At 45.7% G+C, this 144,179-nt stretch overlaps 1 protein-coding gene across 2 annotated transcripts; it reads right to left on the reverse strand.

Annotated features, from left to right (window-relative positions):
- Nucleotides 1-23,321: 23,321 nt before the first annotated feature.
- On the reverse strand, nt 23,322-88,933 carry MFHAS1 (multifunctional ROCO family signaling regulator 1). Of its 2 annotated transcripts, XR_013813883.1 has the most exons (4): nt 85,367-88,933; nt 35,850-35,976; nt 30,365-30,473; nt 23,322-26,173 (listed from the first exon to the last, which is right to left on the reverse strand). XR_013813883.1 is itself a non-coding variant. In XM_079779168.1 (3 exons), exons 1-3 carry the CDS (start codon nt 88,359-88,361, stop codon nt 26,140-26,142), a joined length of 3,156 nt encoding a protein of 1,051 aa, XP_079635294.1. In that variant the 5' UTR covers nt 88,362-88,933; the 3' UTR covers nt 23,322-26,139. The 2 variants fall into 2 exon arrangements, 1 of the variants encoding a protein (XP_079635294.1); XM_079779168.1 differs by lacking the exon at nt 30,365-30,473.
- Nucleotides 88,934-144,179: the final 55,246 nt, after the last annotated feature.

The raw sequence follows: 144,179 nt of genomic DNA on the forward strand, positions 1-144,179 counted from the left end.
TAGATGATATATGAACCCAGGTAGATATAGATGAATAGACAGATGATAGAGATAGATATGATATGATATGATATGATATGGGAGGGCTCTTGCTTACAATAAGATGCCAAGAGCTGCGTGGCAAATGTGCAGGGAGTGATAGAGCTGAAAAATCACTATTTTGCAAGATCATAAGTAATGATTGGATCAGGGAAGAATCATCAATGGGTACATCGAGGGGGGGTGCTGATAAGGAACACGATAGTTGCATGGCAACAAGGGGTATCAACAGATGCTTACTAGTTGCAAGGGAGAAAAACAAAACCAGAATGATAGAGTGGAGAGCCAGCCATCAGGCTGCATAGGTGCTCGAACCTGGCATCCCCAGCGGAGGGCAGGTAGGAATCGTGTGAGGGCAGCGGGGAGACCCTGAGGGAAGCACAGCCTCGCCGGCCAGCCGTGAGCTGAGTGTGCATGAGCTGAATCTAAGCACCGTGGACTCATGGGAAAACACAAATCAAGCATCGTTCTATTCTTTAACTGTCAGGGGGCTACTGTTAGAAAAATGTCAATGTCATAAAACACCAAGAAAGGCTGTGAGCATTCCAGACTAAAGGAGGCTAAAGAAACAACTAAAGGTGAGACTCACCCCGAGACTGGGTCCTGCGCTGGAGAGGGGTGGGGGTGCTGCAAAAGGCATTAAGTCAACTGACAAAATGTGAATGTGGATTACACATTAGATAAAACATATAACAATGTGAACTTGTGAAACTGGTAACTGTGCTGTGGGCATGCAAGAGAATATCATTCTTCTTAGGAAACATACACTAATGTGTTTAGGGATCTGAGTAAATATAAGGGTGTATATGCAATTTACCTTTAAATGGTTCAGAAAATAATTACATCTCTGTGTGTGTGTGTGTGTGTGTGTGTGTGTGTGTGTGTGTACGTACACAGAGAGAAAGAAAATGATAGAGTTGGGGCAAAATGTTAGCAATAGGTAAATCTGAGTAACAGGCATTACAAATGTTCCTTGTACTATTTTTATTTTTCTAACTGTAAAATAAGTTTAAAAAGTGTTTTTAAAAGTCATAACTACAAATTCTAATTTTATGAACAAAATATAGGTATTAGGAATGGAGAATGAGTAAGTAAGAAAGCAAAAGAATTACATCTGTGTGTGTGTGTGTGTGTGTGTGTGTGTGTGTGTGTGTGTGTACGTAAGTCCCAATTTGGTGGGGAGGAGGGTTGAGAATGTTAAAATTTTAGGGAGTCAAAGTGACTACGTGATCTTTAATATATTGATAGAGACTTCTAACTTCAAATATGAGTTACAATAGAAGCGTGATGCATAACATGTGTGTGGCTTGAGAGGAAGGAGGGCAGAGAGGAGAGTTTGGAAAATAAACATCCTAATTAACTGGAAGACATTAGAAAAGGGAAGAGCGTGAACAATAGATACAGTCCATAGTGAACATAAAGCGAGGAGGGAGGCAGGGAATCGATCTGTCAGGAACATGCACAGGCTCCCTCCGGTCTCAGACGATGGGACTCTCAGGCTGGGCTAGGAAATAACATCAAGCCACATGCTCCCCACAAGAAACATATCTTTAAACATTCACATAAAAATTAAAAATTAAGGGGTGGGTAAAAATAAACCAGGCATATGCAAGCCCAATTAATATCTGATGAAATGAAATTCAAAAGCGATGATGTTGACATCAACCATAGGAGAGGGGTGGGGGTTGACTGTGATGATAATCATTTTGTACCCCTCCCCCAGCTTCCATTTACCTCTAGGAGGGTCTGCACTGTTTCCTTGGCAACCCAGTCAAAAGGGGAGAATTTGTTCCAGAGTAAATAGCATTCATGATGGATGATGGCTGTCACAGGCCCTAATTTCAAAGCTTTCTCTCATGAAATGTTGATTAATAATAACATCCTAATACTGAGAAAGACATTCTAATTTATATATATATATATATATAAAGAAACATGAACCCTTGATTCTTTAGAGTGCATACTCGTGCTCTCAGATCCCTTCATTCATGCAGAAGAACAGACAGGATGGTTTCAGAGGGTGTGTTGAATCCACTGAAATTATGGCTGCTAAAATCTCCCAGGTCCTTTTCTAAGTCACGGAAGGCAAGTAGAGGGCCCCCTGCCATCCAGTTCCACAGAAGGCTTTGTGCGCCGGCCTTTTTCCATGCCTGAGTTTCTGCTGCCCCCTACAGTCTCTGTCTGGGCACTGCAATTTCCCCTTAACGCTGTTTTTCACACCTGCTCCTCCCTGCTTCATTCATTCATGCCAACATGTCCCTGGAGCTGCGTTAGCCCCATAAACCAGACCACAGTGCAGTGCAGCGGCTGCATAAGCGGTGGTGTGACGGCGCCCCAAGCACAGTGTGGTACATTAGAATCGAACACACGGATCGGAAGTTCGTTACTGCTCTTCCCTCGTCAGATCCCGTCTTCACCAAACTTGTCTGATGTCTTCCTCAGACTACAAAGAATACCAATGACGGTGCTCACCTTTCTTTTTATTGCTATTTGCTTCAAAGTTTACGTCTTCTTATTTTTACTATTTAAGTGATGTAATGTTAAATGTGTTCATGTGATTATGTCACACACATTGAGGGACTTTTTGATGCATTTTTTCTTCTTTTCTTTTGTTTGGCTTCACCCTGTCTGCTTCCTATAGACACACACACACATACATATAGGATGGAGCAAAATTAGGTTTACAGTTGTTCATATGGAAAATAATACAATAATTTATAAATAACTAGAGGCTCGGTGCACGGATTCATGCACCAATGGGGTCCCTCAGCCTGGCCTGCGCCCTCTCACAATCCAGAACCTCTCAGGGGATGTCTGACTGCCGGTTTCAGCCTGGCCTGAAGGGATCGGGCCGAAACCGGCAGTCCAACACTGCCTGCCTGCCACTGCCGCTCATCCTGGTCCTGCTGCGCTTGCCACGGGCTTGTGCCCTGTCAGTCCCCATCGGGAGAGGCTCACGCCGCCACAGGGGAGCTTACCAGCCATGAGCCCTGCATCTGGTGCCCATTGGTCAGCTGAGCATGCTCCTGCTATGGGAGCGCACTGACCATCAGGGGGCAGCTCCTGCATTGAGCGTCTGCCCCCTGGTGGTCAGTGTACATCATAGCAACCAGTCAACAGGTCATTCGGTCGTTCAGTCATTTGGTCGTTCAGTCGTTCAGTCACTTAGGCTTTTATATCTATATATAAAAAATGCTAATATGCAAAGTGTCCCCATGGGAGTTCGACCGGGAGTTCGATCACTCGCTATGATGTGGACTGACCACCAGGGGACAGCGTGAAACAAAGGAAGGCCCCGGCCGGCAGCTGGCAGCCAGGAAAGGGAAGCCCTGGCCAGCAGCCAGAAGGCCCCAATCAGCCGTGATTGCCGGCCAGGCCTAGGGACCCTACCTGTGCACTAATTTCGTGCACCAGGCCTCTAGTATATAGCTAATACAAGAATAAACTTTATGTCTCATGTACTCACAACTGTAGACCTACTTTTACCCCACCCTGTGTGTCTGTGTGTGTGTGTGTGTAGTCTCCCAAAAATGTATACACACACTTTGAGTAATTATAAAGGCAGTGTTTATTAAAAAACATTCATTTTCAAAATTGAGCTATCAGCATTTAAAGTGTGTATATATTTTGGGGGGAACACCCATATATAGATGTAAACATTTAGGGGGAAAACTTTATGTGTGTACCCATCATTATTGTTTGTTGTTCTCCTTCATGCATTCAGCATCCGTGGACTCTTTTGGCTGAAAGTGTCCAGAACCTACCTGCTTTAACCCCTGCCTCTGCATAAGCAATGGACAAAGCCTCTAGGTTAGATGATGCTCGTCTTAAAGATCTTCTGGATCTAAGGCCTAGGAGTGGCCACAGGCAGGCCAGAGAACATTTCTGTTTTTTGTCTGCTGGAGCAGATACAAAGATGTGTCCTTATATCTAAATATCTCTTTAGCTCCCATTTAAACCCATTTAAAGAATAAATATTTATCGGATCCTCTGTTCCTGAAATCCTTAAAATTTATTTGAGAAAACAAAACCTGCAGGCTGCATGGCATTGGGCGAGTCACTTAACCTCTCTGAGCCTCTGTGACTATCATAGACTTTTTGTTGTAAGACTTGAGATAATATATACAAAGCATTTAGCAAAAGCCAGCCCCTCCTCCCCAGCCCTCCCTCCCCTTCCTTCCCCCTGGGAGCCAGGGCTGCATCTGGTCTGCGGGATCCCCTGTCCACTCCCACTCTCTTCATCTTTCATGGCATTCCCCCAGCAAGTCTTGCTCATTGAATCCTAATTTAGTGTCTACTTCTCAGAGGACCCCAACTAATATAAGATGCCTCATCCCAGTCACTGTGAGCCAAAAGGACATAGATGGCTCCAGTGAAGAAGTCAGGTTGGGGACCAGCAGGAAATAGATGTGACTGGGCAAACAGTAGGGGAATGAGTCCTGCAGACATGTCTGACCCCCCAGAGCAGCTAAGGGTGGGGGCTCTGGACCATTCACTCAAGTCCAGGGTCAGATTGCAGACCCGGTCAGAGGATGGGCTTTTGGGGGCAGACGGCGAGGGGCCTCTTGGGGGGCTTTTGCCAGGGGAAAGGGAGAGGTTGGAGGAGCTCAGGAATTTTGCTCTGCAAGCTTTATCTTTCACTGTGGAATGCAAAACCTTGTCGTCTGTCCAGTGAATTGTAAGCTTTAGCAAGTATTCAAGAAAGTTATTTCATCATACCATATAATCTAAGGCCGATCCTAGACACACAAAAGTGTAAATGGTGCAGAGATACCCAACTTAAAAAATAACCTGTGCTGTGAAATGTCTATAAGGTTCAACTGGGGAGAACAGTCCAATTAGTTTACCACCCTGAGCTTTAGTGTAAAGAAACTCAACTAAGAGAAGGCATGAGACCGCTGGGCTCGGATCCACGGCAGCCCTATGAACCTATACTTTTCAGTAACTGAGCCAGAAGTGGTGGCATCATCATTTCAGACGTCCATTTCAATACCTGCGGGTGCTGGGCTCGTTTTATTTGGTCAATTCTTGATATCATGTCACCAAGAAAGATTTATAAACAAAGTTGTCTCTTTTTTTCACATGCAACTTTCTATTTCATCAGGTGTAAATAATTGCGGTTGACAGTTTATACTGACGAGCAGTGCCCTTTATTGATTTTTCCTTACTTTATATCATGACTAAATTTAAGTGGCTCCGAGTATAGATATTAAATGAGCTCCCTCGTGTGAGGCCCCCCAAGCAGCAGTCTCCCTCTGATGCTTCCCGGCACTGGGGTCCAGGGAATACGGGGCGTGGTGCACACAAGCTTAGACTGGTCTCTGAATAAGTCACCAAGAACCCGCAGAACACCACATGTTTCTTTAGAGATGATTATCAAGATCCCCCCATGGGTAGAATGAGATGCCAAATCAAAATATAAAAGTAAGCTGCCCAGCCAGTGTTGCTCAGTGGTTGAGTGTCAACCCATGAACCAGGAGGTCATGGTTCAATTCCTGGTCAGGGGACATGCATGGGTTTTGGGATCTATCCTCAGTAGGGACATGCAGGAGGCAGCCTATTGATGAGAATCTCTCATCATTGATGTTTCTCTCTCTCTCCCTCTCCCACTCTCTAAAATCAATTAAAAATAATAATAATAAAATAAATGTAAGTAAAAGTCTATATATTAAACCATAAAACTCCTCCCACTCAGCTCCTTCGTCTACCCAGCTCTGTGCAGCTGCAGCCAGACTTGCGCCCTCTGGCAGGAAATGGGAGACGTGCTTCCTTGTCTGGGGGAATGTGAACATTAAGAAGTCGCCCAATAAAGCAGAGGGATCCCTTCCAATCATGCTTCAGTAGAGCCCACCCAATACTAGCCTCACAAGACACATGACTTACCATCAGCTCAGAAAGATGCCTCACTCACTCTTTGTCAGGCTCACCTTGCCAGATATTGGAGGAGTCGATCTGAAATAAAAGTAAAACAAAGGAGATCAAATCAAACACATGGAAGCCAGAAGTCAGAAGACACGGAGACTATGCAGGGAGGAGTACAAAAGGCAATGAATGTGGTCGGAGAACTAAGCGACCATGGCATCCTGAAACCAGGACAGTAAAGTATTTTAAAGAACAAAGAACAAGAAGAGCTTTAGAACTGAACAATCTGACAGCCAATGTTTTTTAAAAATCAGTGAAGTGTTGGAGAACAATCTCCCAGATGTTTTCAAAGATAACAGGAGGTGAAAGACAAATACAGGAGAAGATCACTGCAGGACGTGCAACAGCAAAATAGTCAGAATTCCCAAAAGGAGAATGTACAAATGAGTGCAAAGAAAATGACCAACAGCCCACAGAAGCAAACTCCCCCAAACTAAAGACACAGTCCTCCAGACTCTGGACCCACTGAGCGCCTATGACAACGAAGACTCACGACACGACACATCCCCCGTAAACTTCAGAACCATAGATTCAAAGAAAATCTAAGTTTTCCAGAAGAATCAGGACACAGATAATACAAAAACAACAACCAAGAACCCAAATGGTGTCGAACTTCTTAAATGGGGACCCTGGACACAAGAAAAACAATGAAACAATACCTTTAAAATTCTGAGTGAACGTGACATTTCACCAGAAATCAAGACCCAGCCAAACTATCAATCAAGCGTGAGGCTAAAGGCATGTTCTGCGTGGCCTCAGGCAAGTGCCATAAACTATGAAGTAACACCTGCCTTGCCCGTCTCACAGGGTCCTTGTGGAGGTGAAATAAAGCATAGCTTCTCTCCACAGAGCACTGACTCCCTTATAAATCACAAACTCGAGGTCAGTGTCTAATCATGATTCATTTTGGGACCCTTTAAATTACACAGGCCAGCCGAAACCGGTTTGGCTCAGTGGATAGAGCGTCGGCCTGCGGACTGAAGGGTCCCAGGTTCAATTCCGGTCAAGGGCATGTACCTTGGTTGCGGGCACATCCCCAGTAGGGGGTGTGCAGGAGGCAGCTGATCGATGTTTCTCTCCCATCGATGTTTCTAACTCTATCCCTCTCCCTTCCTCTCTGTAAAAAATCAATTAAATATATTTTTAAAATAAATAAATAAATAAATAAATAAATAAATAAATAAATAAATAAATTACCCGGGCCAGTGACTCACACTGTAGATATCAATAAATATCCATAGATATCAATAAATAGGTTTTGAATAAATAAATAAGATTTGTAGAAAGACTTTTTAAAGTTTGAGATGTGTGGCATTTTATATATAACTAGAGTCCTGGTGCATGAAAATTTGTGTACTGGGGTTGGGGTCCCTCAGCCTGGCCTGCTCCCTCTCACAGTCCGGGATCCCTCAGGGGATGTCCTACTGATGGCTTAGGCCCGCTCCCCATGGGCCTAGCTGCAGTCTGGCCTCCCTCTGCAGAAGGTGACCTGGCCGATCAGGGGAGGGCGCCACTCCCATCACCCCACTGCTGCTGCCACTGCCAGCCACCACGGCTGCCAGCCCTTGGCCCTCGCTTCTTAGCGCTGGCCATGCCCCCTGCCCACTGGTGGGTGGGGGGTGATCTGGGACCAGGCCGGCTAAGGAAGAGGCTGTGGGAGGTTGAGGCACAGCAGGTCGCACCCCATCCAGCCTCTGTGGAGGCGTGGCACTGGGACCGAGCCCGTGCCGCTGCCTCTGTGGCTGCCTCTGCGGAAGGGGCAGCACTGGGACTGGGACCGTACAGCCCCTTTCCCGCTGCCTCTGCAAAAGGGGCCGTGGCGCTGGACCGGCCAGCAGCGCCGCCTCTCCCGCGCTGCCGGTCCTCGGCCCTCACAGCCGCTGTGGCTTTGTCTGGAAGAATGTCCGGAAGATGTCTGGTCTATCCGGTCTAATTAGTATATTACCCTTTTATTAGTATAGATAATAATAATTTAGACATTACAACATTAGAGAAAAATAAAGGATAGCATAGCTAAGAAATAGGATATTGTGTATTCATTAAGCTAAGTGGCTACGTGTGGGGACATTGGATATCCTGATGAACATTTAGGAGACAAGCCTGGGAAACCTCCCCACTATTCGGGAGTTGGGGTCTCAGGGGACAAACATTTTGCTAATTTGTTTAGGCAAATGCTGTTTGGCCCAATGCCTGGGAATTTATCCTAAAGGCACAGGAGACTGTAAACCAGAAGAGTGGACTTACCCATTGGAACCCCAATTAGTAACTGAAAATGCTAGTGAGTAAAGAATGCTCCCCACCTGAGAAGAGCCCTGAAGCAAGACAGCAGCCGGGAATGTAGCTATGTCCAATTCCAACCACCAGGTGGCGCAGCAGACAGCAAAACGCTCAGCAGTCGATGGCAAACCCATTCCTTGGCTGTCATCTCGGAAATAGGAGTTTGGGAAGCCCAGAAATTTGTCTGCAGGGGAGTTCAAAGTCAGACACCATTGAGATAGTAAACCCATACTTCCATTTCACCCTTCTCCCACTTTTACGCTAAAAAGTACTTTCAGGAAATGTATTATTTGATAGAACTGGCCCTTGAGCGCCAAATGCTGTGTTTTCAGGAATTAAATTTTTTAAAATTAGAATTACATTATATAAATTTATAATTAACTAGATTACATTTAAAACAAAGATAATAATCACTCAAAGCTCATTGTTACCTAATTGTTTTATTACACTTTTTTATTTCCTGTGCTCTTGGGTGCATTTATACATCTACTGTATCCATAGGATAGAAATCCTATATAATGGGGTTCTACTGCACATCTTTTCCCAGCTCCAGGTCCAGTGACATCAAGTTGGAAATCTAAAATTGGCCACTTGGGCCCTAGCCGGTTTGACTCAGTGGATAGAGCTTCGGCCTGCAAACTGAAGGGTCCCAGGTTTGATTTGGTCAAGGGCACGTACCTCTGTTGCAGGCTCAGTTTGCGACAGCAGTGCATGCGGAGGCAATCAATGAATGTGTCTCTCTCACATAGATGTTCCCCTCTCTCTCTGTCTCTCCCCCTTTCACTCTCTCCGCAAATCAATGGAAAAATAACCTCGGGTGAGGGTTAACAACAACAAAATAAGTAAATAAATAACTAAATAAATGCACAATCTTTTTTTTTTAATTAAAATAAAATTGGCCACTAGGAACCTGGCCATGGAAACTGACAAATGATCAGCTCTTTGGAGGCTGGCTGTTGAACATTTACTAAATACCAGTGAGCGGGAGGAGAAGGAGAGTCCACCCATAAATGATGCTGGAAGTATATTTTGCCTTCTCTAAGTCAAACAGAGAGGTTGCTCAGAAATGGGGTTAATAGAAACGTTATGTCTCATTCCTCTAAATGAGGGATTAGGAAGTTTCCTCCCCATTTGGGTGGCTGTTCTTTGAGGATACATTCAGGGAATTCTCTCTTGTAGTGACGGGAATGAGAAGAATCTAGACTAAATAAACAAATCCCAAATTAAAGACTGGGTTTTGTGATATGAAGAGCTTGGTCCGTTAGATCTGGGTTATGAGGGATACAGAACTTAGGATGTCTGCTGGCATCGAGTTGTGAAATCCCTGCGGAGCCTGCTGGAGCACAGCCGACCCTCTGGGAGCCTGGCCTGCACACAGCCTGTCTGGGCCAGCGGCAAGCTCAGCGAGCCCCTGCAGGCGCTTCCAACTGGCAGAGACTGGACAGCTGTGGGATGAATTGGACGAGACTGTCAAACCCATTGCATAATCCGAACTTCAAAACCCAGACTGCTGAGTTTTCTCACACCTTTTAGATTCACTTTTCGATGAGCTCATCCGACGAGTATGTATTGGCTCTCTAGCACTTATGCCAACAATTTTTATTTTTAAGAGCTATAACTATAAAGAGAAAAGAGTACTTTTCCAAGGCACCCAAAATGTTCCATACACTATAACAAATAATAATTGGCTTTTAAAAAGATCAATGATACTTGCCTGGCCAGCATCAGTGGTCGACATATGAACCATGAGGTCAGGGTTCAATTCCCTGTCAGGGCACATGTCCGGGTTGTGGGTTCAATCCCCAGTGTGGGTGTACATGAAGCAGCCGGTAGGTGATTCTCTCTCATCATTGATGTTTCTATCTTTTTCTCCCTCTCCTTGCCTCTCTGAAATCAATAAAAATACATTTTTTTAAAAATATATCATTTATTAAAAAGAGGGGGGAAAAATCAATGACACTTTAGCAAGTGCCTCACTCTGGAACTCGGATGCCACCAAAAAAGGGCAGGGTGTTTCCTCACCAGAGTGTGCACACTGTCATTTTTAGAATTCCTTCTGTCATACGATGTCCTCATCGCCTCGGAGGAGAAAGATGTCACGTCGGAGTCATCTGAGACTCCAGCTGTCTTGCTGTCACGAGCCCTCTCCGGACTATTTCGGCACTGCCACAGCTGCGGTACTGCCCAGGGTGTGACCAGGCCTGGGGACAGGAGCGACAAGCACAACGGACGCTGACAAGGTGCCATCGTAACCCATCGGGGCCCCGGCCCCTGCCAGTGCCTTTACAATTTTAGCTATATGCACATGAAGAAGGAAATCACATGCTCATGCTTGAGTATGTGTAAAATAGAAAAGCATAAAGATGAATTTCACTTTAAAAATTTCCTCCCAGCTTTATGGAGATATAATTGACCTATAACATGGTATAACAACAGAACGATTTGATACAAGCATGTACTGTGAGACCTTTACCAAATGAGCTAAGTTAGCACCTCCTCCACCTCCCAGTTACCTGTGTGCTTACAGTGAGCACGTCTCCGATGCTTGTCAATCATAGTCGCCATGCTGTACCTTAGATCGCAAGGACTTTCACCTTACGGCGGGAAGCTTGTACCTTTTGACCAGCATCTCTCATTCCCTCACCCCACTCCCCCACCCCTGGCACCCACTATTCTACTCTGTTTCTATGAGTGTTTTTTTATATATATTTGTTTGTTTTTAAAATATATTTTTATTGATTTCAGAGAAGAAGGGAGAGGGAGGGAGAGAGAGAGAGGAACATCAATGATGAGAGAGAATCATCAATCAGTTGCCTCCTGCACACCTCCGACTGGGAATTGAACCATGACCTCCTGGTTCATAGGTCAATGCTCAACCCACTGAGCCATGCTGGCCAGGCTATTTATTTACTTTTAAATCTTTCTTTTTGAGAGTATTACAGATGCCACCCTTTCCCCCCACCCATTGTCTCCCTCCACTGGTTCCCACCCTGCCCCAGGCCTTCACCACCCTATTGTCTGTGTCCATAGGTAATGCACATCTGCATATATATATAAAAGCCTAAGCAACCGTTAGGACAGAATGACCAGAACGAACCAGTCAACCAGTCGCTATGACACACACTGAACACCAGGGGGGCAGACGCTCAATGCAGGAGCTAGCCCCTTCGTGGTCAGTGCACTCCCACAGCCAACCTCCCACGGCTGGCCAACCTCCCGCAGCCCCCTCCCCCTGCCCGGTCGGCCCCCACATTGGCCCCGGTGGGGGGGGTGGGGAGCAGCCGGCCAACCTCCCATGCTCCCTCCCCTCAGCCAGCCGGCTCCCCGATAGGCCTCAATCGCCAGCCATGCCGAGGGACCACACCCATGCACGATTTGTGCAGCAGCCCTCTAGCATGCATATTAGATCTTTGGTTAATCTCTTCCTGCCTCTCCCTGTCCCCTTCCCTCTGAGATTCATCAATCTGTTCCATGTTTCCATGCCTCGGGTTCTATTTTATTCATCAGCTTATTTTGTTCATTATGGTCCTTGTTCATTTATTTTGGGGTTTTAAGCCACAGTGAGGAAGTGCTCTCCCTCCTCCCCATCTATTTATTCACTTACTTATATCAGTAGCGTTGCTCGTGGATTCTCGTTTTAGTTTGAATTATAATCTATTGCTCTCTCTCTCTCTCTTTATTTTGAGACTTGGTCCGTGGAACTCCCATAATCTGGCTCCTATGTCCTTTGGGTATGTCCCACCATTCTTTGAGCACATCCTTGCTTATTTGCACAGCGAGCTGCTCCAGCCCCCAAACCAGTCAATTCTCCAAGGAATTCTAGCTTTTTTTTTGTAGAGCATGGTATTTAAAAACCCATATCTGGGCACTAAATGTGTTCACTGATACTGGGATATCATTGCTTGTAGTCTCTCTCAGCAAACAGCCAGGAATATATGTGTATGTCCTGAGATTCACATTGACTTGTGTACCTGTGCATTTAGAAACCATATGTTTATACTGATACTTCGCATTCCAGTACAGTAAGCACCACAGGGTGCATTCTAGCCTTCTCCTTTCGTGTATTTGAAATTCTCTTCTCTGGTAGTTAAAAATCTGAATCCTGTTATTTACTCACTCCGAGAGTATCCATAAAGTAGTTTCAGAATGGTATACCACTAAGAAAAAAACAAACTTAATAACTACCATAATTGCCAAGTTTTTGCCTTTAGCCTGAGGGTGTCAAATCAAATTACTGTGTTCAGAAATTACTTGATTGATTCCCTATGCTCCCTTTCTGTGTGGTTGTTGTTTATTTAAATACTATTAGGATTATTTGTTTCTGCTCATTTATATTTGCAGTTTTTATCCCACATCCTCAGTGATTCTATTTACTAATGCTTTTATTTATCCTTTGAGTATGTAAACCATAAACATAGTCTTACTAGTAAAAGTCATTGCTTTGTTCGTTTAACAGTATATCCTAGAAATCACTCTATTTAAGTTTATGCTAAGACCTTCATTCATTTTCATAGCTGCATAGTACTCCATTGTGTGTATATACAATCATTTATTCAACCTCTCCTCTATGTATAGGCACGCAGGTTATTTCCAACAATTTGAAATTACAAATAATGCTGCAATGAATAACCTTGTACATACATATTTTTGTTTTGCTGGAGTTGCACCTTCAGAAGTGGAGTTGCTGGGTCAAAAGGTAGGTTTAAATAGATACATAGCTATTATTTACTGCTAAAATTCCCTCCAAAGGTGTTGTACCAGTTCCAACCAGCAATGTATGAGAATGCCCATTTCCCACTATTTCTCTAGTAGAATGTGTTGTCATACTTTTTCATTTTCACCAACCTGGTAGGTAAGAGATAGTGTGGTTGACCATTTTTCACATTTAAGCTATCCTTAGATTTTTTTTTATGAGTTATTACTATCTTTTCCTCTTTTTCCTATCTAGTTTTTATCTTCCTCCCTTTAATTTAAAAAAGTTTTTATATATCAGGGACATTATCTTTTTATCTGTGATAAATGTTGCAAATATTTTCTCCCAGTTTTATCAGGTATATTTTTATTTTGTCTATTTTTTTGGCAAAAGATATTTTCATCTTCATCAATCTTTTCTTTCTTTAATTTTTTGCTTCTGTATGTTCTTAGAAAACCTTTCTTGGCATACAAGTTATAATGTAATCCACCCCTGTTTTCTTCTAGTGCTTCTATGATTTTATTTTTACAAAATCCAAATAGTGAATTTTGTATCCTTTTTTTAAAAGGCAACATTATATATGAAAGCTTTCCTGTGTTAATAAAAATTCTATAACAATATGGTTTTATAATACTGCATTTTCTTTAAGTGGATTGAATGGAATTGATTTGCCTTTATTATTGGATATATGAAAAACTATTTTTATAATGTATATAATGCTATTATGATATCTTTATGCATAAATCTTTGAAAAAATCTCTATTTTCTTAGAATAAATATCTAGAAAAAGATAGCAGGCAATTTTCTGCCTATACACAGGTGAATGGCTAAGTAAATGAAATAAGTGATTGTATACCCATACCATGGAGTACCACTCAGCAATAAACAGAAACTTACTAGATACATGAAACAACATGGATAAATCTCACAATAATCGTGTTTTGTGAAAAAATAGAGACCAAAAAAATAGGATGTGCTGCACTATTTAATTGACATAAAATTAACTTAGAGTGATAGAAAGCTCAGCAGTGGTTACTTGGGGATGGAGGTGGAAAGCTGAGTAGCTTACAAAGAAACACAAGGCACCTTTTGGGGGGTCATTCTCGTGATTGTGATGATAGTTTCATGGGTGTATATGTGTATTAACTTATTAAATTGTGTGCTTTAAATATGAGCAGTTCATTGTATACCAATTATACCTCAATAAAACTCTACAACCAAAAAGATATAAAGTCAAGTGGACCTGGAGGAAAAAGTGAACAGGCACCTTTAAGATTCATAATACTTACTGCCAACTGCCCAGCAGGCCAGCTGTGCCATCTTACACTCTACATAGTACAAGTGTATGACCACTTCTCCACACTCATTGCTAGTTTGGTCTGCACAGTCACAAGATTGTTCTAATGTGCACTTTGTTAATAAGGCAGCCCAACATTTTTACATGTGTACTGGCTACTTGTATTTCTTCTTGTATGAACTGTCCAGGTTCATTGATCATTTTGATACGTTTAATTAGCTTTTAAGATTTCTTTTTATAGTATGCCATCTCTTTAGTTTTGCATGTTGCAAATATTTCTTTAAATGTGTCTTTTACCGTCTTATTTTGTACATGGTATTTTTAGAGGGACAGAACATTTAAAAGATGAGTATCATCAAGATGTGGTGACCTCCTTAAAATCCAGTAAACATTCACTCTACTTTCTTAATGTTTGTTTAATTTCAATTTTTACATCGAATCTCCTTATTCCCCTTGGGAATTTATTTAGGTGTATGCTAAGAAAAAATATCTAACATTTTTACCTCACAAGTGATAAAACAAACATAACAGGACCATTTTTGTGATATTTCCAAAGAATAAATGACCATTAAAAAGTAAGGATTTGCCGAAACCGGTTTGGCTCAGTGGAGAGAGCGTCGGCCTGCAGACTCAAAGGTCCCAGATTCGATTCCGGTCAAGGGCATGTACCTTGGTTGCGGGCACATCCCCAGTGGGGGGTGTGCAGGAGGCAGCTGATCGATGTTTCTCTTTCATCGATGTTTCTAACTCTCTATCCCTCTATCTTCCTCTCTGTAAAAAAATCAATAAAATATATTTAAAAATAAAAAGTAAGGATTTCCATTTCCATTGTCCTGGTTTTCCTGTCTGCAAACCGGGTATAATGATTTCCATCTCATCATGGCGTCACACATGGGAGACATCAGCCCACATCCCACCAGGCTAATAGTCCTTACGTGTAAGATAAGCATTTTGAAAAGAGGATGTGAAACCCCGATGCCCTGGATTAATGTACCAACAAGGACTTTATTAGCTATGTCTGTGATCCGTCTGAGCCTAAATGAAGCACTTTGAGGGAAAAGTCCTCACGGGTGGCATTCTCAGTGCCATTCCTGAGCATCTTGTTTTTCTCTCTTTTCCAGTACCTGGATGGACCATTCATCAGATACAGAGGAAGATAAATTGCATCTGCTGCAAGGCGAGGAGAGGGCAAGAAGGAAGCAAATAGGTAGTAAAATTCACCAGGTTAACAAATAAACCTACAAATAATTTCAGCTACACGAATTTGACTCCAGATTTCCCCTTCTTTATGTTATTCTCATATTTATTCCTCAAACACACACACTTGTTTGTTTGTTTTTTTAATGATGTATTGGCATACTGACTCTCACCTATATAGACTTATTAACTACTATAGGCCTGGTGCACGAATTTGTGCACGTGTGGGGTCTCTCGGCCTAGTCGGCGATCAGGGTCAATTGGGGTCGGCCAGGGAAAGGAACCACGGGAGGTTGGCAGGCATGGGAGGTTGGCTGTGGGAGCACACTGACCACCAGGGGGCAGCTCCTGCATTGAGCATCTGCCCCCTGGTGGTCAGTACACATCCTAGTGACCGGTCAACTGGTCATTCAGTCAACTGGTCGTAATGGTCGCTTAGCCTTTTATATATATAGATTGCAGATATAACCCCTAATTTTGCACCTAATATGCAAAATTCCCAATTTATATAAAATATGAATTAGAAAGTAAATGAGCTACTGCAAAATTATGTACTCTAAGGAACTTTTCAAAGAGTTAGTTCTCCTGATACATTTAAACCCCCCACCCAGTAAACAAAAGACAATGAAGCTCATGTCATTTGCTTGGCTTTTAGTCTAAAAGCAGTTGAACTTCTACCCAGGGAACACTGCAGTCATCTTTTTGACCTTTATCCAGAAAGCATCAGGTCAGTGGCCTTACTGTTTTAATAATACAGGAGCCCTTTCTAACATGTTATGATCACAGGCTTGGATAAACCCCTGATTGCATTATGCATTTATGAAATATAGTCACAAACAGGGTCACTGCCTCCACAGCAGAGGCACACGGTCAGCTTTGTTAGCATGTGCAGCCTTGTGGATACTGGTGCTTTGCTTCCTCCCATGCCCACGTTTGGAAGTCTCTGCAGGGGCTAAACGGTGCTGCTACTACCAGTGGCATTTGCAACCGTGAACAACAGAAGTGAATTCTGTGGCTTTTTCTCATATGCAGTGTGTCTGCAGGGAGCAAGGCATGGCTGTACTAAATGGGGAGACCAAGCAATCTCAGGTAAGGGGGGAAAGTGATCACCTAAGGGACTCGGTTTTCTGTGGTGAAGTTATAATTTCAAAGTAAAGCTTATTGTGGGTAACCTGGAAAGCAGAGTGAAGTATAAAGGAGGAGGGAAAAGAAACCACCCGTCCTCCCAAACCTAAAGTAATCTCTGTTAGCATTTTAGGTGCTTTATAGTATTAAGAACCAAACAGGGAAACCACTTTTAAACTGAGGTGCCTTCTTACCGCAAATCTTGAGAAGTCGCAGCCACGGGTCTTCTTGGAGCAGAGCCGGTATCTGGGTGCTGTCATTTCAGCAAAGTATTCATGCGGGAAACCTTCATTTTTCCTCCTAATTGGCCACATAGAATTTTTTTTCATATATAAGCTTTTTAAGGGAAGTGGGAAGTTTGCATTTGAGGATGGGGACCTGTCATGTCCTCTGGAGAGACTTGCTGTCAGGAGGCCTTGGAGAGAGCTGTGTGACAGGAGCCCAGTCTGTCCCTGAGGTGTCAGCTCTCCTGTATTTGGTGGGCTCTCTGCAGAGGGGGAGGGGCCTTCGGTGGCACTCTCATTCGTGCATTCATCCTTACATGTGTTGACAATACATTAGATATAGCCCAGCCGGTGTGGCTCAATGGTTGAGCATCAACCTATGAACCAGGAGGTCACAGTTAGATTGCCATTCAGGGCACATGCCTGGGTTGCAGGCTCGGTCCCCTGTGTAGGGTGTACAGGAGGCAGCTGACCTCATCATTGATGTTTCTCTCTCATCATTGATGTTTCTGTCTCTCTCTCCTTCTGCCTTCCTCTCTGAAATCAATAAAATAGATTTTTAAAATAAATGAATAAATAAGAAAATACATTGTATATAAAACTTATAACCTTATTCTTTCACATAAAATTGCAGCAAAGCCTTTTGTATATTATTGTAAACCATTCTTCAGAAGCATCATTCTAGTGACATTTCCCATCACATACTTCATCACGTTCCCATTGTTGCTTTTTATGTTTATGAGAAACATCCATATACATATACCTTTGACCATATCTCTATGATGTTGGGATAGAGTCCTGAGAGTGGGGTTAAATTTGGGCACATTGACAGCTTTTGAGACCTATTCCTGCTCCCCCGAGAGTCCCACTCTTCTGCCATGCCTCAGGCCCTGAGTGCCAATGAGGGGACATCAAAAGGCACCTTATTTGGGGAAGTCCTAGTGGCAGATGGCACAAGGTGACAAAAATAAGGTGGTTTACTGGCACGATCCCTCTCAGTATCTTCACTTTACAGTCCTAATAATGGAGCACAATTCCGTTTGGGATTCCATCTGGGGCGTTTGGCCTCAGAAACGCCTCACATTATAGTCCGGTCAGTCCATGTTTTAAAAACTTGGGTTCCAAGAACAGCGTTCCAGAGGTGGCCCAGGGTGAAAACAGATTCACTGTTTGCCTTAAGCTGTGTTGAATGTCCTTGTTTTTACAAGGGAGCACCTTGCATAGAAATGTACCACTCCTCCAACCTGTCCACTTCAGAACTTGAACACCGAGTTCTTTTCACTTGCGTTTGAAAAGAACACTGTGACCAAAGCCTTGAAGGCCGGTGATCACATGAACCGCTTCATTAACTAACTGTTGGTCTCTGCGGCTAAGGAGACTGCAGTCCTAGAGGCTGTTCCCGAGAGTAAGAGGAAAAGTGCCCCAGCACCAGCCAGATCCAACTATTCAAGGCCACTGCATGACAGACACAGGGTTAGCCACAAGAAGAACCAGGTCAGAACATGTATGTGGATCCGTGCAATTAGGAAAATGACCACATGTTGACAGGCCAGCGGCAGTAATTTTGTGGCTGTGGGACAACGGCCTTATGAACTGACATAGATTCTGTTCAAACTGTGGAGGGGACCGTAAGCAAGCACTAGGAATACAGATGAACAATCTGTGGCCCAAAGAAGTCCCATCACATGTACAAGATCCCATGGCTAGTTAGAGGCTACCTGGGTCTTTATCCATTCTCAGTGCTCCTTCTGGTCCTGCATCAGCTGTATCTCTGGCCATGTCCATGGGGACTTGGCAAGGCCAACGGTGCTTGGCAGAACTGGTTGAGAGAGAAGCCTGGGTAGGTGAGAAGACATCCCTTTTTATTATGTTGCCGTCACCTGCACATAAGTAGTGGAATTTTCTGATGCAGCCCGGCTACTGACAGCCATCCACTTGTCTTCATTTGCATCTCTTAGGAGGAAATAACATTCATTTAAGAATTCCAGCCCCTTATTTATATACAGGCTCCGTCCTTATTCACGAAGGAATAGCTCCAAATCAAGATTCTTTTCCGATGACATGCAAACCAGTCTGCAGTGAAACATGTAACCAGAGAGCTGTAATTTCCTGACCTCAGCATCATTAAACCTCATCAATAGCATGCCACTAGCTGGTTTCCATGTAATGGCATAAACACAGTTTTGCCAGTTCAAAGCACGTGGAAGTATTTCATGATGCCTTCTTCCTCGCTGGATGACACTGACATATGCCAAGTCTGAAAAAAAAAAAAAAATAACTAGCTTGTCCATCGACTAGTGATGTTTTGGATTTGTAAGAAGGCAGCTGGACCAAACAAAGTCTTTAGATATATGCCATCATTTCAATTTTGCTCTAGGAGCCAGGGTGATAATGAGGGGCTCATGCCCATATGCTTAGATGCGGAAGCTGGGAATTAGGGGAAAGGGTGAATGTCCTCCTCCTTTCTCCCTCTCTGGCTCCTCAGAGGTTGAATGTAGTTCAGTGGAACCAATACACACTATAGGATGGAACATGGAAGGTGTTCCCAAAGAGTTCAAGCTCCTGAAGATAAGATATAAATAACTTCAACTCTGAGCCAGAATGGCAGAAGTGCCATTTGGTCTGGGTGAGGCAATGGAGGCAACTCTAGGGACCCCCGATTGTCTCCAGACCCACTCACAGGGGTGTGGCCTTTGGCCTCATTGTTGAGTTCTATTCTCTTCTGCCAGCTTCCTGGGCTTCAGCCAGGTCTTTACTCCATCTTTACTTTGGTCTGGAAGTGGCCCTAATGGCCACTCTGACCCCTCTCTCCATATCACGGCATTCTTCCTTCTTCTGCTGTTGGTTGGTTTCTATTCTAGGAGAGGGAAACTTATTTGTCTGGACAGTTTTTGCATACCAGGCCACCAAATGCCCATGCCTAGTTTAGCCAGCATTGTAGAACTGGCAGAGGGGCATTGGGAGCTGTGGGCAAGGTGTTACCATTACACTTGGGTGTGGTTGCACTGATACTCTCAAGTACACCTCTAGAGGGAATGGAGTTTAGATTTATGCCAATTGACCAAGGAATTGACCTATATGCAGGAGGCACATGTTGTGAAAGGCTTTTATCCGGGATAGGCCGCTGGCTCTATATCCTTTCATGGTCTCAGACTCTACCATGCCATTGGCAAGCAGCCTAACAACTCACTGCATCCAAATATTTTCCTTTATTTCAATTTTGTGTCTTCATTTGAAAGACTCATCATTCCATTCTCAACTTGGCTCTATCTTTGTCCTCCGAGGCTTTCTCAGAGAAACACGTGCCCTCAGCTTTCATAACTACAGACTGACCTCCATCAGATGAGTGGGCCTCACCCAACCAGTTGAAGGCATGAACAGAACAAAAGGCTGACCTTCCCGCCGAAAGTCAGAATTCTCCTGCCAAACAGGACATCAGCTCTGCAGAGACTGGACTTGCTAGGCTCCCTAATCAATGAGCCAATTTCCTATAATAAATCTGTTCCCAATGTATGCTATTGGTTCTCTCTCTGGAGAATCCTAATACACTCCCCTAAAAGAAACCCTGCACCCCTTAGCAGTCATTGCCAACCCCTCCCCTTCCAGAGCAACCACTATATATTTGCCTATTCTGGATATTTTATAGAAATGAAATCATACACTATGTGATCTTCTGTGACTGGTTTCTTTTACCTAGAATAATGTTTCTAAGGTTTCTCCAAGTGGTCGCATGTATCACTACTTCATTTCTTTTTATTGCCAGATAGTATTCCATTGTATGAACATACCAACATTTTAGTTCTCCCTTCATCAGTAGATGCATATCTGGGTTGTTTCCATTTTTTGGCCATTATGAATTGTACTGCCACAAACATTTATTGACAAGACTTTTTTGATAGACACATGCCTTTATTTCTTTTGGGTATAGACTGAAAGTGGAGGAATAGAATGTTTAACATTTTGAAGAACTGTCAAACTGTTTGCCAAAGTATCTTGATCATTTTAGCAGCAATGTACAAGAGTCCCAATTTCTCCACATCCTAGTCAACACTTACATTGTCTATCTTTGTTACAATCGCCATCACAGTAGTTAAGTGGTATCTTACTGAAGTCTTTATTTTATTTCCCTCATATTTTCTAATCACCCTTTTGGTTTCTTCTTTGACCCATTGGTGATTTAGCACTGTACTGTTGAATCTTTATGTTTTTGTGCATGTCCTAAGTTTCCTTTCCTCCCTGACCGATTGACCTCTTTTCATAATGAAATATCCCTCTTTACCCCTCATTTTTTTTAATCTTAATGTCTATTTTTATCTAATATTATTGCAGTCAGTCCAGCTCCATTATGGCATTTGTTGTTTTTTGTTTTGTTTTTGTGTTTTTATTGGCCTGGCATATCTTTGCCCAACCTATATTTTTAAATTAAAATCTGTGTCCAGTAGAAAACATAAATTTTTAGTCCAATCACAAAAATCTGTCTTTTAATTGAGCTGTTTAAGCCATTCACATTTAATGTTCTTTGTGATGTTGTTAGTGCAAACCTCTCGGGTTGCAATGTGGGAATGCTGGTCTCAGAGGATGTCCACAGACAACTCTTGGGAAAGGCTTCCTTCCACACTCAGATACATGTGAAAACGCTGCATTCTATCCCCTTTGGACACTCACCATTTAAATCGGCATCTAAAAGCTTCTGAGTCTTGCAGCAATAACTCTTAAGCTTTGTTTAATGCAGCATTTCTCAAATTTACTTGATCTCAGAACTCTTTTGCAGAAGAACAAATATCTCATGAGACATGGATGTTTCATGGAGCAGTTGGGGAAACAGTGTTTAGAATGAAATTAATTTCATTCAAAAATCTTTCTTGTATATCAAGATGAAGAAGGTATTTCTTGTGCATAAAGATTCAAACAGGGTGTTACCAGGTGAATTTTCCATGTCATCAAACCCAGGTAACTTCAAAGGGTCACCTGCTTTCTAGAACCTCTTCCAGGTCCCCTCCCTGCAGCAGCAGCAGGTTCTACCAGGGGATGTCCCTTGTGGCGCCCAGGACTAGTGGGTGACACAAGCAGACACAGTCAAAGGCAAACCTGGGCTTTTGAATTCAGCACCTGAGCAACCACCTGTGGTACTCAAAGCAAATCTGGGATCTATTTCAAAAAGCTCACAATTAAGTAGGAGAAATAGACTTGGGAGGGAGTGATCAATGCGATAAATCAGGAACTTCTTATTGTCACCACGGACACGTGCTGGCCATGTTTGAAGAACTTGAGGTCCTTGGTAAAGAAAAACCACGCCCACAGCGATGACTTCTCTCCTGCCCTGTTCACCAGGAGGGACAGAGGGCTGAGCACGGGGCCTCACTCACCTGGACCAGCTTGTCAGAGCAAAACCGTCCATGCTGCTCTTTTGAAAATTCTGCCAGCCTCATGGTTTCACCTTTTCCATTGGCAGAGGTACGTTTGGATTCAGGGCTCCCGGTCGCTCCACCTACCTTCTCAGGGGTCTCACGTGAAGCCTCCCGGCTGAGGGGGCCCCTTCTTCCCTGTACCCCCAGGTTGGGGCTTCCCTGCCTTGGTCCTTCTTTAGAGGCGGTGGCTTCTACAGGAAGCAGCCTCATTCTTTTTCTTTCCTTAGCTTCTCAACTGTCCTTTCGAACAAACAGGGAGAATAGGGCCTCTGGTGCTCCTACCTGGTCCCAGCCTGAAATATGCACCCTCCCTCCCCGATAGTTACAAGGTGGTGGCAGGCTGCTAAGAGCCCAGGGAGAGGGAACTTGCAAGCTTATCACACATTCATTAGCTCCGACTCAGGAGTAGAGCAGATCACTGGAAAAGGATCTGATTTAAGAGACCAGAGCCGATATGCAAGAGTTGAATCTCCAGCCTAAAAACAGAGGACAGAGTGGGGGGTTTTGTTGTTGTTTTAAATATGTTTTTTATTGATCTTTAGAGACAGGAAGGGAGAGGGATACAGCGATAGAAACATCATCAATCAGCTGCCTCCTGCACACACCCCCACTGTAGATTGTGCCTGAGCATATGCCCTGACCTGGATCGAACCAGAGACCTCTTGGTTCCTGGGTCGGTGCTCAACCACTGCGCCACACTGGCCTGGCCAGAGGGCAGAGTTTAAACAGTCTTTTTCTTTGGGACTCAATCCCCAAACAGAGCTGCCACTGCCCATCTCCCATAGCTCCAAAGTGACTTACCTAAAAGTATAAAAGTTATTTCTTTTTTTTTTTTAATGTATTTTATTGATTTTTTACAGAGAGGAAGAGAGAGGGATAGAGAGTTAGAAACATCGATGAGAGAGAAACATCGATCAGCTGCCTCTTGCACACCCCCTACTGGGGATGTGCCCGCAACCAAGGTACATGCCCTTGACCGGAATCGAACCTGGGACCCTTGAGTCCACAGGCCGACGCTCTATCCACTGAGCCAAACCGGTTTCGGCTAAAAATTATTTCTTAAATGGTAAAATCAAAACTAAAAACAAATTTAAAAAACACACCCATAGAAATAACTAAACTCTGGAAATATAGTTGCTTAAACATTTATATTTTTATTGAAATTTTTTTAAATTTCTGTCCGGTTACGACAATTAAATAGGAAACCGCAATTACAATTCACAAACTGTGGCATGAAAAATAACACACATCCCATCACCCATCAGGAATGACACCAAGCCCTTTCCATGTTTTTCAGTCATGGGAGTCCATCACACACGTGTCAAGTACGAGCACTGTCATTTTTTTCTTGGAAGGGGAAGAACATTAATCCTGGCAGCACATTACAATTCCAGGAAGTGGTTCTGATACCGTGAGTTGCAGGGATAGAAACCATAACCAACGTGGAGGGTGTTTCTTTGGGGGGCCAGGGACTGCTTGGCGGGAAGACTCCCCGTGTGCTTAGTGACCTGCCTGTCGCCGCAGCTGGCTGAGTCTTCCCAGCTGCTGCCAGAGGAAAGGGCTTCCAGCACAGATGGTGACAATTCCCGGAGAGCAGAGTGATTTCTGGATCTTCACCCCTCCCCCACCCTGAGGCAAGGTCTCAAGCTTTTCTGGAGCTGCTTTCGGTCACATGACCCTCGAGTGCGTGGTCTTTTTACTTAAACACATGTGACCTCAAGATTTCTTCTTACTCTGCTTCTCTAGGGTTCGGATGACAGCACAAAACATCACTTGTTGAAAAAATAGATATTAAGAACGTGGGCATTTATGTTCATAATAACAGCACACACTTTGCAGGGTATGTCACCCAAAGGGGCATTTTTTTTCTTTTTCATTTAATATGGTCCCCTGGAGAATTAGCTCAAAGTCACACACTTAAGAGTTTTTACAAAAGACGGGTCAAAATCCAGGAATTTGACAGTTTCAATTGAACTGTCTCGTGCCAATTGAAAACTTTTACGATTCAATGGTCCATAAAGCAATTAAACATTAGCATTCAGTTGACACTTTCACACACACACACGCCCATGCACACACACGAGAACTGTGACAAAAGGCTCAACCAGACTAATTTTGTGACTGTTCTAAAGAGAGCAAAATCTCAATTTTGAGGTGTCATATTCAAGTATTTAAAAACGGAGAAACAGTCTGATTCCACGTGGTTTTCTGATCCTAAGAAATCACCCTTGTTTAACTGGAGATTCTGGAGTTGGTAAAGTTAACTCCTGGGGCACAAAATCGTCTACAAAAATTGATTTGCGATTTTTCTGTGATGCAGCCGCTTGCCTGTTGAGACTTGGTGGACTGTGGCATTCCACGAGTTAATACTTTATGAAGGAATACGACCAGCTGACTCCCTTTTCCTGCCTCGCACTGGTGAGAACAGTCTTACACATTTTCGATCAACATGCAGAGGAGGCAGATGTAAATGGTCCCTCACATCCCTCAGACAGGAAGGTGTTACTACTGCAGCAGATGCTGCTTGGCCCTAATTAGGAATCGAAGGGAAAGCAATTTGTTTGGTTTGCTTTTTTAAGTTTTGCTTCCTGGAGATTTTAAAACAAGTTTTACTAGTTCTTGGCAGAAGACCGGCCAATCAGAGGCTCTGTATTTATAAGTAACCAATGGGGGATTATGCTCTCCAATTAGGCCATTGACTCTCCCAAGGCCTGACAGCCAGGTGTGGAGGCTTGCCAAGTGCTCTGCTCAGTCTCACAAACTGTTTTAGAAAAAAGCGCTCTCATTCTGAGAGTTCTCTGCGTGTTTCAGAACTGACTCTTGATTATCTTAAGCTATTGAAAGACTCAGGCCCTGCCAGTGTGGCCCAGTGGCTGAGCGTCAACCCATGAGCCAGGAGGTCATGGGTCTATTCCCGAGCAGGGCACATGCCCGGGTTGTGGGCTTCCTCCCTAGTAGGGGGCATGCAGGAGGCAGATCAATGATTCTGTTGCATCATTGTTGTTTCTCTCTCTCTCCCTTCCTCTCTGAAATCAATTTAAAAAAAAATTTTTTTTTTTCATTTTTTAAAGAAAGACTCAGGTTTTCAATGGACTCGCTAACGCTTCCGCCTCCTCTGCTAAAGAACCCTGATCCCAGACCTCCATCGGTGAATCACCAGTGACCACATGTGGTCAGCGAGGAACACTGTGCTCGGCAGTGGTGACACGTGGCGGCTCGCAGGCAGGACCTTTCGTCAGAAGGAGAGGAGTCAGTGCCTGCGTGCACCTGGCAGACGATTGGCAACCTCTACGAACCAACCCTTAACCCATGGCAAACAGGTATCTTTTTTTTTTTTTTTAAATCTGCAAAGGATTACAGAATAAAGAATGACCAGAAAGGTCTTATGCTAAAATAAGAAGTCAGCCCCATCTTGGCACAGTTCTCATGCGAATATTGCACCCAGTGTTAACTAATGCTAGAAGCTTCCAACTGTATAAATTTAAATGTATTTGCATATTATAAAAATAAAGATAAACATGTACATATTTTACACTCGTTACAGAACAGCAATGGATGGTCAGGCGCGCCCTCGTTCACATTGAACAGAACTGAAATCTGAGTGCTCTAAATACTGCCACCTGCGCTGGAACTATGGCTTATATGTGCACAGAAAACAAAATCCCTGAGAAGCCATTCGACTTTTTTTTTGTCTTTTCTTTTCTTCAAGTAGCGCTCTCCTTGGAGGATCACAGTTCTGAGGTTCAGGTTGTAAAACACTTGCTCCATATTTCCATATTCTCTCTCCCGACCTCCCCCCGCCCCTCCCCAGCTTGTCGGCAGGCCAGCGTGCTCCCTCCTCTGAGAGCACCCTGAGCCATGCACTCAAGTTCACGACACACTGGGAGTGTGGAGGGTTACCAGGTACGAAACATGGTCCAGGTGAGTCTCTTCACGGAAATTCCACAGCCATAAAGGTCACTGGTTTCTGTGCTTTTCGCCAACGTTCTTCCTACGTGGGTGGATGAGAAGAAAGCACAGAAATGACAAAAGGCAATGGTGTTCTCAACTATAAACACAGCGAGCGAGACTCTAAATCTGCTTTGCACAGATTTCATTTCTATTTCTAGAGCGCCTTATAGTTGCCTAGTAATGTTCCTACCAAGGAAAGAGTCCTTTCACGAGACACCTGTCGAACATTTCTGTGAAATGAGGCTCAGACAGAGACTAGACCAATGACACAGAAGCACTTCCTCTACTGCAATCGCACAGTTCCCTGGATTTGTGATTAAGAACCCCGAACTCTAAACACATCACTGCCCCCTGACCAGGAACTCACACGGACACATGCTAAATAACCCTCCAGGAGTAGGGATATATACTAAAGAGTAAGAAGGATTTTACTTAAAGTGTTGTAAACGAGGCTGTTGAACTACACTCAGGAGTTGGGTGAATAAAAAATGAAGAAACTGCTGTGTCTTCGGTTAAATGAAGTGACCTTCAATTCAGACAAAAGAGGAAAAAATGGCAAATGTCCCCATTCCTTATTTCAGCTTTCCTACAAAGGCAAGCTGTGATGTTTTAAGAATTGCTTTAGCAACGTTTAAAAAAACATGCACATACATACAGGGGTTAGGACTCCCCTCCCTTACCCTCCACCCTCCAGCTCTCCTAAGGCTACTTGATTTTAAGGAAACTGATAATTCAGTATCTTCCTAAGACACCTCTCCAGCCCATACAAGAATCTGCTGAACATAATATTAATAATAATGTCACCAAAAATAAGACACCTTCCATTTACTAACAACACACTACACGCGGAGAATAGCACTGTTCACTGGAGAGCATTATTTCATGAATCATCAGCTCAGTTCATCCTACCAGGTAAGCACCAGTTTCCCCTGCATTTTACCAAGAAGCAAACCAAGGCTCCAAGTGGTTAGGTAACTTCCCTGAGCATCCACACCAGAGAGGGCAGAGCCAGGCCTTCTGAGGAGTTACCTGACCCCAACCCGTGCTGGACGGGTTAGAATATTCAGGACAGTCTCCGGTTTCTATGGCACTCAGCCACGAGGACCCTCTGAAGGCCTATTAATACGGTAACTTCGCAGTAGAGAAAGATTGGAAGACCGCCTGGAATTCAAGTAATAATACAATACATCTCGCTGCAAAGAGGATGGCCTCGTGAAAACACACGTTTCAACCACGAAGTTAACTTTGGCGCTGGAAGATGTGGGTTTGTGCGAGAGAAGTGCTACGTAAATGTTTTGTTCACAGAATCCAAGAACCTGCGGAAATGCCCACAGCTGTGTCTGGCTATCGGCTCCCCTGAGCCACACGTGAGATTGAGAAACACAAGAATCCCTAATCGGGGGCACCTACAGGGAATACTCCAGTGTGGAAGGGAGTAAAAGGAAAAGCGGTGTGAACATTGCCCCACGTGAATACCACTCTTCATGTTCAGGCTCTTATAGAGAAAAAATACATCGAGTCACCGCTTCCCCATCTCAGTTAGCTTGTCCTCACCCATCAATCAAGACCCATTCAAGTTCCTAGAACTTCTCCCAGCTCTGGCTGGTGGTGCTCTTTCTTCCCTGTGCCTAGAGGACTTTGCTGGTACACCGGTCAGCAGGTATCACATTTTGGTTATAATTACTCACAAGACTGCCTGGTTGTAGCTTTGGTTCTCATTCTCCCCAAGGAGGCTATTAGATTCTTGAGGGCAGAGTCTAACTCAGTTATTTCTGCATCAACACCTGGCACAATGCCTAGCAGAGGTTAAACACTCAACAAAGATCTGCTGAATGAATGATGAACAAGATGTGACGAAAAAGTCAGAGGTAAAAAATAGCCACGCTACTGTGAGCTCATCAGAAGGGCTGATGGCTTCTCAGAGGTGACACATGGCCTTGGACTTAGGAATAATGGGCCTTCATTGGGTGGGAGGGATCCGGGGCGGGGGGGGGGGGGAGGCAGCCAGCTGAGGACTGAGACCCAGCCAGAGACGCAGAATGGCTGACCCCTCCCACAGTGAGAGGGTATCACACATGTCTGATTGTGAGTCATGCCCAGGATCTGAACCTGAGACTATAATCACTAGGAAGCCATTCCAAGCTTTTTAATCGGGAGAGAAGGAACAGGGGCTCACACTTGAGCTGAGACTTAATCACAGAAATCTTGGCAAAGACAGGTGGATCTAGAGAATAGCGTGGGCCGAAGAGAAAGTTCCACGGCGGGATTCACTCCTGTTGAGACACGCGGATATGACCGTAGAAGGTCTGCCCCTGGAGAAGAGGGGCAGCGCCGAGGCTGACAGATTCCTAGCTTCACAGATGGGTGCAAAGCACAGGCTGATGAAGGGCTCTGGGGGAGAAAGACAGTAATTCACACCCATGAAGCCTACCTCCAAGGCGATTACCAGGTAGGAAGTTGGAAACCGAGGCCTAAAGAAGAAGGGAGAGATCAACTTGGGCAGGGGGGGGCGGGTGTCTCAGACCCAGCATCCTCTCAGGTTATTGAACACGCATTCCTGGGATATGTGTTACTGAACGAATTGAAGGCCCAAAACTGAAGCCACACCATGACGTAGTAGCCATGCCTTTGACTTCCTGCATTCTGAAGTTTTGACATCGGGATCTTGCTGCCGCTGGAGGGGCTGCCCTCCCAACGGGAGCCAGTTGCCAGAGATGGTAAACAACTCAAATGTGAGTGTACTTCTCACATGCAAACCAGAACCTACGACCTCCTCACTCTGGGCCACCATTCACCTGCCCCAAACATTGCAAGGGTCCCAGACAACCAGGGACAGTCCTATGCCCGAGAGCCCCCTGAAACTATCCACACTGGCCAGGGCTAAGCCTGTCCCTCTGCCTTCCCACAGAAACCACAATACAGGCCCTTGCCCAGTTCCTCCCTCCCTCTCCGCCTCGTGGCCGACCGACCGGTGATTCCCCATGTAGCTCCCCACCCCGACCCCCCACGGCATGTCTGTCCTCTAAGGAAATGTGAGTAATCAACGATCTTTTCAATGGCAGCCGTTTCCTGACCTGTTGGCCTTACTATATCTCTAATGTTCTATTAATACACTACTAGTATATTTTGAAACAAATGTGGAAGGAAGAGCTTGCTGTGAAAACAGCACTGACTGGGCGCCACGATGCGGATTTCAGCCCAGCGGTGCACTGTGTTGTGGGCTCAATGCTCCGGCCCTATGGAACTTATAGGTCTGTTGGGAGGATCGAAGGAGTTGGGGTCCCCTCTGAGGAGTTTATCCAGTCCCAGTAGGCATGTGTGACTACAACACGAAAGACATGCTACCGCTCATCTCTGTAGCTCCTGAAGCCTGGGCTGGGTATTGATGCTCACTCGTAACTGCAGGCGGCCTTACCAACAGATCCTCGTGCATTCTACCTGGGCCCCTTCCTGGGCAAGGAAGGGAAGGGAAGCCAACACCGTCACCTCCCGATCCCGCGCTCATGTGTACCTTCCTTGAGCAGGCACCTCCATTAATAAGCTCAACGCTGCTAGTAGGTCAGAGGGTGGATTTTACTCAAGTATCTCTGTGTGTATTATGAAATTTTTTCTTTATTACCTGTATGTTCCACCCCCAGTGCACGCCACTAATAATTCTGAGTAGAAATAAGTGCAACTGAATTTACTGAGCATTATTTACTCAGTGCAAGGAACAATGCTAAATGCTTTCCCTGTGATAGTCTCTCTTAATGCTCCCGGTAAAACCCCAGGAGATTAGCGCTTCCGTAATCTGCATCTGACAGATGCTACCTCACAGCTGAACAAGTCAAGTCGGGAAGATTCCAACTCAGGAAGTTAATTCCAGAACCCATCAAAGTGCCCTGAGAAAATAAACACAAACACTGCTCTTAGAAAGCTATCGGCTGTGCTGATCAACTGAGCTTTTCCTGATGTTATCATCTTGCCTAATACTGGAGTGATTTTTTTTAGATGACTTCTTTTTTCCAGTAAGGACCTGATGACTGATATATGCCATATTACAGTGAATTGCGTGAAAGAATCAAGCACTTTCCTTATCCTTAATTCCCAGATGGGTCTTGATTCTGGAGAAGTAAAAGATTTGTCATCTGTCCTGCTCTATACAATCTTTTCATCCCAAACCCAATCCCCCCTTTTCCCCTCAACTCTGAGTCAGCGGTTCAGAAACCCTCTCTGCTTCCCAGAGACTTACCCTTAAACACTGGTGCTCCTAAAGTCAGAGTGGGCACAGTAAAAATGGTGGCATAGGGGAAAGAAGCACTATCTTTTCCACTTAATTTTCCAAGAAAGTATGGAGATACCTAAGCAGAGAGGGAACAAATGCCAGTATCAATGTGGCTGACGGGAGACTAAGTCATCCAAGAAACACGACGGCTCCTCACCTGTAAAAGCTGCAAGGCAAGGAGCTGCCTCCCTTTGGCAAAGAACAGGACACATCACTGCAAATCAACCTGCTCCACAGCCCAGGCACACTCCGCACACAGCCTTCCCCGCCCTCCGCATTTAAAAAATGCTGTGATCAGTGAAAAAGTCTCCGCTGTGATAAAGCCAAATCTATCTCATTCCATTGTTTAAGAGAATTTTTTTTATCAAGTTCATATTAACGAATCGGAGTGCGATTAAACACACTTTGCCTGTTTATTTGGTGAGATACAGGCCACAGGGTCTTCATCCTACTTTTTATAAAAGGCTATTTCCATTGGTCTTAAATATCCTTATGTCATAACAATATAACTGCCAACATTCCTATGCAAAGTAATCACTATGTTTTTGAGCATACTTACAACAGTGCATAACTGGAATTTCACTGGGATCCTGCTTGAATGGCACGCTACAGTACATACACAATAGCCCATGTTTAAAAGGCAGTTTTGAAATGCGGCACCTCAACCTTGCCTCCTATTATTATTAGTAGTACTTTCTGGAAAAGGAGGAAGCTCAGCCCATCAATTTTCAAACCGGCCCATTTTTTTTCTCACTCTGTAACACACGACCTGCCAAAACCAGAATGAAGGTCCTTTTTCAGTGCACCACCCCACAAATGACGGAGCCCAGACAGACAAGTACCAACACGAGAGAGATGGCAACTGTCGGGAAATAAAAATGATAGATTCCCATTTCCTGTACATTCAAGGGTCAGCCCATTAACAAACCACAGGGAAGAATGGGGGCTGCACTCCAGTAGGGAAGGTGAAGCATTTTCATATGCTAACCTGTTGAATTCTACCTTTTACATGAAAATCGGGCTGGGGCGGGGGGCGGGGGGGCTGTCCCCCATTTCTTTGGAAATGAGAAAGGGAAATACTCTACAGGGAGCCTAAAAATGAAAGGCACAGGCTGCGCTTTGCTCAAAGTTTGCATCTTCCCTTCAGAATCGGAATTTTAAGAGGCTCAACGTGCATAGCAACAGGATGGAGACGGGAATTCACAAATAAACACTTTTTCAATAAAATTTAACCATTATCCATCTACTTTCTCCTTTCTTTTCTGACTGAAAGTGTATTTTTGTCCCTTGTGACCCCTAACATCCAAGGCTCAGCACCCCTTTAAAGCCTGGGGGTCGGCTGGGCTGCAATTCAGAAGCCCTGAAGGGCAAACATATAAGGGGATGGGTGTGTTCCTTCGCCAGGTGCTGGCCACCCTTTCACAATGTGCACATGTTCAGTCACCAGGATGCATACTCTAAATGTCTTACAACTTTATGTGTTACTCACACCTCAATAAAGCTGAAAAGACAAAGATCGGTGTCTGCCAAGGGCTAAGGGGGCGGGGCACAGAGAAGTTTTAGGGCAAAAAAATCTCGTGTACGATACTGTAAACATGTATGATACATGTCATTACACACTTGTCCAAACCCACAGAATGCACAACACCGAGTGAACTCCAATATAAACTGTGGACTTGATGATCACGTGTCAACGTAGGTTCATCAACAGTAACAAATGCGCCCTCTGTGGGGGTGAGGGTGGTGGGGAGGCTGTGCATGTGTAGAGGCAAAGGGCATCTGGGATCTCTCTGTACCTTCGGCTCAATTTTGTTAGGAACCTAAATGGTTCTAAAAAATAAAATCTATGTTTGAAATTGTTACCTATACTAAAAAAAAGACAAAAACACAAAACAACTTCTGAAGGAGGCTGATCTCCCTCCAAGCAGCTCTAATTCCCCTCTTTGTCCAGTAAACTGGTGTGTGTGTTTTGGGGGGGAGGGGGGGGTGAACTCACTGCCTTTAAACTGAATGGGACCTGGGATAACATGTTTATAAGAATTTCGTTAAAACTACAAATCTGTTTAATACCATCACAACCGGCAGCAAAGCCATTCCTGAAAGTGCTACTGAAATGTGTACTGACTGCAGGGAGCTAGGTGTTACATCAAACACAAGTGATCACAAATGGGCCGGAAATTTCTCTTTGGGGTGTTGAAAATGTTCTAAAATTAGACTATGTTGTCGGTTGCAAATATCTTCACAATCTCTGAAGGGGCCAGTTTTATGGTATGAAAGTCTACCTCAATGGAGCTTGAAGAAATGTACCCTTAAGAAGGTCAGGATTTTTTAGAGCAACCCCAGCCAACTTGCTGCTGCATAAATTTTCATCTCATCTCAAATGCAAATCTTTGAAAATCAGCTCCAAAGGGCAAAGTATGGAAATGACTTGGATCTCTGATAATCAGCCCCTCGGTGTCCCCCTGGGGCGTCCCCCTGGAGGCCGAGGTGCAGAAACAGAGGCTGCACTTCATTCCCTTCAGGACAGGTAACCTCTCCCCAGGGCAATGTCTGTCCAGACCTCAGCCACCCACCACGGAGATGAGCCAGGAGAGTAAATCAGTCCCTATTCTTTGTTCTCTGTCTCTCCCGACTCAGGAATGAAACACCTAGAATATTGTAAATGAGCAACGGAAAAGCTTAGAATTCATAAGGAATATCCGATCAAATAACAGTGCTCAGTGGATTTTCTTCATAAAGCTCACTGAGCACCACCGCTGTACACATACATGGTCAAAGGCAGGCAGCTGCGTGACCAGTCTTTGACTTGGCCAATAAAGGGGAGGAGTAAACTGGTCAAAGAAGAACTTGGAATGTCTTTTTAAAAACCACCTACGGTCTAGACCAGTGACCCGGGAGCAGGGTGATTACTCTGGTCTGCCTGGGACAGCTCTGGTCGGTGCCTGGCACCCTGGTGTAATAATTAGGAATAGCCCTCCTGCCACTCTCAGTCCTTCCCTGATTTGAACAATAAATTGCGTTCAGCTCTAAAGGTGAATTGGAGGTGGAATGGGTGTGCTCATCCAGGCAGCATGGCTCCGTTTTGCTCGGTGAGGCCCCCTGGCACCCTTAGAGCCATCCATCCACCTGCATTGTATGGGATGACAGAAGTCAAAGATCGCTCTACAGTGACCTGCTGCTTAAGTTAACTTGGCTGGAGCTGCAAGGCCAGTGCAAGAGCCCCCCCCCCCACCCCCTGTCTCCCCGTTTCTCCTGCCCGTTTGGGCCCCAAGTCGAACTCTCAGGCTCAGCCCACAGCTGTGTTGATGTAATGGCATCTCCTGTGACAGCCTTCCTCACTGTCTCCTAAATCTCCTGCTTCCACTATATTGTCATCTACTTGTAAGTTTAGACCTCCCACTGGGCCTGGCCTGGATGTGTTTTGTTTTCACAGATTTCCTTCATTTAGAATAGAGACCTACACTCCAAACCTGCCATCCACTGTATAAGGCCTTAAAAAAAAAATCCATTTCAAAATAAAACCATTCACAGAGGGAGGCCAACAGCAATTCAGTCCTCAAGGCATTCCCCTCCAGCATCTAGATGTCTGAGGCTAGGGCGGCTCTGATTACTTGGGGCTTTAAAGACCTGTTCATTTAGGTATAATAAACTGTGTGAGAGATGGGGCTGATAGCATTTTTTCAGGTTGGTGTGAGTGTCTTTCTGTGGCAGTACAACAAGAAGCCCCTGGGAAAACACCGATAAAGCTGGCTCCAGGCCACTGCGGTTTCTCCTGCAAATGGATCCTTAAGTCCTAGCTCTCTTCTGCCCATTAAAATGCCACGTGGCTGGGTGAAACAATAGGTTAATGCCTCTCCTGGCTCAGGGAAGTCTACACCAATGCAAAGTGTATTGAACAACGGTTTCTCTCCCTCCCACACCCTGCTGTTTCTGTACTGTCCCCTTGTCCTTACCCCACTGTGTCTGCAAGAAAGGGACCACTTCAAAGACCAGGAAAATTTCTGTAGTTTGGTAGGTTCAGGACTGGCGATTTTCTGGTTAATATGAAGTTACTGTGTAATTCTACTTAATATTTAAGAAGCACTTCAAGGTCTGACAATGTCTTAGGGGCATATGAGCGAGGCATTACACTCTCTCTCTATTCGTGTTAGCTAAAACAGCATTCTGAATATAATGCTTTAGATACGCGTTTCTTTGAGTGTTTCTATTTCCCAGGAAAGAGGGGTTGGAGATGTTCTGTCTAATGAGCCAAAAGAGTGTGCCATTGAAGGCCCCTCCCTACGTAGAGAGCCCCCCAAAGGCAGGAGAGCCGACACCCAGGGACACAGCTCTCCCCCACACAGCCTGATAGCAAGCTTCTCCAGAGATGACCATCCTCAAATCTGAACTTCCCAACCTCCCTGGAAAAGCTTATATATGAAAAAAAAAAAAAATCTATGTGGTCAACTAGGAGGAAAAATGCAGGTTTCCGGCATGAATACTTTGCTGAAATGACAGCACCCACGATACCAGATCAAGGAGACAAGTTTTGTGATAAGAATGCATTTCATCTTAGTTGAAAAGTGGTTTGACTGTTTCGTTCTTAATACTACCAAAAAAAAAAAAAAGAAAAGGAAAAAGGATGAGTTTTATCTATAATACTAAGCTAACATTGTATCCAAAAGTTAATTCAGCCCTAGCCGGTTTGGCTCAGTGGATAGAGAGTCGGCCTGCGGACCAAAGGGTTCGATTCTGGTCAAGGGCACGTACCTCAGTTTGGTTGCAGGCTCAGCCCTGGCCCGGAGGCAACCAATGGATGTGTTTCTCTCACATCGCTATTTCTCCCTGTCTTTCCCTCTCTCCCCCCTCTCTCTAAAAATCAATGGAGTGCATTCTCTGTCTTTAAGGCCCTTTGGGGGAAGATGAGAACAGACAACACAGCCTCTGACTACCTTTTTAGTGCAAATAAAACCTACTTCCTGATACAGAACCAAAGGCCCGGAGGAAAAGTAACCTACTGCGGCTTTTCCGCAAGTTTTTCTTATTTAACGGGCCCTCACTGTTCCTTGAAGCGAGGGCCCACTTACTTCTGCAATGACAGAATTAGGACTACCCATGAAAACAATGCTTTTTTTTATTGCATTTAGCTGCAAAAATGAATTATACACTTTTGATGAGTGAACTGTATGGCATATAAATGATATCTCAATAAAGCTGTTAAAAATGCTCTGCCTTTTTTTTTTCCAGCAAAAGTTAAAAATAAAAATCACAAATAAGAAAAAAAATAAAAGCTCCTAGTTTGCTACATAAGCCACAGTGTTGCTGTCACCTAGATAACTTGGTCTGTTCTGTGGGGGTGGGGAGAACACCTTATAAGGTCTGTTGAGATATACTTGAACTTGGCTTTTTGTCATCACAACTACTGAGGCAGGATCAGGCGTGAGGGGCAGGGGCTACCACGTTCGGAACTCACTTGGAACAGGGGCTGATCACAGTCGGTGTAGGTGGGTAAACCAAGGCAACATTCACTCGCTCACTGCCGTTCTTGGGGCAAATGATCTCGGCCACTCCTTCAGGTCTGGGCTGACTCAGCAGCTCCCCTGCAGGAGGAGAGAGAAAAATGCATGAGTGAGATTTGCCTTAACAATGGGGCCTCCTGACGAGGGAGGAACAGAGCTGGGGATGAAGGAAGCAGGTAGTGGGGAAGCGCAGGGTCCACGGCCGATGGGCCCCAAAAACAAATAAGCGAGGAGAACCGCAGCCCTGGCTCCACGCCCGCCTGCGCTGCCGAAATTCTCATCTGCAGCACCACGGGGAGCGTGCTGGGGGTTGTGGCAGGAAGGCCATCGCTCCAGACAAAGACAGCATCTGCCACTCGCCTCCTCACCTTCCTCTTCGCAGACTGACTCCAGGCATCCTTATCTACACGTCAGGAGAACTGAGCCAGGATCCCCAGAGCCCGGAGAAGCGGGCCCTGCCAAGGCGTTGTACACCCCGAGGATGGGGCAGATGGGATGCGGGCAGAGGGAGCGGCCTTTCAACAAAGCCCCACACAAACGGCCTGGAAACGCAGCCACCAAAGGCGTTAGTTATCAAGGCGAACAGCCCAGCCTCGCACGGGCAGGAGGATTTCCTGGGTGGGTCTGTGTGCGGATTTGTAAAGACCATCACAATACTATCTTGTTAGTAATGGGGTCTAGGAAACACAGATAATTAACATAATGGATTCCCACAATACTCAAAGGAAACCTGTGTCCCCAGCACGCCCCGGATACCATTTCTCTCCAACTGGATCATTAAATCCCTCAGAGCAGGATGAAGGCCGCTCCTTAGTCCCCGCCCCTCCCACCCCCGCTGGTCCTTCCCCCACCCCCACCCCCCATCCAGCAGCCCTTTCTCTGTTGCCACGGCCAGCACAGTGCTCTCACTCAGTACAACCGTACACTCCAAAAGGCATGGTGACAGTATTCTTAGGGTTTAAGAAATGTGCCGAATTGCTAAATTAAGAAAATAACAGAAACAGCCTTTTCATCCCCCCCCCCAAACCTATCTTAATCACGAGTGCCAAGAGTGGTTCATAGCATGAGCTATCTACTAAAATAGAAGCTCATCGTCTCAAATGTCTTTAACACAAATTTGATTTTAAACCAAAGTGCAGTCACTCCCTGAATATTTAAATAGAGAGGCCGTGTTGTGTGTGAGAAGCTGCAGAAGATGCAGGAGATACAGGAGTCTAAGGCAGGGTCTCTCGCGTGGAGGGTCTCAGCACCAGACAAAGTCAACTTAGCAGAAGGACTGGGTGCAAGCAGCCCAAGTGCCCACCAGCGGCTACAAAGGCTGTGGCACATTTACACCACGGAACACTGCTATCGGCTGTAAGAAAAGGAGATCTTACCCTTTGTGACAACACGGAGGGACCTGGAGCGCATCATGCTGAGTGAAAGAAGCTAGTCAGAGAAAGACAAATACCCTACGATTTCACTCACATGTGGAATCTGATGAACAAAATACACTAGCAAAATAGAAACAGTCTCATAGATAGAGAACAGACTGACAGCTGTCAGAGGGGAGGAGGGTTGTGGGGCTGCGTGAAAAAGGTGAAGGGATTGAGGAAAAAAAGCATAAACACTCACAGACACAGACAAAAGCACGGTGGTGACCAGAGGGGAAGGGGGTTGGGGGGAGGTGGAAGGGAGCTAGGAAGAGGGTATAGGGAGGGGAAATGGTGACTGACGGAGACTTGGCCTGGGTTGGTGAACACACCATACAGCATACAGATGACGTATTATAGAACTGTGCACCTGAAACCTATATAATTGTATTAACCAATGTCACCCCAATAAATTCAGTAAAGAAGTAGGCCTTGCTTTCTGACAAAAATTATACAATGATGACTCATAGCAACACTATTCACAACAGTGAAAACTTGATAACCCTCTCAAATGTCCAACAATGGGGACATGACAAACTATGACCCACTAATAGGATAGAACTGTCTGTGGTCACTAAAAACTCTGAGACTGACATTTCAATGTGGAAATGTAAACTTGAAAGTACATTCTAATTAGAAACACAAACTGACAAAGCACACACATGAACTTAAGAGCGAAATGGGTCATTCAAGACTAAGAGGCCCTGGGGTTGCTTGCTTGTTTACTTTTACGTGTAGAAGAGAACAGAGTCTGCCTCCCACTGAAGGGAGAGGCCAGTGTTAAAGGGCCAACGCTTTCTCCTCCGCGGGAAATTGTCTAGTCATGTGCAACGTACAACGAATGCAATCAGTCTTCCTGGAGATGCAGACATTGGGCCTGATAAACAGACCCTTACATTAGCTGAAGCTGTGTTAGGCCACTAAACTGTCTCCTTGTGCCCATTAAAGTTATGAAAAACTATTCTTAATTGCTCTCACTCAAGATTTCTGGCATTAAAATTCAAGCAAACTCTTATCAACTGTATTCCCCCCTGTGAAAGAGCAGAACACCACGTTTTATTATGGTTTTTCAAAGTAAAATCAACAGAAGATAAGTAAAATGAGCTCAGCTTTTTCCGTCCCTCATCAGAACTCTCAAATATTAGGCACATGATGAAAATACTAAAAATGTATCATGCTGACAACCCAAACCACAATATTAAAAGCCCCAAACCTTGCTTTTGAGTGCAAATAAAACCTACTTCCTGATCCAGGATAATGATGTAGGTTATGAACATCCCTCCAAACAGCAAAAGGAGTCTTGAAATTAAACAAGTATAGAGGTTCTATTAAATAAGGCATAATCTAGATGTCTTTAAGTCCTCTTTCAGCTCCAATACTGTAAAATTCATACCCTCCAGCCCCAAGGCCCACTCCTGTCTTTTAATTAATTTAATTAAGTGAGACTCTGGATGTAGCTATAATGAGACACACGGATGCATGTTTCCCACGTGTCCTCGGGGCAAAGGCAGCATCCGCTGCAACCAGTGAGCAGGCAGGTTCGCCACTTGGAGAGCCCAGCGTCATCGGGGGCCTCGAGCACTGGAGAACTCCTCGGTCCCTTTTACGTGGAACAGGAAAACCAGAGATAAAGGACACCTTGTCTTAAGACAAAATAAAGCCCAGAAAGCATATACACACGAGGAGCAAACACGGAACGTTAACACGTTCAATGTAAAACGTGCCACTGCATCTGCTGGTTCCAACGTCGCCAACCGTCTACAGAGGGGGCTGCCCCACGCGCTCCAGGGCGGGTCCCAGTGCCCGCACCTCATCACACCACCCCGGTGCCTCCCTCAGGACCACGGCTAAATAAATCAAATAAATAGGCCAGGTTGTACTTTTGCGTAGTCTTGGTTTTAAAAAAAATATTCCATTGTGTGAAGTGACTTTCGTCTCGGCCCTTGATGATGAGCGATAACTTTTTTTGGGAGAGCAAGTGACGGCAGGAAGGAGCAGAGCGAGTCTGCATAAAGAGCAGAAACAGGTCTGGGCCTTGGTCGCCGAGCCCAGGGCTGTGCCCATCTCTGACAGTCAAGTAAAAACTATGCACAATTTGGAAATAACTTGTAAAAATTGTTTTAAAAATTAAAACCCAAAAAGATGCAGGTCATGAAATGCCATGTAAAGGTATTTTCTATCATACTTACACTAAAGGTGAAGTTTAAAAGAAAATTTTAAATGCAAATGAATTAAGGTAATATAACTTTGGACGTGTTTTAAGAAATTTTACCATAACCTTTAAGTAAACAGCAGATATCAATAACTTGGAGCCAGGAAGTACTTCACTGGCGAAAGACATCCTGGTACAAATTAGAGGAGAAATGAAAGAGGAAAATCCTATGTCCCAGGCCTGGCTCTGCCACTAACTTCACTCATTCATGCAACAGCTGCAAACCAGCCCCTGACAAATGCGAGACAGGCCCCACTGCCGAATGAGCGAAGGGCAGGGAATAAGTACACAAAGACCCCTGATTTCATGGAGCTTACAGTCTACAAAGAACACTAGTAAAAAACAATCTGCATAACTGATAAAAACTTATTATCCAGCCCGGCCGGTATGGCTCAGTGGCTGAGCGCCAACCTATGAACCAGGAGGTCATGGTTCGATTCCCAGTCAGGGCACATGCCCAGGTTGCGAGTTCCATCCCCAGTAGGAAGTGTACAGGAGGAAGCAGCCGATCGATGATTCTCTCTCATCATTGATGTTTCTCTCTCTCTCTCTCTACCTCTCCCTTTCTCTCTGAAATCAATAAAAAAAAAATGTATTTAAGACAAAACAATTGTTACCCAGGTAATTAAAACAGGCTAATGAATCGGAGAGTGACTGAGTGTCTGCTTTCCCTGGCACGTCCAGGACAGGATGCCTCTCTGAGGAGGCACCATCAAGCTAAAACCTAAACAATAAGGAGACATGAGCTACAGGAAGAACATTCCAGGCAGAGGGAATCTCTAATGCAAAGACCTCAAACAGGATGATGCTTGGATGCCCAGAGAAGAGCCTTGGTGGTGAGATCATGGGTGAAGGAGAAAGCGGACAAGGGGAGGAAACGAGGCAGTGAGGGCCAGACCAGGGGGCTTGGTTTTCATTCTAAGTGGTAGGGAGCCACGTGCAAGATTTTACACGGAGTAACGACATCTGATCTGTTTTAGGAAGGTCACTCTGATGAGGGCTGGGACACTGTTAGGAGGCTCACATTCCTGCCCAGAGAAGAGATGGTTGAGGCCTGGTTTGGAGAGGTGCTGGTGGAGATGGAGACACTGGGGTGTGTTTTGTAGACAGTCAACAGGACTTGCCAATAATTTGGATGTGCAGGTCAGGGGCAGAGAAGAACCAAGGATAATTCCAAATCTTTGGTTTGAGAAACTGGCAGATGGTGGTGGTACTATTTGCAAGACCAAGAGAAAAAGGTGGCTTTTGGGAAGGGAAGAAATGAAGAGTTCTGTTCTGGCCAAGTTAGATTTGACTGTTAGACACACATGGGACTAGGTATTAAGTGTGTAATTACATAAACAATTCTGATGTGCAGGAAAAGGTTAAGGCTGAGGAAGGGATTTGGGAGTGATTGGCCAATAGATGATATTTAAAGGCATAAAAGTAGATGACATCACTGAGAAAAGTGAGGAGATAAAGAAGAGAAAGGAACCACAGACAAACTCCTGGGGGGCTGAAAACTTAGAGGCTGGGAAGAAGAACAGAGCAGCCAGGAGCTGCCAGGAGGCAGAGGGAAAACCAGAATGTGGCTTCACAAAAGAAAACAAACTCCTCAACAAAAGGAAGTGATGGCGGTGCCAAATTCTGCGGAGAGGACCAGCAAAATAACAACAGAAAAGGGACCCAGGGTTCGGAGGTCCCCGCGGCCTTTCAGCAGGAAGGTGGGGGTGGATGTGTGCATGAAGAGGGTTTGTCCAAGCAGGTTTGGGAAGCGAAGTGGAGACCACAACCAGAAGCGGTGAATTATGTTGTACGCATCACGTGTAATCTATGAGCCGGACAAACCACATCTGAAAAAAACAATTAGAAAAATGGACGCATCGCTCCTGGTTTCCTCCCAGGCTCCGCGTCTGAACTACCAAAAGGAATGGAAGAGCCCAGGGCTCAGGAGACCGAGAAGAGGAAGGAGCCCCGGAGGGGAAGGCACTGGGTTGCTGTTTGGAAAAGATAAACAGGGACGTCTGTCTACTCCTGTTCTGGATGGCTTCCGTGAGAAGGACGCCATCGGCGCGGTACACGTCTCCGTTCTTAAAAACGATGACCATGAAATAACAACTGTGTGCTATTTAAAATAGATTTTTATCAAAAATGTAAACGCAGACTAAAACGCCTTAATCACACTAATCAACTGAACGTACTGGAAATTACTGGTCCTGGAGAAACAATCAGATATAGTCGAATCTGCAGTCAGACAGCCTTAGTTCCCAGCCCGACTGAGACTGATGGCTGCGTGGATCAGCCAGGATCTATCCAGGCACGTGACAGAAACCACAGCGTGGGGCTTAATACAAACAATTAGAGACGTTTTACAGGGAATTTATTATCAAGAGGAAAGAGACTTCTAAAGACCACCTTGAGACTGAGGGAGATTATCTAAGGAAGAAAACCTCCCCAGACCTGGTTGGATAGGGTATGGCAATGGTCGGCAAACTCATTAGTCAACAGAGCAGCAAACCGCGGCTCGAGAGCCGCATGTGGCTCGTGAGCCGCAGTTTGCCGACCACTGGGGTATGAGATAGCCTCCTAGATAGTGGAGAGGTGGGCTGGGTTGCCCCGGGTCAGACTTGCCCAGGGTCAGCTGACCAAAGCTAGCAGGGACCTGTCCTCTGAGTGCCAACAAAATTCCCGGGAAAGCTGGATAGGGTACCCGTAGATTCAGCAGGAATCTTCTGCTGGGCCACTGGGAAGTCAGCTGGGTGGCCAAAGATATTGTCCAGCACTTGGTCACATATACTCTTAGGGAGTACGGGGATTCAGAGAGGTCTCCCAAACCATAGGGATGTGACATTCTTCTCCCAGTGAGTTCTAGGCAATTGGACGAGGTCCAGTCATTGGTTGAATTCTCAAGTCCAGTTTTGATTCTGAATGCTGGGACTTCTTTAAAAAAAAAAAACACACTCAGAAATGCACTTCTATGCCTTGACCTTTGAGGACAATTTTATATTATCTTATCAATAAGAGAGTACAATCTACATGCCAAACAGAAGCAGGCTAGTGGGGTTCTTAAAGATGCCCTTGAACCAGGGGCACAACTCAGTATCTATCTTCTGAGAGTTTGTGTGGCCTGGTCATCAGGCTGCAGGAAACAAACTAAATCTCAGCACTTCACTTCAGCTTCTTCCCAACCTTCTCCAAAGTGGTGGCAGCGGTGACAGTTACTGGCAGAAGGAACAAAAGTCACACTCCTGAGCACTTCCATGACGCGCACAATGACGCCAACTTGCGAAGTCCTCCCTCTCCTGGTGAATAATGCAACGGAAGCCCCATGGGGGCCCCACGCGGGGCACAAACGCTTCTTGTTCAGCCCAGTTCCCGACAGAAGGTGACTGTCCTAATTGTAATGTCTGCTTATAATCACATAAAGCGCTTCTGTCTGTGTGTTTGAGGGACAGAAGATGACTAAGTAGCTCAGGTGTCTATGCCGAGCGAGAAGCGTGGCATCTGGTCTGTGGGGCCCCTTCCCTGATGGGCCATCACTGGGGTCCTCTTCCGGGTCAGGAGCTGTGACCTCAGGTCACAGCACCTCTCCCCGAGCATTTGACTCAAGTTCAACCAAGGGGAGAAAAATCTGTTGACAAAACTTGTTTTCAAATGTCTGCCTGAGTTCAGTCACATCCCTCATATTACAAGCTAACACTTCCCTTTGCTAATGTCTCTTTGTCTGTCTGTTTGTTTATTTGTTTGTTTGTTTTGCACACATCTAACCTGCTTTCCTACCGGCTACCTCATGTCTGGCTATTTGAAATTCTCTCCCCTACATCCTCTCTGTCCCCCCTCCCCCGCCCCAATTCCATCACCTGCAGTGGAAAAGCCTCATCCCACCTCCACCAGGCTGTTCTGCTAGACCCTCTCCATCTGCTCAGTCAGCCTCGGGGTCTCCAAATCTTCAGAGTTCCTGAGAAGTTTCCTAGGACGACATGCCAGGTAGAAACTTCTGGAAGATTCCACTTGGAAGTGAGGCTTCAATGACACAAAAATGAATATCCCTGGGGCCAGAACAAACATCCGGGACAGCAGGTGAACTTGGCTCCTTGTGGCATTTATTAATATGTAGGAGAAATTACTCCAGGGAAGCTGCAGGAAGCTAAGGCGCCTACCAGGAAGGGCTTTGCTTTTGGTTCTAAAAAAGTGAACAATAGCAAATAAAAGATTGTTTGATATCAAAGTTCCTTCTACTTGCTGTTCTCAGCATCTTCATCAGTTTCACATTAGGCCAGATAATATACAAACCGCAGTAACACAATGACAAGAGATCCTGTCTTTAGATTCTGTGTGAGATTTTTCTAAAAAGGTCTAAAAATGAATCACCTTGCATCCTAAAAACGCAGAACCACAAGGAAACCACATGAAGCTTAAATGGAGTGGTTTCATGACAAGGAAGCTGTCGTATGGATGGCAAGCATACTTTCAAATCACACTACCCACGAGAAGTAGTAAGGGTTGGCCTAAAAAGGTGTAGACAAATCCATGTGTGTCAATCAACCGTGGGACACACTGTGAGAAGGTAAAGCTTCCTTCTGAGGCTGAGTCAGAGAAAACTAAGGCTTCCACATCATTCTTCTCTTAGTCACAACAAAGAAATGAAGTGACTGGATAATTCATGTTCATACAGGGTGGGGCAAAAGTACGTTTACAGTTGTTTGTATACATATAATAAATAAATAGTAACACAAGAATAAACTCTGTGTTTCACGTACTCACTATTGTTAACCTACTTTTGCCCCACCCTGCACATATAGCTCGCTGACGTCATGGTCAGGGGTTAATTGACTGGCTGCTGCTTCAGCCTAAGCTGTGCTATAATGGTCCACATATAGGCACGTCCTTCAAAAAATGCATGTGAGGTCTCATACTACCCTCTCCTCGCTGACCCTTAAAAGGTCTGCCACCATCTGACCCACGTCGAAGCTGCCTCTTCCTGCCATCCATTCGTTCATTCATTCATTCATTCATTCATTCCACCTCGCCTCCCGGTGGACGTGTGTGCCTGCCACTTGGATCCATTTTCATTGCTAAGGGTTTATATAAATACAAACCCATCCAAGAAAGGAAAAATATTTCCCCTTTTCCTGCTCTGGATAAAGTTCCAGCAGACTTGGCTGAGGATTAGACATGCTTCACAGATCAAAGGGAGTGGGGGGGAAGGAGGGAGGAGAGGAGGATCAGAGCCGAGACCCTGCCGGTCTGGCCTTCCCTGTCTCCAAAGGCGAGTGAGGTTGGAGCAAAGCCCTCCCAGCCGCTGCCGGGATGAAGTGCTGGCAGAGGCTCCTCTTGATTGGGACGGCCTGTCACCTACTTCTTTCTGGAAGTGGTTCCAGGCTCAGAGAAATGAGCGCAGACGGCATCAAAGCGTTCAGACTAAAACCGTCCCCCTCCATCATTAGTCTCCTTTTCAACCAAAAATGGGACGAACTTTTATGACCCGAACTGAAATCTGAAACGCTGGCCCAGAGGTCTTATCAAAACCGGCCTGATTCTGAAATACTCTGGGAGCCATTTGAACTCCTTAGCCATGATCAGAAACCGCACATTTTCTTCCCGCCTCCTAACAAGGAAGAGGACAAGAGTTTCTGCAAATTTCATTTCCTTGGAGGAAGGAAAGGTGGAAGAGTGAATGTCGGGCTGGGCAGGGGGAGCCCGGGAGCCTCTGCAGGGCCCGGGAGACAGAAAACCCAGGGAAGTGAGAGTTGGACAGGACCTCGGCGCCTTACGGCTGGAAGGAATCTCGAGGTGGCTGACCTTCTTTTGCACACGAACAAGATCTCCCACGCGCATAGCCAGCAGTGCAGGGGGTGCGGGCCAGCTGGGCCCTCTCCCAACACGAGCTTTTTTGTATCTACTCCCCTCCCCAAGTTCATTCCCAGCAGATCCAGCCCGGACTTGGGGCCACTTTAACCGAACAAAAAGCATCTCTGATGACCTGAAAAGCAGTAAATTGCACGAACAATCGAAACCGAGCACTCCTCAGCCCCTGCAGCCTCCTAAAGGTTGTAATTATGGACGAGAAAGGCTCTTTATGTGTCCGCTGCGCTCCACCTGCAAAGCCGAGGCAGCTGGCTTCCAGACTGAAGCCCAAACGCAGACAGACCAGGAGGACACAATCAGGGCAGCCACAGCCACAAAGTGCGGGATCACCACACAGGACCGGCTTCACCGGAGGCAAGGGCGGTGCCAGCTCAGCACACAGGGGAACCACCACTTAACTAGGCCACTGGCCTGGCCAAGGTCCCAGTTTACCTTCAGTCCTGAACTCTTGCCTGAATATCAGACGGAGATCAAAATACCCACTAAAGCCCCGGACGGTTTGGCTCAGTGGTTAGAGTGTCGGCCCTTGGACCTAAGGGTCTCAGGTTCGATTTTCGGTCAAGGGCATGTACCTCAGTTGCAGGCTCCATCCCAGGCCTGTGTCAGAGTATGTCTCGCTCACATGGATGTCTCTCTCTCCCTCTCTCCCCCTCTTCCCTAACTTCCACTCTCTAAAAATCAATGGAAAAATATCCTTGGGTGAGAATTTTAAAAAATAAAAATAAAACACACACACACACACACACACACACACACACACACATGCATATACATATAAAACATTGCCACTTGGATACTGATGTGTTCAAAGTCAAACTCTTAATGCCCACTGGCCCCATCTCCCAAAGTTACTCCTTTCCCAGACTCCCCCATATAAAAAAAAAAAGTCCACTCTATTCTTGCAGTAACTTTAGACAAAAAATGTGGAGTCATCTTTGCCTCCCCCTTTCTCTCTCACACACAATGAACCCATCAGCAAGCCCTGTTGCTCTGCCCTCAAACCATCCAGCACCTGACCACCTAGCAGCTCACGAGTCCACACCGTGGTCTCCTCAATCCAGGGGACCTTCTGGGCGCTGCCTCGGCTCCCCCTCTCTGCACCACAGCCTGGACACTTTCGAGGCCCTAGCTGAGGCAATTCTGGGACTTGTCCCATTTCTGTATCTCAGGATCCTGTCCTTTGTTGCCTGATGCTCAGGGTCTTGAAGATTATTATTTTACTAGAGGCCCGGTGCACAAAAATTCGTGCATTGGGGGGAGGGGGGTTCCTTAGCTCGGCCTGCGCCCTCTCACAGGGAGTCCTCAGGGGATGTCCTACTGATGGCTGATGGCTTAACCGCAGTCTGGCCTCCCTCTGCGGGAGGCGACAGGCCTGCTGATCAGGGGACGGCGCCACCCCCATCACCCCGCCATTGCAACCCAGCCTCCCTCTGCGGGAGGCGACCGGACGGGCCAATTAGGGGATGGTGCCAGCCCCCACAATCGTCCCTCTGCCGCTACTGGTCGCCGCCCCACCCCCCATGCCGTTTCCTCTCTCTACCTGCTGGCATGCCTTGGCTGGCTTGGTGCCACCTGCTCACCTGCTCACCGGCCCCACCCCCTGCTGACTGGTCATTCTGCCATTCTGTCGAATTGCATGTTACGCTTTTATTATATAGGATATATTTTACTTGTTTGGTGGTTTTTTTCTGAGTGTGAGAGTAAAGACAGGCTCTGTTACTCTGAGCTGAAAGTGGAAGTGTGACTATAGGTATTGGAGTACTTTTGATCCTGTGAATAAAACAGTATCTTTCTGTATGGCAAGCCCATCATCGAAGTGAAAATCCTATACTCTTCCAACGACACTGAATGAAAAGACAAGACACTGGGAGGGAATATTTGTAAAGCATATATTTGACAAAGGATTTGTACCCAGAATATATAAAGAACTCTTGAGAATCATTAAGAAAAAAAATAAGCAGCCCAATTAAAAAAAAAATTGGGGAAAAGTTTGAAAAGACATTTCACCAAAGAAAGTATGCTAATAGTAAATAAGCACAGGATAAGATACTCGGCATCATTAATGGTTAGGGAAATGCAAACAAAACCACAGTGAGATACCACTTCACACTTAAGTTGTCTAAATGGAAAAGGCTGACCACACCCAGGGTTAGTGAGTCTGTGGGGGAACTGGAAGGCTCATGCACTGCTGGTGGCATTTCTTGAAAAGATGAAACATACACCTACTCTGTGATACAGCTATTCACTCCTAGATAGTTACCCAAAACAAAAGACAGTATAAATCCATAAGACAGTATAAAGACTTACACATGAATGTTCACAGCAGCTTCATTTGAAGTGGCCAAACACTAAAAGCAACCTAAATGACCATTAAAGGTGAGCAGGTAACCAACTGTTGTACATCCATGCAATGAAATACTACTCAGCAATAATAAAAAAAAAAAAAGATGAAGCATGGATATGTAGAACATAGATGAATCTGAAAATTACTGTGCTGAGTAAATGAAGCCAGACCAAAGAAGAGTCCGTGTTGTGTGATTCCACTGTATAAAACTCTAGGAGATGCAAACTAATCCATCGTGACAGAAAGAGGATCCGTGGATGCCTGGGGTAGGGATGGGGACAGAGAGGACAGGAAAGAAGAGTGTGAGCAAGAGAAAACTCCGGAGGGAGATGCATTTGTTCATTATCTTGATCATGGGGATGGTTTCATGGGTCTAGACATATGTCAAAACCTATCAGATTGTACACTTTCAAACTGTGCATCCTACTATATGCCAATTATATCTCATCTGTGTCTCAATTAAAAACAAAGCCCTATCGGTAAGCAACAACCTGAACTAGAAACACCAACTGGGGTTTCAGCATGACCACCCTCCCAAGGAAAGGAAAGGCTTGACAGATGTCAGGAAGGACAAATTTCATTTACCATACCCAATGAGTTTCAAGCTAAAAAAAAAATCAGGGACTCTCACAGATCAATCCACAGAAGGCAGAAATGCCATGAAAGCATGTGTCTTTTGCTGAGATTCTTTTTTCAGCTTATACTTATGATTATTTCATTGACGCCTCACTGTGATAGTTATAAATAAAGGGGAAAATACATATTCTATTAGATGAAATTCAAGCTGAAGCTATACTCAATCATGTAGAAAATTCCAATCTGAATAATACTAGATACATACTATCTAATATCTAATAATAATGGGTAGGTGACACTACCTGCTAATGGTTATTAAATTAGTAGGTCCGAGTAGGCAAAGATAATTGGTGGGTGTCCACTGTCAAGGGGCAGCAATCACATGAACATGTTATGGTAGGGTAGGTCACGGGGAACATACTCCCAGCACCTCTAATCAACAAGAGACAACTGAGCTTGGCCTCTTCCTCCTCTCCTTCCTCTTCCACCTCAGGAAGTTACTCCCTGCCTACCGCAAGGTTAAGCGTGTGTATCTTAGAAGTGAAACCTAAGTTTTAATTCATCCAACACTATCCCACCGAATATCCAGAAGACAGGGCTAAGGGTAAGAGGAGATAAGGACACTGGCTCCCTTCAGTCTGGAAGCCAAAGGTCATCTACTGGCCAGCTCACACAATGAGCTCAGAGCACACCACCTTCTCTCCAGCTAGACTGGAAACTACACCACTTTTGATAAAACGAGTAGGAAAAATGAAAAACTACCATAATAATCCCTACCACCCATGAGAAAATTTATCCTGGCTTGGATGGGAGGAAAGAAGCTCCTTGTCTCTTGAGCTGAAAAATTATACCAAATTATACCCAAGTTCTTTAACTGAAGCCCATTTGTACCAGAGGTTATTGACTTAATAAAGTCATGTGGAACAAAAAGCAGAGGCACAGCTGCCAACCTACAAACATCTAACTTTCAAAAACAACAAGTGGCCCCATTCCTTACGCAGCGCTGTTGTAGCACCTAAGCCAGCCTCTACTGTCCCATATCCCTGGTCCCAGCCCCCAGACTCACTGCAGCCAGGCCCCAAGTAATCCAGCTATTTACTCCTAGGGATTTACCCGGAAGAATGTGAGGTCTCTCGCCTCTCCTACGTTCCTCCTTGCTGTGGCTCTAGCCTTTATCTATCCATGCATCCTCCCTACGATGGACTGAGCACACCAAGGAATTATGGCCACCACCCTCTCAGAACTCTGTAGGTTATGTGGGCTTTTGTGGTTCAGCCTGGAAGAGAACCAGCATTCAGAGTATCGCTGCTTTAGGTCTATCTTCTCCGTTAGCGTTAGTAGACAAAAAAGAATAATAATAATAATTTTTTTTTGTTGTTTTGGAACACAGCCCTTTGTAGGTTAAGGACAATCCTTATAACTCAATGGCAAACTTGAGACAGATGTACTGAAAGGGACTGAGGTACAAGCAATGTCACACATTATAGGTCAATCATAGGTGACATCCACCTTCTATACCTAGTTCATGCTCAATGCATCTCCAGATTTTCTGCAATGCAAGAGCTACAGAGATTTCTAATTTTTTTTTGGGGGGGGGGGGATCAAAGAGAACCACAAAGATCACAAGTTCTTTGCCAAAGTCTGAAATCTGAGTCTCCATGTATCCACTGTGTGAACCTGGGCAAGTTACCTAGCATCTCTGAGCCTCATTTTTCATCTGTGAACTGTGGATAGTTCATAGGGGTGCGACAAGAATTAAGTGATGATACGTGCAACTGACCTAAGCCTATGCCTGTCACATAACAGCATCTCAGTAAATGTTTATTTCTTCCTCATATCCTCATATGCTGGAAGCTAATTCCAGCATGTCATAAATGCAAGAAGTTTCATCAAAAGGTCGATAGAACCTTGAGGACTGCCTGCTAGAAATGGCTAATGGCATTTCCCCACACCTAAAGATTTGCATAGATGATTGCTTGCTGCCAGACAGCTGAGGGCATGTTATTTAGTCTACGTGTTATTGCCTCCTACTGGCCAAACACCTGAACAGCTGTAGGCAGTTCCCCCAATCTGACAATGGATTCTGTATACTAAACCTTGCCTTTGATGTATATCTACTTGGCCTTAGGACAATTTGTGTTAGTAACAAGCAAGGGGTCCAGAGAGACAGAGAACTCGGTCCCTTTAGCTAAGTCTTCTCTGGCTCCCCAAAATGCCTTCCAAAATTATGTTTCGTCTCTGGACTCTTCATTTACACACAGCGCCTTCTCCAGATTCCTGAACCCTTCAAGATGCTGGATTAAGACCCCCGGCACTCATATCCTTGTTAATCTGAAACATAAAAACTAAGGTCTGAGCAAAGGCAACTTCTCCAAAGAAAAGAGCCTATGAGAGGAGCAGCGGGAAGGCCCTGACATTCCCACTGCCTTCCCCGAAGTCCCCGCCGCTCCAAGGCAGCACCTGTTCCCTAAAGAATACTTTCATTCATTTCTGAAGGAAGTGTACATTTCACCTCCCCTCTGGAGAGACATGTGACAATTCCACTTCCAGGTATTTACTCGATGGACATACCCATACATGTCAAAAGATAGTCATAAGTATTTACTTCAGTGCTGTTTCTAAAGTAAAAAACCAAAAACCAACTCAAATGCTCAATAGAAAGCTGGTTAAATAAAACCAGCTTATGCCACAGAATAATATACAACCAATAAAAAAAGAATCAGACAGTTCGATACATATCCATATGACCAGTACTAGTATATATTTTCAATTTTTTAAAAAGATACAAAACAATGTTTTTCTTTGGGAGAGGGGGGCTCTCTCTACTCCATTTATACATAAAAATATGTACATATTTATAGAAACATAGAGCATCCTGCAACGACACCCAAGAATCTGGCGAAAGTGGCCTCGGGGAGGGGAAACGGATGGCCTCCTTTCCCCCGTAGCGCCATTTGTAGCTTCTGAATTTTGTGCCACTTACATAGACCACATCTTAAACATAAAACTTAAAATGATCTACTCCAGTGCAAATTTCAATATTTTTCTCCCTAAAATGGCTTTCTGGTTTTTCAAATCTTACCTTAAATCTATTTATTTTTAATTACAAAAGTCAGTATGTACTCATTTTAATAAGTAAATTAACAGGAAATGTGTAAAGAAGAGGGTAGAATCACTTCCCCCTTCACCCCTCGGCAAGGATCCAGGGCTGAGCTGAGCGCATCCCTCCGTCCCTTTCTCCCGCTCTGACGTACTGAGAAAGCCCAGACACGGACCAGGTTTTTGCTGATTTCCCTTCTCCAGGCAGCAGAATCACACGGTAAGCATAAATGCAACATTCCTTTCTTTCACCTGAACAGGATGTTCTCTGACAGAAACGTGAGAACTGTATTTGTCCCCAATTCCTTTATCCATCTGATCTCAATGTCCTCCTCTTCCCTGCCCCTCCTCTGCCCACACAGATATAAACAATCTATATACATAAAAGGCTAATATGCAAAGTGTCCCCTCAGGAGTTCAACCGGGAGTTCAATCACTCGCTATGACGTGCGCTGACCACCAGGGGGTGGCGCAGAACAAAGGAAGGCCCCAGCTGGCAGCCGGCAGCCAGGGAAGAAAGGCCCCGGTCAGCAGCCAGAAGGCCCCAATTGGCCCTGATCACAGGCCAGGCGGAGGGACCCTGCCCAGTGCACAAATTTTGTGCAACGGGCCTCTAGTCCTACATAATAAGAGGCTAATATGCAAATCGACCGACAGGCAGAAAAACCGAACAACCAATCAAAGCGTAATATGCTAATGATATGCTAAGGCTGCTCAACTGCTCGCTATGATGTGCACTGACCACCAGGGGGCAGACAGTCGACCAGTCGCTATGACATGCACTGACCACCAGGGGGCAGATGCTCCAAATGGTAAGTTAGCTTGCTGCTGGAGTCCGGCCAATCGGGACTGAGCGAGATGGGCCGGACACACCCTGGAGCCCTCCTGCGGTCCCTCCCTGGCCCGATCGTGCACCGCTGGGGTCCCTCAGCCTGGCCTGTGCCCTCTCACAATCTGGGACCCCTCGGGGGATGTGGGATAGTCGGTTTCAGCCCTATCCTGCCGGCCACTCCCCTTGGGAGGGCGCCAGATGCAGGGCTCATGGCTGGCGAGCGCTGCTGCGGCAGCGAGAGCCTCTCCTGATAGGGACTGATTGGGCGCAAGCCTGCAGCAGGCACAGTGGGGCCAGGATGAACAGGAGCGGCAGATAGGAGCTGCAGGCCGCGTTGGACTGCGGGTTTCAGCCCGATCCCTGCAAGCCACCCAGAGGGACCCCACTCATGCACGAATTCGTGCACCGGGCCTCTAGTTTTATATAAATGGACTCATGTCACACATGAATTTTTTTCAATGGGGTCCTTTCATCTGTCTGATTTTTACCACCACCACCCTGACTCTCTAAACAACCTCGCGCCCCCCGGCAGGTGAGTCTGGTGCCCACATCCCACCTGACCTGTTGAGCCTCCAGGGGCTCTGTGCTGGGGCGGCCTCCTCCTCTGAGGGTGGCTGAGAGTCAAGGATGCCCTGGGCAAACGGTGGCCAGCTGGCCCGTCAGGGAAGCTGGGCTCTGGCCACGTGGGAAGTGTGATTCCAGACTCCAACCCAGGTGCCACTTGCATCGCAGAATTAAAGAATCTAAAGGGAGAGACCACAGGCAGCCTTTCCCAGACCGACGTCACATATCTGATTGGGAAATAGTAGTACAGGGACAGAGAAAAGCTCTCCAGCAAGTAAAGGCTGCTCGATTCAGCTTCCTGCCCTACCCTCTTCCTTTAAAGCCAACCGAGATGAGAGAGGCAGATCTGGACAGCATCTGGGTCTGGCCGCCCACTGGGGTCCCAGGCCACTCCCTGCCCGGCCTTGGCTGTGACAGGGAGCAGCTGTGGAGAGAGAGCCAGAATGAACTGCTGGGAGATTAGTGGCTTCTGTGCAAAGCTCCCGGGATGCCAGGGCCCACGGCAGGAGGTCGGCGCAGGAGGGCCGGGGAGTGGAAATGAAAGCTCTCTGACCACTAAGCCCATTTCCACCCTGTATTTCTTGGGTCTTAGATTCCATCATGGCAAATTTCACGGAATGTAAAAAGTACTAAAAATCTTTGTTTGCAAGGAAGATAGTGGAGAAATGATCACCTCCCTTCCAAGTAGACCTCCAATTCTTATGTCCATATAAAACCTTTACGGATGCCAGGGTTATGAGAATATAGGTTTATTACCCCTGATGAATCAAAATTTGATTTAGGCCAGAGCTTCAGATATTCTTTAAAAGGGGGGGGGAAGGGTTTTCAAAACCAGCTAGCGATGTTTAAATGTTTAAACCATACTGGGTGTTTCTATAAGGCCTTGACCTAGATCCAAGAAATCCTCTTCATGCCCTAGCTCAGTGCATAGAGCACTGACCTGTGAACTGAAGGGTCCCAGGTTCCATTCCGGTCAAGGGCACTGCCTGGTTGTGGGCTCGATCCCCAGTAGGGGGCGTGCAGGAGGCAGCCAATCAAGGATTCTCATCATTGATGTTTCTATCTCTCTCTCCCTCTCCCTTCTTCTCTGAAATCAATAAAAATATAGTATTAAAAACAAAAAAGAAACCTCCTCGGGCTCGAAGCATGTGAAGCTGTTAGTAGGTGCCATGCAGGGTTTCAAACAAGGCTTTCACAGAATCCTATTGCTATGGAGCCTATACTGACAGCTCAGGTGCCTTCACAGTAACTTCCACATACAGTAGGTGCACAAGACAGTGGGGTCTCCCAGCAGGAGGACACTGTGACTCATTAGCAGTAACTGACTCACTGCAGAAACGCCGAGCCCCAGGAGGTCCGTGCAGTGCTAACCCCAACACTGGCTCCCAGCTCAACCACCTCCTGGCCGTGGAACCCTGAGATAATGGCTTTAAGGGGGTGAGTGTCCACACCCCTACGGTTGTGGTGAGGACTGAGTGAGATCACACACAATATTTTGCACAAGGCAGCTGCCTTCCTCAGCACTCCTGCGGACCCTGGGACCCCGCTCCCACCTCGAGCAGGACTGGCCACCTGGCCACGGGCGGCCCATGCCTGAGTGTGGCAGGAACCCAGCCTGGTGAGAAGAGCTGAAGTAGGTGGATCAGAAGGCTCCCCGGGGCACGGGAAATGGGGTGAGAGACAGAATTAGTCTGTGGGAGTCACGGAAACAGAGAGGCTGGTCCGAGGGGAGAAGGAAAAGCAGGGCGAGTCGTTAGGGACAGAAAGAGATGGCACTGAGAGGTGACCACACCTGAGGTGGAAGGACAGAAGCTGGGAGGGGGACAGGGGACTGAGGGAGGCACAGGGGACCACGAGACAGAGGACCGGGGACCAAGTCAGGGGAATGGAGTTGAGAGTCAGGGTGACTGACAAGTAGAATGACAGGCAGGACAAGCAAGGGGGGGGGGGGGGCGGTACCATTACACAGGAAATCTGGGGCAGGGGACACAGAGAGAAGCTGGGACAGAGGGACAGAGACACAGACCAGTCCCAAGTTCCAATTCCCATCAGGAAAAAAGCCTCTGCTTTGCTTCCTTTCCTTGGACTCTGGGGTTCGCTCTACTCCTGACAAATCCTGCTTTCCCCCCTTAAATTAGCTCAAGAGTTCTGACTAGGACTTCATAATTAATACATGGCTTTTATTGAGCATATCCATTTCTTTCATTAACTATAAATTATTACTCGCAACTAATTATGTTGCTCTAATGAATTATTATAAAAAACAGCTTTTTAGAAAAACATCCTTTTAAACGTTTTTATTAGTTTCATAGAGGAAGGGAGACGGAGAGAGAGAGATAGAAATACATCAGCTGCCTCCTGCCTGCTCCCTGCTGGGGATCGAGCCCACAACCCAGGCATGTGCCCTCACTGGGAATCAAACCGTGACCTCCTAATTCATGGGTCAATGCTCAACCACGGAGCCACACTGGCCAGGTTATAAAAACAACTTTTAAACCCTTGGTTTTAAGAGTAACAGCGTATTTCTCTGCATTCAGGGAAATGCGTTGCAGAGGCTGGGTGAGCATTCCTGCAGGGAGGGAAAGGGCCAGGAGCAGGCTCTGGGTCCTGGGTTCTAGTCCCGGGCTGCCCTAACTCCCTGCGGGGTCCTGACACACCCTCACTCCTCTGGGCCTCAGTCCTGCAGCTGCAAAAGGAAGGAGCTAAACTGGTTTATCTCCAGGGTCTGTTTAGCTCAAAATAGTCTGTTCCGGCTTAACATACTGTGAAAATGTATTTTCTACTGAATTTTCTAGGCTTCTCAAGTTAAACTCCTCGCAAATTCAGCAAGATGTAGAGCAATCTCTTAAAGAGGCCAAACAAACATGTCCTGGGCGCTCCCCAGCCACCCTCCTGCTACCTCCCTGGTTCCGGCCTAGGCCATCCACACGAGGTGCTGCAGCCTCCTGGCACCTAGGAAGGTGTCACCTGATCCACCGCTTATACAAACGCCTGTCTTCCTACTGGGCTTGTTTTAAGCAAGGCACAGAAACTGGAATAGCATATGCAAACGGAGTTATTAAAAAGTTTCGATTGTAGGTAGTATTTTAAATGTCTTAAGTTAACCCTGAATAATAATAATAATAATAATAATAATAATAAAAACAAAGGACAATTACACCAAGCAAAACTCCCTGATAAAGATCCGCAAACTAAATATGTAACATCTCCTTAAAGATACTTGCAAAAGGTACTGGTGGCAACTGCATAAAGATCGTTTTCTGGAAATGAACCTACCACATACAAAACACTAACTCACTCCCCTCAAGTAACAATGCAAGAGGCAGTGTGAGCTAGCATTGACCTTGTTGAGAACCCTTACTGGGAAACGGTCACACGCAGGCCCAAAGGGTTTTAAGGTGTTCACTGCAGGCTGCCGGGACAGAACAGGGATAAGAAGCCCCCTGGTCCTGATGGTCTCAGTTCCCCCAAGTCTCCCTGACCCCGAGCACCTCACAGCGCTTTGTATTCTCTGCGTGAACAGTACAAAAGCCTCGATCCTACTCCTCTAGTCCTAGAACATGTCACCCCTCATGCTGCGCCATAATTTGAGGAAACATACCGTCCTATTTGGGCAACTCTATGTAAGACTTTCTGAATTTAAAGACAGAAAGGAATGTGTTCCGTATCGGTCCTGGGAATAAAAGCCCTCCTGGGTCTCAGCAAGGTGTGCAGTTAAAAATCATCAAAGCCTGACCCTAGCCCATTTGGCTCAGTGGACAGAGCATCAGCCTGCAGACTGAAGAATCCCGGGGCTTGATTCCGGTCAAGGGCACATGCCCAGGTTGTGGGCTCAATCCTCAGTGGGGGGCATGCAAGAGGCAGCTGATCAATAATTAGCTCTCATCATCATTGATGTTTCTGTCTCTCTCTTAACCTCTCCCTCTCCCTTCCTCTCTGAAATCAATAATAATATATTTTTTTAAAAACTAAAAAAATCATCAAAGCCTGGCTCTACACTGAAAGGAGGACATGAAGAGCAAAGCCACGTATAAGGTGAGTGTAAATAGGCTTTTCTCTTCTTAATTATTTTTGTATGAACAAAGATTTCATTTACACAGAACAAGCATGTCAAACTCTCAGCATGCGGCCCGCCAGCTGCGAGTTTGACATGCTTGACATAGAAGGAAATCTCTAAATTAAGGATTTTAAAGTATGAAATTCGTTTTAAAAGATCTAAAAATACTTATGTGCCTGATCAGGAGTGAGGCTTTCCTGAAGTTGGAAGAACAATGGCTTAAATTTGTAAAAACAAAAGTCTCCAATTTTCTATTTTTAAAGTTTTCACTCAATGTTTTTGTTTGTTGGCTTTTCTTTTTTAACTAGAGGCCTGGTGCACAAAATTTGTGCACTCGAGGAAGTCCCTCAGCCCGGCCTGCACCCTCTCGCAGTTTGGGAGCCCTCGGAGGATGTCCGACTGACGGCTTAGGCCCACTCCCCTAAGCCCTCAGTCGGACATCCTTAGCACTGCCACGGAGGCGGGAGAGGCTCCAGCCACTGCCACTGTGCTCAGCAGCCATGAGCCCAGCTCAGGACTTCTGGCTGAGCGGCGCTCCCCACGTAGGAGCGCATTGACCACCAGGAGACAGCTCCTGCATTGAGTGTCTGCCCCCTGGTGGTCAGTGCGCGTCATAGAGACCGGCTGTTCGTCCGATTTGCATATTAGCCTTTTATTATAATAGATAAGGGCTGCCCCGGAGAAAGCACTGCCCGCCTCCACACTTTCTGAGACTGTAATCTCAGATACTAAGCATTAGATACCAGCACTTCCTCGGTCCACAGAAAAGCATGCAACTCCAAACTGACGTGGGAGACACGTGTAGATCCTACTAGAAGCCCGCCTCCTGCAGCCGTGCTAACAAGCGTGGTCAGCACCAGCAGCACACAGCACCTGGGAGCACGTTAGGAATGCAGAGCATCCACTGGGAAAAGAAGCCCAGGTGACTCGTGTGCACACAAATGTTGGAGGAGCACCGACTTAATTCTGGGAGCCACTTGCTTTTCTCAAAAGAAATCCCTGGATGCTGCCTCGTATTTATTCCCACCTGGTGCTTCGGGACATACAGATGCTTGTGACATTCCATATTACCTCTCAACTTCCTCTCTTATATTTTGCAAATTTTGATTTACAGATTAGGAGGATGGTTTTAAGCAACATAAAAACAAGAAAGTAGGTGTCTGGTTTGCATGTAGGAATGTGGGAGAGGAAGAAGGGGTCAGTGTGAGAGAGAAAGGGAAAGAGCGAAAGGTGGGTAGGTGCAGGGTAGATAGGGCAAGGCAGAGAAGAAAAAGAGGAGAGAGAAAGGATGGTAGAGGAATGGTCATTCCCCACCCCCTGGACTTCACCTTGTGCCCCCTCCCTCTCCATAAACACTAACAAATTCATCCCATATTTTATAGACTGAAAATAAAACACTAGCATTCCTCTTGAATTTAGCTTTTACACTGATGATGAACCAAAAAATGGAAAGGTAGAAACTAAAGACTTATCTCCCTGTTTTATCATTATCTGGGGCAGGATTAAATTAAATAGCAGAAATCTATTTTTAAATGATTGTAGGATAATCCTATGTAATAAAAGGCTAATATGCAAATCGACCAAACGGCAGAACAACCAGTCGCTATGACACGCACTGACCACCAGGAGGCAGACGCTCAGCACAGGAGCTGCCCCCACAGAGCGGGCCTAAGCCGTCTGTCGGACATCCCTCGAGGGCTCTCGGACTGCGAGAGGGTGCAGGCCAGGCTGAGGCTTCCCCCCCCCCCCAGTGCACAAATTTCGTGCACCAGGCCTCTAGTCTATAATAATAAAAGGGTAATATGTTAATTAGACCGGATGTCCTTCCGGGCGTCATTCTTGACGTCCTTTCGGACGAAGCCGGGGCCGGAGGGAAGCCACCAGGGTTCTGGGTGCCAGAGGGAAGCCAGTGCCGGCAGCCAGGGGAAGGAAGGCCTACTCTTGCACGATTTTTGTGCATTGAGCCTCTAGTTTAATATAAAAATCTACTCTTCTCTGGGACTCTGACGGCATGGATGTCATGCTGAAAGACATGAGACACAGATGCTAATCGTTTGGAAAAGTGGGATGGATGGAGGGGAAAAGAGCCCTGAAGTCAGAGAAGCCTGGGCTGCAGTGCCAGCCCTTCTGCTCACCGGGAGGGTGACCGTGGGCTCAGATTGTCAGGCTCAGCTTAGTCATTCCAAGAAATGGGAGAAATCAGGCCCGATGATTTCCAAAGGTCCCTCCATTTCATCCCTGAAAAAACATGATTCTAAAGCATATACCTATTGTTCCAATATTACTCCGTCTCTTAAAAATGGGGAAAATAATCCACACATGTTCTCACCAGGTGCAGGCTTCAAGTGTGCTATTTGTTCAGTGTGGGAAACAGAACAGCCCTCTTCAAAATACGACTCCATTCACACTTAACCAGGTTTCTTTACAAAAAACACAAATAAACTATGCACGGGCACCTACCTCACTCCCGTCGTTGTTTAAAATGAGCATGCCTTTGCATCAGCTTCTCACCCGGAAAGGTCTACAAGTACACCATTGAGATGCTATGGTTCTGCAGAGACAAGGCTGGCTTCCCTCCACTTTCTCTGTCATAACCCAGGAGGCTGGTGAAGGTCAGATCTCAGCCTCAGACGCCTCCTGCTCAGATCCTCCTCCGCACTGCACAGCCCATGCCTCTCTCACTCCTGTCCAGCCTGCTCTCCCAGCCTCTCAAAGGGTGCCTGGCCCATAGAGGTGCTGCACAAACACTGCTAAATAAGCAAATTTAAGGTACAACACTGGTCCCGGAAGAAGGCCTAAATACCATCAGCACAAAAGGGCAACACTTGGGTAAAGTTAAAAACCACCACCACTACAAAAGGTAAAGATGAAAAGCGAAAAGAAAAGCAGTCAAGGAGGACTCTGAGAACAAAACAGACTAAGCTATACCTTCCCTCGGTATCTTAAATGCAGACGTTTTGTTTGTTTTTTTGAAGCCAGGGATAGAGCTTTAAGCTGGCTGCTCTCATCCATAGGCAGACAAAAGAAAGTGGTGCAGTGGATTTTTCTTCTTCCACATTCTGTTTCAACTGCAACTCTTTCTCAGGCTGAATAAGCTGAACAAATAATGAAGTTTTCTAGAGTTAGTCTGTATAGAGTCAGAAACAGTTCCATAAAAAAAAAGAGAGAGAGAGAGACTGAAAAAGCTTCTTTCACAGTGATTGCCAATACGGGCAAGATTACAACGGATTCATGAGGCACCAAAAAAACATATTCCTTTTCAGTAATATTAGCCCCATCACACAGCATGTCAGGTAGCCACGTCCAAAGCTGGGTGCACATCCAGCCAGAGCAGACACAGGAACAAAAAAGCTCGTAAAAGACATCTGCGAGGCTGTCTGCAAAGAGGTCTCAATTAGAAACCTGCAGTTTAATTGAATTGCCTTGTAAACGACCCTCAGGCCAGGCCCAAATCATACTCCTGGAGGTGCCTTCTCCTAACCGGTCTTTTCTGGTCTTTACCTTGAATTTTCCTTTCCATCACTTAATGTTTCCAGATCTAAAGTTAGTGTTGCCCTGAGATTTATTAATAAAAGCGCACCGATCCCTTTGGGAAAGCATTGGGAGGATTAAATAAGACAATAATAGGTTTTAATGACAAGCATAATGAAAAAACTAAGCAGGTTCCACACTCAACTTTTGATTTCTCTCTCGAAACCCCAGCTGTCTTTCCCGGCTCAAAAATGGCAATTCCATCGTTCTGGTTGCTCAGGCCAAAAACCTCATGTCTTCTTTACTTCTTTCTCTCATGACCCAGAGCCATTCTGTCAACAAACCCTTTAGCTCTACCTTCCCCCAGATCTAGAACGTGGGCGCTCCACTGCTCGTATGCAGTCCCAGGGGCCGTGTGTCTTCCTGGACTACGGCACCAGCCCTACCTCCCCTCCCTGCTTCCCCGGCTACTCACCACACACCCTCCAGGGTCTTCGAAAAATATTTAAATTTTTCTTAGCCCAGAAACCCCCATCGGCTCTCCAACTCTCATACATAGAGTTGGTGAGATTACAAGTGACTTATTTTCTCCTTTCTAGTTTCAGGCATTGTAATTAACAAATTTTATTGTCCCTGAAAGGAACAGCGACAGGGTTTTTTGGTTTTTGTTTCCAATAAACTCGTTAGAAATGTCACGAGAGAACAAGATTCTTGGAAGTGGATAGAATGTATTTAAATCGTAGAAAGAAAATAGGGGCTGGGCTAGGAATTCATTTTATTGACAACTAGTGGTTATTCACTAAGAAATAAAAGACAACCTCTATTTTAAATTGTCATATATGAACTAAAATGAAGACACCTCATCCTACATGTACAACTACTTTTGCAATCAATTCCTGGCACACCCTAGACCAGGCGTCCTCAAACTACAGCCCGCGGGCCACATGCGGGTGTTTTTGCCGTTTTGTTTTTTTACTTCAAAATAAGATACATGCAGTGTGCATAGAAATTTGTTCATAGTTTTTTTTAAACTATAGTCCGGCCCTCCAACGGTCTGACGGACAGTGAACTGGCCCCCTGTTTAAAAAGTTTGAGGAGCCCTGCCCTAGACCTTCGGAAAACACGTACTGACTAAAATTCTGTCTTACCATAAATGAAGGGGATGTTTCCATTTCAAACGACTTCAAATAGCAGGTGCCTAACTCCAATCAGGGCACATGCTGCTTAGTATATACTAAGCATCCTGAGTGGAGTAATATTCGCTGCAGCCACATAGCTGAATAACCTCAACTTCCCACCACATTCACGCATCAGAAAAATGCTGCAGGTATTTGGTATGGCACGAACAGGTGAGATATAAAGCAGTACACACACATCCCTCCCTCTGTGGGGATATTTCCCCATCATGACAAAGGTGAGGAAGGACAAAGCACAACCCAGACGCGGACTTAGCCAAATGTTGGGGAATCCACCCGGGCCACCTACTGATTGACACACAGCTAGTCCCTTGCTTCCCAGTCTCCTGGGGCTGGACGCAGAGGATGCCCCACCTGACACCACAGGACTTGAACCAGCCACTGGGTCCTGCTGTACTCTCCTCTTTCATCATTTCCAGCACATTTCTCATAACAGCGCTCCTCCAGTTCTTCAAAGGAAGGATTATGACCCCAATTTACACACAGCTGGGCACGTTAGCCATTCTGAGGGAGTGGCTCTACTCTTCATTTTATAAAGAGCCAGTCAGGCTTAAAAATGAAGAAGAAGTCATCCAATCTCATTCCCTCCGCCATCTCCAGCAAAGGAATCAAAGGGAAAGCCATTAATATAAGGAGACACAAAAATAACAGCAAATGGAGCTCAGGGGGACTCAAAAGCTCCTCGTCATTAGGTCTGAAACTGAAATATTAAAATATTCATGAGATGAAGGAGGCCCTTTAGTAAGAGAGCAGGATCATCATTCTGAAACAACAGAAAATATTCAACAGAGAGAACTGAAAAAAGCTTTTTGTACTTACATTGGGACTTTTTAAAAAGCAAACAAATGAAAATATGCAGACTGCTGTAGCAAGCCACCAGCCCGCAGGCTACGTTAAGTATTAACTTAGAACTGAATGTCCGCAGAAATACTTTCATCAAATACATCGCAATGTCGGCGTCCACACACAAAACTGGTTTGGAGAAAAGTGGTTAAATCAAACCTTTTTTTTCCTGACGATGAGAGATTGACCTCCGATTTCAAACCACCCTTACACTTACTTTCCTCTTAGTTGCTAACTGATTGAATGTATCATTTCCCCCCAAATATCACAGTGAAGGTACATAGCTAAATGTAATCCAGCTCTCTGAAACAACTCTGAAAGTTAAGAATCCATGGGCTTTTATCTCTTCATCCACCCACGTATATATGTGTGTAAACATACAGACATGTGTGTGTGTATACACACATATATACACATATATATATGTATGTGTGTATATTGAATACATTGTCAGTAATGTTTATTACTATTACGATATAATAAAGTAACATAGAAATATATTTAGCATTGCACATTGCTAAACAGTGAGATTATATATTTTCCTCTGTCAGGAAGAAGAATATGGGTTTATTATAAAGGCATTTATCCAGCTGTACCTTCAGGGTTCCCTCAGAACCCAGCCCACCTCTGGCACCAAGAGCCTCCCATGCGTTGAAAACGCGTCTCTGGGACGCGAAAGGAGCAGGGAACTGGCTGCTGCATTGTGGTCAAGGAAACCAAGCTTTTGAACAAATAAACGATCCCTTTCTTTAAAGTGCAAACAGGTAGGGGGAGATAAGCTTCACTTTCTAGCAAAAGCAAGCGTTATCTCCTCTCCCTTTCCCTCCAAGGGAACCAAACCCTGAGAGGGTTCACAGCTCAAAGCCGATTGCCTGGCCTGACCCAGGAAAACTCCCCTTGGACAAAGCGTGCTTTCCTCCAGCACTGCGAGACACACAGCAGCCGGCCTCTGAAGAAGCCGGGGACTGCCTCAGGATGGCAGACACTTCTGGAAAAGCAATGATGTTAAGGTACTTAAGCCTAACAGAGTTTGAAATCCTTACGAGTAACCCTGATAGCTAATACCATGCCCGCTCTCGTGAAGATCATTTTATATGCACCACCTCTGCCTGACTGGGTTTTGAGGCAACACACACTAAAAATCAGATTGTCAACTTTTGCATCCAGCGGCAACTACCAGCTATTAAGCTAGTTAGCACTTAGACACTATTAACTCTCAGCTACACCCCTTGGTAAATGTTCCCAGCCACTTAGGGTTCTCTTTCAAGAACTGGAATGCAAATGGTTTAGCATGGGTGTGACAGTGCACACTAATGATTTCCCGCTTTTTATAAGTGTTAAATAGCAAGAGTAACTCTCGCTGATACCCAACCAAAAAACACTTCCCACATCAGGGAGGTGGCCTGTGGTGCTGGTATTTTCCTAGTGTGTGTGCAAATGATAGCAGAATTTTTGAACTGAAAGAGAGCCACACCATGCAGACCCTCATACCTAACCCTCCCCTCCAGGGAGCTGAGGTTTCAGAACTGCCAGGCACATTACGCAGCGTTAGTGTGACTCCTTAAAACACACCACACAAGGTTTTGTATCTAGCATTGCTGGTTTCGATGGCTGCAAAACAGATGGGAACATTGTTTCTTTTCTTTTCTTAAATCTTCACCTGAGGATTCTTTTTCCTTTGATTTTTAGAGAGACCGATAGGGAGAGAGGGAGGGAAAGAGGAAGGGAGGGAGGGAGAGAGGAAGGGAGGGAGGGAGGGAGGGAGGGAGGGAGGGAGGGAGGGAGGGAGGGAGAGAAACATCGATGTGAGAGACACACAAGGACTGGGTGCCTCCCGCATGGGCCCCAAGTGGGGTTGGGGATTGAACATGCAACCGAGGTACATGCCCTTGACCAGGAATCAAACCCAAGACCCTTCGGTCTGAGGGCCAACGCTCTAACCCCTGAGCAAACCAGCCAGGGGCGTTTTGTTTCTTTTAACTTCTGTGTTCTCAGGACACCATCAGCCTTCATTAAGGCTGGGGTTCCAACTTCTGTGGCCATCTGCCACCAATGCTCTTAATAACCAGACATTGATCTGGTTCTCAAGTCTGAAGAAAAAGCTTTCTATTTTTGTTTACCCTCACAGGGTTCAGACCGCAGGGCGCACCCACCGTGCAAAGCTCTAATTTGGCTGACACAGAACGAAGGCTGTTCAGTGGTCTCTTACATCGGGCCGTAATTGCTTTTAGCCCCAATTAGTCAAATTTACATTCTGGAAAAAGGGCATGGGTTCCCACTTCCAAATACTTACTCTGTGGGCAGGAAGATGACCTAAAAACACCAATGCAACCCAAAGGAGGGGAATTCCGGTCTGCTCTCAGGAGCACCTGCCTGCCTCAGCCTGTGTCTGCTCTCAGCCTCTGACCTCACCCCTCCCTGCCCCACTTTCTCCTACGATAAACATGGGGGTGTTACCATCCACTCACACTTAGTAACATTATACACTGAGTGGCCAGATTATTATGATCTCTGAACGCATAATAATCTGGCCACTCAGTGTGTATCCTATATAATAAAAGGCTAATATGCAAATTGTCCCCTTGACCAGGAGTTCGATCAGCAGGCAGGCTGGCCAACCGCCCATGTCCCCTCCCCCTGGCCAGGCTGGCTGGACCCCACTCATGCACAAATTCATGCACCAGGCCTCCAATACACACACACACACACACACACACACACACACACATACATACACACACATACACACACTGAGTGGCCAGATTATGTGTTCAGAGATCATAATAATCTGGCCACTCAGTGTATAGTTACACTGACACACACACAGAGACTTACAGTACCCCACGCTGCCACAGCCCACTCTGAAGCTATCTCCCCCAGCTCAACAGATGACAGCCCCATCCTGCCTGCCCCTGCCCACCTTCCAGCAAGGGTGGAGAGCACGGGAGAGCTGCCCAGGGAGAAACAGAAACCACAGTTCCATAACCAGACAACTACTCTACTAGGTACCATGCACAGTCTCAGGGTGGCTGGTCACAAACATGGAAAACCTGGGTTAGGCGGCCTGGCTCACAGTGGCCAGAAGCACCCGCAAACCCACCCATCAGGTCCTCCTGTGCATCCTAGTGGCCAGGCCCTGAGGCCCACGCTGCACCCTGGCCTGCGGCATCCGGCTGCACTCACCGGGCGGGGGGCTGCAACCTCATGCCGGCTACCTGGGGGCAGGGTTGACGGGGACGGAGGTGCGGTGAGAATGCGGGGTGTCCGCCGAGCTCGCTCTCACTCCCCCTGCTACCCTTCCCTGGGACACCAGGGCTCGTGTGCCAGGGAAGCCCCGGCTACCTGGGGGCGGGGGTGACGGGACGGAGGTGCGGTGAGAATGCAGGGTGTCCGCCGGGGAAGCTGTAGCTGCTGTCGGGGAAATAGCCGTCTTCACTAACACTGTTGGTGAAGGAAGGCAACCACTCCTATTTGCAATTCCCGTCCTACATCTCATAGAGGAGACCACGCCCAGGGACCACCTTGATTTGCCTTAGGTGTGGATCACAATACAGAACTACTAGAGGCCCGGTGCACGAAATTCGTGCATGGGTGCAGTCCCTAGGCCTGGCTGGTGATCGAAGTGTGAGCGTCTGGCGTGGAAGGGCAGGTCCCAGCTGACCTCTGGGCCCTGGGCAGCACCTGGGCCCCCGGGCCCCCATGCACGCCCCTTCACCTAAGTCACGGTGCCTGAGCCCCCATGCAGAGATGTGGTGAGTTCAGCTGGACGCCGCAGGCTGGGGTGAAGCATGGGCCTCTGGGCCGCCCAGCGGTGCCACATGGAAGCTGGGAGGGCAGCGCCCTCTCTCCTGGCCGGCCTCACAGACTGGCTCTTGTGTGAAGCCATGGGGAGCCCGACCAGCCCCTGCAGGCTCGACAGCTGTGGCCCGGCTCACCAGGAAGAGGCCGCGTGGGTGCGGGGTGGGCTCCTCGTGGGCCCCCGGCACATGAGTGTGGGGGCTTCCCCAGCACACAAACCCTGGTGTGCAAGGAAGGGTAGCAGGGGGAGGAGAGTGAGCTCGGCAGACACCCCGCATTCTCACTGCACCTCCGTCCTCGTCACCCCCGCCCCCAGGTAGCCGGCAAGAGGTCGCAGCCCCCCGTGCAGGTGCCGCGGGAGGTTGGTCGCCGCCACCCACTCACAGCTCCCCGTCCCAGTCCCAATTGGGCAATCAGGGCCTGCCCGCCACTGGTCACCGTCTGCAGGGCGATTAGTCAGGACTGGGACCCCCACCTGGCTCCCTCAGTCCCTGGGAGCCGGGCAGCAGCCCTGCCGCCCACCGCCGCCACCTATTGCCATCTGAGGGGCGATCGGGCCCCTGCTCACACCCGCCTTGGCCTGGCGCTGCCCGCTCACCTGCTCCACCATCCCACCACGATCCCACTCTGGTCAGTGCCCATCAGGGCCAGCAGCGCCTCCACCTCTGCCCACCACCAACACCGCGTCACCGATGCCTGCCATGTTCTGCGCCGCCCCTTGGTGGTCAGTGCATGTCATAGCGAGCGGTCGAACTCCCGGTCAAATCATTTACATATTAGCCTTTTATTATATAGGATACCTATTTTGGTATTCTAAAGAAGTTTCTAAGTAATGAACTTTCTATAGATTTGCCTGATTTAGCAAGTAAAAACACAGGATGACCGATTACATCTGAAGATTGGATGGCATACATTTATATGAAAAAGTTATTTGTTGCTTACCCAAAATTCAAATTTAACATATGTAGGCACGAGATATATTTAGGATAAAACTTAGTCAATGTTTATCTGAAGTTCAGATTTCACAAAAATAGAGCATCCTCTGTTTTATCTGGCAACCCTACCACGGCTCTAGGACCTGGGAGAAGAAAGGTGAGTGAGACGCGGCAGCTGACTCCCGGGAGCTCACTATCCAGTGAGAACCAGACCTGGACGAGTACAGCACAGGTTACAATGGAGGCGAGAGGTGTTTTCCAAGTGCTTTCAGGAACACAGGCGAAGGAGCCATTAAATCCTAATTTAGCGCCTCACGTCCCTATCCTTCACAACGAAAACGAACATTATGGAACTTCGCATTCTAGAATTCTCTGTATCCTACAGATTCTATAATCCTGATTCACGACCTTGCTAAGTGTTCCAAATGTCCCTCCCTGACAGGACATCACCGCCCTTCAGGAGTAATGTCCACAGCCAAAGCATTTTCTGACACGTCCGGGGCTCAGGGAGCTCTCTCCTTAACCCCGAGCTGCGTCGGTAACCGCACAAGAACCCACATAAGAGCCGAGAGCATGTGGTTTGCACGCGATGGGCGCTCAGTAAGGGTCATCTGGGTAAGAAAACCCAACTTCACTAATGCCACCCCATCTTCATGTGCAACCCCAAAGCCGGAACAACTGTGAATGACATTCACTGTGCCCTCGCCATGGTTTCCATCAGAATCACGTGGCTGTCAAGGTCATCTGAAAGGAGCTGGAGAACACCAGCCACAGGACGGATGTGAGACGACGGGTGAGAAAACACCCGGAGTTGCACACACTGCCACGTAACCCCCGTCACTCACAGGCTCTGAGAGCGAGCAGGGTTGGAGGGTTGGCCTATTTCAGATCCATCCTCACCCTGTCAGCCGAGATGAGGGACTCCCACATACTACTCACGAGCACACTTCTGAAAGTACCATTTTTGGGCCCATATTTGGAAAACTCACTCTCTGGAGCTCTTTTCTGAGCCAGCAGCTAAGGGAGCTGGGCACGGAGTAGACTGGTCAGGTGGGGTCAAGCAAGGACAGTGCCCGAGAGACCTGCCCCAGGCTCACGTTATTCTCTCCTCGTGGCCCTCGGGCAGGCGTGATGGGCACAGCCTGGCACTGAAGCGGCTCCAGCCTAAAAATCACCTGAACCGTCTCGTGAAGAGCTGCGCCATTTCCCCAGGATTTCAAGATCAGAGGAGACAAAGCAATAGAAGGGCAGGGAGTGGGGGAAAAGCAAGGAAGCTAAGAAATAGGTGGTATGTTCCTATTTTCTGCTAGGATTGCCTTAGACCACGGAAAAGAGGGCATGATCCAATATTGCCAAGTGCATTCGGTAAGACTTTGGGACCCACAGTGAGAAACCAAGGACATATTTCATGTCAATGACAACCATTTGAAGACTTAAAATGGGATAATTAGCTGGGTGGTATTTTACTTACAAGGTCTCAATTTTCCAGTATTAAAAAATAAAATAGGTCTTCCATTCCTTGCCTATTCATCTCTGCATCCCCGGCATTGAGTACCTTTATGGCACTAGCAGACATCCCATGGTGTCTGATAAATTGATAAGTTAATGGATGGTGTCCAGGACGTTTCAATCCTGTGAGCCAGATCCCCTCGATGGGCATTCGTCAGTTGATTACTGCACCTGGGAAACTGCAGCCACATGGTTTTGTTTATACATTTTTCCTAACAGCCAAGGTGAACCTCCAAGTGATAAAGAGAAACAAGTGTACTCAAATTCTCATCTTTCAAGGCCCAACATTAAAACTTACTCAAAATAAGTTACTTTTACAAGTCAGAAAAGTGAAGACACTTTTACAACTTCAATATATCAAAGAAACATCAACTTGTTTATAATTTTGTTTTATTTTTATTTTATATATATTTTTTTTATTGATTTTTTACAGAGAGGAAGGGAGAGGGATAGAGAGTTAGAAACATCGATGAGAAAGAAACATCGATCATCTGTCTCCTGCACACCCCCTACTGGGGATGTGCCTACAACCAAGGTACATGCCCTTGACCGGAATTGAAACCGGAACCCTTCAGTCTGCAGGCCGACGCTCTATCCACTGAGCCAAACTGGTTAGGGCTATAATTTTGTTTTAGAGGCAGTGCAGAAGAAAACATTTTGAAAGCACTGCCAAATTCTAAAAAAATTAAAATACAATAATTTGTACAAATCCCAAATAAACTCAGTCCATTAAAGCAGAAACACACACACACACACACACACACACACACACACACACACACACAAACTGTTTCAATTCAAGACAATAAAAGTTTAGACCAGGGATCCTCAAACTTTTTAAACAGGGGGCCAGTTCACTGTCCCTCAGACCGTTGGAGGGCCGGACTATAGTTTAAAAAAAACTATGAACAAATTCCTATGCACACTGCACATATCTTATTTTGAAGTAAAAAAACAAAACGGCAAAAACACCCGCATGTGGCCCGCGGGCCGTAGTTTGAGGACGCCTGGTTTAGACAGAAAGTTCATAAAAGTTTAACAACTAAATTCCAGATATGGCCCCACGATTTAACTATTAAACAGTCAACCCAATATAGGACAGGTTTGCTTCTAACTCAATATCCCTATTGGATCTCTGACTCTACAGCAAGGTATCTTCCAAGCCAAAATATGCCAACTACTTCTGCCTTGAAATAAATACTGTCTGTGTACTTCCTGGGCTTAGGTACTTCCTTCTCTTTTATCCAGCCACAACTGATCCAGTCATCTCAACCATATTTAATAGTAAGTAATCTATAATAATAAAAGTGTAATATGCTAATTAGACCAGATGTCCTTCCGGACAAAGCCAGGGCTGCGAGGGAAGCCCGGGTCCCGGGTGCCAGAGGGAAGCCGGTGCCGGCAGCCGGGGGAAGGAAGGCCTACTCTTGCATGAATTTCGTGCATCGGGCCTCTAGTGTATAAATAAAAACATACATATGTGTACAGAAGCCTCCCACATCCACGGTATCGCTTTCTATAGTTTCACTTACCTATCGCAGCCAATCGTGGTCTGAAAATAGTAAATGGAAAATTCCAGAAATGAACAATTCATAAGTACTAACACTCTGAGGAGCATGACGAAATCTCAGGGCATCCTGCTCCATCCCACGTGGGACATGAACCATCCCTTTGTCCAGAGTATCCATGCTGTATACACTCCCCACACATTAGTTACTTAGTAGTGGTCTCGCTATCACAGTGCTGTGTTCAAGTCACTCTCTCTTGTTTTACTCAATAACAGCCCAAAAGTGTAACAGGAGTAATGCTGGCAATCTGGACAAGCCTTTAAGTGAAAAAGTGAGTACAGTACATTACGATATTTTAAGAGGGGGGGGGGAGAGCACATACACATAAATTTTATTGCAATGTGTTGTTGTAATTGTTCTATTTTATCATTAGCTATTATTGTTCATCTCTTACTGTGCCTAATGGGCTAATGGTAATTCAAAACTGTGAACTACTATACTGCACTTTTTTAGTTAACAAGTTAAAAGCCCAGGGATTTAAAAAAAAATTTTTTTTTTTTTTACTGTTTTTTATTGATTTTAGAGAGAGAGGAACGGAGAGGGGTTAGAGAGAGAAACATCCATTGGCCTGCACGCCCCCTACTGGGGATCAAGCCTGCAAGCTGGGCATGTGCCCTGACTGGAAATCACACCTGAGACCTCTTGGTGCATGGGACCTGAGCCACTCCAGCCGGGCCAAAGCCCAGGGATTTGAGGTTGGCTCTAGAAGAAAAGGCCATTTGTAACTTCCTTCATTCACAGCCTGCCTTTCCCACCATAATAAACAGAACTCTAGTTCCCCCAAGACCCACTCAGTTGGAAGGAGCCTCTCTCTCCTCTGAACACGCGTGGTGTTTGTCTAGATTCATTTCACAATGTATTGCAGCTGCGCACAAGCCTCATCTCCCTTCCTGGACCAAGGTCCCCAGGACACGCTCTGGGGGAGATTCCTGCTGACCCTCCCCTGGTGCCCGTGCCGTGCTGGAAGGCTTGAGCCAATCCGTGCTGAACAAAGACAGGATTCGCAAATAAATACCCTTACTGGTTTCCCGTGCATTAACCCTAAATGCTATTCTATTTCTCTGTATTGCATGAGCACTGTGTAGTGCTCTTAGTTAATAATAGAGACAAACTAAGTTAAACGATGTTTCTTGCAAAGATTCTTTTCATCTAGTGTGAGCTAAACCCATCCTAACCCCTGAGAAGGCAGCCCCAACCTTTTTCAGCACCTGGGAGCTGGAATTCTGATGTGGGAAGCTGCCCTCGGTAGACATGGACTTCGTAACAGAGGTGGATTCCCCTCATCCGGAGCCACGCCCAGCTGCTGGGACCCCTACCTCTGATCACCCCACAGACGGCCCTCCTAGTAGGTGAGACAGCTCACCAGCCCACAGTGCAATCCCTGGGAAGCCGGTTCTAATTAATCCAGATGAGCCAGGCGGACACCTGCCTGGGAGGCACCTCCCCACAAAGCAGGTCGTCGCTGTCACACAGACATAAGCACCGCTTCAAATGACTCAACTAAGCAGCGTTACAAGCGGCTTCCACTGAGAGTCATCATGACTTCATGTATGAACTTTAAATAATACCTTTGATATCATAACACAGTTCCCAAAGGAATCTTTAGGGGAGGGAGAGGGGGACAAAGAGCACACACTAATTCTCCGCTGCTGGCATCGTTTTTAATCCTCTCGTTGCAGCTAGAGGCTAGAGGAAAGCGGTGGGAGAAAAGATCATGGGCGTGTTCTTTGTATCTTATTCCATTTTACTTTCTCATTACGAGGTTAACAAGTAGGGAAGGCTTAAACTGCTTTTCCTCGGAGCCTGAAGAACTTCGTGGGGGCCACTGCCCTGGAGATGCAGAGGGAGCAGGAAGGGTGAGGAAGGGGCAAGAACAGAACTGCTTTACAGCTGCAAGGAGCCGGGAGAGGTGTGCCCGCCTTCTGCTGGGTCATTAGACCAAACCTCAGCTGTTAACATCACAGGACGTCTCCTCCCACAGTCCCCCAATCCCGCCCTACTGAGGACCAATTTGATAATGAATAAACAAAGCACAAACAAAAGCCACTAACTGAATAGAATGAACAGCAAAAACAGATCGTCTTACACCAAACAGATTTCTTTAATAGATGTGCTGTGACCTCTTCTTTTACAAGCACCACCACTGAAAATAAGCGAGAACAAAAGATGACTCCACATGCACAGCCATGGAGAACGCCAGGGCGCACGGCATGCATAATTCATGATGCAAAGCAAGCTGCCATCAGCATCAGTTATCATTCCAATATTTTAAAGTGGTGAGAGGTTACTAGATATTCATAAAGTCTCTTCTTTCTTCCGCACGACCCTTCCAAATTTAAGAACAAATTGGGAACTTTATTATCTGCAAATGACATTACTTACAAACCTGACACTATAAATCTGCTAGAATTTCACTTGGTATCCATCATAGGATGGTGGCTAAGCAACCCTCACAAACCAATTAAGTCAGCAGGCAATATAGATCAGCCCTGTTGGAACTGATCTTATCCAATCACTCCTGCTTTGTTTTAAAATAAAAGCCCCCGATTTCTTCCCACTGCGGTTAAAATTCACCCCATACACTCAAATCAAAGAGACACGCTTTTCCGCCTCACGGACGAGGACTCTGGAACCCAGCGAGGTCACCTGGCATGTCTGAGATCTCACAGCCAGGCACAGAGGCCCAGGACTCGCTGCCGCGGCCCCCGGAGTGCCTCCTCCCTTCCCAAGGACCTGCCCCGGGGCCTGCGTCCTGGGCAGTGTTGTCTGAATTAGCCCAGGATTCCATTCACATTCCATCCAAGGCAATGGTCCATGCTGAGGTCCTGAGTGTTCGTAAATGCTGTACATTTGACATTTCGCCACTTGACCCTCCAATATTTCCCCCCACCCGAGAGGGAAAAAAATCATCAAATCAAAAACATATTTTAGCTTTATACCAAGCTGCCAAGAGTTCTGTTCTAGTGAGAGGAAAAAAAAAAAGTTAGCTGACAGGGTAGAGAGGCTAAAAAATACAGGAATGTGCACCTACAAGGGAAATGGCTGATTCCCAGTAATGTGCACGACCCTCCTCCCCCACCTCCCCCACCCCGACTGCACCGAAGTTCAATGGCTCTGGTGGTTTGCAGAGAGGCCCCAGCATCACCTCCGCTTTGCTGGAGACCTGCTCCTATGCATCCAACCCCACCCACCTGGCCCAGCGGGCTCCTGAAGATCTTTTCATCTCAGCATTTACTACCCAGCCCCACAACTCTATGTCTACTTCTTGCTCCCCTCCCTAGACTGCAGCTTCCGGGGACCGGGGCCTGCTCGCCCCGACTCTCCATGACCTTCCCAATGCCTCGTCATTGCAGGTTTCCAGTTAATGTGTACACAGAGATAAACACGTGCCTTACACACACACTATTTTGTTTTTCATTCAACCGACCACCCATGTTTGACAGATGGAAAGCTATCATTTTCCCAAGAGGCATTATACAGGCGTCCTCAAACTATGGCCCGCGGGCCACATGCGGGTGTTTTTGCCGTTTTGTTTTTTTACTTCAAAATAAGATATGTGTAGTGTGCATAGGAATTTGTTCATAGTTTTTTTAAACTATAGTCCGGCCCTCCAATGGTCTGAGGGACAGTGAACTGGCCCCCTGTTTAAAAAGTTTGAGGACCCCTGATATACAGGGTGGTGGCAGAGAGCGTAGGTTCCGGAGTGGGCAGCCTGGGCCCTGCCATGTTCCGTGGTGCCCAGGCCAAGTTACTCGGCCCCCCTGAGCCTCGGTGTTCCTCACCTGTAAACAGGGATCGTGGTGATCAGAGCTACGATTTATTAAACACACGGCAAAAACGACTCTGGGCACTCGGCATCCACTCCTTCAGTTAATCCCACGTCATCTGAGGCGGCTGACAGCAGGGGCAAAAGCGTAGGAGCTGTTAGAATGGTTCCCTTTGTTCACAGACGAGGAAACTGAGACCAAGCTTCTGGACTCCCTAATCCACTGGATCTCAGAGATAAAAGATGTCAGGCCGCTTTATCTGATGCTGGGTAAGCAGCTCGCAGAAGGCTTCCCGGCAGTGTTCATCTCTGTCCACAGCAGCGGTCGCCAACCTTTCGGACCCCGCGGACCACCGGTTGGCGACTGCCGGTCTAGGGGACATCTGTCCTCTGTCCCCCTCCAGAGAAAAATACGTGGACTCCTTGGGGTGGAGGTGGAGGAGGAGGAAGTGGGAAGTTACTCATATGTGACAATCCGAAGTTACACACTCGGATTCCAAGCATTACACACTTATCTGCGGGACTCCGGCGCCTGCGTCCCTGGAAGGCCAGCGCGTGTCTGTGCTCGGCTGAGAACAAAGCCACCAACACCCCACCAGATCCTTCAAAAGCAAATATTTGTCTGCAACTAAAGACACAGGATTCTTTTCTAACAAAGAGCAACGTGAGGCTTCCTCCCGGTTTTACTGCGGCTCTGCCTTCAATGCAAATCCACCCCCCCCCACCCTCCCCAACCCCGGTGAGTTAACTAATGTGCCTTGAGTCACAAATGGCACCATAAGTCAGGAGATTTATGAGCTGTAAAAAGGGACAGCGGGCGGGCGTATTCCAAGCTTTCTGTGAACACCTGGGGCCGGCTACACTGCACTTTATCACTTCCTGGAAACGGTACCTGTGTTTTTGGCTCAGGCACAGAATTGTAACAGCCCTGCTAATCGACCAGATGCAACCATCCCTGCTATGTGGATCAGCTTCTCTCTCCCTCTTTTTTAAAATATGTTTTTATTGATTTCAGAGAGAGGAAGGGAGAGATATAGAAACATCAATGATGAGAGAGCATCAACTATGGGCTGCCTCCTGCATGCCCCCTACCAGGGATCGAGCCAGCAACCTAGCAACCCAGGCATATGCCCTGACCTCCTGGTTCATGGGTCGATGCTCAACTACCAAGCCACACAGGCCGAGCTGCCCCATGTCACACAGACAAGGCTCGGAGGGGCAGAAACAGTCAAGAAGCGGCCAAGAGGCTGGCACAGCCCTCAGAAGCTCGGTCTGGCTGCAGGAAAGCTGGGCCCAACCGTCTCAAATGCCAATTCCTAAAACAACCAAACAGAAGACAAGTGCGCTTTCCTTTTCCCCACACCAAGAAAAAGAGATGGAAATACTGTAGCAACCAGGAAGAATGCACATGACAGGAGAGGAACCAGAGGGTGTGCGCGTGTGTGTTTTTCTTGGGGAGAAGAAAAGGCACACACAGTCACAGAGGCTGAATAAAAGAGAAAACTCAAAAGAAACACCTGCCCCAACCTAGAGGCGCACAACCAGGGCCAGCCATCTGGGAGCGAGCGGTGTCAGCGAAGGGGACGGATGCAGCCCACAGGGGCTGTGCGTCCCATTTTTGTTACTGTACCCCGGGCACACAACAGCCCGGCTCTCAGCAGACCCGTGAGCTGTTCTGGGCATCCCAGCGTTCTGGAAAATTCACATGTCTCTCTTTAGTTCTTTCTCACGCAATTTATAAGCACCGCAGCCATGCCATGCAGAAGTGTGGCCCAGGTGAATTAAGAGAAGCCCAGAATAAATACATATTCTTCACGCCGTGCTCGGAAAATGTGGCTGCTCTTTCCTCCTTACCGTCTGCATTGATTTGGACACTTGGTATGAGATGGAGGCTCTATGCGTAGTTCTCTTTCTCCAAGAACCTGACGGGTGATTTTGTTAGCTTTGAATAACATATTTTAAACACAAAACCCACGCTAACAGGATCTGATTGTTTACCTTTTTTGCAAGTCAAACACGTTTTAGTGGGCTGGGTTAGACCCATCCTTTTTTAAAAATATATATATTTTTTTTATTGATTTCAGAGAGGAAAGGAGAGGGAGAGAGATAGAAACATCAATGATAAGAGAGAAACACTAATCAGCTGCCTCCTGCACGCCCCCTACTAGGGGACCGAGCCCACAACCCAGGTATATGCCCTGATGGGGTAGCAAACGGTGATCTCCTGGTTCATAGGTCGACGCTCAACCACTGAGCCATGCTGGCTGGGCTAGACCCATTCTTTATTCATTACGCTCACTGAAGAGCAAATGGTGCGGATGATCTCTTAAAATTTGAACCTCTGCTGGTACCAGGATCCACCCAGGGCACATTTCCTGAGCATAACTCCCCAAGCTGAAGTCTAGAAACACGATGGTGTGGACTCTGAAGGCTGGTTGTAGAGCAGGAGAAAAAGCCGCCCCACTGGCTCAGGCAGGTGTTCCCAGGGCCGAAAGCCAGAAACGAGGTTTCCAGTCAGTGAAACACAGTTCATTATCAATTCTTCTTCACTAATTTCTCACCTCCACACAGTGTTAGTCTATCTGCCACTGTCTTGTTGTAATCAGCAGTACATTTGTTTGCAGGCGTGTAAGATTTGTAATTATTGCTGTGTCTAAACATTACATCCCGTTATAATGGATGAATTAAGCTGTGAAATGCATAATTATGCTGAAAACAGTGGTATTCCAATATGCATCACAAAAGCCAATTACAAAGATTACTCTTCTTTTAAATCACAAAGGTAAGCTTTTTTATAACTCCCAAGCCCCTTTTTACGTCCCACCATTTTGACTCAGTCATTTGTCTTTTTCTAATTGCACCGCAACAGTGTTCTGAGCACAAGGAGGGATTATCAACCCTGAGGGAAATAAGGTTGTTTCTCAAAATTCTGGAAAGTGGAGAGCTTGCTCAGCCTCAAGGAGCAGTCAAGGGGCAGCAGTCAGGAGTACAGGCTAAGCCTAGAGACCCTACTTGCGCACGATTTCGTGTGCTGGGCCTCTAGTTAATACAGTAATAGCCCTATGGCACGAAAAATAAGAATCTTATTGAAACTATAATAAAGTTGATAGTCCAACAGTACCTAGGAGAAATACCATTTTTCTGAATTTATCTCTTCCTTCTCCATTCTTTTTCTTTTTAAATCCCCCTTTTCAAAATCAGAAAGGAAGGGAAGGAGGCTTGCTCGACTAACCCAAATTCACTAGTACCGTAACAATGTATTAATACTACATTCATTTATATGCATCTCATTGATATGCATCGTTTTAGCTGTGGGGAGGATCTAAGAAAACTTAACTCTTTAATTCTCTCAACATTTAATATGCTAAGAATGAAAAACCACCTCAACAACGCGTCCCTTCATCAAAGAAATCTGTAAATAGCAGCCATATATTTTCCTGATGACAGGACCCAATTTAATTTATACTGCCTTTGGAGTCAGTGTGCATGCAGTCTTTGGTGTTCAGAATCACTGATGACTTCAATCCCTCTGGATACAAAAGCAAATCCATAAATAACTCTGAGAAATGTAAAGCCTTCTGAAAGAGGAGGTATCTCCCCCCCCCCTTCAAAAAGCTGATTAGTTTTGGAAGTTTTTAGAAATCTTCAGATACCATGCATTTTCCTATCTCAGCATCCTGCCTATTTTGAGATCTGCCTGAGATTTCTTGAAAACAAATGATCTGAACTGAAAATCAATGGAAAAGAATGATCTGGGTATTACTTTCCACCTACTCACCTAAGTCAAGCAAATTCAAAGCTGTAGCCAGTCTTTCTCAGTATGATCATATTTTTCCCCTAGAAAATCAAAAGCCAGTTTTTTCAGTAATTACTCAAACATGCAAGTGAATTTCTCTGTATGTGGTCAGATTCCATATATGCAAGAATCAACAATTACATCACCAAAGTCCCTGCTCAGCTTCCCACGGCCAATGCCATGTATTTGTGGACAAAAGGGGCCACATGCTAACCTGCCACGCTCAGGGAAGGCCTGCATGGCAGTCTTGCAAACTTAAAGACCTAGAGCAGTGGTCGGCAAACTGCGGCTCTGTTGACTAATGAGTTTGCCGACCACTGCCTTAGTGTCTCAAAACTTTGCAAGGGAATTCCCAGTCAACCCTCCCTCCCCCCCGCCCCCAGGCAGGAAGCCAGCAACTGAATCTGCTCCTAGCCTCCAGAAGCACTTGACTTAAAGGTGTGGTTGTACAACACTGAATGCACTAAATGCCACGGAACTGCTTCCTTACAAACGGTTACTCGGATGTGATGTGAATTTCCATAAGAGGAGGAGGAGGAGGAGGAGGAGGAGGAGGAGGAGGAGGAGGAGGAGGAGGAAGGAGCGGCAGCTTGGACTCAGTAAGCCACTCCGCCCAGAAGCAGAAGGGCGCACACAACCGAAGAGCAGTCTTGACACAGCTCCAGTTTTCCTTTCCTCCTTGCCCTTCTCGCAAGTGCCCTTGTGCACAGATTTGCAAAAGCAAAGGAAGCAGCTGGTACAGCCGGGGTGCCTGGGGCTGCCAGTCCAGAGCACGGAGTTCCTTCCTGAGGCCCGTGACACGGCCTCCAGGCTCACCGTGCCCCTGGGAATCCACGCCGGCCCCGCCAGGACCCGGGACCTCTGTCCTGCTCCAGTACCCCCCCCCCCCCCCGCAACGTTCTCTCTGCTTCTGTAGCCTTTGCCTTCTGTAAACCTATCGCTAAAGATAAACATTTGATTTTTGTTTTGTTTTGTTTTGTTTTACTAATTTACTCTCTAAGTAACAATCCATATTTTCAGCTAAGAGATTATGTTGGGGAAGGAAAATGAAAAAAATGTTTTCAAGCACTCAGTGCCAAAAATAAAAAATAACTACAAATGTTCCCTTCTCCCTCTCCACGCAAGTCGGCCTTGCTGGCCATGGTGTCTGGGAGTCGTTATCCATCGTAAACAGCACATACAGAACCATCTCTGCACTCATTACAGGCAGCACCTTTTCCAGGGGTTCCCATGAGCTCAAACCAGCAACCTTAACTCCGTCCGGAGGTTCGAAAGCAATGGCACGTGGGAGAAGAGGAAACAGCTGGTACCCACCATGAGGAACTTCTTCCCGCACCACCAGCTTCACCCTCCTCCCCATCTATAGTTTCCCTCTTTGAGAGGCCAAAGTCAGGGTTGGGGCAGGGTTAGCTGGAAAGAGCTATGGAACAGCAGGCTTGGGGTGGGGGGGTGCTCACTGCCTAAGGAAAGAGAAGGCAAGGTCAGGTGGTAGAAGGCAAGGTCAGGTGGTAGAAGGCAAGGTCAGGTGGTAGAAGGCAAGGTCAGGTGGTAGAAGGCTTTCTGTATTTTGGGCGTTGAATGCTTGAAAACATTTTCTCATTTTCCTTCATTCGCTTTGCATCCTGATAGCTGCCCCTTGCCCACTCTTGCCTGCACCACACCTTTCCTGAAAGAATTAGGAGTTGGATACAGAGGGCAGGAATATATGTACCAGAAAAGTCACGTGGGAAAATTATAGATGCTTACCTTAAAGTGCACATTTTAAGACAAAGAGCATAAACCACCTAAAAAAAGCACTTTGCCAGGAATCGATTAGGAAACACCAGAATTTCTGGAGTTCTTTAAAAATAACCAATCCGCTTGGAGCCCCTTCCTACCTGCTCAGCCCTGCAGCAGGCACTGTCTAGGGAGTGTGACCTGCCAGCACAGGACACATCAGGTCTCGGAGAAGAGAGTATGTAACTGTGGGGGAGAACTGTCACACTTACAGAGGAGAGAGTCTTCGTGGTTCAACAAAGACAGGTCATCATGTGTGTTCCGGGGCTGTCTGGGATGCCTGTCAATCACTCTGGGTTCTATCAGCTGCACAGACATGAGGAGCCAAATGGGGCTCAGAGGGTCGGCCTCATTAATGCAAAAGCAGGACTGGGGAAGGCAGGCCAAAACGGGGCCTCCTCACCTCCCGATGACGTGAAGGAAAGCAGCCCCCAAAGGAAGGGGGACCTGACGGCCACCGGCAGCTGGTTTTGCAGTCAGAGCAGCCGGGCCCGGGAGCACAGACCGGGCCGGGCCTGCCCCCCAGCAGACCCACCGGGTGTGCTTTCCACAGCGCCTAGGACACAAAGCAGCTTAGCTCCCCTCTCCGCCCCGGCGCACAGGAGCGCCAAGGCTGCAGAGACAGGAGAGGGCAAGAAAAGAGGACGGCACCTGCCCCTGTATTTTAAAAAAAGGGGGGGGGGGAGCTGGGGGGGTCCTGCCAGTGTTGCTCAGGTGGTTAGAGCATCGTCCCGTACCAAAGCACCTTGGGTTCGATTCCCGGTCCAGGCACATACCCAGGTTATGGGCTCGATCCCTGGTTGGGCACATGCGGGAGGCAACCCATGGATGTTTCTGACATCAATCTCTCTCTCTCTCTCCCCCTTCCTCTCTCTAAAAATCATAAATGAATAAATAAGTAAGTAAATCGGGCCCTAATGGAGGGATAGTCGGGTCCTTAATCCTAACAGGCTCCCATGACGACAAGGGAGTTGATGGGTGGATGGAGACAGCAACCAAAAATGTAAAAATGTTCGCTCCAGTATCTGCCCCACTCCTGCCCCCACCCCCACCCACACTATGGAGCAGAAAGAAGCCCCTCACTTCCTTACAAACACACAGAGAGTAACTATTTCTCAACACGTTCTCTCACCTAACCCCCAAAACAACCTTGGGAAGCACCCTGTGAATGTCTTGGGCGTTAAAATGAAGTAAATGAGTAAGAAGTAAGAGTTACGGGAGGCTTACTGGGAGGAAGACTAGCAGGTAGCAGACTAGGATACAAACCCTCTGTGAACAAAGAAAAAATACTTTCTCTAGGGAATCTGCGCTGCTCGGGCAGGGACGCCTTGCAATTTAAAGAGATGGCCACCACTTGATGCGATTGACTCTTGAAGGCCTCCCCAGCCTTTGAACTCTATCAGGCACAGCATGTGTTTCTCCCGCTGCATGACGAAGGTTTGAACTTTTACAGGAAACAAAGCCCAGGAGAGCTCAAAGTGGACCCTTCCCAAAAATAAAAGCCAGGAGGCATCCATATTAATAAAGCTAAACTCAAAAGATATTTAATAACCTTTGTGAAATTACAAACAATGACTAATTCAATCCAAACAACTAGGTCAGCTCAAATTCCAGTCGCTCTAAAACTGAGATATAACAAGGCAAGAACTTTGCTTTGCTTCAGTGGTCAAAATGAAGGGCCTATTGAAGGGAAAGACCAGCAATGCGGCGACCATGGGAACACTGGGGCATCTGGGGCACAGGGGAAGGAAGATGGGACGGGGGACGAAGCAAGAGGATCACTCCAGTACCACCTAGGAGTTTGACAGAATAGGTGACTATCCAAGAAAAAAAGGCATTTCTCACAAAAGACCAAACAGTCATTCAGCCAACATGTGACAGACTCACAGAAGCCACAAAGCCTCAGGCGTGGCTCCTGCTCAGAGAAGCGAACAACCTCATCAAAGAGCAATCAGGGCACATACACAGACACCAGCAGAACAGGGCAGAATTGGCCGAGTGCCTCGGAGAGCTACCCAGTGGGCAAGAACTTGAACTCAGGCAAAAGGCACTTGATGGGAGATGTGCATAGGCGTCGAGAAACCAAATCTGAAGACCATGTACCAATGCTCTGTCTACCGGCTTTGGGGTGCTTCCCAATTATCCTTAAAAATAACCTTTAACAATCTGGAGAGTAGGATGTTCAGTGAAAAATTACACTGACCCAAGTTCAACTCATTAAGATGCACTCTTTCAATTTAAAAACACACAGCATTCATTCAACTGCTTACATGGAATAGCAAAGCACTAGAATCTTGCTGTAGGCCTATGAACTGGCCTCAATAATCCACATACCCAACCCTCAGGAGTATTCAGCTTTTCTGCCATATTGGTAGAAAAGAACAGAAGATGCCCGGCCAGCGTGGCTCAGTGGTTGAGCATCAACCTAGGAACCAGGAGGTCAACAGTTTGATTCCTGGTCAGGGCACATGCCTGGGTTGTGGGCTTGGTCCCTCGTGGGAGGAGTGCAGGAAGCAGCCAGTGAATGATTCTTCCTCATCATTGATGTTTCTCTCTCTCTCTCTCCCCCTTTCCCTTCCTCTCTGAAATAAAAAATATTTTTTAAAAAGAACAGAACGAATAAATATCGCACAAGAAGACACTTACTCCAGGACACCCAGACAAGGTGGAGGGGAGCCTGGCTGCTGGAAGCTGGCAGTCCGGTCAGTGCCTGCAGAAAGCAGGGGAAGGCTCCCACACCAGACCGTTAGGCTCATTACTGGCCTCATTCGAATTTCCTGTCACTCAACCCATTTATCTTAAGGGAGATAAATCAGTAATCTCTCTGGCCACATAATTAGATCTCTTTTTTAAAAAAACTTTTAAAACCAAGAGGTAGTCAGCTGAGAGTTTTCCAAAACATGGCATTTCTTTCATTAGTCAAAATGAAAAAAGAGAAATACTGTTCTTCCCTAGGCCAACTACATTAGTGCAGCGTAGGCTGGATTTCATGACCTATTGACAATGACAGGGCCAACGCGGACTTTTCACAAAATAAGGTTTAAAACTATTAATTCAACATTTCTTCTCTATAAAAACAAGAGAGACAGTCACTTGCTTTTTACTCGCAATGTCCCAAAACTGAAAAAAAATTCAAATTCTAGGTTTTTTTTTACATTGTATCAAAATTATCAGTTTATAGGGGTACTTGACACTAATAAAATGTAGAACTAAGTAACCAACTTTTTCAATGTTTCTAAAAGCAAAATGACTTCTTAAAAAGACAAAAAGCTACCAATAGAGTCAAAGGTTTCTGCCAAGGTAAAATATATTTTAATAATCAAGGGACTGAATAAACATATTTTAAATGTATGCCCTAACGGTTAGGGCCTAACCAATTGAACACCCAACCTCATAATTCTGTTCCTACAACACCTTCTAATTTCTTATTACTTTAACTCTTCCCAAGTCTTTTTTCTTTCTTTCTTTCTTTCTTAAGCCTCACTTGAGGGCATTTTTTCCACTAATTTCTAGAGAGAACAGAAGGGAGGGGGAGAGTCAGAGATAAACACGGATGTGAGAGAGACACATCCCTCATGAGCCCCGACCAGGGAATCAAGCCTGCAACCGAGGTATCTGCCCTTGACCAGAATTAAACCCATAACCCTTCAGACTGCAGGCTGACGCTCTAACCACTGAACAACCGGCTAGGGTATTCCCAAATCTTTTGGAAATGTGGCAAATACTAGCTGATGATGGCTATCACAGAAAAATATGAAAGAGGAAAATGTGTTTTTTCCTTGTTGTCTTAATGTAATGAATGGACTATAATCACCTTTTTCTAGAATAGAAGCCTAAACAAAACAAAAAGATAACTTATTTCTCTGCCCATAAATAAAACAGAAATAGACAGTCTACATTATCAAAACACCTGGTAATTTATTCCTATTCAATATATAAGATAATATACAATTTTCAGCCATTTCTTTGTTGAGAAAAAAAAAAAATCATCTCTTCCTTAGAGCCTGGATTGCAAACCAGGTGTGCCTCCTTTAACTGGCAGACAGGCCAAATGATAACAAGGGAATGGACCTGTTTGTGGAATTTTTGACTATTACCAAAAATAAACAGCTGAGGTTAGGGGAAAAAAAATCCAGCCTCATTGTTTACACCTCAAAGTTCTTGGAATTCCTCTGCACAGATCTTTACTTGTTCAATAACCTATGCCTTTCCCTTTGTTGCTAATAACCTCAGCTGTATGAATGTTCCATCGGGATTAAGAATTGGCTTTAGTTAGCTCCTTCAATCAGCTACTCTGTGAATATGTAACTCTCAACCACTTCATTCAATTTAGTTAGACAATAGAGAAGTGTCTGCTTTCGGGAAGAAAATACAATGGCAAATATAAAACGAACTGAAGCATCTACCAAGTCTCGGAGTGTGAGAAGACACCAGATAATCATACAGAATGGACAGCTCAGTTGACAGGTAACTGAATACGATGGCTTTTTTTCAAGTTGAAGAATTAAACTCAGCCTAGATCTAGGGCAAAGGGAAGATGTTACCTTCGGAAATATTGGTGTCGGGTTCCTCCCCGATACTATGACGAGCTGCATCAGCCCAGGACAAAGATCACAGTGGTACAGTCTTCTATTTCATCCCCTCTCAATGTGCTGGGGGTGGGGGACCGAGGGGAGAAACTGGCAATGATACTATCATTAGGTTTGTCCTCAGGACACTTGGAATGTTGTTAGCCAAGCCTGTGCTCCACAAATATCTGAGTTGTTTAAAGAATTGCTCCAAAGAATGCCTTCACATGTGGGAAATGGACATAGTCCAAACTCAACGCTCAGGATGCCAATTAACCAGAATCAGAAGTGCCAGACAACTTGTTCTGTGTTCTCCCATTCATTACAATGGTTTAGGTAGGTAGATAGGTAGGTAGGTAGGTAGGTAGGTAAGTAGGAAGGAAGGAAGGAAGGAAGGAAGGAAGGAAGGAAGGAAGGAAGGAAAGAAGGAAGGGTGCTGGAAAACATTTCCCAGAAGAGAAAAAAATTATTGACAATATTTTATCTCTTCTATCTCTTACAAAGTACTTCCAAAAAGCTCCACTCTCTAACACTTCCCCAAAAAACAAACAAACAAACAAACAAAAACCACCTTAAAACATCTGTAAAGCGCCAAATTGCCAGGAAATACCCGAGGAAAGTCCCCTGAGAGATCTCAGTAGGCTGCGGTTCCTGCCCACGAGTGTGGTGAGTGAAACTGTGATCCCAGGAGTTAGTCATGCATTACAGACTGAAAGTTTTGTTTTCACTAATTCATCATTAATATCAGTATCATTGTCTTCACTAATCCAAACCCGATTACAAAACATTCTTCTCTGGAATTTCTTAGGAAAAGTGAGCTATACTTTTTACTTTATGACTACCCTCTCCACATTTAAACAAACAAACAAAAAATGGCAACTGACATGTCAAACTCAGAGCATCTCAAAACCCTCTGGATGTGTCTAATAAGCATTAAAGCCCAGGCTCAGCAAGAGACTAACATCAGACACCATCTTCTGTTCAACAACCTGACATTTCCTCCCAGGAAAGGCGGGCTACATTGGGAAGAGGGGAATAAAGGAGATCCACATGTTTTGACTAGAACCCACTTGGGAAGTCTGAATCTTTCTTGTACGAGAGCATGAGCCTGGGGACTGGATGTCGTATGTGCTCCTGTATTTACTGCCTTTTGCTTGTCCCCAAGCCCCCTTGTATTTACCTTGAGAAGCTTTCCTGGAGGGCCTGTGAGGTTAAACATCTTACAAATGAGAAACAAAAATCTTCTAAAGAAATGCACCTCAAAACACAGCACAGAAGACCCACATCCCTCTCTCCACTTACCTGGGAAAGCGTGTGGATTGGGCGACCCTCTCTTAAGGCACTTAGAACAGAGAATGTGCACGGTGTAGTGCAGTCCAGGCCATTCTTGAAGTAGGACATTCAGTTCCTCCACCAAGGGGGTTATGGCTTGCCATGCCGTCCATATATTGGGTAAGGATGCATGGCTGGCAATGGACAGAGTATCTGGCTGCAGGACCCCCTTGGCGGGTCGGTAGCTCACCACCACAGGAACCTTCCCTCTATATGCAAAGATCTGAAGTTTCCCGTCCGACCTTTGCACCACGTGGCTGTTGATCTGGACGCTGTAGCGTGCAAACAACCCAGGTGGGAAGGTAAAGGGGAAACTATATTCAATCTGCAACTGCTCAGCCACAAAAGACTGCCCGGCCAGGTTGGTCCCGTTAATCCAGGCCTCTGCGTGGGGCACCTCATTCTGCACGTAGCACGGGAACTTGTACCAGGCCGTGGACCCATTCAGCGGCTTGCCCTTGGGTTTATTGAGGCAGTAGCAGAGTCCCATCTTCTCCAGCAGCTCCAGCAGCAGCTGCAGATCCTGCTGGGCCTGGACGTGAGGCTTAAGCAGCAACCGAATGGCATGGGCCGGCAAGAGCCCGTGAAGCAGAAAGCCCTCCACGTAATGATGGAGCTGGGTGGCCCGGAGCAGGTCCTGGCTCGGCGGTGGCAGTGCCATCACGAGGGGGCTTTCCCCGTCTCCCTCGCCCTCTCCGTTGGTCCCTAGGAGCAGCTTATGCAGCAACAAGGAAGGATCCCTCTGGAAAAAGACATTGAGGATGTCAATGAGGCGGGTGAGGTTGTGGAAGACGTGTTCCTTGAGGGCTGGGCTGTCCTCAAAGTAGAGCAGTTTGCCGCTCTCGTGCAGGTAGGACAGGGCGCTCTGCAGCCGGTCCTCGGTCAGACCCGCCTGCAGGCCCAGGCGGGCCGAGTCCCACCAGCTCAGCCAAAGCCGCTGTGCCTGGGGGGGCTGGAAATGCAGCTCCTCCAGCACCTGCCAGGACCGAGGCAGGACTCGGTGTAAGTTGGGGAAGATTTCCCGGTGCTCGGCGACCGAGAGCAGTTTGTCCCGGAGGCGCTGTAACTGGCGGGGGTCCCTGCAGCTCACCGGCAACACAGGGGAGAGGATCTGCAGCCGGTGGTTGAGCAGGTACTGAAAGTGGGCCTTGCGCCGCCGAAGGTTCTTGTCTGAAACGCCATAGTAAGCGGCGTGCGGGCTGGCTGAGCGCAGCTCGAAGTCGCGGGCCAGCGCCTCATCCACCACCTGGGCCAGACGGCTCAGCCCCTCAGCATCGCGCTTCTCCTGCAGGGCGATCTGGCGGTGGATGTCCAGACACTTTTCCTCCAGCTCCCTCTCCGCACACAGGTCTGCGTGCGTGCCCACAATGCACACCACGGCGTGAGGCACACGGGCCCCCACCCGATGCAAGAAGGAGCCCACGGTGCTAGGGAATCGCAGGGGCTCGTAGGTGGCCAAGTTCACCACCAAGACGTACAGGGCCCCTGGGGAGAGGAAGAAGGGCTGGATCACCTCGTAACTTTCATCTCCAGCTAAGTCGTACACAATGAACCGCAGGCCCCGGGAAGCATCGGCTGTCCAACTGGTCACCTCGATGCCCTTGCTCACGGGAGGCGGTGTAGGCGAGTAGCCCTTCTCCTTGTCCCCTCCTTCACTGGCCTCCACTCTGTCCTCAGTGAGGCAGTGACGGAGCAAGGTCTTCCCTGCAGCCTTATGGCCCATCAGGAGCAGCTTGAGGCGGGGCTGAACTGCCGGCTGGGAATGGGCCAGCTCCTTCTGGTAGGCTGCGATGTAGGGGATCCCCTTCATACAGACCTCGTAGGGGGGCTGGATCAGTGGGTTGTCCTTGATCTTCCACAGGCCCACCCGGGAGAGCTGGCCAAAGTTGTCTGGCAGCACAGCGATCTGGTTGCCCTGCAGCACCAGCTCCTCCAAGCCCGTCAGCTCCACAATGGAGTCCGGCAGGTAGCGGATCCGGTTATTATCCAGCCACAGGGTGAGGAGCCGGCCCAGGCCTGAGATCAGGGATGGCACTGAGGTGAGCTGGTTGCGACTAAGGTAGAGCTCCTCCAGACCAGCCAGGGGCAGCAGCGCGGCAGGGAACTCCTCAAAGAGGTTGGAGGAGAGGTTGAGCATTTTGAGTCTCTGCAGATGGCTGAACTGGGCGGGCAGAGCCTGCAGCCTGTTGTTGTCTAGCATGAGGCTCTCCAGGCTGGCCAGCTCACAGAAGCCCTCAGGCAGGGTGCCAAGCTCGGCCCCACTCAGCCAGAGGATCTTCAGGGCACGCAGGGCACTGATATCCTCAGGTAGGCCTCGGAGCCGGTTACTGGACACGTCCAGCTCCTCCAGGGCAGCCAACCGCAGCAGCTGCCCGGGAAAAGCCGTGAGCTGATTGTGGTCCACATCGAGGGTGCGCAGGCGGCAGAGGCAGGAGAGGGAGTCCGGCAGGTGCGCCAGCCGGTTAAAGCTGACATCCAGCTCCTCGAGGTGGGCCAGAGAGCCCAGCTGGGCGGGCAGGGCGGGCAGCTGGTTGTGGCTGAGGTTCAGCTTGCGCAGCTCGTGCAGGGCGCTCACCACCTCCGCGCCCAGGGTGGTCAGCCGGTTGTGGCTCACGTCCAGCTCGGTGAGGTGGTGGCCCAGCTCGGCCACCGCAGGGGGCAGCCGGCCAAAGCGGTTCCTCCGCAGGACCAGGACGCGCAAGCTGCCCAGCGCCGACCCCAGCCCCTCGGGCACCTCCTCCAGGCCGTTGTTCCCCAGGTTCAGCACCTCAATGTCCCCGATGTTGGCCGGCAGCACGAGCTGGGGGGCGTCGGGGGAGTCGATCGGGTCGGCCCCGACCCCCGAGCAGCCTCCGGCCGCGCTGAGGGTCAGCTGGCGCAGGTTGCTCCGCAGCTTCCTGGCGCGCAGGGCGGCGTCCCGCCACAGCCTCACTGTCTTCAGGTTCCCACTGTCCTTCCCAGCCATGGCGGGGCCCCGGGCCGACACCCTCGCGCGGGCGCGGGAGCTTCCAGCTACATGCCGCGCTGCGCCCGGGCGGGCGCCGGGCTCCCGGTCCCTCTCGCTCCTCTCTCCCCACCAGCGCTCGGCGACCGGCGGCCGTGGGTCCTAGCGCAGCCAGCGGCCGGGCGCCCGCAGCTGGGGGGCGGCGGCGACGCGAGCAGCTCCGGGGGGCGCCGAGCCGGCGGAGCGGGGGGAGGCGGCGGCCGGCGGGGAGTGCCGCTCGCATTCTCCTACCTCCGGGGCCATGGGCGCGCCGCGGAGGATGCCAGCTGCTCCTCCTCCGCTCCGCCCGCCGCGCGCTGCCGCCGTGCCTGCTCCGGCTCCGCTACCGTCGCAGCCGCGGCCCCGCGGCCCGCAGCGCCGTCGCCTCCGCGAGCGCCTGGAGGAGGGCGGCGCTTGGCTCGGCGGCGGGCATGTTGCGAGCACAGGCCCGGGGTGCAGCCGGGAGGAGGGGGCGGCGGCGGCACCTCCTGGGTCTCGGCTTCCCGGGGCCCGGGAGACAGCGCGAGCGCCGCGTCCCCGGCACTGGGAGGGCGCGATCGGGAAGCGGCAGCGCCGCCCGGCGGCTCGGCCCCCACGTGACCGGCGGAGGCGCCGCGTGTTCCCGGCACCGCCCCAGGGGCGGGCGCCCCGTGCGGGGACCGGGGCGCCTTGCTGGGTGCTGGCCACTTGGCGGGGACATGCGGGGAGTGGGTCCTGGCTGCGCACCCGAGGCCCCGGGCCCTCGTGTTTGGATTCGTCTGCTCTGGCTCTTTGTTGCCCCCAAGCCTCCAAGGATTTCTTTTCTCTCCGGGTGCGTAGGCTTCGCTGTCTCCCTTTACTCATTTTTGACCGCCCCCTCCCTTCCACTCACCCTACATCCACACGGTAATGGAACTGGCAGAATTCAGGGGCCTGGGTTTCATTGTTGCACCTAATAACTACACAAAAGGAGAAATGCAAACAGCCATTCATTCATCTGATATGTATTTATTGAGGCCCTATTTTGTGCCAAACCAGCTAAGACAGGTTCTCAGAGCCACTGGGGCAGGCTTTGAGCAGGCTCTCCGCAGGCCTAATTGGGGGTTGAGCTGCAGGGTCGGGGGACGGTGTGCATGGTGAAGCACAGTGTTTTATCTGGCGGGGGGGGGGGGGTCCCATTTATCATTACTACAACCCTGGGAGGTAAGTACCATCTCCCCAAACCACAGGACTTGTAGGTTCAAGAAAATGGCAGGCAAACTTAACAGCCCAATGCTCACTCCTAAAGTTGATAATTTTCCTTTTTGAGGAAGTTTCCTTGTCATATCTATGCTAAGTAAATAATTTTTTCAGAATTTGCCAGAATCTTAAGACTTCTTGAGTCTCTGGGTATCACCTCCATCACTGCCTCCAGTTTAGTTCATAATGAAGCAAATTCTTTTCGGAGACGCAAAACTGAATTAATTGGTTAAATCCACCACTTAACACTTGTGAGTATCCCCCACGCATGACAATGCTGTCCTTTGGGGACCCGTATCCAGGTGAGAGGAGTTAGCTTGACACCCAGGCGGGCAGGGCAGGGGTCCAGTGGAAAACAAATGCAGGTGGAACAGAGGCGGAGGCAGACAGGGCAGTTTGAGCAAGCCTAATCACAGAAACCAACCATGCAGGAATCACAGACTGCTTTCAGACTCAGAGCCAGAGGCACGTGAAACTAGGGAGGGACTGCAACAATGACGTGAACTGACGCATAGAAACAGGGAAATTTCAGGCCTTTGCTGGGCAAGAACGATTGAGGGAATCTATCAGGTGGTGACAGAGGCTTGTTGCACATATATACACCTAGACCAATTAGCTTCACTGGCAGCCCGTTGTTGGTCCCCCTCCCGGTGCCGGCAGTGTGAATCCGCTTGCAATAAGTTTTCCATGCATTTGCTTAAATCTTCCGAGATCTCATTCTTCAGCTTCGGGACATGACAGGGGGACGACTCAGCTTGCCGTTCCAGTTATCACTGGGGCAGTTATTGCAGTTATTTTAGTAGTTATAGTTTGTCTCTTCAAAGAGAGCAACTAAAGATCTCAGCTGGAAATCCGCCCCAGGGATGGTTGTCAAGCCTGGCTCCACATCCTAGGCTGTGCCCTCGGACAGGTGGGTCCCAACTATGGGTATGTTATCAGGGATAGCTGAGAGGTGTGCACCTGAAGGATTTCCTGGAAGATCAAATTGCTGGAGTATTGTGTGGCCTCCCACCCCAAGAAAAATTCTAAATCATCTCCACCCATGGTTGGCAAACTGCGGCTCGCGAGCCACATGCGGCTCTTTGGCTCCTTAAGTGTGGCTCTTCCACAAAATACCATGGCCTGGGAGAGTCTATTTTGAAGAAGTGGCGTTAGAAGAAGTTTAAGTTTAAAAAATTTGGTTCTCAAAAGAAATTTCAATTGTTGTACTGTTGATATTTGGCTCTGTTGACTAATGAGTTTGCCGACCACTGATCTAGACTGACCTTTTTTTTTTTTTTTTTTTTTTTCACATAGAAGAAAACAGGCCCAAGACATGAAGCAACTTCCCAGCCAGGTAAAGGGTAGAGTCAGGTGTGTCAACTCCCCTTGTGGAATGATTCCCCTGAAGGCGTCACCTTTGTGGTCAGACACCAAATCTCCATCCTTTGGCTTCTTCTAACTCCAATCTGAACCTCAGCCTGCGGCAGGAGCCTGGAGAAGGCATCGGCTTCCTACCTTAAATGGCTAAATTGAAGTCCTAGAGTGGTTTGGATATTCGATCTAAGTAACCTGTGCTAAGCTGTTCCCCTTTAGAAGCCATCAGAAAATTACACTTCCATTTTAAATGTCTCTGAAAATTGTGCTCTTGCTTTGTCAAGAGATAATGTGTCATTTGCTTTATCTAATGAAGAGGGCTAGCTAGGACCAGACAACACCCTGTTTGGGGCCACTCCTGCCCTCACTGAAGCACCAAAGCCTGGTGTGCGTGAGTTTGCTCAGCAGCAATATTCTTTTTGAGCCCCTTGGCCTGCTGTGTGCTGTTGCCATCCATGTTGTGGGAAGCCTTGCTGTAAAAAGTCTTGTCCGAGAGTTCGCTCTTTGAAAGTTAGATCAGGAGAATGCAATGTGTCCGCCCTGGGCTACCAACCTGGTCCTCCTCCTGCCACATCCCACCCCTTGTGGTAAAATTTCTGATGGGCTGAGGGGCAGGACGGGTAAGCCCCTTCAGCCTTCTAGAACATGCTTGGTGTGAAGGACCCTGAAATCCCTGTGCAAAAGGCCTCAAGCCTGCTTGTAGGGGGCGGGGCCGTCTTTCAGAGCCATTCGGGAGTTAAGTGGCCATTGGAGGCCTCTGGGGTGTGGGTGGAGTTGACTGTCCCTCTGTGCCCACAGGCTCCTCTTTGTGCGGGATGGAGCCCAGGTCAGGATGAGAGGAGGCATGGGCGGACCACATTTGCTAGCCTGATATAGCACATTTAAACATTTAAACATACGGTATTCGGGCCTTCATCTGTAGTCTTGCCCCAGGCCCGTGGCCCTGCACATGTCAGGATCTTCCTAAAAGCATAAACTCACCATCTCAGTTTGGAGAAGAGGGATTCTGATTATTCAACGTTTTCTGGCCTTGGATATCTATCCAATGCCGTGGTCCTAATCTATAAAACTTTCCCAAATCTTTTCAATATATTCTTTATTTATTTCAGAGAGGAAGGAAGAGGGAGAGAGAGATGGAAATGTCCATGATGAGAATCACTGATCAGCTGCCTCTTGCATGCCCCCTACTGAGGATCGAGCCCATCACCCAGGTATGACCAGGAATCGAACAGCAACCTCCTGGTTCATAGGTCTACACTCAACCACTGAGCAGCCATGCCAGCCAGGCTCCCAAATCTTTTCATTTCTCCTGTTTTTCTTACTCTGAGGCTGTTTTCATTTTTAGCCACTGCCCCGTGATTGCAGTAATATCCCACGCACATTGGCTTTCTCCCAGAGTGCCGACCCGCTGTTAGGGCACAAGTCTTCTAGGGGAGAACTCGCGAGAAGAGGTTGGGTCTTGAGCTATAGGGGAGGACCCTGTGCATTGTGGGCATTAGTCTTCCATTCCAATACCTGTGGATAACAGTGTGGATGGCCCCAGGCAGCCGGGGTACTCTGCTGACACCCCTTGGTCGGCTAGCAACAAGCTCCAAGGAAGCTTTCATCCCTCATTTATTTTGTTCTGCCTTCAACATACTTGACTTTCTTCCATCTTGACAGATTTTTGTCTTGACCTGGCTAACCTCCTAGCTACTGTCTCATTGCCTTACTTCCTTTCTCTGTCAAATATCTTACATAAGTGGTCTGGGGCCAGTCTGGTTGTCTCCACGGGTTCCCTGCTTGGACCCAGTCATCTGGCTTCTATCCCCAGTAGCCAGCACATTGCTCTCTAGAAGGTTCACTCACGCTTCTTCCTTCCTTGACCTCCCATCATTGAAAATGTTTAAGTAACTTCCCTTGGAAACTTTCTCGCCTCCTTGATTGTAACCTTTTGTTTGTTTGTTTTGATTTTGTTAGATGAAAGTGTAGGAAATCCAGGGAAAGATAGAAAGAGGAGGAGAAAGGCACGTCCCTCTGAAAGGTTTTAGGCCTGTTCCAAAGAAGAGGATTAGAAATAAAAATAAAGCCAAATTTGACACAGGGCAGTGTAACCACAGGGATCTTCAAGGTCATGTCCTCTAAACTCTTGATATGGGGGATGGCTGAGCTATCTAAGAATGATCACCAGCAATAACAGCTAACACGCATGAAGGTTCCTGTGCACTCAGGCTCCGTGCTGTAAGCTTACCGCGCAGTGTTTCATTTAACCTGCACAACACCCTTGCATAGCAGGTCCCATTATCATCCCATTTTACAAATGGAGAAAAATGAAGACAGAGCTACTGAGTGGCAGAATCCAGACTCACAACAAGGCAGAGTCCAAACCTCCTGTTTTAATCACTGTGCTGTTTCTTGGGGGTGTGGTGGGGGGTGGAGAGGAATGGGTCTAAGTTCATAGTCAGCCAACTGAGTATTTTAAGCTGTAGAGAAGTGGTACCAGCTGAAAGCAGGGAAGACACCCATCTACAGTTAAAGTGAGCACTGCTCTTATATATGAAGAATATTGGGCCACCCAACGATTTAAATAGCCCCAAACACAAGAACTAGGTTTAACATCTGTTATTAAAACAGAATTTCTCTGCCATTTTTGATAAACTGTTTGATTTGCTTCTTTGTTTGCTTATGTGAAGGAAAAAGGGCTAAATATAAGTGTCCATAAAAATCTATCCTTCAATTAGAGGGCATTTTAGATTCTGTCTTTTAAGAAGAAGATTTTTTTTTAAATAAAATAAAAAAAGAAGAAGAAAGAAAGAAAGCTTTCCTCATTCTTCTTTCCCAAAATTTAATAAATCTGCCTTGGACTCACCGTCCGATTTGAATGAGAGCCAGTTCGGATCAGCACTGGCTAAGAAGTCTGAGAGTGGTCACTTAACTACCAACAGGGAGCCTATAACATGTGTTCAAGACACTGACTCCCCCTGAGAGCAAAGGCAAGGCTGTGCCAATGTGTGTTGTTTTTTCTTTCCCCTGCTCCACAGAAAACAGGTTTATCTTGGACTGGGCAGCATTAGATTTAACATTGGCTCTCTCTGTGTTTCCAGGTCAAGTGGGAACACATATGCTCCCTACTGAGGAAAATAAACTGCAGTGTATTTTTAGCATCCGTTGGAAGTCCTCGCCGCTGAGGCTACGCAGGATCCAGGCCATTCACTGAAGGCCCAAGGATTGGCCGCCATGGCACCTAGAATCTCAGACTGTGCCCTGGGGGGTCTGTAAGTAACAGTGTCCCCTTGCCCCCCACCTTACCCTCGACCATTCGCAACCCCAATCCTGTGGCAAACATTTTTTCCCCTGAGAAAGAGAGAGAAAACATTCCAGTGAAAGATCAATGAAAAACATGTGTGAAATAGTTATGACGCATGACGCTAACTATAGCACGCTTGGCACTCTGAGCCGGAGCAGGTTCAGGAGGGAAGGGGGAGCAGAGGGAGCAGAGACGATGCCCTCCCTCCCCTTGGTGCCTCACGCTGGGGATAAGCCATGCACAGGGAGCCACCATACGTGTCTTCGTGAAAGAGGACAGGTGCCACTCTGGCACACCTGGCCGCTCCGTGGCATGGTGAGCTCGCCCAGATGGTCTCACCCTCCACGGGTGGCATGTGCAGTGTGCAAGGGAGCCCTCGTCTGAAATGGAAGGTTTGCTCGTGAGATTGGGTGACAGTGAGACATATGGTTTAAGACCTTCCTTCTGCCTGCACAGTTTTGAAAAATATTTTCCATTTTTGAAAACCAATGTAGGCAACTGTGTTAGCGTAAAAACATTCAAACCTATAAAGAATTTTTGCAAGTTTATTTGAGCCAAACTGTCGACAGTTGCCGGGAAGGAGAATATCAACGGATTGGGATAATGATCCAGAGAATGGCGGCTTTCATCTATTTTTATACATTGCAATCAGAGGAGGAAACGTAGGTGAGTTACATGAAACCCATTGGTGATAGATTAGAGAGGCGGGAGAAAGCAAAGCAGGGAAACCTCTGGGATTGGATAAAGAGTAAAATGATAGACACATACATAGGTGGGTGCAGGATGGTCAACAGTCAACAATTAACATAACAACAATAACAATGAAGGAATTTGTGGTATCTGTCCTGGCGTCCAGGGCATTAGGTTGTGCGCTGAGGGGTCTGGGAAAAGGGAAGTTTCAAGTTACCCTGACATTTCAGTCATACTTTTTGTTATCGTAGGTGCAAAAAGACAATAAGTTAAAGTAAAGGTTGACCTTGTCAGGGAAGATACAGGCCTAGGAGGTGACTACCCACCATAACTGCTTTTAGTTAAAGTTTTAGTTTCAGACCATCCTTTGTGGTTACTTTAGGTCTCTGAGTTTGCAAGACTGCCATGCAGGTCTTCCCTGAGCTTGTCAGGTCAGCATGTGGCCCCTTTCGTCCACAAATGTTAGCTTTTAAATGAAGGACACAGGGATATTGTATCCTTCTTTCAAAAATAAAAACAAAATCTTGAGTCATTTATAAAATAAAAACAAAGTCTTTGGTGATGTCATATAACACATATCATAAAGCATAACATAAGATAAAAAATGTGAGGTCTTCCCAAAGAACTATAATTTTGACTAGTATTGTAGTTATTAAAAGACTGGAAAGTCAAAGTTACCATGGAGGTTATTCACGATATTAATTACTCTTGTACCAAAAAAAGAAAACTTTCTGCTTATAATTCTGTAGAATAGAACAATAAAACCTGATTCCCTACCTACTCTACATCCTACGAAATAGCGAGATGGCTTGAGATAATAAGGGTTTATAGTGAGCTGTTATATAAGGATCACGGTTGGTCATAACTTCATTATAAATTCATCTAATCTATAATAATAAAAGTGTAATATGCTAATTAGACCGGACAGCCAGATGACCTTCCAGACGTCCTTCCCTATGACTTTCCAGATGAAGCCAGGGCTGCGAGGGCCGAGGCACAGGCAGCCGCAGTGGCTGTGAGGGCCGAGCCCCTTGCATGAATTTTGTGCATCTGGCCTCTAGTATTTATAGAAGGCCTGTGCAGGGTGCCTGAATACGAGACTACTTGAGAGAGCTTCTATCTCTGTTCTCGTCGTCAAGGTGTAAAAATAAAGCATTCATCTGATATTAAGGCAGTCTTCAAAAGCTGTGGTCCTCTCCTAAGTTAGAAAGATACTGTCTAGTTCAAAATTGTCAGAGCAGGTTGAATGGAAGTCCTGATCAAGTCGCCAGTGACTCCTCAGCTCTGTTCCTTTGTTCCCTAACTACAGTGGCTCTTCAGGTGTAAAACAATTTGAGGAAGCCCTTCCCTTCCTGTGTAAGGTAACATTGTTCCGAGGGTGTGGTTGTTCTCGAATACAATTACGTTAACACTTACTTTACATTTTCAAAGCTAAGAATATTAAGTTTATATATTAGGAGTTTGGGTTTTGTTCTAAGTACAGAATATTAAATTTCCCTTCCTTTGGCTTTTAAAATACTTTTTAAAAATACTTTAAAAAAACACACACAAGTTTAACATGATGTACAAATTAAGTGAAAATATTTCCCAAAGTAAACTGGAAAAATTATAGGAGCCTTATACTAGAAGTTTAGGTTTGTAGGAGAAAAAAAAAATAATTTTCCCTCTACCCTTCTGAATTCTTGGCTAAGACCTCTGTAATGAAAGGCAGATCAACAAGAGAAAAACAAACAGAAGTTTATTAACATGTATAACTCATGTCCACATGGGAGAGACCCAGGGATAAGTGACTGGCTCCCCGGGGTGACTTAGAATTCAGGTGAAATACATCCTACTAGGGCAGCAGAGAGAGATATAGGCCTCTTGTGGGAGAGTAAAGATTCTTAGGAGAGATGAATGGGCCCTTAGCAGAACAGATGGGCGGTATGATCCTCTGTGACAGGTGTGTCTCGGTGTGATGTCAATTTCTAGCCTCTTCTCCTGACATGAGTCAGGCCTCCCTGGTTGATGACACTCCTGGGGAGGGATCTGTGACAACCGAGTTCCTTTTGGAAGATCGTTAGGCAGATAAGGGAGCTCAGAGAAAGCCTCTCCCGGCATTTGCTGTTTCTTAAGTGCTTCCAGTTCAGAGAAATCAATATTCCCAAGCAGCAAATTTTGAAGTGGCTCATCCTAAACTCCTACAGTGGCATTCAGCTGCTCTTCAGGTTCCACGTGACACTGGGCATAATCATCTACCCCTCCTGCTTGTCATTGTTGTGTCAGAGGCTTTGTCTCTGCAAAACAATGGAATTAACTAGGACTAGACTCTCAGGTTTTTTCTTAAATGTCAGTAGTTACTTTCTTGCAGATGATACTCCTAAAATTGATAGTTTTCATTTATTTTTTAAACTAGAGGCCTGGTGCACAAAATTCGTGCACGGGGAGTGGGGTCCCTCAGCCCAACCTGAACCTTCACAATCCGGGACTGCTGGCTCCCAACTGCTTGCCTGCCTGCCCGCCTGAACACCCCCTAACCACTCCCCTGCCAGCCTGATCAACACCTAACTGCTCCCCTGCCGACCTGGTCACCCCTAAGTGCCCTCCCCTGCCAGCCTGATTGCCCCTAACAGCCTCTGCCTTGGCCCCCACCACCGTGGCTTTTCCAGAAGGACATCCGGATGGATGTCTGAAAGATGTCTGGCCTAATTAGCATATTACCCTTTTATTAGTATAGATTTCCTGGCATGTAACATTACATCTATGCTAGAAGTTGTAGGGGATGATTTTTAAAAATACAGTTAATGTGGTGCATACTTTTTGTATCTGTGTAAATTCACAGCAGTCCCTTTAGCTGCCCTCTGTCTGCCGAGAAGTGGGTTCCCACAGCCATTTGGACAAGGTGACCTCACACTCCTACTCTCAGTTCATTAGCCCCAAGGTAGGCACTTCATTAAAACTGGATCAAAGTTCCTATCTTAGAATTTTAGATTTAGGATTGTAGGAAAAGGAAAATCTCCCTCTAACCTTCTGACTTCTTAGCTAAGACTCCTTTAATAAAAGACAGATTTATAAGAGAAAAACAAACAGAACTTGATTAACATGCATACCTCAAGTATACATGGAGATAATCAGGGGAAAATGAGTAATTAGAACTCTGGCTTATAGGGCAATTTCAGCTGACACCATAAGAAAGTGTGGGGGAGGCCAGTCTTGGGGCGTGGTGGAGGGTTATGCACATAAATTACTGCCTTTGTTAAGGGTCTCAAGTTGCTTCCAGGGATTAAATTTTGTCTTTCCTGGTAGAGAATGAAGGAGGGAGACCTTTGAAAATGTGTGTCTGCTTTTAGGCAAATAAGAGGAAGGCAGGGTGCTTTTCTTATATCTGCTTCTTCTCAATTGCGTTCAGGCTCAACATAATCCTATGCTAATGTGGCATCTTCTGCAATGGCATGTTCTGCTACCCTTCAGGGCTGAGAGTAGGAAAGTCAGTCTTTCTACGTTAAATTGGAGACCATGAGCAGCTATCCCTAGACTATCACAGGGACTTGGGAGCAGAGGAAATCCAGTCCACCAAGAAAGAAAAGGGCGGATATGACATGATAGCAGATATGAGTGTGAGAGCATGTTTCTTGGATTTCCAACATCTTGGTTTCTTGTCTAGTATTCTTGAGTCTTAGCTACATTTTCTGCCGCAGAGACTTATAATAAATCCTCTGCTTTTGCTAGAGCACCCTTGAGTTGGTTTCTCTTCTTTGAAACCAAAAGAATCAGCATAGACATTATATGGAAGCGAGTTTGCAAGTTACAGATCATCAAAGAAAATGGTTATGTCATAGCAGATGAGGTGAGAAGTGGGTAGTCCTGGAAACAAAGAACATACATATGTTAGAATATGTTTTTGCAGCCTTTCAAGGAAATGCAATATGATCAAGAAAGAGAGAAGCTTCAGGCCAAGGTTGCCCAGCCAAAAACAGACAGAAAAGGGGAGTAAGAATACAATTATGGCCCTGGCCCGGTGGCTCAGTTGGTTGGAACATTGTCCCATGCACCAGGTTCCATTCCTGGTCAGGGCACATACCTAAGTTGCTGGTTCAACCCCCAGTATAGGAGGCAATGTATCAATGTTTCTCTCTCACGTTGATGTTTCTTGCTCTCTCTCTAAAATCAATAAGAACGTACCCTCGGGTGAGAATTAAAAATATATATATATACAGTTATGTTCCAGAAGCCTTTCTGACTATAGCCAGCCACCTGAGACTGCTCAAAGTTAGTCCAAGAGGCAACTAAAAAGACACAAATAAATACAACCAGATTCTGTACTGTAGCCTTTTTTGAAATGAAAATTGGTGTGTTTATTGAGAAAATGTATCATTTTGGCGATTAGAATGGGAATGTCTGGGAGAAACCAGAGGTGCTGAGAACTTCAACTCTAGAACTTCAGCTTTAACACCCCAAACCCTCCATAGGTGTCCCCTCTATTTGTCTCACCAGATAAATGTGATGAGGCCTGCCCCATTCAAGCAGTTCAGTCAAATATACGGGAGGCACAAATAACATTTCATGATACGTTAAGGGGGGAAAGTGCCATCAGAAGCTAAAGAAAATAATGGCAGAAATATTTCCAATTCCTAAAACATAGGGTCTATACTTAAGTTATATAAGGAATTTTTATAAATCAGCTTGCAAATGATAAGTACCACAATTTTAAAAAAGCATGCATGGAAAACAATTTATAGTAGAAGAAATAGAGATAGATAATAAATATATAAAAAATAGTTCCATTTTAAGTGTAATCAAAGTAATGACCTTAACATAGGATACCATATTTAGCTCATCAAGTTGGAGTAGATTTTTAAAAAACCTTCATTCTTTTTTTTTTAAAGTGATTTATAGAGAGAGGAAGGGAGAGAGAGAGAGAGAAAGAGAAACATTGGTGTAATATGCAATATGTAATATGCAAGGCGAGTGGTTAGGGGTGAACAGGCAGGCAGGCAAGTGGTTAGGAGCCAGTGGTCCTGGATTGCAAGAGAGATGTCTGACTGCCAGTTTAGGCCCGATCCGCAGGCCTAAACTGGCAGTGGGACATCCCCCGAGGGGTCCCAGATTGCAAGAGGGTGCAGGCCGGGCTGAGGGACACCCCCCTTTCCGTGCACGAATTTCGTGCACCAGGCCTCTAGTTTAGTAATAAGCAGGAAAATCCTAAAGAAATGTTTACCCTGGGAATTGTTCTAAAGAAATAAAGATTTATTCAGAAGGATATTTGGTGAAGGATATTTGACTTCCACCATCATTTTTTTTAGCTTCTGATGTAAATAGATACATACATTGGGATATGTATGTGTTTAAATGTACATTCATAGAAAAGAACCTGAAAATACATACATCAAATTGTTAGTTTTTATCACTGCTTACTGGAATTACAATTTTTTCTCCTTTTTCCAGAATTTCTATAATAGGTGTCATCTTTATCATTAGAATAAATCATATTTCAGAAGAAAATCATGCATATAAGTACTCTTTTTGTTCAAGCAATCACAAAAAGCACTTGTTATATTTAATGTTATATATCTGTATTTCAATTTCTGATTTGTTTGAGGGCAAGGATGTTCAAAAGGAAATCCCATCTTTCCTGGAATATCAGTATAAGCTTCCTTCTTGGCCTTTGACACAGCCCTTATCCAACATGTGCAAGTTTCTCCAAGTTAATTGCATGAGACTCATAAAACTGGAGACTTGTAAATACATTCCAACAATGTTGAGAATATGGTTGCCTAGTATTACAATATAAAACATTTCCAGAACTCTGACTTCTAGATGCAAAAATATTCGAAACAGATGAATTTCTGAAAATGCTGCCTTTACTTAACTTTAATCTTGCTAAGGGGAGTTTTCTGCCCCGTCCCCCTTTTGTAACACTAGGTCTCTCTAATCCCACCTCCTTGTTCCAATGAGCTGATGTGGGAAAAGTAGGCAAATACATGAAGGCATCAAGGTCAACGGCATGTAAGGAGACCCAGAGTCCCAAAGGAGAATTCCCAGAGAAAGAATCTGGGCTAGTGACCCATATCATCCTCTAGTCAGCCTTCTCCTGGCATTTGAATGGAGGCCGGTGCTTAATGTTTTGTTCACGTTAACACACGTATGCTACCAGAAGACCTCACGTGTGAGAATTGAAGGCATGTGAAAGGTCAATGGGGTCTCTCACATTAGTCATCTAAGTTAGGTGAGCTCTTATTTAGAAGTTTCATAACCAAGGGGTAGTAAAAATCACTTTGCAATTAGAGTGACCTCTCTACCATACCTCACATGGTGGCTATGGGCACGTGGCATAGCCACCATGATTCTCAGTCCCATCAACCATAAAAGGAAGGGGATGAATTATATCTGATGCTTAATTTGGAGTCTGGCAATGGGCATCAGAGGGTTCAAGAACATGTGAAATTATAAGCAAAATTATATACATTTTTGTAGAGGGAAGACCCATAGCTTTCATCAGGTTCTTAATTCACGAATCCAAGGAAATGATGACCCCCGGAATTATATAATGCTTAAATATCAGTCAACATAAATATTCTTCGATTCTCCACTTATGCATATTTTGGATAGTGTTTTTTACCTTATTAAAAGACTTTATTTTATACCATGTTAGGTTTACTCAAACTTCAAGTTGTTGAGGTCCGACTCCCAGGTGAAGTAAATATTATGATTTCCTTTCTCATTTACAAGGAGTTTTGCTACAGCAAGGATTTGTGTATGTAAATATGCACAAGAGCTACAAAATGCAGAAAACTTAGTAGTTAACCTAGTGCAGCGATTCTCAACCTTTTCCATCTCATGGCACATGTAAACTAATTACTAAAATTCTGCGGCACACCAAAAAACATATTTTCTGTCCATCTGACAAAACATAGGTATAATTTTGATTCATTCATACCAGATGGCTATTGTTGTGTTGACTGTTGTCATTTTTTTATTTGACAATCTAAAGGAAAAGAGGTCAGTGCCCCTGACTAAATAGTCACGAATTGCATGTTTTAAAATTCTTGTAGCACACCAGTGTGCCTGCCACGCACACTGGTTGAAAATCCCTGATCTAGGATATATGATGTCAATGATGGAAATCTTGCCTTTATGTGAAATTTGAAACAATTTACTAGTTTAGTTGATCTAATTAAAATATCTTAAAATGAATATATGTTAAGATTGATTTTACACAGTGTTATCACTATAATATCCTGATACTGACTTTGTTTTTAAAGAGTAGGTAGAAAAGAAGTTGGGAGAAGTCATAGAACTATACTTCCAAGACCCCAACCCCATCTATAAAAATAAAAGCATAATATGCTAATTAGACCAGACAGCCAAATGACCTTCTGGATGTCATTCCGGACATCCTTCCAGATGAAGCCTCCATGGCGGGGGCCGAAGCAGAGGCTGTTAAGGGCCATCAGGCAGGCAGTCGAGCAGTTAGGGGTGATTAGGCAGACAGAGTGGTTAGGGGCGATCAGGAAGGCAGGCAGGTGAGCAGTTAGGAGCCAGTGGTCCCAGATTGCTGAGGGACCCTGCCCCCACCCCCTGTGCGAGTTTCATGCACCAGGTCTCTAGTCAAAATATAACTAACTGTAATAAATTCAAATTCTTCAGATTTTCATTTTCTGTTTGACATCCATAATCAAATTGTTTGTTCACATCAGTCTCTCTGAAATTTGTCTACTCTTTCAAGAGACTGCATTAGAAGTGACTTAACCTTTTGCACTCGGATGTCGAGTGTGACTCGACACGGTTAGCATTAGAATAAAGGAATCGAGAAAAAAGCAAGCGAGTGCAAAGAGTTAATGATGACACACAGCATCTTCTTGCTCCATAAGCTGACTTCAGGTGTATTGGGAAATTCTGTCTGGGAATGAATCCTAGCAGGGTCTGCCAGGGGCACTGAATCAACATACCAGAACACAGTCCTCTTTCCCAACCAGTCAAGCTGGGCACCTGGAACCCACCTCGTGGTCCTGGGCTCGCAACAATGATATCTCACCATTTGACAGACATCACATCCACTACACAAGAACAGCCCCATAACTCTGAAGAACAGTTTGCTTTTATTTTTAAAGTATTTAACTTTGGATTGTTAGAGCTCTGTAAAGGTCTTAAAAGGAGTTTAAATTCTGTCATTTGATTCTTAGATTTCTCATCTCTTTGAATTTTGACAAATACCACTACCACATATTTTATGTGAAGCTTTGCCTCCAAAGAATTAAGTGGATTTTCAAACAAAGACTGAAATAAAACAGTTAAAAAGAATTATGGGACAATTGGATAAACAAAACGTGGTATATACATACAATGAAATATTATTTGGCCTTAAAAAGAAATGAAGTTCTGATAGATGCTACCATGGATAAACCTTGAAGACATTATGCTAGGGAAATAAGCCAGTCGCAAAAAGAGAGATATTACATGATTCAACTTATATAAGGTACCTGGAGTAGCCAGATTCATAGAGACAGAACGTCGAATGGTGATTGTCATACTTACTCTGAAGGAAAAGGGGAGGAATTAGGAGTTGTTTAATGGGTATGAAGTTTCAGTTTGGGAAGATGAAAAAATTCAGGAGGTGAATGATGTGATAATTGTACAACAATGTAAATGTACTAATGCCACTGAACTGCACACTCGAGAATGGTTAAAATGGTAAATTTTATGTTATGTATATTTTTACCACAATTTTTGAAAATCTGCTTTATTAAAAAAATTATGAAACTATAGAGAAGTTGGGACACTGACTGGATAAAGAAAGTATTGTTCTTTATTTTAAGACTACCTTTATCTTTTTAGAGATACATAATGAAGTAGTTATAAACAAAATGATATATCTGTCAGTTGGGAATAGATGAAACAATTTTGGCTGTATATTGATTAAATTTAAAAAGAGAAAGAAAAAAAAGCAAAGCTATAAGCATGTATTGCTGTTAACCTGTTAAATGAAATAAAAATATAGATTGTGGGGTGTTTTTTTTTAATCAAAATGCATTATCCGTTACATTATTATTAATAGTTTTTGGTTTGCCTGAAATATTCAATATTTTTAAATCCTTTTTTATTATTTTGATTATACACATCTCAATGTTTCCTTGTTCAGTACAATAGTTTGTAAGATGTAAAATTATAGAAAGCATTCACCGTGTTCTTTTTATTTTTTTAAATATATTTTATTGATTTTTTACAGAGAGGAAGAGAGAGGGATAGAGAGTTAGAAACATCAATGAGAGAGAAACATCGATCAGCTGCCTCCTGCACACCCCCCACTGGGGACGTGCCCGCAACCAAGGCACATGCCCTTGACCGGAATCAAACCCGGGACCCCTGAGTCCGCAGGCTGACGCTCTATCCACTGAGCCAAACCGGTTTCGGCTCACTGTGTTCTTTTGAATGATCTTTCAGCTTAATAAATCTAGTGTCTTATTTGAGATCATAAAGAAAATATAAACTATGCCTTTGGAGTCTCATGCAGCATCATTGTTTTTTAGGAGTCACTTTTTTCTCACTATGCAACTTTGCTGGATTAAAAAAAATTATGTAGCATTGTCATAGAATCTGCCTAAATACTAACACAAATTTAACACTAATTTAATTTAGTTTCCTCATCCAAACTCTTTGATGTTGTCTGTTTCCCACACAAGATTGTAACTTCATGCGGACAAGGAATTTGTTTTCACCACTACACATTGGCACATGGCAGATCACAATTGAATATTTGTTGAATCAATGAATAGAGTTTCAAAGAGTTGAAAATGAACATAATGGCTAAAGTGAGTTAAAATTCTAGCTAGAACAATGAACTCAGTCATATCGTCAGCAACCTCTATGGGAACTTCCATGGAATTTCATTACATGTATATTTCATCTTCGAAGTACATTACAAGTAAAATTTTAATACCTCCTTGAAACAGATGCCTATAGTCCATTTTCCAGATGGGAAATCTAAAGCACCAAAAATCTAAATCTTTAAAGAATAATGCATGAGTCAATGTCAGAGATAGATTGAGAGACTATTTTAATTGATTAAGGTGTCACATATTTGTCCTCATCCCCCCATTCCCATCCCACACCCCTCCCCTTGGATGCCCCAACCCTCTGTTGAACTTAAGCATTGGTTAGGCTCATATGCATGCACACAAGACCTTTGGTTGATCTCTCCCCCCTCCCCCCACCCTCCCCTATCCTCCCTCTGAGGCCCGATAATCCGATCGATGCCTCCTTGTTTCTGGTTCTGTTCTTGTTCATCAGTCTATGTTGTTCATCATTTCCCCTAGATGAGCGAAATCATGTGTCACTAGAGATATACTTATAAGAATTGAATGTGCGACGAGCAATAATAGTTATGCTGACAGGCAAATGAATCAGTCTGTAGTGAGTTTCTTTCTGGACCAACAGTTCTTTTGAGACCCAATATCAATGTCCACCAGTTCCCTATGAGTACATGTCGGCACTGACCCCTCAGCTCTGGATGGTGGACAAATGGTGGTAATGCAGGTCCGACTCCCTCTGGTTTGGTCTCGGCCGGACCCAGGGGCACTGATTCACCCGGATCCAGGGGCCCACGGCCTCACCCGGACCCGGGGCCAGGCTCACCCGGATCCAGGGGCCCGCGGCCTCACCCGGACCCGGGGCCAGGCTCACCCGGATCCAGGGGCCCGCGGCCTCACCCGGACCCGGGGCCAGGCCCACCCGGATCCAGGGGCCCGCGGCCCCACCCGGACCCGGGGCCAGGCCCACCCGGATCCAGGGGCCCGCGGCCCCACCCGGACCCGGGACCCAGGCTCACCCGGATCCAGGGACCCACGGCCTCACCCGGACCCGGGACCCAGGCTCACCCGGATCCAGGGGCCCACGGTCTCACCCGGACCCGGGGCCAGGCTCACCCGGATCCAGGGGCCCACGGCCTCACCCGGACCCGGGACCCAGGCTCACCCGGATCCAGGGGCCCACGGCCTCACCCGGACCCGGGACCCAGGCTCACCCGGATCCAGGGGCCCACGGCCTCACCCGGACCCGGGGCCAGGCTCACCCGGATCCAGGGGCCCACGGTCTCACCCGGACCCGGGGCCAGGCTCACCCGGATCCAGGGGCCCACGGCCTCACCCGGACCCGGGACCCAGGCTCACCCGGATCCAGGGGCCCACGGCCTCACCCGGACCCGGGGCCAGGCTCACCCGGATCCAGGGGCCCACGGCATCACCCGGACCCGGGGCCAGGCTCACCCGGACCCGGGACCCAAGCTCACCCGGACCCAGGGGCCCGCGGCCTCACCCGGACCCGGGACCCAAGCTCACCCGGATCCAGGGGCCCGCGGCCTCACCCGGACCCGGGGTCAGGCTCACCCGGATCCAGGGGCCCGCGGCCTCACCCGGACCCGGGGCCCAGGCTCACCCGGATCCAGGGGCCCGCGGCCTCACCCGGACCCGGGGCCCAGGCTCACCCGGATCCAGGGGCCCGCGGCCTCACCCGGACCCGGGGCCCAGGCTCACCCGGATCCAGGGGCCCGCGGCCTCACCCGGACCCGGGGCCCAGGCTCACCCGGATCCAGGGGCCCGCGGCCTCACCCGGACCCGGGGCCCAGGCTCACCCGGATCCAGGGGCCCGCGGCCTCACCCGGACCCGGGGCCCAGGCTCACCCGGATCCAGGGGCCCGCGGCCTCACCCGGACCCGGGGCCCAGGCTCACCCGGATCCAGGGGCCCGCGGCCTCGCCCGGACTATTTTAAATATTTGGTCTTGAACAACTGTCTCCCCAAAGTCATTTATTCATATCTTGTGCTTGTTACAACTCATTTAAAAGTATTTACTATCCCTGAATTTGTAAGTCTCTCAGGTGAGAAATCAGTTTGTTGTGACAGCAGGTGACTCAGTTACTGTAAATGTTTTCTCAAGAACTTGTTCCTCAGTCTGTATCCGGTAATTCACAAAGTAAGTTGCTCTCTTAGCAGAAATATATGGTGTGTAACTAATTTACCAATGAGTTTCCTTAATGCTTGTCCCTCATTTAGTTTTTAAATGGATTAAACCACCCCAAATCTATTGCAAACACGGGGGAAAGCCTTGTATGTCGGGTCTATAAAATTAGAATTTAAAAGTCTAGTTTTACTGATGTTTCTTCAAACATTACTAGAAATGATATGACCCCAAAAACTACTATGCCAGAAGGATCACACAACCTCATTTTTTTTTTTTTATTGAAAAGTCTCTTATGTTGGGAGAGTGGTTCTCCAATTTGACTGCATTTTGGAATCACCTGGAAACTTTATAAGTACTGATACCTGGATTCCACCCCTGAGGTACTGATTTATTTGATCTGGGGTGTAGTCTGGGTTTTGTGAGTTTTAGAAGAAGCTTCTAAAGTCCAGCCAAGATGGAAGAGCCTCTTCGGACATGACCTGGGAATGGAATCCAGGAAGGAGGCCAAGCCAGAGGACCGTGGATACAATGGTTTCTAGATTTCTCTTTAAATCCAGATATTTCAAACTATTTCAATACTGTAGTTTTAGTATCTTATGGTATTCTTCACCCTGCGGTCATTTCTTAGAAGGCTCTAGTTTTACATATCTCAGATTTAAGTCAAATGGGGCTAAGGTGAAAAAGATGTCAAGGTGACAACAACTGGGATAAAGTGTGTGAAACACCGCTTAAAATGTCAGTAACAGGCTATAAAACTGTGAGATACAATGATTATTAATCAAAATTTTGACATGCTACATAAGCCATACAAGACCAAAGTGGTCATTGGTATGATATGAACTGCCTCCAAAATAATTCTCTTTTAAAAAGATATATTTTATTGATTTTTTTTACAGAGAGGAAGGAAGAGGGATAGAGAGCTAGAAACATCGAAGTGAGAGAAACATCGACCAGCTGCCTCCTGCACACCCCCAACCAGGAATGTGCCCGCAACCAAGGCACATGCCCTTGACCGGAATCAAACCTGGGACCTTTCAGTCCGCAGGCCGACGCTCTATCCACTGAGCCAAACCGGTTTCAGTGCCTCCAAAATAATTCTTTGTTAACAAACAAAAGTTACTCAAAATGTGTCAATTTTTATTTTGGAGACGTTGTCCTTTCATCACCACCACTTTCACTCGCAAGAAAATGAATTTAGTTTTTCATGCCTGAAAGTTCTAATGCCTACAGCTTAAAGTAAAATAACCCTGTTGCATCACCCTAGTTATTACATTTAACAATTCCGATCCCTCCAGAACAAAACCATTATGAGAGTTACTCCCATGCCTGGTTTTCATTTGTCTTCTATCAACTTCTTAACACTTAGTACTTCCTTGGTTGGCTTGCTTGCTTAATTGTGAATGGTAACTAAGGCAACATAGAAAAACAGATCCAAATGAGGAAAGAATTACATAAAAAGATATGCTTTTCTGAAAAACCAGCGAGAAAAAAGACGTGAACTCAGCTCTTGGAAAGCAAGGACTAGACACCCTGCCTCTATCCGTGTCTCGCCCTTGGCATCTTGTTGGTTGCTTCCAGAACCCAGTTCTCCCAGCGTCCCCCCTCCCTTCACGGGCTTGGGTTTGCAATCACTTGATTACTTAAGCTCTTGGAAAGAGTTATTTTCCCTGCTTTGCTGCAGGCTGTTGGGTTTGCTTTGGGGTAGGTTTTCTGAAGCAAGAGGCTAGTGTCATCATTTAGCACTCCGATTAAAAACCCCCTTAATTCCTCCTGTTTAGTCTGGCTCACTGGGTGTTGCCCATAAAAACAGTTTGGCTTTTGTAATCACAATTAGAGCAGGGTGGTGTGACTAATCAGTCAGTTCACGGCATCCCTGTTATCTTCCATGAAGTGAGTCAGTTTCAGCATTCGCTGGTGCTCATGTGTCACTCCCTACTTTCTGATGTGCAAGTCTATATTTGTCCAGATGCTAGATTTTTTTTTTTAAGGCTGTTTGTTTTCTTTCTAAAAACATGTTCTGTACTCCCTCTCAGGAGTGAAACTAACTCCACAGGAATTTGGAAGAATTCCCATAATAGGAGTTCCTATACAGAATTCCCAGGGCAGAGGCCGTTTTGTTCTCTCAGTTTGGGAAATTGTAACAATAATACAATTAGTTCAGGCCAATACACATGTACTGAATATTTACCAAGTGCCAAGTACTTTCCATATAGCATTGTTTTAAAATAAGGTTTATTTTAGAGCAGTTCTAGATTTACAGAAAAATGATAAAGATAATAGAGTTCCCATATATCCCATACTCAGTCTCCCCTATTATTAGCCTCTTACATTAGCATGTTAGTTGCAATCAATGTAATGACACCATAATGTATTAATGTTGATGTATTGTTATTAACTAACATCCATATCATTCATATTTTCTTCGTTTTTACCGGATGTCCTTTTTCTACCCCAAGATCCCATCCTGGATACATTACAATCATCGTGTCTTCTAAGGGTCTGCTGGACTGTGACAGGTTCTCAGACTTTCATTTCAATGAACTCGGCAGTTTTGAGGAGCACTCATCAGGTATTTTGTAGAAAGTCCCTTAATTCGGATTTGGTTAATGTTTGTGTTGTCATTAGACTGGAGTTAAGTGTTCTTGAGAGGAAGACCACAGAGGAAGAACACCATTTTCATCACATCATGTCAAAGGGTGTGATATATGTATACACTCAACATGACTTAGCATTGTTGATGCTAACCTTGATCACATGGCTGAGGCAATAAGTGTCAGATTTCTCCACTGTCATTTATTTTACAGCTACAGGCCCGGTGCACGAAATTTGTGCACTCGGGGTTGGGGGGCGTCCCTCAGCCCGGCCTGCGCCCTCTTGCAGTCCAGGAGCCCTTGGGGGATTGCTGACTGACGGCTTGGGGGATGTCTGACTAACAGCTTAGGCCTAAGCCGTTAGTTGGACATCCTTAGTGCTGCGGTGGAGCCTCTCCTGCCACCGCCGCTGCGCTCGCTAGCTGTGAGCCCGGCTTCTGGCTAAGTGGCACTCTCCCTGTGGGAGCACACTGACCACCAGGGGGCAGCTCCTGCATTGAGTGTCTGCTCCTTGGTGATCAGTGCTTATCATAGTGACCAGTTGTTTTGCCATTGGGTTAATTTGCATATCAGCCTTTTATTATATAGGATGACTGCCCTCTCTTGCCCTCCCCATCTTTAGAAGGAAGTCACTATGTACTACTCACACGTAAGGAGTAGGGAATTGTGGCTCACCTTCTTGAGGGCAGATATCTACATAGATTGTTTGAAGTTCTTATCTATTCAGTCATTTATATCAGTATAAGTTTAAGGATTTTAAAAACATACTTTGTCTTATACAGTAATCCAATAAATCTTTCTTTGTTTTCTTGCTAGATTTTCCCAGCTTTGGTCACTGGAACCTCTTTTTGTTGGTTCCTTGTCCCTTTGACATACTCCTTTGTTGTGGATTTTTTTTTTTTTAGCACTTCCTTAATTTCTGGATTTATAAAATACTCCAGCCTTATTTTGCATTTTTCTTGTCCAAGGCCTAGAAATCATCCATTTCTCTAAGAAACCCTGGTTCTTTTTATTGGAGAGTGGTATTAGAAATCAAGATCTGGGTAATAGATATGTCCCTTGTTACTGGGGTGGTTTTGCTTCTCAGCTGAAAGGGAAAGGAATTAACCCAGGTATTTACATATGTGCATAAACATTTTTATATATAACCATTGGTATCTATATTAATCATAGCATGAGTTCATACAGATGTCTCCAACTCTAATCCATTACCACATGGATCACTCTAACCGCTTTCCCTTGCTCCAACAGTGAGAAACCTGGCTCCCACCATCCACCATTCATTTATTTGATTGTTCAATTCCAGTACACATGGATAGCAGTTGTTAATCTGTACCCAGTGGGAGGCCATTTATCAACTAGAGTAGTTTTCCAGGGAGTCTGGAAGACAGTATTCTGGATGGCCCTGAGCTGTGTCAATCAATAATTTTGTTACCAAGGAAGAAGGGAAGGATCAATTAGGGAAGACAATGGTCTCCACCATAGAATGCACTGGAGTGGCAGGTCAGGGAAGGGGAAAACAGTGGTCTGATTTTGAATTTTAGCTGTGAGTTTCTATGAAAAAGTCAGTTATTTTCTTCTGCAGATGGCAGCCTTTTGACACAATGCTCATTTCCTTCCTCTGCCACAGCACGAGTTCCGTCTTGCTTCAGCCTCTACAGCCATCAGCCATCACCAGCAGAAGTAAGGGGAGAAACCCCATTGAGTACATTGTAAACTCCGAGATGAGAGGGCAGGGTAATGAGGTGGTGGTGAGGGATGGATGGGTGGGAGTATCAACTAGTTGTTGGGCAGCTAAAAGTAGCAGAGATTGCAAATAGCTGCCTGATCCAAGCTATTAATACAACAAGGGGGAAGAAATGTGGGTGATGGGATGGGCTTGTATAGTGGACCATTAGTGATGCCCTATCCACCACTTTGACAAGTCTGTGCCCTTTATTGATCTACTAGAGGCCCGGTGCATGAATTTGTGCAGCGGTGGGGTTCCTAAGCCTGGCCTGCTCCCTCTCGCAATCCGGGACCCCATGGTGCCGAAACTGGCAGACTGACATCCCCGGAGGGATGTAGTAGTGGGGCCGGGCGCCGCGCAGCTCCTGCTCATTCCGGCCCTGCTGCGCCTGCCGCCTGCCACCTGCCACTGCTTGGTAGCACACTGCCATGGAGGAGGGAGAGGCTCGTGCCACAGGAGAGGCTCATGCCGCCGCAGCTTCCCTCACCAGCCATGAGCCTGGCATCTGGCGCCCATCAGTCAGCTGAGCAGCATTCCAGCTGAGCGGCACTCCAGCTGTGGGAGCGCGCTGAGCACCAGGGGGCAGCTCTTGTGTTGAGCGTCTGCCCCCTGGTGGTCAGTGCATGTCATAGCGACCGGTTGTTCAGTTATTCGGTCGTTCGGTTGTTCAGTCGCTTAGGCTTTTATATATATAGATTATCAAATCAGTTGTCAATGTGCTATTTTCATCCAATGGAGTTGGCAATTCTAAAACAAACCCTTTCAGATCCAGTCTTTAAGCTTGACCTGATATCTAGGAAGTGCTGTGCCAATACATGGGAAAGAGCAAGTGACCCCACACAGGAAATCTAAAGTTCTTCCTATAAAGTGAGAAGACTCAGAGGTTAAGATTCTTAAAAAAAGAAAACAGTGAGGTAGAAGGAAAGAGGACTTTGCAGATCCATTTGTCTGGGTTTGAATCCTAGCTCTGCAATTTAACAGCTTGCAACCCTAAGCAAATTATTTGCTGTTGTTTCTATTAAATATATATTAATATACTAAATTATTAAATACTAGAGGCCCAGTGCACAAAATTTGCACATGGGGGGGGGGGTCCTTCAGACCGGCCTGCACCCTCATGCAATCCGGGACCCCTCGGGGGATGTCCAGCTGTCGGTTTAGGACCGACCCCACTATCAGGCCTAAACCGGCAGTCAGACATCCCTCTCGCAATCCGCGATGCTGGCTCCTAACCACTGGCCTGCCTACCTGATCGCCCCTAACCACTTGCCTGCCTGCCTGGTCAGCCCTAACCACTCGCCTGCCTGCATGATCACTCCTAACCACTTGCCTGCCTGCCTGATCACCCCTAACCGCCTCTGGCTTGGCCCCCGCCACAGCGGCTTCGTCCAGAAGGACTTCCAGAATGATGTCCAGAAGGTCGTTCGGCTGTCCGGTCTAATTAGCATATTACACTTTTATTATTATACATCATTTATTAAAGCAATATCACAATGATACAGTTTATTGATGTTTTAAACCAGTGGTCGGCAAACTCATTAGTCAACAGAGCGGTAAACCGCGGCTCGCAAGCCACATGTGGCTCGCGAGCTGCAGTTTGCCGACCACTGCTTTAAACAATATGTGACAAAACCCACAGAATTTTGTAGCACAAAGAGTGAGCCTAATGTGTGCAAATTTAGAAATCATTTAGGAGGTTGAGGGATCCCAGAATGTGACAAAAGTATGTGAATTATAAATGCATGAAACAGCCTCACTGGGGAAAGTGTTGACCTAAACTGGAACGGAGTGGAGTCTGTCAGACTGCAGGCAAAAGAAACTGCACAGAGACACTGCTCTCGCTGGAAGTGAGACGTGATACTTCCAGGAAGTGTCCTTAAACAGAGGGGTGTGTCCTTCTCACTTTCCTCCTTCCTGCTGGGTAGATAGGATGCTCTGCGTGGGTGGAGCACCCGTCTTGGACAAGGTGGGAGACAAGGGTTGAAGAAGATAGAAAAAGAAGACATCCGCCTGTCTTCTTATGATTGTGAAGCCACTACACCAGTTGAATTTGCATGAAAAGAAAAAGAAACTACTGCCTTAACCACTCTTTTTTTTTAATGTTTTTATTGATTTCAGAGAGAGGAAGAGAGAGATAGAAACATCTATGATAAGAGAGAATCATCAATTGGCTGCCTCCTGCATGCCCCCTACTAGGAATCAACCCTGCTACCCAGAAATGTGCCCTGACTGGGAATCGAACCTTGATGTCCTGATCCATAGGTCAATGTTCAACCACTGAGCAACACCGGCCAGGTTTACCTCACTCTTATTTTGATTTTCCCGTCATAAATGAATCTAATCCCAACTAATATAGATTTTACTTGTATATTTTCCTCATTGCCTTTTACCCCTCCACCAATTCTTCAATTCCCGCCTTCCTCAAATTATGTTACTTAACTTTCTTAAGTACCTAATTCTAGCCAATGAGAGATATGCCCCCCCCCCAAAAAAAGTGGGCTTTTATTCCTAAAACGATTATGCCTTTTCATGGAATGGTAATAATTACTCAATAGCATAATTTGTATCCTCACAAAAAGAGTTTTTTAAATGAGCTAAGCAGTATAATTTTAGCTTTTATTTCCTTTATATCTAAAGTACACATTTACTGAATTTTGGGAGAAATGCCAGAAAGTATAATCTTTAAAAATGTAAAGCAACCTTAAATAAGAACGCTAACATGTTGGTTTGTGAAGTAAATTCCATTGACCTAAAACAATGGAAATGTTAAAAAAGTAGTTATTCGTGGGTGGCATGTTAGAAGGCATGTTGCTTTTCTTTTAAGTATTTCCATAAGTAGGCACCAATAGTCTAAGATATCTCTCTCTCTCTCTCCCCTCCCCACCCCCTGACTTTTGATGTTAAATTGAATTTAGAAATTGCAAGTCCCTTCATGGAATGATAGAACAGAAAAGGAAGATGGCAGTTAATAGCCACTAGGTGTCCATTTCAAAATGGTTACCTAGCAACAGTTCCAGCCCATAGCTACCAGGAGTACTGCTAGGGGCTTACAGTTAAAAAGCTTGCTTGAGCTACATACTTGCTCCGCTGACATCTCATCTGCATGGTTCCCAAAATTAGAATCACCTTTTGGTGTCGTGTGGGCTGATGCACAACTAACCATCTGTTTTATCTGTCTTGTCTCACCTTCCGAGTGAATGTGCTCGCTGTGTTTATAGAAAACCACTCAGGTTGTGGAAACACACACACACACACACACACACACACACACACACACACACACCCTGATAATATTTGAAGGCAAAACAAAATCTCTTTCAAAGTTCCTAGGTGCCAGGGCTAGCAGCTATGTGAATTTATAAATAGATTTAAAAATGCAAAGTCCACTTTCAAGTAAGAAAACGAACAGTTTATTTTGACCTACAGAATAAGTTTGAGAAGTTTAAATAAATATTAAACAAAATAATTTTCACTAAAGTTAAGTATCACGCTATAAGAGCACTCTAACTAACCCAGTCTCCCAAGTTTGTGTTCAGTTCCTGGAAACTAGGACAAATATCTATAAAAGAAGAAACACAGGATGTATTATGGTGATTGTGGTATTTAATATTTATATCTGGTCATCAAGCTGCTGCACCTGTATTTCCTCTGTGTTAAGCCTCTCTCCTGGTTTAAACCTATTTTCTATCTGTACTTCACAATTGTAAAAATATTTCATTTGTGTGAATTCTTTGTAAAGTCTTTGGGGATTTTAAAAATATTTTTTTATTATTTATTTTAGAGAGAGATGGAGAGGGATAGAGAGTTAGGAGCATCAGTGAAGGAGGAACACTGATCAGCTGCCTCCTACATGCCCCCTAATGGGGATCGAGCCCACAACCCGGGCATGTGCCCTGACTGGGAATCGAACCATGACCTTTTGGTTCATGATACTCAACCACTGAACCATACTGGTCGGGCATCTTTGGAGATTTAACCTGTCAAAGGGAAAGTCTCTCAAGAAGGTTTAAATACTCATCACACATGATGTATGTGTTAAGACATGAGATTTTTGTTAAAAATCAAATTTGTAGGAACTCAGGTATTAGCACACCAATGTTCATAGTAACATTGTTCACGAGAACTAAAAGGTGAAATAATCCAAGTGTCCATCAACAGGTGAATGGATAAACAAAATGAGACATTTCCATACAATAGCATATTATTCAGCCCTAAAAAGGAATTAAGTTCTGACTTATGCTCCACATGGATGGAACTTGAGGACATTGTGCTAAATGAAATGACCCAGACACAAAAGGACAAGTATTATATAATTTTGCTTATATGAAGTACTGATAGTAGGCAAATTTATAAAGACAGAAAGTAGAATGGCAGTTGCCAGGAATGGGGTGGGGAGTGGGTAATTCTTGTTTCAGTGGCAGAAGATGAAAAATTTCTACAAATGGATAGTGATGATGATTGCACAACATTATAAATATAGTTAATGCCAATCAACTGTATACCCCAAGGGTTAAAATGGTGAATTTCAGTTATATGTATTTTACAACAATAAAAAAAATTAAGTGCATTTATTTAGTCCAGACCAAATAATAGTCCTCAAGGTTCTAAAGGGGGGATAATTACATGGAGATGAAAATGTGCTGTGGGTATTGTTGTAATGTGCACCCATGTACAGAATAAACCTCGTTGTCAAAGATCAAAGTCCTGCCAGATTCTTTCTAGGAATTCTGACATCTGTTAAACCAAAAGTTGTAAAAAGAAAAAAGATTGACTCTTTTAAGGGGTAAAAGGGCTGCCAATATGTATTCTAACAAATATATTCATTGTATTGGTTTTCGTTGGCCTTTTTCCTTCTATGGCCAGACATCTCTTAAATTATGTACCCTAAAGAATTAAAGAAAATATATTTAAAAGTGAGCTAGACTTGAGATTAGACATTCTTACTGCTTCCCCTGAGCAGAACTTTCATAACCACACTGGCTTTTATAATTGACTAGGGGTCTGGTGCATGGATTCATGCACTGGTGGGGCCTATCAGCCTGGCCTGTGCCCTCTTGCAATTCAGGACCCCTCGGAGGATGTTGGAGAGCTGGTTTCAGCCTGATCCCCGCAGATCAGGCCAAGGGACCCTGCTGGTGCATGAATTTGTGCCCCAGGCCTCTAGCATGCATATAAGATCTTTGGTTAATCTCTTCCCGCCCTCCCCCCTTCCCTCTGAGATTTATCAGTCTGTTCCATGTTTCCATGCCTGTGCATTGAGCATCTGCCCCCTGGTGGTCATTGCACGTCATAGCTACCAGTCGGCCAGTTGCTTAGGCTTTTATATGTATAGACTAGAGGCCCGGTGCACGAGATTCGTGCACTGGGGGGCAGTCCCTCAACCCGGCCTGTGCCCTCTCGCAGTCTAGGGCTCCCAGTGGGCAGTCGGACAGCCTTAGCGCTACTGTGAAGGTGGGGCTCCCACCACTGCCGCTGCGCTCTCCAGCTGTGAGCCCTGCTTCTGGCTGAGCTGCTCCCCCATTGGGAGCGCACTGACCACCAGGGGGCAGCGCCTGCATTGAGCGTCTGCCCCCTGGTGGTCAGTGCATGTCATAGCATCATAGTGACCAGTCGTTCTGCCGTTAGGTTGATTTACATATTAGTCTTTATTAGATAGGATTCTGCTCAGTGGTGTAATTATAATGCTAGATTCACTTGTTTTCTCAACTGGCCCCTATACTGAGACACCGTGGTAGCTGTTCCATAGAGATATTGCCATTTTAATTATAGTGCCGTGGGTTAATCATGATGGACCCCAAAGGAAGACCAAATTAGACTTTTAGGCTCTCCTAAGTCACAAACATAAAATGTGTCATTTTAATAAAGACGACTCACTTCACTTAAAAGCATGACTTTTAACTTTAGACATATATTTCCTTTATTTTTTTGTTCTTGCAAAAGTAAAATGTGTCTATTATTTTAAAAAATCAGGAAATATATGTAGGCCTACTAAGTCCTAGGGGCCCACCTAGCCCAATGGCCACACAGAATTCTATCAAAGAAGCCTGGTAGGCTAGCAGGTGGTTCTAACTGCACTGAACTGATGATGACCCAGTTACTGCACCCATTTCCTCCTTGTAACCCCCCAACCTTCTCTGTGCTGGTCTAGCCTCTCAGAGGCCAACCCTTGTACACCGTGTCACCCGGGTTTCCTGTCTTTTGGTTGGAGTCAGCCAACGCAAAGACTAGCAGCCCCACGTCCCCAGCATCCCAAAGAAGTAGCTACTGCCCAGCGGAAATACGGTGTCATATGTGGGGTTCCTCCAACAGCAGATCTTGAAACAAGGATTTGAGTGCAAGTAGTTTATTTTGGAGGTGATCCCAAGCACAGTGGTAGGGAAATGTGGACGTGAAGCAGGGAAGAAAAGAAAACAAACAAAAGGGAGTATTATCATGCAAGTCACCCTATGGGCATCTGAAGCTTAATCTCTTGGGGGGAGATCCTGGAAACAGTGAAGAATCTGCGGCTTAGAGCTGTCTGGGGACTTGGGGTATGTATCTGTCATCGACGGAGGGCGGGTTGGGGATAGTGTACATGAGCATGTATGGACAGAGGGCTTTAGGAGGACACTGCATATTGGGTCATGGGGACAGAGAAGAGCAGGGAAAGATCGAGTCAAAAAGCTGCATGATGATGCTGACCTGTACCCACTGGTTTCTCCAAAGACGTTGCTGGGAGGACAGTCTTAGTGTAGTGGCAGGAGTTGAAGCAGGAATCTTCAGAGAAGGAAGTGGAGGTATTGTGTGTGGACAGTTCTTTCAAGAAACATGATTCTCACCCGGCCGGTTTGGTTCAGTGATTGAGCATCAACGTATGAACCAAAAGGTCAGGTTCAATTCCTGGTAGTTGCAGGCTTGATCCCCAGTGAGGGGTGTTCAGGAAGCAGCCAGTTGATGATTCTCTCTCATCATTGATGTTTCTGTCTCTCCCTCTGCCTTCCTCTCTAAAATCAATAAAAATATATTAAAATATAAATAAATAAACTTGATTCTCTGAGGGAAGAAAGTAAAGGGGCTGCAGCCAAAAGCTATGAACGTAATGTTTTTCAAACTGGGATCTTTTAAAGTATTCGCGGTCCATAAAACGTGAGAATTTTAACACACACACACACACACACACACACCATATCCACTGACTGCCCACTTATAACTAAATACTGTCTCGGGATTTCAGTTTCTCCAGTTATATTTGTGTTTACAATCAACTTACAGCTGGGAAGTCATCCTTTAAAAATGGCCTCTGAGCAGAAATTGCTCATGCTGTCCCAGAGAAGGGATGATCTCCATGAGAGCAAACGCCGCTTCTTTGTTGACAAAGAGAATTGGGATCCTGTTTTATGCTCCGCTGTTCCTTTGAATTAGATTGAACATTCCCAGTGGAGAAGGCTTATGTCCTAGAAAAGACACTGAGACTCAAAGAGAACAAAGGGAAACAGAGAGAACAGAGGATGGGAATGGAGATTGGTCCTATTAAACCACTGTGTGGCTCAGTGTTTGAGCATCGACCTATGAACCAGAGGTCACGATTCGATTCCTGGTCAGGGCACATGCCCGTGTTGTGGGCTTGATCCCCAGTGTGGGGCGTGCAGGAGGCAGCCTGTCAATGATTCCCTCTCATCATTGATGTTTCTATCTCTGTCTCTCCCTTCATCACTGAAACCATCTCTGAAATTAATAAAAATATATTTAAAAGCAAACGACAACAGGCTGAAAGCTCTATTACATCTCTACTAACTCACTCTGCTACTCCAGGACACCTCTCCTGAAAGCAGCTCTGGAAACTTCCTACCACAAACTACTCAAGGACTTGCTTTGCAAAGGGGAATCGCTTTAGTGGGTATATAAGTGAGTGTCTCAAGCAGGATTCCGTGGGGCTGGGCTCCCTTGTGGCCATAGCACTGTTGGAAATGAGGACACAATAGCCAGCTATAAAAGCTACTTGTTTGGCCATCCCAGAGAGTCTTCCTGTCAGTATGGGAATGCAGACCACACAGATGACCTGTGTGTACCTGGGAAAACAAAGAAAACCTGTGTTATAGGTTATCACAAGATTTGATGTCAATTAAGGAAGCTGAAGAACATAGCTGCGATGATTAAGATACATAACCTTAAAGATATTCAGTGTTGAAAGGAGCTTTACAGAAAAAACAACAGCAATGCATACACACATACCCCTAGAGAAAAACACTTTTTTTTTTTTAAAGAAAAACACTTTGTTTTAACAGAGCAACTTTTGCAACTTGTTATGGTCTTTCCAATCTTGATCTATGTACCTATGGTTTTTAAATCGTTGTGGTCAATGAGTTGAATATTTCATGAGTAACCCCAGACAAATCACTTCTTCTCCAGGAGTCGGTTTTTTTAAAATCAGCAAATGGTGGGAACGACTTCTGTTTCATAGGGTTGTTGCGAAGAACCAATGAGATAATATGATGCAAAAACAACTTATAAACTCTAACGTGTCTAATTACGAGGTGTAATACATGTGATTGCTTCTTATATGCTTTTCTATGTTCCATTTTTAATGGTTACATAGTCTAACTGAATTGCTATCATAGTTTATTTAACCACTGTCTAATTGTTGCTCATTCTTTCTCTTTTGCTATCCTAAAGTTGATTGCAATCATCTCTGTCTGATTAGCATATTTCCCCTTGTGAAATATGTTTTTTAGGATGAATTCCTGGGACTGAGTCCAAATAGTAGCTGAGACAAGACATTCTTCTGTAGATGATGTACATCTTCTCAGTACAACCCCTGCCCCCTAAAAGGTAAAAACTTTAACTATGATGCATCCCAATCCAGATGGATTAAAAAACTAACCTAATCTTGGTTGTGGTAGAAAGTCAGGGCATAGAAAACAGTATGATCAGAATTTTCAAAAGGCAAATAGGTTAACTTTTCTCTGATTCCGGAACATGTCTCCTAATGGCTAAAAATCCTCTTTTTTGAATGTGGCCAATAGAATGTGAGATACAGAGACCCTGACTTGGTAGCTGTCTTTTCCAGGGTGAGTGTCATCTATTGACGAGACACCTGGGCTTTAGGGGATAGAGCTCTTCCCATCTGAGGCTCCAAACATCTTTACTTCAATTGCTTTAGATTCAGAGCAAAGTGGTTTGGGTAAAGAATGTTTTGCTACACAGCTTTTAGGTTAAATTCAGGAAAGTGAATTTTGTGCTGCATATATAAAAGTACAAAAATGTATTTCTCATAACTTGGTTCCAGTTTCCGGGAAATATTATCTTAATATTTATAAAGCATATGCAGATTCTTAGACTCTTGAACTGTAGATGCTTTTCACATCTATTATGGAGGCTTAAATGCTCATGTTGGCAAGAGTTCTCTCTGCCCCAAAGATTCCTTATTGGATTGAAATTTTGCCTTCTTCTGGGCCATTTCTTTAGGGATGGCTACAGGAATCAAAGAAGAAATATCTGACCAAACTATATGGTTCTGTAGGAACTTTCCCTATAATATGTTTCAGGGGAATTTTACTTAGATTCTTAATCAAGGAACAAGTGTGATTATTAATGATTTGCTCTACTTCGCTCATTTTATTTCTCTGGGTACTTCTTTTTGAAATGGCTCGAGGGGGAGTTAAGAGGAGGTACAATGGAAAAGCACTGGCTAAGACCGTGGTCGGCAAACTGCGGCTCGCGAGCCACATGCGGCTCTTTGGCCCCTTGAGTGTGGCTCTTCCACAAAATACCACTGCCTGGGCGAGTCTATTTTGAAGAAGCAGCATTAGAAGAAGTTTAAGTTTAAAAAATTTGGCTCTCAAAAGAAATTTCAATTGTTGTACTGTTGATATTTGGGTCTGTTGACTAATGAGTTTGCCGACCACTGGGCTAAGAGATTTGACTTATGGTTTTAGCTTTGCCACTAACTGGCTCTATGACCAGATCCATGTTACTTAACCTGTTTAGGTATTAAAAACATTTTTTTAAATAAAGTATAGTTGACGTACAATATTATATGAGTTTCAAGTGTACAGCATGATTTGACATTTCAATAGTGATTTGACATTTAAATACCTAGGATATGATCATCATGGTAAGTCTATTCACCATTTGTCACCATCCAAAGTTATTATGATGTATTGACTACATCCCCGTGACTTATCTATTTTATAACTGGTAGTTTGTACCTCTTATTCCTGTTCACCTCATCCACTCATCCCCTCAGCCGCGTCCCCTCTGGCAACCATCAGTTTATTCTCTGTATCTGTGAGGCTGTTTCTGTTTTGTTTGTTCTCTTTATATATAAGTTTCTGTTTTGCTTGTTTGTTTTGTTTTTTCACCCAACATAGAAGTGAAATCATGGTATTTGTTATTCCCTGCCTGAATTATTTCACTAAGCATAATACCATCTAGGTCCATCTATGTTGTTGAAAATGGCAAGATTTGATTTTTTTTTTATTGCTTACAAATAGTCCACTGCATTTTTATACATACCACATCTGAAGAAAAAGATCTTGAATATAAGATCTGTCCCAGATCAAACACTGTGATTCAAATGGATCAAAGGCTCTTTCCCATGACATTAAACCTCTGAGGGCCAAATAACTTTAAAAAGTCTTTCCCAATTGTTGGGTTGCTGTGTGTGTGTGTGTGTGTGTGTGTGTGTGTGTGTGTGTGTGTGTGTGTGTTTGGAGAGTCCATCTCTAATATCAGCAGTTTAAAAACAGGTTGAAACAACACTGTGCTCTTCTGTGTTTGGGCAAACAGGAATCAGGCCACCCTGACCTCATGGTCCCATGGAGACTGGCTGCCAGGAAGCCTGCGAGGCCGTCCAACACCCGAGAGGGCGGGTTTGGCAGGGCCCAGGGTTTGGCAGAGCCCAGAGGAAGCTGGAAGGAGCTGTGCACAGAGCTAAAGCCTGAAAGAGGTGGACATGGTGTTTGGCAAGGACGAGGCAGGTATGAAGAGCTGAATTAACACCTGCCTTATTGTCATTATTAGCACTTTCAGCCTTGTCTGGGGAGGGAGAAAATGACCTTTAACTTACCCAAACTTCACTTTAGGCACATCAATACCCTTTAAAAACAAACTATAATACTTCTTTTTTAATTCTTTTTTAAAATTTATCTTTTTTGTTGAAAGTATTACAGATGTCCTCTTTTTTCCCCCATTGACCCCCCCATCCACCCCGACCCGCCCCTCCCAGGCCTTCACCACACTATTGTCTGTGTCCATGGGCTATGCATATATGCATATAAGTTCACTGGTTAAACCAAAGAACTTATATACTTGTATGCATAGCCCATGGACATAGGCAATGGGGGCTGGGGGGGGGGGAATCGCTGGGAGAAGGGGGGCTAAAGGAGGGAAAATGGGAGACATCTGTTATACTATCAACAAATATATATATATATTTTTTAAATAAAAATCCTATATAATAAAAGGCTAATATACAAATAGACCGAACGGCGGAATAACCAAAACAACCAAACAACTGGACAACCGGTTGCTATGATGTGCGCTGACCACCAGGAGGTGTGCATAGAACATGGTGGGCATCGGCCGCGGCAGGACGATGGAGCAGGTGAGTGGGGGCGCCAGACCAAGGCAGAGTGCTGGTCGCTGCCATTGAGGCAAGCCTCTGATGGTTACTGAAAATTCTTTGCTCCTGCACACAGCGGTCCTGCCCCGGCGCTTGCACCCGCTGCTGGTGCTGGAGCCACCGCTTGCGCCCACTGACAGTGCCAGCCCTGCTCACACCTGCTGCTGGCGCCGGCCCCAATCACTCCACGCCTTCAGTGGGTGCTAGCGGGGCTGGCACCGTAAGCACATGGGAGCAGTGGGAGTGGGGCTGATGGCAGACAGGGGGCCATGGCGGGAGGGGCGGGGAAGGGGTGGGGAGGATGGGCCGAGACCTGCCCCTGTGCCTACGGCAGCCTCACAGCCCACATTTCCTTTCAAGGTGCACGAGTTCGCACCCCGGGCCCCTAGTAAAAAAATAAAAGGCACATCTGAAATGCAAAAAAAAAAAAAAAAAAAAAAAAACCTCTCCCCACCCACCACCCACTCCCACTTTCCCTCTGAAATTCATCAGTCTGTGAAGGCACTAATATTCCTTCCAGGTTCAGACTCTGGCAGCTGTTTATTTCTATCTTCCTTGGGTATTTTTCTGCATCTCCGTTGACTCTGAGGTCCATGTTGGAGGGTCAGCAGCTACATAGTTCAGTTGTGCTAGCTGAGTGAGAGCAGGTCCCCGTCTCCTGGGCCAGCCTCTCCATCCAGCAGCCGCCTTCCCCCTCGGCCCTGGCAGGTCCAGACCTCTGGCTCATGCAGTCTGCACACCTCTGCCTGTACCTCCTACAGCCACACTCTCATTGCCCCTGAAACCTCTCTGGCCGCCTCCTGGTCCCGCTCTGCGTGTTGCTGCTTCTTCCCACTGGCCCTGAGCTCCAGGGAAAATAATCCTGCTGTGGGCTTCCAAGTGCCTTCCCTGGCTCTGCCTGGGAGGTTCCAGTAACGCTAGGAAACTGTTTGTTGGCCTAGTAAACTTGTACACCTGCCATTCTTCAGGACTCGCTCAGGTGTCTCTCCCAGGAATTGTACAGCCTCCTCCTCAGAGCTGCCTCAACGCCAGGACAACTATACACACACAGGACATGGTAGGTTCCTGAGGGCACTTTACTTTGATTTTTGCGTTTCTAGCACAGAATCTGTCAAATAAGTGCTGAATACATATTTAGGCCCACATTCTAATATTTTCAGCTTCAATTCCTGTTTAGAACAAGGTGGGGGGATTTAAATGGGAAACAAAACCTGACATGAGGGACCTCATATTAAACCCTGTTTGTATTTCACTGCGCTGTATGGAAACTCATCTTTAAAGATGAAAAGTGGGACCAGATGACCTAACAGTCCCTTTTAGTTTTAAAGATCTTACCTCAGAGGAAAATCCCTCAGGATCCCCCAAACTTCCCACTGTGAATTTCTTGTACATTTTCTACCAACCATGAACCCATTTAGGTTAACATGTTACTCTTTTAATCTGTTTATTATTTGCTAGAAAGGCCTTCTTTATCAGTTGGTGGGAGTGACTTTAAGTAGAAATCCTCCTACGGAGATTATGAGAAGTTGTGGCAGTTCCTAAGAAAAGCAGGACAGATGGGTGCTGGGGACAGTGAGTACTGGGCAAGCGGACTTTGGATGGAGGACTCTTCTGGCTTACAGGTCACAGCTCTGATGCTCATTAGTGCTCCTCAGCTGCAATCCACTCTTGGCCCTAATTCCTGGCCCTTGAAAAGCCAAAATCCGTCAAGAGCCTAGGGATCCTTGCCAGACACAGCCAGTTTCACATCCCGGCTCTGTCACCTACTGGCTCTATGATTTTGGGTCAGTTACCTAACTTAATAGATCCTCTTTTTTTTCTTTAATATATATATACATATATATATATATATGTAATTGATTTCAGAGAGGAAGGGAGAGGGAGAGAGAAACATCAACGATGAGAGAAAAATCATTGATCAGCTACCTCCTGCATTCCCCACACTGGGGATCAAGCCCACAACCTGGGCATGTGCCCTGACCGGAACTCGAACTGTGACCTTCTGGTTCATAGGTCGATGCTCTACCACTGAGCCACGCGATCCTCTATTCTCTCACCTGTAAAATTGTGGCAATAACAGTAAATGCCTCACAGGTTGTTGAGAAGATTAAATGAGATGATGGGCTAAGGTCCTGTCACATACCAAATGCATATAAATGGCAACTGTCACATTTTTGCATGGCTTTGGGGCTCCCTGGATCCCCAGGACTAAGTTTGGGTCAGTGGGTTGTTGGGTCTTGCCCTGAACTGGAGATGGGGTGGGGTGGGGTACAGTTTGGTCATAGGACAGGGGGCCTGGGGAATAGTCGCTGTGGAACCCTGAGGTTTGATCTGCTGGGGGATGTGGTATTCCAGGAGCTCCGGCACAACCAAAATGCACATCCTGCCTACGGGGTGATGGTTGATTAGATTCTGGCATCTACTTCCTCTTTCAGTTGAAGATCGTTTCCATCCCCAGCCCTCTGAACCCAGGGAAGGCCACCAGTTTACAGACTTGGAAGGCACACAGAAGCATTTATTTCAGATATTCAAACATTCATATAAATTATCTGTCTCACCTGTGGAAGTACCCATAAAAGATTCTTTCTCAAAGTGTGTGTGTGTGGGGGGGGGGGATTCAGAGCAGCTACATCTGAGCCCCCCTCACACGTGTTGAGTCAAGATCTCTGAGATGGGGATGGAGAATCTATAGTAAACCAAGTCCCGCAGGTGGTCCTGATGCACCACACTCCCGCTTCTGCAAGTACCGTCTCAGGGCCAGCTCAGCTTCCCTTAGACTCCAGGCAGTGGTTCTCAACCTTTCTAATGCCGCGACCCTTTAGTACAGTTCCTCATGTTGTGGTGACCCCCAACCATAAAATTATTCTCGTTGTTACTTCATAACTGTAATTTTGCTACTGTTATGAATCATAATGTAAATATCTGTGTTTTCTGATGGTCTCAGGCTCTACAGCAGCGGTTCTCAACCTGTGGATCCCGACCTCGAGACCCCGCTAGCAGAGCAGCATTCAATGAATGTTAATCCCCAACCTGCAGTCTGGATTTCCTATCCCATTCTTTTCCAAACCTTTTCTTCCTTTAGTTTCGCTCAGGTGACTGCGTCATTGCTTGAACTTATGGTCTGTGCCTTTGATTTTAAATATATAGTCACTGACTTGTGAATTGTCTTCTATCATTATACCAAGAGCTCTTGTAGAGAGAATACACAAACAATTGAAAGATTTATTTAACTTATTTCCCAGCACAAATGGAAATGTCTTTTGGGACAGGAACCTAACGTTCTGCTTCTTTCTGTGTTCCAGCCTCAATTCTGCAGTGAGACTCACAGAGCTGATTGAGCACTTTTAAGATCACAGCAAGGGCAATCATTCAGATGGGTGGTGATGCTCCTGGAACATTCTGCGTCCCTCCAAGCAACCTCTGTTCAAACGTAGCGCATCCATGCATGGCTGACACGATGGACCTATTTACATTCTGACCATGTACTATACTGATGGAATAATATCTTTATGTGCTTTACCTTTTAACAGAATTCAAAGTATTATGAAAAGAGATATTATGCCGGGGCTGACCAGCAGCCTCTGAGCGACCGACAAAACGTTTGCTGTGAAAGAGAGGGCTAAGGGACTGCCTGGCTAAAGGAACCAGACAGCCTCAATTGCCTGCCTCATTAGCCTTTTATTGTAATAGCAGTTTGAGATAAAGTTTACCTGTTAGATACAATCAGTAGAGTAAGTAATATTGGGAGGACACATGTGTCTGCAATGTCCTTTAAGCAAGGACACACAAAGATTAAGTATAAGGATTCCAGTAAACACCCGGGGGTCTGCATGTGCACAGACTTGTTTGGAAAGGTCAAGGAATAGTTAAGGGCACTGCCTTCAGCACTCCACTAAGTTGGAATTCCTATAAACAGGGCAGGCGGCCTTCCGCACACTTCCCTTTTCTCAGAATGTCCTCTACAAACTTTCCAACCAAGTCTTGTGTGCTCCCCAACAATATTATGCCTTTAAATTGTCATGCTATTGTTTGTGTTAAGTCAGTGGCAGAGAATAGAAATTTCCTCCTCCAGTCTAATCTCCCCGGTTTCTTTAAGTAACAGATCCCCAATTTTTGGTTGGTGCCTTGTAGTCCAGTTAACAGAGGACATTCCCTAGTTTCATGGGCAGATGACTTGGTCAGATGACTAAGTGCTTGCCATAGAGATGTGAGTGAGAGCATCGTGTGGCACTTCTGCAGTAGTGTCCTTACGAAGAAAGTGTTCTGTACTAATTCTTCCTCTGGGCCTGAAACATGGCCGAGAAGGCTGGAGCACCAGTTGTCTTGTTAGGTGAGGAGTACAAGGGCTGTTAGAGATCACAGAGTTGACAGCTAGTAGGAGATTGAGCCCTTAATGAATTTTGGGCTCCTTGCCACACCAACCCTCAAATTGCCTATTTATAAAACCCATTTGCAAGAGAAAGTAGTCAACAGTTATATGCAACCGACCTAATTTGGACTGGTACAAGGTATAGTCAAATTATGCTCCTTTCGTATTCAATTCATATGAATGAGGTTTAGTCACAGATAATTAATACACCGATTCCATGATGATAAAATAGTGTAAAGTCTACTAATTGTACTGAACTGCTGGCTGAATGTAGCATTTTTATTTATAGTACAAAATGAAAAATGTTAAGATGCTTCAGAGAGTGTAGTTGATCCAAAAGCCAATTTTAGACAGCAATAAATAGCTCTAAGCTCCTCGGGCCACCAAAGATTTCCCCTTAATGAAAAAAAAAAAAAAAAGCACCACAATCTAGTTAAAATATTGGTCTTGTCGATTTACTAGCCACTTTTGTTTTAAGTTTTAAGTAGATTTTAAACACATTTATTGTGCTGAAGAATTTTCTTCTTCAGAAAGAAAGAAAGTCTCTGTTCTAGAAACACATACATGAAAAAATTTTAAATAACCAGAGTGGGAGAGAGACAGAGACTAAGGTAAAGGCAATACAATGGAAGATCATGATACTGGTCAGTAGGAAAACTGGGAAAAGCAGAACTTGGAGGAAAATGATGATAGTGGGTGTCCTATGTGCTGGCTGGGACATAGGGTAGTGATAATACCCACTGTAGTCATTTGCCGCATAACGACATTTCGGTCAACAACAGGCCGCGTATACAAGGGTGGTCCCACATAATTATAATGAAGCTGGAAATTCCCACTGTCTAGTGACATCATAACATCTTGGCTCAGTGCATTACTCACATGTTTGTGTTTGTGGTGATGCTGGTATAAACAAACCTAATGCCCCGCCAGTGGTATAAATGTATAGTGCATACAATTACAGTAGTCGGCTATGCCATCCACGCTTGAGTAAGTGCACTTTATGTCTGTACACGATGTAATAGCCTAATGCTGCATTTCTCGGAATGGCTCATTACTAAATTTGAATAATGTATTTCTGTTTACAAAGCCCATGAATTAACTCACTCAGAGATAGGAACACTGGGAGGGTTGTGAGGGCTTATGGGTGAGGGAAGGGAAGACCATTAAGGAAGCAGGAGACAGTTCTTCTGGGTGACGGAAAAGTATAAAGTCTTCGCATTCCAGCCGTCCAAGATAACCAAGGTTGGTCATAATGTTTGGTCGTGTTTATACATAGCAGGGAATGGTTCAGGTTTTGCACCTCACTCTTATGCTGTTTTGGAGAACCTCTTTAAGAAAAATACAAAATTAAGTTCAGGGTCTTGAAAGAGACCTACGCAAGTGAGTTTCTAAGACTTGGTTAGTGCCACAGTAAATTCAATTCTGGTCATTCTTTATACCTTAAACACAAACAAAACCGGCACCATAGTATACATACTCTTCTGTAAACTCTTCCCCTCAACTACATATCTTGGGTACCCTCCTCTGTCAATACATGATTTAGCTCATCTTTTAAAATAATTCTGTGGTTGTCCCTCATTGAATGATATTTAAGTTTTATCCCCACACTTTGATCTTCTCACTGGGGGTCGGAGGGTGCTTTACATAACAACTCAGCCTGGAATATGGTGAGTCCTAAATAAACATTTGTTAAGTTGGTATGCTGTTCTGAGCTGTACAGTCTCCAGGTCTGCCGGTTTAAAAGATGGTGATCTGGGCTCTGACGCTGCCTTTGGCTGGAGTGGTGAGAGAGAGAACAAAACACCACTCTTCTGCCCTGGGAGCCCGTCCTTCCTCAGTATCTCCTTCCCCCCTCCCACTTCCTTAGGCTGTCAACACCCAGCCTGCATCTTAGTGAGAGGAGGGAAACCTCACTGAGCAGGTTTGGCCAGAACACAAGGCGGTGTTTCAGGAATATGCTCTAGATTTCAATGCACTTAAAAACAAACAAACAAACAAACAAAAAACCCACAACTTTTTATTTATTGATTTTAGAAAGAGAGAAACGTTGATTTGTGCAATTCCACTTATTTATGCATGCATTGGTTGCTTCTTATCTGTGCCCTGATTGGGGATCAAACGCACAACCTTGGCATATCAGGACAATACTCTAACCAACTGAGCTACACAGCCAGGGCTATTTCAATGTACTTTTTACTTTAGAGGGAACGTTTTGTGAACATTCTTTCCCCAGATCAATGACAGCCAAGTTTAAAAATTAAAACTTGAAAAATAGTGCCAATCTGAACGTCTTGAGCAGTGCATTTAGCTGTTGTGAACCTGAAAAACAAAGTACATTAGAAATGAACAAAAATTTCATACGGAGTGCAGGACTCTAGGAATTAATTTCGCCTTACATTTTATGTGATAAAGGGGACCAGGAATATGTCCACTTTAGCTGGGACAAAGGCATAAGTAATTCATTTGTGAGTAGAGACATTCTCTAGAAATAATAAGCAGACCAAAAATATCAGCAAAAGAAAGAAAAGCTTCTATCGTCCCAGAATAGTGGATAGAGTTTGGTGTTTTTAATGAGAAAATTTACATGCTCATTTCCTAGAAGAAATCTCTATAGCAGTGGTTCTCAACCTTTCTAATGCCGCGACCCTTTAATACAGTTCCTCATGTTGTGGTGACCCACAACCATAAAAAATTATTTTTGTTGCTACTTCATAACTGTAATGTTGCTACTGTTATGAATCGTAATGTAAATATCTGTGTTTTCCGATGGTCTTAGGCGACCCTGCTAGCGGTTCTCAACCTGTGGGTAGAGCCTAAGACCATCGGAAAACACAGATATTTACATTACGATTCATTAACAGTAGCAACATTACAGTTATGAAGTAGCAACGAAAATAATTTTTTATGGTTGGGGGTCACCACAACATGAGGAACTGTATTAAAGGGTCGCGGCATTAGAAAGGTTGAGAACCACTGCTCTACAGCTTGCTTAAGGCCACCTAGTCCTGAAGTGACTGTCCCCAGGTCTTGTCTGTCCCCTGATGACTAGACACAGGTTCTGAATCTACCAAGAACCTACCAGGTTCTGAACCATAAAGAAATATGCTTCCCAGTAGCTTCTGGGGGGTCATGCTACCCAGGCAGAAGAAAAGGTGACTCTCTCCTCTCTGCTGACTTGCCAGAGGGGGATGGCAAGAAATAAACTCTTCAATCTCGGTTGGAATTCATATTGCCTTTTATAAAAATGCATCCTATTCCAGAGAGAAATCTTTCAGATTTGCTTGTTCATATTTTATTAACACTTATACAGACTTTGTAAATATATCACTGCTATTTGGCCCAGGTGACTGATGAAATATTGACAGCGCGTGATTTATATGCTCAGAATGGCACAGCAGGAAGGCTATTTGGCTGTAATTACTTAGGGTTTTATTACCTGCTCTGCTAAGACAAAGTGGAAAGGCTGAAAGCACCAATTGTTCCCAATTACTTGAAGTATTTTCTGTAAATATCTAACCCCTTCCTGCATTTTTATTAGCCAAATTGAAAGGGAAATTATCAGATTATTTTGTGGATTTTGTTATTGTACAAATACTGATAGTCGACATCAAAACATTTCCAATTCTGTATATATGACAGAAAAAATGTAGTTAAACCCATAATAATGTATCTCCTGCCTCCTACACCACTGCTGCGCCTGCTGTTCTAATGCCTCCACCTCCCGCTCTGGGGCTCAGGGCCTGTCCTTAGCCTGGAGGAGCTCAGCCAGGGACACATCTACGCTGAGGGCCTGGGCCTCCCCGAGATCTTGCTCTCAATCTGCAGTGTCCAGGGAAGCCTGGTCCTTATCAGAGGCCCCACTAAACCACAGAACTCCCCAGATGAAAAGAGCCCCCAGGTGATATGCCACCAGGGCATCAGGCTGAAGTGGGTCCCAGGCCAAAGGTAGGAAGTCCATTGAGAACTTGTACTGAGGTGGGCAGGGGTCCAGGGTGCTCTTGCTGTTGGTCAGTGCAGCCCTCTGTGGAGCATGAAGTCTAAGGTGGAGTCCAAGGGGGTAGATCTCTTCCCCAAATAATCTAATAATACAGTGGTTATTTGAGTAATCAAGGTGGCTTTCAAAAGAAAGAAGTCCTCCTAGAGGTTCAAAGAACCAATGTAAAAAGACGAATAGTTCATTCTATAAAAAAGATTTTCAATTGAAAAAAAACAAACAAACAAACAAAGATTTTAAATTGTAAATGATCACTGCAAAAGCTGTGGTTTGTAAGGAGTGCTTTAAAAAAAAAATTTTTTTTTTTATTGATTTCAGAGAGGAAGGGAGAGGGAGAGAGAGATAGAAACATCAATGATGAGAGAGAATTATTGATCAGCTGCCTCCTGGAGGCCCCCTCTGGGGATGGAGCCTACAACCTGGGCATGTGCCCTTGACTGTAATCAAACCTGGGACCCTTCAGTCTGCAGGCCGACGCTTTATCCACAGAGCCAAACCAGCCAGGGCTGTAAGGAGTGCTTTTTTTGCGACTGGATCTTCTAGAAGGAAATGATAAACATTGGTTACCTTTTGAACCCCTACTATGGCTATTATTTCTCCTAATGGAGTTTAGGAACTTGTATTATTTCCTATTCCCGTTTTCCAAAAAAAATTGCAGATGTGCTTGGCAGGACATATATCTGAGGGAAGCGCCTAGGCCAGTGGTCGGCAAACCGAGGCTCATGAGCCACATTAGTCAACAGAGCCAAATATCAACAGTACAACGATTGAAATTTCTTTTGAGAGCCAAATTTTTTAAACTTAAACTTCTTCTAACGCCACTTCTTCAAAATAGACTCGCCCAGGCCGTGGCATTTTGTGGAAGAGCCACACTCAAGGGGCCAAAGAGCCATGTGGCTCTCGAGCTGCAGTTTGCCGACCACGGGCCTAGGCTTTTCTAAAGTCTTTATGCTATTAGTACACAAACATGTTAAAGGGTACCCCACTCCCCCAAAAAGAGTTCGTTCTGCTAGAGCTCTATGGGAAACCCTGGGTGGAACTTTGGTTACCAGGGAAAAGTCACTTCCTGGGGAAGAGGTGACATTACCAAGAATATAGTGAAAAGGAGAGAATACAGGTAATGGCTGATCTAAGAATTCACAGCTGGAGGTGAAATTAATTAAGCCCCTTCCAAACTCCCTACTGCTCAGGAGCGCTGCTCATTTAGTGTCGCTCCAGGGCCCGTGGAACTGGGTCATTTGGGAGAAAAGTAACTAAAGGCTCTCTCACATCAAAGAGGCCAAAAGGAGAATTTAAAGTAAGTGTTCCATTTGACTTTGTTTTCAAAAGCACTTTTTTATAAACAAAAGCCGGACACCTTTTAAAATAAATTATTTACACACATATATTTCAGACTGTATATAGGGTGGGGCAAAAGTAGGTTTACCATTGTACGGAAAATAATGCAACCATTAATAAATAATATAAGAATAAACTGTTGCATGTATTCACAACTGTAAACCTACTTTTGCCCCACCTTGAAGTATAATTTTTTGGTACTAAAAGAAGATAATATTTGCATAGGCTCATTTACGAAGAGGAAGTAGCTAGTAGGATACATATAAAATGTCAAGAGTGGATACCTCTGGGGAGGGAATAGGGCTGGAGACTGGTGTGATTTTTACTTCTCATTTTATATGTTCCATAGTTGAAGAAATGTTCACCTGAAGTGGGTATCATTTTTATAATAATTAAACTTGTGAAAACATTATGCCCTGTACCTGATCTGCATATGGAGAGAATGCGGAAGTGGGTAGACAATGTGGGAGTGACTGCAAAGTGCCCAGTGTGTTGGATGCAGAAAGTCTTAATAACTATGCTTGGTTAATAAACACTAGTATCAAGGTTATTTACAGATGCATCAAAAGGGCCAGTAACTAACTGCCCCAAATTGGAAGTAAGCAAGATACCCTTCCATAGGAGAATGGATAAGCAAAGGATAGAACATCCATACAATATTTATTATTCAGTGATTAAAACAAAAAGACCTATCAAGCCATGAAAAGACATGGAGGAACCTTAAATGTATAAGTGAAAGAAGCCAATCTGAAAAGACTACATAATGTGTGATTCCAACTTTATGACATTCTGGAGAAGGCAAAACTGGTGTCAGTAAAAAGATCAGTGCTTGCCAGGGGTAAGGGGAGGAGTGAAGGAGGGAGGGATGAATTCCGGGAGCACAGGGGATTTTTAGGGCAGTAAGATGCTCTAATGATCAATACATGACATGCATTTGTCAAAACCCACGGAACAGCCTGGCTGGTGTGGCTCAGTGGTTGAACATCAATCATGAACCAAGAGGTCACCAGTTGGATTTCCGGTCAGGGCACATGCAGGGGTTGTGGGCTCGATCCCCAGTAGAGGGTTGGGGGTGGGGGGTTGCAGGAAGGCAGCCAATGGATATTTCTCTCTCATTGATGTTTCTCTCTATCCCACTCCTTTCCTCTCTCTCTAAAATCAATAATAATAAAAACATATTGTGTGTGGGGGGGGGGGGAGGGGAAGAATCTGTAGTTCAAGTCTTCCTTCTGTGCCCTCTTTCATTAAAAAAAAAAAAAGCCCCAGAGTACAGTACAAAGAGTCAACCGTAAGGAAAACTATGGGCTCAGTTAATAATAACGTAGCTGTGCTGATTGGTCAGTTGTAACAAATGCACCACACCAAAGCGAGATGTTAATAGGGAAACTGTGGGGAGGGGAGAAGGGGCACATGGGAATTCTCTGTACTTTCTACCTAATTTTTCGGTAAAACTAAAGCTGCCCTTTAAAAAGTCTATTAACTTTTAATGACTTAATGCCGATTTAAAATATTTATATGTCATAATACAAGGCTAGTAATGACATAATACGATTACAAGCTAGCATTTCAAAACCAAGCAGGACTATGGTGCTCCTAGGCCATGTTTTTAAGGCGCAAGAAAGGTTCTCTTCGCTATCTGGTTTGCACAGCCGTCCTGGAACCCCTCCAGGCCCGCCCTCTCCCCAAGCTGGCGCGGATCTGGGGCGCCCTCGTCCTCCGCCTGCGCGGCCTCGGCGAGCGCTCCCCTCGCGCGCCCTCCACCGACCGCCTGGATCCCTCTGCTTCCCACTGGACGCGGGGCACCGCGGCAGTTCCAGCGTCCTAACGCGTGCATCTTCCACCAGATGGGCGATCACCGTGGACACCCCGCCCCACCCGCGCACGCCCCAGTTCCGGCTCCACATGCCTGCCCAGCCCCGCTTATTACCAGCACCCCCTGCGCTACGCCGGGGCCCCGGGATGGGGAAGACACTGGGCGAGCTGGTCGGCTATGAGCCCTTCTGTGCGAATAGCGACCTTGCCTACTGGGTGCAGGAGCCGGTGGCCCGGGCGCACCTGGAGCGCTCTCCATGGGGCTGATTTGCTTTTCACGCTGCCCGGGCCCAGCTCAGGCCCCTAAGCCAGCAGTGCAATGGACACGCGTACACGCCGCGCAGGAGGTTCAGTCTGTCATTCCGTAAGCCTGAGTGGTGGTGCTTACAGCCTAAAAATAAACACCCACTTCCCTTGGGAGTATTGGGATTTATTCTATTTAAATAGCACGGATTGTTTTCATTCCTTGGTGTCTGAAATATTGAAATTTGCTTCTCAGCTCTTCGCTTGTATTTGTTTTAGTGATGGAGCCACCCATGCAACAAGGGATGCTGCTATGGCAACTGCAACAAAACAAGGTCAGGCTTCCACCCGGGTGGGGAGAGGAAACCTCCCAAGAAAGCCAGACGCCAAGCCAGGGGTGGGGATCTCCCTTGGGGGGCCTGGGAGGGGAGGGAGGACTGGTTAGCAGGCCTTGAAGGAAAGAAAGTATGACAACGATGGCTTCATGATCAATTCTGCCTTGTGCTAACTCAGCTGAAATTTTTCAAAAGCATGCCCGACCCTGTGGGTTAAAAGGAAGTATTGAACTTCAGTGTTAATGTTTATTTCAGTTACATGAAGGGAAAGTATTCCACCTTAGTTCATATTCAGAAAATTGCATGCATTATCCTTTATATTATTGGTATATATTATATACTAGAGGCCCGATGCATTAAATTTATGCAAGAGTAGGCCTTCCTTCCCCCTGCTGCTGGCACTGGCTTCCCTCCGGTACCCAGGACCTGGGCTTCCCTCACATCCCCAGCTTCAACCAGAAGGTTGTCCAGAAGGATGCCCGGTCTAATTAGTATATTATGCTTTAATTATTATAGATACTACAACATATATCATATATCATATCCTATATAATAAAAGCCTAATATGCTAAGTGTCCTACCATTAGTTCGACCATTAGACCAGTCGCTATGATGCGCACTGACCACCAGGGAGTGACCGGTAGGTTAGCTTGCTGCTGGGGTCCACCGATCGGGACTGGGGGAGACTGGCCAGACATGCCCCAGAGCCCTCCTGCAGTCCCTCCCCAGCCCAATAGTGCACCGGTGGGGTCCCTCGGCCTGGCCTGTGCCCTCTCCCAATCCAGGACCCCTTAGGGGATGTTGGAGAGCTGGTTTCTGCCCAATCCCCACAGGCCAGGCCAAGGAACCCCACTGGTGTATGAATCCATGCACTGGGCCTCTAGTAATATATAATATATAATTAATATATAACACACAACATACAACATATAACATATAATATGTATTCAAAAGTTCAGAAATAATAGAAGTAAAACCAATGAATCACTGAAGTAGTAACTAGTAAAAGTTTATTCTGCACACACCAAAAAGACAGTGCAAACTGGGAACACTGAGCACTCAAACCAAATCATGGAATGAGACTCAGGGGTATATTCTTATAAAGCAGCTTATCTAGTGAGAAAGCTGTGACTGTTTATTCTTCACGGTGATTGGTTATGATACTAGAATTTTCAGACTGTTACCTCATATTAACCCTGGGAAACAGTTCAAGTTATGCATATATTTCCAGAGGCATAACAAGAAATTACCCACATCAAGTTAATCTTGCAAAATAAGCTAAATTAAGCTTTGTCTGTATGACTAAACTGGTTTGTCTGCTCAGGGAACTGAGCTGAATGAAATGGTGGGACTTAGAGGCAGTATTCTCAGCTTCTGCTTCTCCAAACAGCATCCTCTGCAGAAACCATGTCAAAGTGGCTTGAACACAGCATCCCTTCTGTAGAGCTAAGTGTCATTTGCTTGTCTGGAAATAACATAAATCACAGGCACATTCTACATGTCAGACGCCAAATAGTGAAGTGGGGATGTGCAGGGAAGTAAGACTGGATTACAAGGAAAGAGATGAGGCAATAAATCTCAATCCTGTCCTCGCATTGGGATCTCTTGGGAAGCCTTTAAAAAATGGTGATGCCTGGGTCCATCTTTATGATACTCTTCTTCTAATTTTATTAGTTTTGTGTTCTTATTTTTGTAAACTATCTGTCCTCAGTGGGATTAATTTTGAAAATTATTATTTTGAAATACATCTCAGTATTTTTCTCCTGAATTTGGGGCTCAGGATTTTTCAAAATATATATATTTTTTTGTTGATTTCAGAGAGAGGGAGAGGGAGAGACAGAAACCTCAATGAAGAGAGAGAATCATTGATTGGCTGCTCCTGCATGCCCCCTATTGGGGATCGAGCCCACAACCCTGGCTTGTGCCCTGACTGGAAATCAAACAGTGACCTCCTGGTTCATAGGCCAATGTTCAACCACTGAGCCACACCAGCTGGGCGGGGCTCAGGGTTTTATAACCATCTTCTTAGGAAATAGAAAACCAGTGATCCTACATTTGTTTCATTATCCATTACTCCCTCCACTTAACCACCCACTCATTGATGCTAAAAGCTGACTGTAGTACTATCTCCTTGTCTCTCTAATTCACATTCCCCCAGCCATGAATTTAACATGACATTTTCAATGCAATGATAGTTCCCCACCCACCCCCTGCTTTTTTCCATCTAAATTAAGCTTTGTCTGTATGACTAAACTGGTCTAATGGTCGAACTAATGGTAGGACACTTAGCATATTAGGCTTTTATTATATAGGATATGGCATATGATATATGTTGTAATATCTATAATAATTAAAGCATAATATGCTAATTAGACCGGGCATCCTTCTGGACAACCTTCTGGTCAAAGCTGGGGATGTGAGGGAAGCCATGTGAACTTATTAGCTTAACTTGTTCTATAGTGAAGTCAACTCATGGCATTCGGACTGCACTGGCTGGTGGTAGGACCTCAGCATCAATTTTACCAGCTCATTGGATTATTCTAACCTGCAGTCAGAGCAGAGAGCACTAATCTGGCAACTGGATATGAAAGAGAGAACATTTGTCTCTGTTGCCAGTCCAGAGCTTTCACAAAGTAGTTAAATACATATGGATGCTTCCACAAAGGAGATTTGGGCCACAATATTGTATTCATCCTGAAATATTAACTAGCATTATGACCTTGGGCTGGTTAATTTATCTAAGGCTCAATGCCATCTGTCAAATGAGGTTAGACAGCACCTGCATCACACAGGAGTGAGGCTTAAATGAGATAATATGTGTGAATCACTTAGCATATGCTTGATAGAAAGTGCTCACTAGATAACTGCTTATTTATAATCATCACTAGCGGTCCAGTGCATGACATTTGTGCACTGGGGGGTGGGGGGTAGGGGTTTTGCAGTCCAGGAGCCCTCGGGGAATGTCTGACTGATGGCTTAGGCCTAAGCCGTCAGTTAGACATCCTTAGCACTGCCGCAGAGGCAGGCCACTGGGCTCGCCAGCCATCAGCCAGGCTTGTGGCTGAGTGGCACTCCCCCTGTGGGAGTGCACTGACTACCAGGGGGCAACTCCTGCGTTGAGCATCTGCCCCCTGGTGGTCAGTGTGCATCATAGTGACTTGTGGTTCAGCTGTTCAGTTGATTTGCATATTACCCTTTTATTATATAGGATAGTATTATTAAATGGAATAAAATTGGATTTAGGATTCAGAACACAGCAAATGTGCCTCCATGAAGAAGTACACATTCTAAAATGCAAACAAAAAATATTTAAAAATCATTTTATATTCTTAGAGAGTTTTTCCTTTGAACATGGATGGGAGGCAATTTAATAGATTTTCAATATTCAGTTATGAATCTGTCCCCCATCTTTTTTGCCATTCCCAGCCTTGAACCTCTATCTTGTTAATCCTCCAAAAGCCCACATTAGGCTTTATTTTTTAGGCTTTATTTATTAGGCTAGATTTATTTTCTCTCAGAAGATCCCATATCTAACATTTGTGTCCATTCATGCTCTATAAATACTAATTCCACATTTGTGCGGCCAGTACTTTTCTGGCCCTAAGGGCTCCACAGAATAGACTAGGACCTTCATATATAATGCATAGTCTACAGGGTTGGTGAGAGAAGATAAGATGAGCTGTGGTATTGAAATTAAAAAAAAAAAAAAAAACAGGCTGGGAAAATAATATTGAAAGTAAAAAAAAAAAATACATTAAAAAAAAAGAATGGACTAGAGAGTCAGACTGATAATCACTTCAGTTCTTTCCCACCACCAGGGGAGAAGAGGACAAGGGGAGGGAAGGGGGGAGGAGGGGAGAGGAGGGGAGAGGAGGGGAGAGGAGAGAAAGACAAGGGAAGGGGAGGGGAGAGGAGGAGAAAGGAGTTGAGGACAAGGGGAGGGGAGGGGAGAGGAAGACTGTGACAGATATGGACATTTAAGCAGTCAGTAAGTCCCTGGCTCGTTGAGGAACAGATGCTCTCTTGGTGGCCTAGTTCTGTATTGAGGCTTTTGGAGGTGTTCCCATAAACTCAGCTTAGGTTCTGTTTTGTTCACCTTCCCAATGAACCTGGCACAGTACTGCATATCTAGAATGATGTTCCTTGTGCTAGTCAGGTGGGGTTTGTTTTCTGAAAATGAGCCTCAACATAATTCATTTGCTATCATATTTATTTTGTTGGTTGGAAGGCAGTGGTGGAAGGAAGATAATTATTGTGTGCTCTTTTGTCCATTTTGTGTTTTGTACCAATGCATATATTACCTATCCTGATGATGATGATGATGATAAAATCCAAGTCCAAACATTTGTGAGTTTTGCAAATTTTTTTTTAAATCCTCACCTGAGGATATTTTTTCATTGATTTTTAGAGAGAGTGGAAGAGAGAGGGAAAGACAGAGAGAAATATCGATGTGAGATAAACATATCAATTGGTTGCCTCCTGAACACATCCCAGCCAGGGAACCTGCAACATAGGTATGAGCCCTTGACCAGAATTGAACCCGGGACCCTTTGGTCCAGACCCAACGCTCTAGAAACTGAGCCAAAACCAGCTAGGGCTGTAAATTTTATTGCAAATTTTGTAGGGAGATGGATTAGACTAGTGTGTATATCTAGTGGGGAAACAAAAAAAAATTCTTCGTAGAGACTTCCTTCTTCCAAAGTTCTTCTCAGTTGTCATTTCCCAAATTTTCCAATTCTTTCCCCCCAGGTCTCTCTTACCTTCTGAATCCCTCACTTGCTTTTCCTCTCCCCACGGCATTTTAGTAAATTTCTTGTAATAGTTAAGTACTTCAGAATGACCAACTCATAGATATTTTCTTGGAAAAGTAAAGAAAACCACACAGGTGCACACTGTTCTTGAGTAGTTGTTGTTTTGCAATAAAAGGTTTAGAATTCTAAGCAGTAGTTGGATTGCGAACCACTTTTTTGCTTTGCTACTAGCTGGCTCTCTGGTATACTCTAGGAGCCTGGAGGTTGGAGGAGGGAGGACTTGCTTTTTGCTTGCCTTTAAAATATATATATATATATATATATATATATATATATATATATATATATTTTTTTTTTTTTTTTTACAGAGAGGAAGGGAGAGGGATAGAGAGTCAGAAACATCAATGAGAGAGAAACATTCATCAGCTGCCTCCTGCACACCTCCTTCTGGGGATGTGCCCGCAACCAAGGTACATGCCTTTGACCAGAATCGAACCTGGGACCTTTCAGTCTGCAGGCCAACACTCTATCCACTGAGCCAAACCGGTCAGGCCCCCCCCCCTTTTTTTAAATATATTTTTATTGATTTCAGAGAGGAAGGGAGAGATAGAAACATCAATGATGAGAGAAAATCATTGATTGGCTGTCTCCTGCACAACCCCTACTGGATATTGAGCATGCAACCTGGGCATGTGCCCTTAACCAGAATTGAACCCGGGACCTTTCAGTCTGCAGGCCTGAGCCAACCCAGCTAGGGCTCTTGTCTGCCTTCTGATTCTGAGTGTCATCCCAGCAATGCTTCTTAACAGTAGTTCATTCCTTTAGTAGCAGCCCAGTCCACTTTGAAGTTTTTCTAACACGCGTAAAAACAGCTTCATTGCATGTCCCCTCATAGACACCAGCACCTCCTGGCTGATGCCCTCCCCCCACTCCAAAAGTATTGCTTGTCTGGTACACTATTGTATTTCCAGAATCTAGAACAATGTTTGGCTATAGAAGATGTCTAATAAATATTTTATGAATGAATAAATTAAAACAGACCAGAAATATAGTGGATTTCAAATGTCAAAAGTAATTCTCTCCTCATTCCCATCCCCTAAATCCATTATCTCAGGGGCTTTGCATTAATCTTACCAAATTAGGCATTAATTGTTCCATTTTTAGATGAGAAAACTGAGGCTCAAAGGCTTTAGTAGATCACACAACTTAACCAACTACTGTCCTTATGCATAACAGATTGGGGTTCAAACTCTGCATTACATTTGAATCCTAAATCTGAGCTCTTTTCCTGCTGCCTTACAAACACTGTGATATTTAAGGACTAATGGGAGAGTCATTGACAAAGTATAAATATTCTGATGTTACACACTTGTACACAAGAGTGTGTAACTCAGAAGCAAACATTTATTAAACGTGGTATTATTATAATTTTCATATACCTAATGAAAACATGGACATTGGTATTAAAAGATGCTTTATAAACTTTGTGAGAATGATCAGCAGCATACATTCTGCAGTCAGAACACGTAGATTCTATTTCTTGCTCTGAGGATAGTTAACTCTATGACTTGGGTGAGTCCCAGGACCTCCCTGTGTATCACTTCTCTCACCTGCAAGGTGGGGCAGCCAGTCTCTGAGACTTCTGATGCACATACCATTTAGCCTTGTAATTTGGCAATGCTATATCCTATATAATAAAAGCATAGTATGCAAATTGTCCCCTCAACCAGGAGTTCGTCTGGGAGTTCGACCAGGGGGCAGGGCCGGCAGGGGGAAGGGAGGGAGTACCTGGCCAAAAGCCGGCAGCCGCCAGCCACTGGGGACCCTACCAGTGCATGAATTTCATGCAATGGGCCTCTAGTCCTATCTAATAAAAGAATAATATGCAAATTGACCATACCTCTGCTACACCCACAAGCCACACCCACCAGCCAATCAGGAGCAAGTATGCAAATTAACCCAACCAAGATGGCTGTGGGCATGGAGCGAACAGGAGGCTTGAGTTTCCCCGGCAATGGAGGAAGCCAAGCTTAGCGCCCGCTCTGGCCGGCCTAGGCCCCTGCTCAAGGCTACAAAGTTTCCATTATAGAAGATAAATAAATCCCAGACACCAAGGCCTCCGCTTGGGTCACCAGGGGGCGTGGCCAGCCTGCAAACCACCACAGGCCCCTCGCCCAGGCCACCCCACACCCCAAGGGAACTGCCACCCTGATCCGGGACACCCTTCAGGGCAAACCAGCCGGCCCCCATCCATGCACCAGGCCTCTATCCTATCTAATAAAAGAGTAATATGCAAATTGACCATCACTCCAACACACAAGATGGCTGCCCCTATGTGGTCAAAGATCCTGCCCTCATGTGGACACAAGATGGCCAGCAGGGGAGGGCAGTTGGGAGGGACCAGGCCTGTAAGGGAGGGCAGTTGGGAGGGACCAGGCCTGCAGGGGAGGGCAGTTGGGGGTGACCAGGCCTGCAGGGGAGGGCAGTTAGGGGCAATCAGGCTGGCAGGGGATCAGTTAGGCATCAACTAGGCTGTCAGAGGAGTGGTTAGGGGGTGATCAGGCTGGCAGGCAGAAGCGGTTAGGGGCAATCAGGAAGGCAGGCAGGCGAGCAGTTGGGAGCCAGCAGTCCTGGATTGTGAGAGGGCAGTCAGATATCCCTCGAGGGGTCCCAGATTGGAGAGGGTGCTGGCTGGGCTGAGTGACACCCCCCCATGCACGAATTTCGTGCACCGGGCCTCTAGTATGATATAAAAGTGAACTAGCTTATCCCATGCAGACAATGAGAACCATCCAAATATAATTCAGGTAATAAATAAATGAAAACAAAGACTTGCTATTCTTCCATTAAAATGTTTACATTGCCACACATGAAAATCTATTCTTACAATTTATGATTTTTGCTCTAAAAGGACTTTGCAAAAAACATTAGTAATGTAACATTATTTTCTTTTTAAAGTTAGCTTGAGGCTACAATTATTTCTTAAGGTTTGTTTTGTTTAGAAACTGTTTTTCTTTGAATTGAAACTTAGAGGATTCTGCTTTCTGTTAGTGGCATAATGGTGGAATTTATTGAGAGGTTTATCCAATTAGGTGAATGAAGTAAGGCTTCCTATATTTATTTGTCCTTGAATTACTTCTAAAAGGAGGTACTAAAATATTTTGATTAAATTCTCTCCTTTTTGTGACTTTGTATTCAGTTATTATTTGGGGGGTACCTCAGAGAGATTTGAAAGAAATGACTCAATCAATTAAATAGAATAGTTACATTACAAATTAAATTCGATGAAATCTCTGTCCACTAGTTGAGCATGCCGAGAGCCTTTGACATTCTCATGGGTTTAGGGATCCCTGAAACCTGTGACTATTGTAGTTTGCTGGTAATAAAGGTGCTGCCTCTTTTCCCCCAGTGGTGCCACTTCTCTCCCACCTCCAAGGGGGACAGTGAAAGAGGGAAGGGCAGAATGTCCGTGGAAAGGACCTGGGCTGGGACTTGGCAGTCCCGAGTTCTAATTCTCCCTTGGCCAGTGCTTTGCTGTTACTCTGGGCAAGTGACCCTCTTTCTCTGGGCCTCACCTGTAAAAGGAAGATTGGAGTAAAATATCCCTGAGGCCCTTTCTGGGTTTACTAGTCTATGACTTTAGAGCTGAATTTTGAAGGCATTCATGGTCCAGAGGAGACTGGTTATAGAAACTGTTTCAATAAAGGGCTGTTGTGAGTAAAGAATAATAGAAACTGGAAGACCGAGAGTGCCCCGTGAGGGAATCCTCCCAGTGGCTGGGTTCAGATTCCCTGGCAGACAGGCCCACTGCACAGTTATCTTTAGTTAGTGTCATGTTCCAGATAGTCAGAGCTGATGAGGGGATTCTAAGGAGGCCTACCTAGGTGTTTCCGGCTGTCTGACTAATAGGCTTTGTGCAGCTTGTCTTGGGAGTAGCCAAACAAGAACCAGTTCTCCCAGGAGAAGTACTATTTGCTCGAGCAGTTACATTAATAACCCAAGGCCTCCTGGGACAGAGACTGATACAAGAAAAAGTTATTTATTCTCCCTTCCCAATCCCAAATATCACATTCTTGTAGGTCGAAGCTGTATCTTTCTTTTCCACCTGACTTTAATGCAGGTAATTTCTATTTTAGTAACCTCCAAGAATCCTATCTACCAAGGAGAGAAAGAGATTAAAAAGGACTGTATTAAAAAATTCCTTAGGTTACATGTTTTCAATTTACATTTTTATGTGGGTGTTGATGAAGTAAAACCAAGTGACTAGACAATGGTCCCATTCATTTCAGACTTTTAATCTATTTGCTGTAATAGAGTCACATTGAAGAGTCCTGGGCCTACAGGGGCCTCAGAGACAATCTGGCTGGGGTATGCTGGCACTGGCTCTCTGAAAACAAGGGTCCAAGTTTGTAGTTTTTGCTGGTTTCTGTGGGATAAACATTCTCTCACTGTGGTCAATTTCAAAGTATTAGTGTGATGTTACTGAATGTGAAGTAGGGAAGAGCTATAGCAAAATAGGGTCATAAGAGGCTGGCTAATGGGCTATTGGCATT

This window comes from Cnephaeus nilssonii (assembly GCF_951640355.1).
Source record: "Cnephaeus nilssonii genome assembly, chromosome: 8".
Classification (NCBI taxonomy): domain Eukaryota; kingdom Metazoa; phylum Chordata; class Mammalia; order Chiroptera; family Vespertilionidae; genus Cnephaeus; species Cnephaeus nilssonii.

Coding starts and splice junctions, on each gene's coding strand:
- MFHAS1 (XM_079779168.1), bottom strand. CDS start 88,361: ATGGCTGGGAAGGACAGTGGGAACCTGAAGACAGTGAGGCTGTGGCGG. Junction 35,977..85,366: donor CAATCCACACGCTTTCCCAG/GTAAGTGGAGAG, acceptor CTCCTCCTGCAG/GGGAGCTGCTGAGTCAGCCC. Junction 26,174..35,849: donor GTGATCAGCCCCTGTTCCAA/GTGAGTTCCGAA, acceptor CCACCCACGTAG/GAAGAACGTTGGCGAAAAGC.